The 144179-nt window shown below is 38.3% G+C and overlaps 7 protein-coding genes, 4 long non-coding RNA genes, 2 other non-coding genes and 1 pseudogene across 21 annotated transcripts; 10 read left to right on the forward strand and 4 right to left on the reverse strand.

Annotated features, from left to right (window-relative positions):
* Positions 1–10623: 10623 nt before the first annotated feature.
* LOC131327379 (uncharacterized) lies at positions 10624–13029 on the forward strand. Its single transcript, XM_058360515.1, has one exon. The coding sequence runs from the start codon at positions 10852–10854 to the stop codon at positions 12820–12822; it is 1971 nt and encodes a 656-aa protein (XP_058216498.1). The 5' UTR covers positions 10624–10851; the 3' UTR covers positions 12823–13029.
* Positions 13030–14909: 1880 nt separating this feature from the next.
* On the forward strand, positions 14910–23329 carry LOC131327381 (uncharacterized). Its single transcript, XR_009200283.1, has 2 exons — positions 14910–15138; positions 15821–23329. It is a non-coding gene; the product is annotated as an uncharacterized LOC131327381 (long non-coding RNA).
* LOC131327380 (gibberellin receptor GID1C-like) lies at positions 21233–24075 on the reverse strand. Its single transcript, XM_058360516.1, has 2 exons — positions 23621–24075; positions 21233–22819 (listed from the first exon to the last, which is right to left on the reverse strand). Exons 1-2 carry the CDS (start codon positions 23657–23659, stop codon positions 21833–21835), a joined length of 1026 nt encoding a protein of 341 aa, XP_058216499.1. The 5' UTR covers positions 23660–24075; the 3' UTR covers positions 21233–21832.
* Positions 24076–35321: 11246 nt separating this feature from the next.
* LOC131327382 (uncharacterized) lies at positions 35322–90370 on the forward strand. Of its 7 annotated transcripts, none has more exons than XM_058360520.1 (8): positions 35323–35695; positions 37471–37689; positions 38245–38331; positions 38611–38757; positions 45020–45046; positions 45226–45255; positions 49907–50107; positions 90246–90370. In XM_058360520.1, the coding sequence occupies exons 1-7, from the start codon at positions 35474–35476 to the stop codon at positions 50105–50107; spliced, it is 933 nt and encodes a 310-aa protein (XP_058216503.1). In that variant the 5' UTR covers positions 35323–35473; the 3' UTR covers positions 90246–90370. The 7 variants fall into 7 exon arrangements, 4 of the variants coding, with proteins under 4 accessions (XP_058216502.1, XP_058216503.1, XP_058216500.1 ...); XR_009200285.1 differs by lacking the exon at positions 90246–90370 and adding an exon at positions 47686–47860 and having other exon boundaries at positions 35324–35695; positions 45160–45255; positions 49907–50041; XM_058360517.1 differs by having other exon boundaries at positions 35326–35695; positions 45160–45255.
* LOC131326776 (uncharacterized) lies at positions 59328–67152 on the forward strand (annotated as a pseudogene).
* Positions 67472–67579, reverse strand: LOC131328110 (small nucleolar RNA snoR100). Its single transcript, XR_009200392.1, has one exon. It is a non-coding gene; the product is annotated as a small nucleolar RNA snoR100 (small nucleolar RNA).
* On the reverse strand, positions 69999–70106 carry LOC131328122 (small nucleolar RNA snoR100). The gene has a single exon (XR_009200403.1). It is a non-coding gene; the product is annotated as a small nucleolar RNA snoR100 (small nucleolar RNA).
* LOC131327384 (uncharacterized) lies at positions 71489–73820 on the forward strand. Its single transcript, XR_009200287.1, has 3 exons — positions 71489–71656; positions 71735–71793; positions 73398–73820. It is a non-coding gene; the product is annotated as an uncharacterized LOC131327384 (long non-coding RNA).
* Positions 75809–77294, forward strand: LOC131327385 (uncharacterized). Its single transcript, XR_009200288.1, has 3 exons — positions 75809–76030; positions 76322–76382; positions 76473–77294. It is a non-coding gene; the product is annotated as an uncharacterized LOC131327385 (long non-coding RNA).
* Positions 77918–78736, forward strand: LOC131327383 (protein FAR1-RELATED SEQUENCE 12-like). Its single transcript, XM_058360521.1, has 2 exons — positions 77918–78598; positions 78675–78736. Exon 1 carries the CDS (start codon positions 77919–77921, stop codon positions 78489–78491), a length of 573 nt encoding a protein of 190 aa, XP_058216504.1. The 5' UTR covers position 77918; the 3' UTR covers positions 78492–78598; positions 78675–78736.
* Positions 90371–97121: 6751 nt separating the features above from the next.
* LOC131327387 (uncharacterized) lies at positions 97122–100530 on the forward strand. Of its 2 annotated transcripts, XR_009200289.1 has the most exons (3): positions 97122–97265; positions 99770–99831; positions 99925–100530. XR_009200289.1 is itself a non-coding variant. In XM_058360522.1 (2 exons), exon 2 carries the CDS (start codon positions 98043–98045, stop codon positions 98523–98525), a length of 483 nt encoding a protein of 160 aa, XP_058216505.1. In that variant the 5' UTR covers positions 97122–97265; positions 97352–98042; the 3' UTR covers positions 98526–98795. The 2 variants fall into 2 exon arrangements, 1 of the variants encoding a protein (XP_058216505.1); XM_058360522.1 differs by lacking the exons at positions 99770–99831; positions 99925–100530 and adding an exon at positions 97352–98795.
* Positions 100531–100860: 330 nt separating this feature from the next.
* Positions 100861–108299, forward strand: LOC131327388 (cyclin-L1-1-like). 2 transcript variants are annotated; one of them, XM_058360523.1, is made up of 9 exons: positions 100861–100983; positions 101671–101854; positions 102190–102271; positions 102368–102508; positions 102750–102919; positions 106077–106350; positions 107147–107576; positions 107932–107970; positions 108047–108299. In XM_058360523.1, exons 2-9 carry the CDS (start codon positions 101703–101705, stop codon positions 108112–108114), a joined length of 1356 nt encoding a protein of 451 aa, XP_058216506.1. In that variant the 5' UTR covers positions 100861–100983; positions 101671–101702; the 3' UTR covers positions 108115–108299. The 2 variants fall into 2 exon arrangements, with proteins under 2 accessions (XP_058216506.1, XP_058216507.1); XM_058360524.1 differs by having other exon boundaries at positions 108056–108299.
* Positions 108300–110480: 2181 nt separating this feature from the next.
* Positions 110481–143930, reverse strand: LOC131327391 (protein BONZAI 3-like). The gene is made up of 16 exons (XM_058360528.1): positions 143433–143930; positions 141149–141196; positions 134494–134642; positions 134324–134372; positions 129927–129983; positions 121473–121652; positions 121251–121385; positions 120621–120682; positions 115019–115118; positions 114816–114930; positions 114629–114705; positions 113896–114033; positions 112451–112615; positions 112251–112364; positions 112038–112134; positions 110481–110903 (listed from the first exon to the last, which is right to left on the reverse strand). The coding sequence occupies exons 1-16, from the start codon at positions 143595–143597 to the stop codon at positions 110761–110763; spliced, it is 1794 nt and encodes a 597-aa protein (XP_058216511.1). The 5' UTR covers positions 143598–143930; the 3' UTR covers positions 110481–110760.
* LOC131327393 (uncharacterized) lies at positions 131639–133166 on the forward strand. Its single transcript, XR_009200290.1, has 2 exons — positions 131639–131988; positions 132775–133166. It is a non-coding gene; the product is annotated as an uncharacterized LOC131327393 (long non-coding RNA).
* Positions 143931–144179: the final 249 nt, after the last annotated feature.

Here is a 144179-nt window from a genome sequence, read left to right on the forward strand (position 1 = left end):
AGGTTGAATTTACTAGAATATGACCCCAATCTTGTGAGTCTCCACACACTTTACTAAAAAGGAAAATGACGGCCCAGGACGTGAGTTGATAATTAATACTCGCTAAGGACATTTTCAGCACTAACAAATGTTCTCAGCATATCTTTGACAGGTATTAATTATCAAAACACGTTATTGGCCGTTATATTCCCTACTAAAAAAGAAAAAAAGGTTTAAATTACTGGGAAAAAATAGATGAGACCTGTAATTCAAACTCTGGTCTATTTTGCTTTAGCACGTAAAAGAGTGCAAAAATATCGTTCATGTTGACGTCTGTATCCATCAGAATCCGACGAGGCCGTGCTTCTGCCAAGCAACGGAAGTGTCCGACGACCACCGCGCTTAGAACCAGCATCCAAACAACTCTCACCATCATGCGGCTTTTCTCAAACAATTGATTCTACCTTCAAAAGAAACACAAAAGTAGGTTTTTCTCAAACATCAAATTTTATTCAAAAGGAGCAAAAGGAAAAAAAATAATCATGGATTAAACCGGAGAGGGTTGTCTTAGAGGTAAATATGCACTTTTCTATCCTAATGTTTGAAGAGATAAAGGGTAGGAAAAGACAAACCCGTGAATCATTTTTAATTTCCAATGAAGTCACAAGAAAAGAAGTATGAGCCGAAAAAATATGAAAATGAAAATGTGATGTTTGTAATGAAGCGACCACGTACAACAATATTACAACACTGCTCGAAGTCATAAAACACATCAACATCGAAGAAATTGGGCCAGTACATCAAACACCAGCACAAACATTGTCCAACTCAGACGTATGACGGTATCAAATCAAGTGTCCATCCGACGACATGATTTTCTTTGGATAGGCGAAGCGATCGTTTTTTTGCGCACAGATCGAGACTTTCTTTTGAGGAAGTTTATAATTTCGGGAAAATTATTTCTAAAGCATTGCATCTTCTTCTTATATATAGTATGCAATGTGTAAATGAGTTCAATACGTTTTTTTTTGTTCTTTTAAAAATATTTACCTCTAAATTTCTCATAAAACTGTACCAACAAAAACAATATTTGGGAGAGAAGCTGCTACTGAAATAAATTAAGTTAACCAAAATGAGGGGAGGGGGGGGAAAGTACGTACCACCTTATATGGATTTGTTTCTTCTTTAATAATAATTTAGTTGCTCCATTTTCCTCTTCCTCTACTTTTATATACACTTGAGATATGTGTTTCTTTTCTTCTGTGAAAGCTAGCTGTAGATACACGCACCACAATATGTTTCATACCAACTTTTGGTACTCTATAAAATGGAAAGAAATTAATTAGGTACAACATTAACTAATTAAGTTAGGACAAATCTAATTATATTAATTTTGAGATGCATGACTTGACTTTTTTTTCATTTGGTATATGATGCTCTCTAAGTCAAACTTTACGTGTTGGAAAATTGAAACATTGCTATGTGAGTAAACATTCTTGCTCTTTATGGAACTAAAGTTGCGTTCTTGCCATCCACAGTAGTATAATCAAAAAAGAATAACTAAAAATTGACATATCGACTTTTGATTATTCACTTAAGAGGTTGCTAAGCTTAACAATGTTGAGCTTTGGTCACTTCTAATTCATAACAAATATTATGAATTTTTTTGGGAAAAAAATAAAAACGGAAAAAAAGAGTAAAATACCTTAATCCGGCAACAGTATGTTGAATTGTAGATAATCGAGAGATATGAGCTTCACTTTTGGAGGGAAAGAAACATAAAATAGCTTGTGGGTGAAGTGAAGAAGATATAGAGTAGGCGAAGAAGAGAAGAAGAAAATATCAGTTGAAACACGCGTGTATATAAATTTTGGAATTAGTTAACTTATGTGGTGTGGGGTCTACAAATTTTGATTATTAAAAAACGTTGCTAATTTTAGTTATCCAAAGCCTAAAATTTGAATATTTCTGAGGATGTTTGCTAAGTTTGATTATACCATTGTAAACCATTTTTTGCACCAATATTGTTAACTTTAAAAACAATTGATTTTTTATTATACCACTGTTGATGGCCTTATGAACTTAACTTAAATCTAAGAATTTTATCCTTATTTGAATTTTTTTATTGCATTTGTTAGTTCTACGCCAAAATACGAATCAATAACCCACAAACGTTTGCGTAGAACTAACAAATGAGTAATTGATAATACTCTCTCTCTCTCTCTCTCTCTCTCTCTCTCTCTCTCTCTTTGTAACGCCCCGAATTTTGGGTACGTTAAAGAAAATATTTTATTACAAAAATAAGGTGAGTCTGGCTCATTATTACATCATAACTCTCTTGAGAGTACTTTTATTACACAAGGAAAGGGAACTAAGGTTCCTAACTACAGCTCCGCCTGCTCCTCCATCTGAGCCAGCTCTTCAGCTCCAAAGGCCTCCAAGGTGTACTGCTCACCTTGATCATCTACAAAGTCTGACACATTATACCAGCGTCGCCACCGATATAATATGTCAGGGTCACCAAAGGTAACACCATGAGCTACAAAAGCTCAATAGAGTAATCCATACCCACTAACCCTTAATTTACATTATAAAGTCAACAAATTCCACATAACACATACTAAACTAACCAAAAAGAATTAACAATGACACATCCACATTTGATATTCAATCATTGTTGGTGTCCAAGATTCTCCAAGTTTCTCCTACGGAACTCATCGTAGACCGTGTCTCCATTTTCATAAACAAATCAATATTTCCAAAATCATTTGTTTAACACACCCAACCTCGGTTTCGCCGTTCCGGGTTCCCGAGTATCCTCACAATGGTTCCGCCGTCCCGGGTTTCCATTGGCACACAAAACTTGCATTGGCTCCTCTCCGCGGATAACCAAGCCATATTACCAATGAGGCTACCACATCCGGCCGCATCGGCAATCTTCACAATGGGCTACCAAGTCCGGCCACATTGTGGTTTTCACAATCCATGCAATGGGCTACCAAGTCCGGCCACATTACGAGTTTTCATACACACAACGGGCTACCAAGTCCGGCCACGTTGCGGTTTTCACAATCCACACGATGGGCTACCACGTCCGGCCGCATCGTGGGTTTCCATACACACAATGGGCTACCAAGTCCGGCCACATTGCGGTTTCAAAACACATCTCATCATTATCCACACCCTAGGTGTCATGTTTCTACTTTCTCGGTTTTCGTGTCTCGTTTACATGCAAAGACTCCGCGGTAGGACAAAATTAAGCATGAAACATTCTAAAAAGATCATCTAACTCAATTCTACTTTATCATGCTCAATCACCACTTATAGCATAACGTCACATGTACGGACGCCCTTGGAGTGTATCACTTATGCTTATTCAAAGCACAACACCACATGTACGGACGCCTTTGGAGTGAAATCACTTATGCTTTATCACACCACAAGTAATACAAGCAATTCATATATGCATGCTCGAAATCATCTTAAAGATCAAAATACAAATACTTCTAAACAAACGATAAGTTCTATCTTTCAAAACCCGTTAAGGATAATCTACTTTCTAACATACGATTCTATACGTAGAGTTAGGGGGTTAAGGGGTTCTACATATACGTTGAGTTAGTGGACAAGGGACTCTACCTTACTTCTTGGCGGTAGGGCGGCTACGGAAAGTACGTCGGTGGTCGGACGGAGTAACTTCCTACGGTATGCCTTCGGGAGCTTCGAAAGAGAATGGTTTCTCTCGAAACTTCTTCTTGACTAACACTACTCTACTTTATGGATCGAAGGGTGGTCGGGTGGTGGTTTAGTGGCGGCCTAGGATGAGTTTCTTGAAGAACTCAAGAACAAGAAGAACAAAAGAAAGAACAAAGGAAGAACAAGATTTTTCTAGAAAGAGAAGTTGCTATGTGAAGGTGTGAGTTGAATGGCATCGGAATGACTCTATTTATAGCCAAAACTTGAGCTCCCTCTCTCTCTCTAACCCCCCCCCCCCCCCCCCCCCCCCTCACCATATCTCAAATTTTGACACTTGCCAAGCACTCATGGAAGGTCAAAGTCTAACCCTAGGCTTGCATGGCTAAATGGTGTACCTTGGATGGATTATGGAAGATTTGTTTGGAAAGAAGGAGACAATAGTATAAGATTTGGGTATTAAACAATCCTAGAAATACAATGGAGGGTTAGTTTCTTAGCTAGGAAGATTCACCCATGGATTTGAAGTACAAAGGAGATCAAAGACCAAGGCACACATCAAATCTCCTCTCTCTCTCTCTCCCTCTCTCTCCTCTCTCGGCTCACTCTCTCCTCTCCCTCTCTCTCTCCCTCTCTCTCTCGGCAATCTCTCTCTCTCTCTCTCTCACAAGTACACTTACACATATATAATATAAAGGTACAAAGTACTAGATTAAAGAAATCCAATTTAGTCACATGACCCATTAAATAAATAAACTAGTGTACTAATGTACTCTAGGAAGATCAACTCCCCAATAAATTAATTCAATTGGGTACAGAACCCCAATATAAAATAATATAAGAGTACTTTTAAAAATCTTAGGCCTTAAAGGCTACTAAGGCTAATAAGTACTTTCATAATAAAATATTTGGTACATCATCCCATGGGTTTTTAGAAAAGACTAGTTTAAACCCTTTTACTTGGTTGAAAGATTTAAACATTTTACCCAATGGATAATAAATCCCCTAACTTTTATTGTCCAATGGACAATAGTAACTAGGAAACTTTTATATTAAAATAATCAAAAGTTGTCATTTAAAGTATGTGACAAAAAGCCCTATATTTAAATATAGGTATGGTACCAAGTACCCCAATTAAATAATAGGCTAGGATTCTCCACATTAATTTATAATAGAGTACAAATACTAGTTTAATAAATAAAGTAATTTGAAAATCTAGGGTTTAGATATACCTCAATAGTTTAATACATAAAAGTACATGAGAATCTAAATCTTGATTATAAAAATAGAACTTTATACCATGCTGGAAGATTGGGCTATTACCCAATGGATAATAATTTTCTAATAATTTTCCTAGCGGGTAAAGACCAATGGATAAAAGAAGTACAAGTACATTTATACTTAAAATAAGATTTTGAAAAGACTACATGTACTTTAGTCAAATATTATAATGAAAAACTTATTGTCCAATGGACAAAAATTACCCTAACCATTATGGACCAATGGATAAAGAATAAAAGTTCAAAAGGTCCAAAAGGTTCATCTAGTAACTAGGTGAGTTGGTTGCTTGGTTCCTCCAAGTAGTCGGTTAGAAACTAACTAAATTGGGCAAGTAGGGTTTCTAGTCGAGACCGAAATCTAACTACGACGAAAATTGACAAGAAATCATATAGTCACTCAAGTGAAAATAAGTAATTCAAATATTTAACGAAATTTTTATTGATCAAAATTCAAGGCTGTTACACACACACACACACACACACACACACACACACACACTCTCTCTCTCTCTCTCTCTCTCTCTCTCTCTCTCTCTCTCTACATAGTTTCCTCACCTAGGTTTGTCGGCCTTGGGGGTGGGGATCCCGCCGCCCCTCTCCCCACCCCCCCTCCCGTCGTCCTCCGCCTCCGAGCGCCTTTCCTTCCTTCGTCCGGCGCCGTGGATCTTGGATCTTCTCCCTACCCTCCTCTGAAGCTGTTGTTGTTCGGATGGAGCGCCGGCCAACATCGTTCCTGCCTCTGGTGGCGCATGTGGTGTGGTGCCTTCTCAGCGACCTCGGCCCGTGTTGTGGTGGTTTTGGTGGCAGCCGAGTCCTCTGGCTTTCGATCGGATGGTAATAAGTGAGGTATGCGGTGGTTTAGGAGTTAGGTTCTACTTTAAGTTGCTGTTTGTTCCGTTGGTTTCTTCCGGTTTGTCTCTGGCCAGTTTCCCTGGTTCGGATTTGTATCGGCCTGGTTCTCTAGGTCCGATAGGTGCGGTTGGTGGGATAATAAGGTTAGGGGTAGATTTTTCTGCTTGTTCAGTGTTTGGTGCGGAGGTTGTCTCCGACAGCTGTGTTGATGATGGCTGTGTTGTTGGTGATGGGATGGCTCAGGTGTTGGTGGCCTCGCAGGACAGCCTTTTTCCTGCGTTAGCATTTCCTTGGTCCTTTCACAGCTACAAATCTGTGCCTTTTCCCGTTGGCGTATTTCTTTGGAATTCGTTGGTGAGATTTGCAGCTTGCGGCGGTTAGTAGTGTCTGATTAGCAGGTTTCGAGTGGTCGTTTGCTTTGACAATTTATTTTGTTGTCCTTGTGCGGATATATCGCCCCTTGGGGGCTCATTCACTCGGTCCGTTTGGATCCAATCCTCCCGGTCCTTTTGGATAACCTGTAAGTTGAGGGCTCTGGATCCGGTTCTTGTACTCATTGTGGGATTTTACTTAGTAATGAAAAGTTTCTTCTGATCCAAAAAAAAAAAAAAAACAAATAAAGACAAAATTCTCAGAATTAAGTTAAGTTAAAATTAAGTTCATAAGAACACAGCCTAAATTGCAACCATTTTTGGACAAGCGGGCGGTTTGATGTTAAATCATACTTTATTTTTTGGAAAACGTATCATTTACTCCATCAATCGAGTAACGTTGCACATTATATGACATATTATTGCACTTCATATGAAACAGATTGCCCCTAATGAGAGAATTTTAACGGTTTTACATTCGTCTTTTTAGCAATCCGGTTCTATGTATGCGAAATTAAGTACTCCTTCCGTCCTATAATATTTGTCCGGTCCGCAAAACGAGGACTATAAAATAATGTATTTCTTTCAAGAAAAATTCAAATTTTTTTCATAAGTTAAAAGAACTCGTCAAGATCTAGTAAATTGTTGAATTTTTTTCCAACTTTTCTTTCAAAAATTATATTATTTTTACGTCTCCGTTTTGCGGACCGGACAAATATTATGGGACGGAGGGAGTAGTATTTTTCTTCCTATGCCAGTCACATTTTCATAAAAACATTTCCAATGAGTTTGCGACCCCGTTCGTTTAAGGGTTTTGAATTTTGAATTTTAATCATTATCCTATATACTCCCTTCGTCTCAAATTGGATGACAATTTTTGATATCTGTGTCAATTTCAATTCTTTATATCTTTCAATATGAATATAAAAAAATATACAATATGGATCTTATTTGATATTTTTCGATTAGTTCTATTATACAAAGTTTTTCAAACTCGTGAAAAATATTATATATTAAAAGATATAAGTAATGAAAAATGACACAAATTTCAAAAATTGTTATTCAATTTGGAACGGATGGAGTATTTTTTTCAATCATTATTCTCATTTTTCTCTCTATCTCTTTTTAATAATTACTGTTATTTTTAATTATTACTCTATTTCTCTCTACATTCATTACTTATAAATCCAAATCGAAAATTTCCAAACAAATGAGGTTTGCATTTGTTTGCCCTTTTTATCTACTGAGAAAATGCAATTCCCCGGCCGTACCACGTGGGCCCAAGTGACTCCCCGTATTTTCAGCTACGACGGAGTAAACAAGAAGAAGATGAGCAGTTTGTCAAAACTCTCGCGTGCCCCCACCCCAAATTTTTTTTTTTTTTATCCTCTTCGAACTCACCAAAACCAAAATTTGAATTCAAAACGGTCCCAATCATTCTCTTCGCCTCCTTTCCTTTCCTTTCAAGGCCACGTACACGCTACATGAATAATATTACTAGTAAGTGATTGTGAAAGAGCAATAAATGTCCTTCCATAAGGTTATAGATTTCATTTCTACATAGGCTAAATATTTCAAACCTGGATGCAGGGGGCTGCTGTCCCCAAGGGAATAGCAGCGTGCTACTGTCCCAATTTTGGGGCCCACCCCGGTCTTACTTCGATGATCTGAATCGTTCACTTTGTAGAGCTCGTCGAGTAGAACAACTATGTAAAAAATCAGCTTAATTGGATATCATTAAGTACCTGATCGGAGCCCATATAACTCTCAGTCCATGGGTTACAGTGGATTTGATCCAGTGTTTCGGATCCATTCTTTTTAAGATAAAAAGGTTCCGATCAGGTACTTAGTGATATCCAATTAAGCTGATTTTTTGCATAGTTATTCTACTCGACGAGCTCTACAAAGTGAACGATTCAGATCATCCGAGCGAGACTGGGATGGGCCCCAAAATGGGGTGCAGTAGCATGCTGCTGTCCCCAGCAGCCCCCCTCCCTCCTTCAAACCTTGGGGTGGAATTATGTCGGACGTTACCTTTAGAGCTTTGAAATTAGTTGAGATGCGCGTAAACTGGTTCAAACATCGAATTATAAAAAATAAATTAATACAGTATCAAACCAGTTACCAAACGTGCCAGATTTCCAGTACCAGACACATTTTGGCAGCCATGCCAGCCACATATCAAATTAAAGTCCTACTGGAGCCGCATATCAAATTAAAGGTAGCTGATTTTATCACTTCTTTTTTTTTGTTAAGGTCACTCTCTTGTAAGTGTATTTTTGTGCAAAAATACACAGAGAAGTGACGTTAATAATAAAGAGCGCAAAATCATTTCCCTTAAAGAATCAACATGTAGGGATAATTTGGTGAGAGTTTTGATGGAGGTTTTAAGAGTAATAAGTAAAGAGGGATACGGAGTATAAAGCGATACTAAAACCCAAAGTTCTACACTCCTCCATGATTCCATCACCATTAGTAAAGGGTTCAAGATTAAATTTACGAGCTCTATGTTAGTGTGTGACGGTGGCTCCGGCACCAAAAAATCTTTCTATCATGTGAGTAATTTTTCAATGTTCCTGGACATTGTCACGTAGTGTTCGGAGGACTCATGTAAATGTGTGTTGGAGCTTGTGGTTCATATTATGAGAGGTACCAAAAAATTCTACAATAAGAGCCAATTGCGAGCATAGTGGAGTGAAGTGAAGCGCAACGAAGCGAAACAGAAAGGAGCGAACTACTAGTTTTCGATTGATCCATACCGATTGTGAACAATCAGGTTACAGGACCCACCTTGGAGTTCCGCACAAATGATCCAAATCGTTCATTAATCTTAAGATATTTTTCGAGTGGCTTCAAGGAAAATCATCTCAATCGAACAACTACAAATACATTGGATCAAGCACTTACAGTTACCTGATTGAGCTCATTTTAAAATTAGTGAACGATTTTGATTATTCTTCCTAGGGCCCGCAACCCAGTCTGTACACCATCAGTACCTTTTTTGTGCCAATATGGTATACATTAATGGGGGTTAAAAGGGGTGTTAGAGTTAGACAGAGAAGTCCAGACTCCAACGACTATCCATAACTCTGGCCTTCAAAACCCGCCCCTCGTGGGACTCGGGGATCCAGCAGCTAGGGCCGCACTGCTGGAACTGTAGGGTGCCAAAATTACGTTGTTTTGGCGCCAAAGGAGGATGCCACCAAAGCCAAACGGAGCCAAGTAATAAACCAACCTCAGTGCTGAGAAAAAAAATTATGTGTTCCAAATTTTAATCCGTTTGAATCAGTGGGAAGATTTTATTTTTCTGATCATTTTATTATAAAGGGTCATAATTAAATTTTGACTCTAGGGCTCTCGTTGATTAACCCTAAGAAAGTCGTAGAATCAAATATCTCTTAGGGCTAATCAACGAGAGCCATAGAGTCAAAATTTAATTATGACCATTTAGGATAAAATGATTAGAAAACTAAAATCTTTCCGCCGATTCAAACGAATTGAAATTTGAAACACTTAATTTTTCAACTTAGACAGTTTATATATTAAAAAATATGGTTAAAAAATTAAGTGTTTCAAGTTTCAATCCGTTTGAACCAGTGGAAAGATTTTAGTTTTTTGATCATTTTATTCTAAATTGTCATAATTAAATTTTGACTATAGGGCTCTCTTTGATTAGTGCTTAGAGATATTTGATTCTACAACTTTCTTAGGGCTAATCAACAAGAGCCCTAGAGTCAAAATTTAATTATGACCCTTTAGAATAAAATGATCAGAAAAATAAAATCTTCCCACCGATTCAAACGGATTGAAATTTGAAACACTTAATTTTTTAATCATATTTTTTAATATATAAACTGTCTAAAGAGGTTAAAAAATTAAGTTCTCCAAATTCCAATCTGTTTGAACCGATGAAAAGATTTTAGTTTTCTAATCATTTTATCCTAAAAGGTCATAATTAAATTTTTACTCTATGAATCTCGTTGATTAGCCCTAAGAGATATTTGATTCTACGATTTTCTTAGGGCTAATCAGCGAGAGCTCTAGAGTTAAAATTTAATTATGACCCTTTAAATAAAATGATCAGAAAAATAAAATCTTCCTATCGATTCAAACGAATTAAAATTTGGAACACATAATTTTTTTCTCAACACTAAAGTTGGTTTATTACTTGGCTCCGTTTGGCTTTGGCGGCATCCTCCTTTGGCGCCAAAACGACGTAGTTTCGGCACGGCGCCCTATAGTTCCAGCAGTGCGGCCCTAGCCGCTGGATCCCGGAGTCTCCTCTCGTGGGCTCCAACCGAGACCTCCATGGAGGAGGAAATCGGTGCCTATAGTTATTTTTTAGAATTTGTTGCATCATACCGTTGAACATTTGATTTCGACAAAAGGACAATTTTGTACTCCATTTTGCTATCTATACACCATTTGCCACAAAAACTTTTTGAAAAACCCAAAACCCTGCTCTCGCCCTACCGGTCTATCCACATTCCTAATTCCTGGCTGCTGCCTGCCATATACATCTCACCTCATCCAATCTCTCCACATTCTCCACCATAAAAAAAAAAACCCTAGGAAAACCTCTCATCTCTCATCCCATTCCTCTCCCCACACTCACTACAAAAATCAACACCAAATCCAAACCCCCAAAACGGAAAAAACCCAAAACCCATTAATCCATGGCAAAAAAGAAGCCAACCCACCACGACAAACCGCCCCAAAACCAAGACCACGCCCACCAATCCCCACCCGCCACCATGGACGGCGTCGCTCATTCCGATAAGCTCGAGAACCTAAAATACCTCAACAACATGCTCCTCAAGCAGGCCGTCGAGCGCCGGCAAGAGGTCGACTCGCTCCAGCGCTCCAAAGGGTCCCTGGAATCGGCGCTGACTCGGTCGGAATCGGAGAACCGCGAGATGCAGGCCGAGTTGACCCGCTTGCGCGACCGCGCGGCCCGGCTGGTCCTCGAGAGGGACTTGGTGTCCGTGTTCGTCGCCGAGCAGGCGGGCCAGCAGGCCGAGGCTGTGGAGGAGGAGAGAGAAGGGTTGAGAGGAGAGAGAGCCGAGGTTGAGGAGAGAGTGAAGGGTTTAGAGAGAAACATGGATGTGGTGATGAGAGAGAGGAGTGAGATTGAGAAGGTGTGCGGTGAGAGAGAGTCTGAGATTAGGGTTTTGGAGGAGAAGTTGAGCAAGGTTTATGTTGAGATGGAGAAGGAAATTGATGGGTTGAAAAGGGTCTCTAGAGAGAGGGATGGTTTGAGGACTGAACTTGATGTTCAGATTGAGGAAACTAATGGGTTGAGGCTCGAACTCGTCGAATCAGAGAAGAGAGGGAGAGTGATCGAAGAGGAGGTCAAGAAGTTGAAGGCGGAGTACAATGGTGCGGTGAAGGGGAAAAGAGATAGGGAGAGAAGGATTGAGGAGATGATGAGGGAGAAGGGTGAGATTGAGAGGAGTTTGGGGGAGGCGAATCGGGTGATCGAGGGATTGAAGAGAGAGATTGAGGGGATAGTGAGAGAGAAAGAAGGGGTGGAGGAGGAGAGGGATGTGGAAGTGGAGAAGAAGAATGAGTTGCAAGTTTCGGTGGCAGCGCTAGATGAGATGGTTTTGGGTCTGCAAAAGGAAGAAAAGAAGTTAAGGGCTATTGTGTTGGATTTGGAGAAGAGGTGTGTTGTGGGTGAGGAGAAGGAAAAGGAGATGGAAAGGGAGATTAGTGAGTTGGTGAGTGAGAGCGAGGAGAGAGAAAGGAGCTTTGAGAGTTTGGTTGAGGAGAGTGGTTGGGTCAAGAAAGAGTTGGATGGTGCATTGAAGGAATTGGATGAGCATAAGCAGAAAATGGAGGAAGTCATTAGGAAGAAAGTCGAGATTGAGGCGGAGAAAGTTGGAAAGGAGAGTGAAATTGTTGAAATGCAGAGAGAGGTGAGTGAGCTCAGGCTTGCGATATCCGCGTTGGAAGCTTCGTGCAGGGATCAAACAGAGAGAAATGGGCAGTTGCAATCTGAAGTTAGTCACTGTTGGGATACAATCAAGATAGTTACTTCTGAAAGGGATGTGGCTAGAAGGGGATTTGATGAGGAGAAAAAGAATGGTGTGATCTTGAGGGAGAAAGTTTCGGAAATGGAGAAGAAAATTGAAGAAACTCAGAAAGTGGTAGATGATTTGAACGCTGGAAAACTTAATGTGATTGGAGAAAAGAAAGAGTTAGAAATCAAATGCACAAAGTTGGTGAAGGAGATCGAATCGATGGAAATTTCGCTGTCAAAGGCTAGAAAGGAAGTTGATGACGTGCAGGCGAAAGTGGAATCATCGGACGCGAACTTGGAACTTGTTTTGAAGACGTTGAGGAGCGCTGCAGCAGCGATGGTTTGTGCGTCAAAAGAAGGGGTTGTTAAGGAAAACGATGGGCTTATCGACGAAATGAAGCTTGGGGAATCGGTGAAACCGTATGTGGCAGAGCTGGAGGCAATCAAGAATGCTTTCAAGAACAGAGAGATCAAGGTTGAGGACATGAAGAAACAACTCGAGCATTTGCAGAATTCGGTAGCAGAAGCACAAAAGGGGAAGAACTTGTTGACCTTGGTGTCGTCGGCGACAGCAATTCTTGCTGCAGCTGTAGCTTCTGTTGCATATGTTGCCCGCGGGCGCTGATTCTCCGGTTCAACTGCGTTTTTTCGCTATGCTGAGTAACTAAAGGGTTCTACATGGATTACTAATCCAGTTGTATTTTTTCTTCAGGCATGAGGCCAATGCTGGTCCTTCTCACAGTTTTTTTTCCCACATGATGTTTTTAAGAAGCTACAAGTTCAACTTCCCAGGCTCTTTATCTGTCTATGGGCAATGTTTTGAGGTTAACTATCTTGTGCTTTGTCTTTCTTTCGCTCGAAATTTCATTAGTCATGTTTACATCACTGTTTTGTTTTGAGTAGCATTAGGCAAGACCACAACTATTTTAAGCCGTGAGTTACTTGTTGGAATGCTGGGAATCTGAGTCCTTTTAGTTTAGATGGTTTTGGGAAGTAATTGAAAGGGGAATGAGAATCTTGAGGATCATCTCGTATAATGATTCCCCATGTGATGCAATATGAGACTTATTACGGTTCCACGTAATGATCTAAACAAAGGAAAACTACGGAGAATGGATTTTCTCGGTCATTAACTTTAGGGTCATAGAATTGGTCAAGGTGCAAGCAAGTTGGTCAAGACATCCAGTTACAAAAACAGAAATGCTAGGTGCAAAGAAAATACCCTTAAAGTGTACATGAACGGCTCAAATGCACTGCGTAGTGAATCTGAGCCGTTCATGTACACTTTATAGGTATTTTCTTTGCTAATTTTTTTTGTCCCTTACAATCCTCTAAAAAAAAGCCTTTCTTTTGTTAGACTAGGAAGTGAGATTCTGAGTTCTCTATTTCACTTCTCATCTCATTTTCATTTTTTTTAAGAGTCTTCTCATCTCATTTTCGGCACCTAACAACTTGCTTTATGAATTGTTTTTTTTTTCTCGTCTTGAAAAAAAATCCAATGCAACAGTTATTTGTACGATTCTCTCACATTGAGTGGTATAGGTCTCACCCCATGGATGAGTAGCGTTACAAATATGACCTATGGAGCACTACATAACGAAATGAAAACTTATTGAGCTAATAAGACCTTTTTATTGAAAGATGCATATTTATTTAGGGTATTAAGTAAAGTTCTACAAACTGGGGTGCTAGAACACCCCCTTTGTCGTAGCTCCATCGACCAATTAAATTTAGGGTATTAAGTAAAGTTCTACAAAACCTGGGGTGCTAGAACACCCCCTTTGTCGTAGCTCCATCGACCAATTAAAATCGATACAAAGCTCCATATCTACTGGTTCATCCTGACTTTTTGGGAGCTCAAGACTAACCAAAAATTCAGACCCTTCCTGCAAATTTACGAGCAAAATGAAAAAATAAAAAGATAAGCAAACTTCAAAAAGCAAAAAAAAAAAAGGTTGGGTTGATCGAATATTGTTATTTTCAGATCAAAAGAACAGCATTAGTCTTATCTTCCATTGCTCTTGACAAATTAATTCACTTAAGCCTCGATCAATGTCCAATCAAAGTGATTCTTGACATAAATGATAATATATTTTGAGGTCTAAAAAGTGAATGGCTCAAATCGACATTTGAAATTCTGGTTCTTAATATATTGCTCCTATCCTAACCAATAGATACCTAAACCGATTTTTTAACTACATGTTTGGTTTTAAGTTATAATTTGTGAAAAACAACAGGTTTCAGTTCGGGTTTGATTTTATACAATAGGCGCACTGAAGTCAGAACCCAGGCTGAACCTGAACCCGAAGCACAATATATATTTACAATTTTATTTTTTGATCATCAATATATACTTTCATGAACGCCCTCATACACATATATTCTAATATACAAAGGGAGAGCACCCTTTGGTGTCTCCTTCTTTTGTCATGTATTTTTCTTTCCATAAGTGCCCTTTTAAAACACAAAAATATACAAAGGGAGAGCACCCTTTGGTGTCTCCTTCCTTTGTCATGTATTTTTCTTTCCATAAGTGTCCTTTTAAAACACAAAATAAAATAGTTAATTGTGAGGATATTTTAGACATTTAAACACACAAAAAAACCACCTGCCGACATGCCCAGATGTCCTCAATAGAGAGAGAGAGAGAGGGAGAGAGGGGAAAAAAAACACATCCTCCAACCCCACTACTACTTCAAAACCCCACTGCTCCTGAAACACACCTGCCAGCATCCATCTCTCTCTCTCTCTCAACTCCTCAACCGTTCTCTCTCTCTCCCAACTTCTTAACCGCCCACGCCTCTCTCCCACAACCCCACTCCTCTCTCTCTCTCTCTCATGGGCTATGAATACCCCATTCTCTCTCATATGCGCTTTTCAGAGGCGAGGTTCAGAGACGGAAGTCAATTGTTGATCATAGGCCTTCAGGAATTTCAACCAAGTAAGTTGAATTGACAGAATTGATAGATTGGACCCATTCAATTTTTTCCCCCAATTCCATTTTCTCTTCGATTTTTTCCTAAAATTGTAGGTACAATTGACTGCCAATCTCTCTTGGGTTTTTGATGGTTGTGTGAAAATTTGTTGTTTTGTGAACTGGGTATGCACCAATGCTTCTAGGTTTTGTAATTTGTCTGAATTTTGGGTATTGAGGTTTACAGTATGAACTTGGTTTTGATGCTGTTTAGAGGTTTTCGAGGTTTGATTAGCATGATTTTGGTGGCCTGGTGGGTATATCAAGTTACCTTATGAATGTTATTGTGGAGGTTCATTTTCAGAAATCAGGGGGAAAAAAAAAGGGGATCTTATGGTCTAGAAATTGAGCCTTCTCTTTAAACAAGCAATTTAGAAACTGAGCCTTAGTCAAACATGGAAGAAAAGAAAGAAACGAGAAACTGTTTCGTACCTTTTATCCATTTGGGTTCCGTAAAATTTTAGTTGATGTCATAGGTGGTTGAATTCCTTTCATGGCAGTATGCCCATTCTCAATTTCTTTTTCTTTGAACTGAACAATTATGACATCATTTGTTATGAAATTTCCAGGATTCGGATGCATTTTTGTTCGTATTATGAGTTCATAACCGATGCTTCACTCATTCTTTATGTGCGAATTCATTTGACAGGTTTAAGGTTTTGACAATTGAAAGTAATTCGGAACTCGCACCACTCAATTCTGCTAGCCACCAGGTATGATTTCCTCTCTGCTTCATCTATTGTCGTGCCTAAAGCTGTGTTTTGTTTTCCGTATATAGTAATTGGATTTGTTTCCTGTTCATAAAGAAATGCAACTGGATTCCAAAAAAAAGATTTGGTTAGTTTGATTTGTTTCCCGTGCAAATATACATTAGTTATATTTTTCTATTGTCAAATGTGAAGAACGGGTAGTGACCAAAAAATGGCGTAGGACTGAATGCATTTAAAGCCCTTCTTTCCCTATATTTTATTCCCTTTACCTGGGAGGGATGCTCACAACATTATTTTTGTAACCAATATTTTCGCCTATTCAATTATTAATAGCAAAATTGAAGGCAAGGAGAAATGGCACAACAAAGACAAATAGCAACCACAAGGGGCAAGGAAAACGAGCAGCCAAGTGGTGCCAATGAAAAAAAAAAAACAAAGTATGATGCTTATAACTTCTATTTTCTTTCCCTTCCACATTTTAAAGATAATTTGTTATGTACGCATGCAAGTTGGTGTTGTTCTTTTTTTTTAAAAAAAATCTTCAAATGAAAGATGCGATTTATGGAGAGGCTGAACAGGTACGTGATTATGAACACCTTTTTTTTACCCCTACAGAGATTCTAAATAAGTTTTTAAACTTACATGGGTCGTAAATTGTTAAGCTTGAGAACTCTTAGGTTCAAATAATTGTATATATAACATTTTATGCAGGTTTTCATGAGGCCTTCTCCATGTTTGCGTCGTAATAATCACTTAGATATGTTGAATGCAGTATATGATTTTGAATCTAAACGTCAGAGGGAGGGCTTACTAGTTGAAAATTTTGTTCGACGAAAAATAGAGACATGTCGAGCCTTGCAAAATGTTGGAGAAAATATAAGTGAACAATACCTTATAGGAAAAATAGTAGACCTTCTATCACCAAGCTGGATGCATGTGAAGCGAACAATATTTCAAAGACATGTTATAGAAAATGCTACACATTTGATGAATGCTTTGATGGAAGACGAGCATAATGTCCACTATTTGTGGATGGAGTTTGAGCAAGGGCCAATGATGCCAAACTCAACTGTGAGAGCGCACATTCTAAATAAAGAAAATCAATTTCATAGTCTAAGGAAAAAAGGCTGCAAGCCAAACATTGAGAATTTGGTTCGGCTATAGTTAATAACCTCCCGCTCACATGGCCTAAAGCAACAATCTTCAAAAACTTGAAACTAAATTTCTTGGATATGAGAGCATTGGGAGCTATGCTTGAGGAGATCGAGACTGCTATCATATGTTCGGAAGCTTTGGACGAAGTAGAGCAACAATTTATAGAACAGGAGGAGAAGAAGGGAAAAAAAACCTCGGCAAAAGGTAATAATATATATTTTTTAAGAAAAAATTATTTGTTATTTGTTTTCTTTTAGTTATGTTGATAGATTATGATAATTTCACCCTTGCATAATAAGAAAAGCTAATTACAAGGCATGATAATTAGGGCAAAACCCCTGTTTAATGAAGGCAAAACATCAGTGTACAATCTTTAAATCGTTAAACCTGTTCTTACTTTGAAATGATGCCTTCTACCTAACGTGCGTATTTGCTAATAACAAATACTAGAGGTTGGGTCACACGCGATGCATGTGCAAATCGGATTTTCACAACGTTTTTGTATAAATGCTTCCCAGTTATTGTTTGATCAAAATTTCACAAATATTGTGAAAATCCGACTTGCACACGCATCGCATGTGCCCCGACCTCTAGTGACATATAAATGACTCATGGTGTTGGTGTGATATCCGTTCCACTTTGACGTGCTCGTAGACTTATAGCAGTTATGGTCTACGAGATAGCAAAACCGTCGGGATTTTGTTCGGGTTTGATTTTGGTTTTAGTATTTTGGGTTGAGCTCGGGATTAGGAAAAAACCGGGTCGAACCAACCCATTCTCACTGATTGATGCAGCATAGACTTTTCGGCAAATCTCATCAACTGGATCAAATCTAGCACTTTAGTCCAAACCAAACGGAGTTCTGTGTGTACTTGTAAATCGAAAATCAAATAAAGTTTGTCTCGATGGTAGAGTGGTCGGCCATTAATTAATTGGTTGCGGGTTTGAATCCTACTTGGAAATTATATAGAAGCACATAATTGGTTGAAGATACACTATACAGTTTCGAATAAATAATATGAAGAAGACTCTGTTTATTTAACACTTTTTTAAACAATTAATTTTAAAAAGTACTATTAAGTAAACAGAGTCTTATTTATATTTATTCAATCCTAGAAGTGCAATTAACTCAACATTCACAGCCCACTTCCATCCACTAAATGCAGACAATGAGAAACCTGGTTGTTTGGGCGTGTATGGAGTTCCATACAGGTTACTGGCCCAAATGTATCGAAGAAGCCCAGCCCAAAATACCACCTTGTTGCTCCACTAAATGTATTATGGCCATGAGGCTTGGCTTCCCTGCGTGGGTGCTCCAGAAGCCTCGACCATCACACCCTATATGTGCGGTCTATATACATAATCGTGAATTTCACAAAAATATTTAATGACCATGAATATTGGAGCCCCCCATGGCCATCCAATAACTTTCTCTCATTGAAACCCCAAGGAGTTTTGTTCAAAGTGGGGATGAGAAAGGCGCTCGTACTTTATGAGGTCGCATGTTCGAATTTCACGGAGGCCAAACATTTCAAACGTTGGGGCTGCTTGGAAGGTTTGTTCTGTCGTTAATTTCAGGACCACGAAATTAATCGAGGTGCGCACGAGTTGACCTAAACATCCAGTCATAAAAAAAAAAACAAAAAAAAAACTCTCTCATGTAGTTGTCCAAGTCATTGTCCATTAATAAACAACACTCACTCAAGGACAAGGACTTCCCCATCATGCCTGCACATTTTTTCTGCAAAAATTGACAGAAATAAGAAGAATGTATTTAGCGATATATAAATTGTATCTGGATAACTATTCAAGTGTTGATGTTGACCAACATCTATTCGGGATCTGCTTCCTCCATACACCTTCAAACTAGTAGTATTATATTTTGTGCCCGTCCAGAGCTTGTAACAATGATCGAACCGTTCACCTTGCAGTCCCGTGAAAGAAAACATTTTATCAAAAAATCAACTTGTTTTATCAAAAAATCAACTTGACAGATATATCAATAAAAATATGAACAAATCTTCATAGAAGACAAATATAATCTAGAACTTAAATCGTCCATAATTTAAACAATATATACCTAATTCATGTACCTACTAATATCCGTCTGTTTTATGAGATACTCTACAAGACTTATAAGATGAGCAGTTTGAATCGTTTTTTAATAGCAAGGGATAAAGAGTTAAAAGACCCCCAAAAATGATAGTTTGGTGCAGTACGGGGAGATGAGATGACAAAGGAGAGCTAATCCCTATTCATTTGTCATTCTTCTTCTTCCAGCCCAACCAAACTGGATAACATAGGAACATAATAATATGTAGTATTTTAGCAAACCAGTTTTTTGAAAACTGTCAACAGGAGAGAGATTAATCAGACCCATACGACCAGACCTAAACTACAGGGTAGTCTGGGTCCGATTAATCAGACCTCAATAGAGTTCTTTATCTCAGCATCATGATCAGAAGCATTCACTTTATTTCTAAGCACTTCAGTTGTACTCATTATGAGATTAATGGGATATCAAATAGCTAAGCACTTCAGTTGTACACATAATAAGATTAACGGGATTTTAGCAAACCACGTGATCCAGTTAAATCTGTCTTACATAGTAATTTCCAAAAAAAAATCATATAGACCATCCAATTTTTAAAATTCATGTTGTCAGATCATCTAACTTTTGATATCTCATCAATCTGATTTTTCTATAAATAATATTTTGACTACTTTTGTAAAACGAACGGTTCAGATCATAATAGCGAGATTTTAAAGGGACTCATTCAGATGCGCTATAGCCCTTTCGTGCATTAGAACACCATAGGTCCCCTCAACAAATAGATTTATCTTTTCCGTAACATTCCGTTCCACACCGGAAGCTTCCATAGGATATATAAGAAACCATATAAGTTGTTACTAACTTGAGCATTTTGAATCACATGGATAGGCTCCAACAAGTTATTGACCCAGTGGTCTACATAGGGTGCTATGCCTGAGGACATTGCACATGGTTGGAAGCTAAAGCCTCACTTGGATTATTAACACCCGCTGAATGCTACATGGTACCTTCTTAGGTATATCTTTTAAGGCCAAGTTTTCATGCCGAAAGAGGGCCCATGGTCAGCCAGGTCGGATCGTTACATTTTCAACTTCATCTTTCTTTTACGAAGTTGGAAGTTAGATCCAAGCAAAGTTAATTATAATTCCAAACTAGATGGATTTTCTCTATCTACTTAATTTTTTTTGGCTTGTGGGTTGCCAGAGAGGCTAGGTGAATTGAACAAGGCAGGGCTAACATGTCTTTGTCCAGAGCTTAGCTGTTCCTTACCAATTCAATTAATATTCCACTCTCATTTTGAAAAGACTAAATCTTACAAGCTTAAAAGCATTGGCTGTGGCTGTCTAGTGGTCCCCTTTAATGCATCCAATCTTCAATCATAACTGCTTCTATAGGGGTGGACCGGGTGGTTTTGCCTTCTTCCAAAACAAGCCAATTTCTCTATTTGCTTCCATCCCAAGAGTTCCAAACTACTCAATCCTCATCAGGCATACATTAAAATGACAAGAAGAATCATTTGAATGAGAATCTCACAAAATGGCAAATACATATAGAATTTGCAAACTTCTTCCAATCATTCACGGCAACATGCACACTGATAACATGCTACTCGAATGAAAATAGAATTTCCAGCACAGACAGTGGAGTGTGTGATCTGGATTCGTACGATATCATAGATGGTTTGTTGAAAACTTCCCAAAGGAAACATGGGTATTCCTATCAATCAAGCTAGTTTACTCCAACTGGGAAACAGTCTTCAGGAGGACAATATGCTACTAGTAAACAGCTTCAAGGTATCCAGGATCTTGATACCTAAATCCAATGCCAAAAATAGACCACACACTTACACAGTACTGAAGCCCACAATAGATCTCCATTTTCTCTATTCTATATGATGTCAACCATTCACAAAGTTGGCATGTTGTTATCATCATGGGCTAACCCGAATCATGGTATAGATAATTGAACTTGTGCATGTCCCAGGCGATTCAAATACAGATTAATTCAAGAGATATCAGTTACAACTACTTAATGATAGCAAGCACCTGCCACTTTGTCATCCATTTCAGAATGAAATACCAAACTTCAGAGTGTAAAGAAAATGTGAAATCAGAAGCAAATCGATTAATGAACAAGCAAAACAGAAGGCGAACAAGCCAACAAATACAATAGATAAACAAACTTCCTCATATAGTTCTAAAACGTTTGCATCAAAACATCATACACATATATACAGTACAATGGATATTTTTCATTCATGTCACATGATTAGCCATATATGAAACGTTAGCTAGCACCGACCTAGGATTGATCAGCCACCAAACATTACCCCGACACTTCAAAGCTTACTCTCCTCTGTCAACAGCAGGCAGAAAGGGTAATTTTCTTGATTCGGTAGATCTGCTAAACAGAGTTAAAACGGCTTTGCCGCCTATGATCACTAAATACATAAAACCACATTACTCATAGTCCAAACACCTGAGAGCCAATATAGAGACAGCTTTCCAATCCAGCTAGTTGCTGAACCAATTGCCTTCTTCAATCATCATCCCAAAGGCCAGCTATCTCGCCAGAGATGAACCAGACCAACCGAAGTAGCACAACAGCAATTACAAAAACCAACTACAGAGTACTAAAGTTCAAACAATTGCAAACATGCATATTTGCAGGAGATAACAACTGTGGCCAAGGTCAAGCTTTCAAGTATTGTCGGGCGTCAGTAAAAGATTACGTCTATTAACAATTAACAATTAACGAAATCACTTATTTCGTCCATAACAGTGTAGAAGTTGTCATTGTTTGGCAACAAGTAGAACCCAATTGTTGCCCGCTCCAAATATAAAAGCTTCACTTCTTGGCCATACTTCTTTAGCCCTTCAACGTAAGCCAACTGCCAATCCTGAACAAGATCGAAACCAGCCACGACCACAAGACTCTTTGGGAATTTGATTCCATCAAGGCTTATACCTTTTGGACCAAACGGGTTGCACGCTGGATGGTCCCTATCCTCCCCTTCAGGAAGAAATGCCCTCCAATACCAATCCCGATCTTGGATAGAAACAAAGTATTTCCCATCCAAACGCTTCTCCGATTCAGTTCTCATCTCCCCACCAAACATCGGGTTCAGCATTATGTTTCCCAATACTTCAATCCCCGATTCTACAGCTCTCAAAGCAACATTATGAACAATATTACCCCCAGAGCTATCTCCAGCCAAGTATATATGAACTTTCGAGTCCTTTTGGCTTTGAAGCCAAGGCCTTGAATTCACCCACTTAAGAGCAGCCCATCCATCATCATAGGCACAAGGGTATTGGTTTTCAGGTGCTCTCCGGTAGTTAACTGATACCACAACAGCCTTACAAATGCCCACTAGGCGGCGGCAAAGTGTGTCATAAATAGCACTATTCGAAGAGGAGTGAGCAAAGCTTCCGCCGTGGAAGAAAATAATAACTGGGACAATATCAGAGGTCAAGGGCTTTTCAAGTTCAACCATAGTAGGAAGACCTTCAGTGTCAGAAAGGCGATAGACTCGATTAAGTAGGCCAATCTCGCGGTCAATTATCACATCGAATGAGAAAACCCCATCAACCGGGTTAGCATTGGCAGGCACTTTCCTGTCAAGAAACTCTGCCAAATGGCGATTGAAAGTGCCATCCGGGCGACGGAGAAGAGTGTAAGCTAGCTTGAAATTGGAGATCAGGACCCATGTGTTTAGTGGAACCACCATCTATGCATAAAATGGAAGTGAAACTGAGATAGAATGCTCATTCAATCCTATAAATAGTAATATCTCCACCAATATAGAGTATCTAATCACACAAACAAAAAAAGCAAAGGCGATGCCCATTATGAGTCACCAACATGATAACATGTCCAAAAGAGTAAGGATTCAAAATCCAAAATACCCAAAAGATACGCAGAAAAGTACTTACGGTACACAAGAGAACGAATTAAAACAAAGCAATAAGCAGGGAAATTAGTCATGGATAGAATGGAAAGCAGCAGACCTATAGCAACCTACTGCACTTGTTAAAAGAAAATCTCCTAGAGACCTCAACATAGAAACAAATTTACGAACAAATCTTGGCCCAATCTTCATATTGGTGAAAACCCATCTAGAAATCACCAATTCAAGTTAATACAAAGCAACAAATCCAAAACCCTAGTCAAAGATTAAAGAAAATAAACAAAGGGTCCTTCCCACGGCTGTCAATAAGCTAACAAAAAGATAGGGGGGCGGGGGGAAACATACTCCAATGAACTTTTTGCACTTTTCAATACATTATTTCACACTTCTATACACTTTTCACACATTTTAATACATTTTTAAAATTTAACTACAGTCCAGTAAGCTGTTTTTACCATTTTTAATAAACAAATTGGCATCAATTAACATAACCACCATCAGACAAAACACTACTTATTATGCATAAATGGGCGGGCAGGGGGGAACATACATGTACAGTTGAAAGAAAAGAAACGAAAATTGATTAACAAAACCCTTGTGATTGATAAAAGAAAGTAGTACCTTGGACTCATTGAGGTCGACTTCTTTACTACCAGCCATTAGAAATGGCGCTTGAAGAAGAAGAAGAATCAAGCACTAAACTTGAAAGCCCTAAACCCAGATCACCCCAAATCACAGCAGATCACATTTCCAAACACCAAACCCATCTCTCTTGCTCTCTCTAGAAGATCAAGTTACATCGAACACCAAACCCATCTCTCTCTTCCCCTCTCTCAGTCGGGTAGACTGGTAGAGTAAATAAAATGATGCTACTATTGAAATGAGACAGGAGAGAGAGAGAGAGAGAGAGAGAGAGAGGTGGAGTGGAAAGAGAGAAATATAGTGCGACCGGGGGGGGGTTTGTGTGAAGGATAAGGAAAGCTGCGTAGGATAGAGAGAGAGAGAGGTGTGGAAGTAGAAATAGAGAAATATAGTACGATGTGGAGGGGTGAAGGATAAGGAAAGCTGCGTAGGATAGAAAGAATGTATGGTCGGGGGCTAAAGATCATCGGGGGGAGAGAGCGGGGGGGGGGAAGGCCGAAAGGGAAAACTGTTTTGGTTTTTTCCTGTGGGGGCCACCGAACGTAGGAGTACATAAAACGGAATTTTAAATAGTCGAGAGTAAAGTCACAAAATACGCGTACATGAGCGTAACAGCGCGAACGAGCACAAATATGAAAAGGTTTTGAAAAACTCTCTCAAAAGTTGAAATTTGCAGAGTGAGAACTTGCCGCGAGTATTCATAGCGGAACTGCAATGTCGAAAAATTATGTAGGATCAACGTTAAAAAAGTAGAATTTTGGTGTTCAAAACATTCGTAAATAGAGTAACATTTTCGTCTCACAGTAGAGTGTTGTGTAAAGAGTAAAATTTCCATTTAGCTTTTTTGAAATGGTTGATAAAGACGCTAATTTTTTTTTAAAATTTATTTCTTTGAAGTTGTTTATATGATTTAAAATTTCAGTATGTAAATTGAGAAGATAAAGAAATGTACTAGTATATGTTGAGTATGATGAAAAATAAAGAGAGAATTTTTATGCAAATCATCCCAAACCCGGAAAAAGAAAAAGAAAAAAGTACCTCCTTTTTGCTCCAACAGATAAAAATCATAAAATAAATTAAAAGGATTCTCCATTTAGTACAAGAAAAAAAAAAAGAACAGAGATGCCACAATAACTGTACATGTCCACCGCACGCCTATATGGGACTCACTTCGAACCCTACAATTTTAAAATATTTTTTATAAAATCCCGTAAAAAATTAAAAAAAACTGGATATCGATACGAATATTTTCTAAATTAGTAGAAACGAAGCTGCTACTGGATTTCTGTGGAGGCTAAATTGGACCTCACATATGCTTGCAGTGGACCATGGGGTGACCGTAATGGAGAAAGAGAGTGTAACGGAGGAAAGACAAAAGACTCCGTGCGTGCGGCCGAGAAAGTCACGTGACGACAAACGGAGTCCGTCCCAGGACTTCCCTTTCCTTTTCGGGGCCCTTTTTGAATTGACTGAAAAGCCCCTTTCCTTGCATTTTATTTGTCGAGAAACACTATTGCCTTCCAAGGGGAGAGAGGGGCTCTCTCTCTCTGACTCTCTCTCTCTCTCTCTCTCTCTCTCTACTTCAATTGGAGTGGTGGATTGACTTTTTGTGGTGAGGAATGCTATTTCGAGGTGTGGGGAGTGTGGTATGGTTTTGTATTCCGTTGGATTCTGTAGTTCTTTGTTTGGAAAGAATTTTGTTGGGCTTAATTATGGCATGTAGGTAGGTAAGGGGTCTTGGTTTAACTTACATGTGGGTATTTTAGTTATTTTAAAAATACGAGTATTTTTTTGTAAAAATGCCTATAATGTTGCAAGAGAATTTTGTTTGTTTTGTTACATTGGTGATTTTTTGAACCAATCGTGTCACAACCAAATTACCAAAACGTGTTATTATTGGAAAGAAAAAATACTTTTTGAAACTGGTTTTCCGCTCAAAACTAATGCAGAAAATCTAAGGTTCCCGGTGGAGGGCTCTCGAACGGATTTCCGATGGCGTGCCGAGCCCATTCCGGCCACCGGACAGCTGATCCGAGCCGTCCAAGAATTCAAAAAAAAAAAATCGAGTGGGCCTGCACGAGAATCAACGGCATCCGACTTGTGTAGGTAGCCGATCCAAAAAAAATGGAGTGTTCTGATCGGTCACCTACACACGTCGGATGCTGTTGATTCTCGCGTGGGGTTTTTTGTTTTACAATCCTTGGACGGCTTGGATCAACCGTCCGGTAGCCAGAGTGGACCAAACGTGCCGTCGGAAATTCGGTCGGGATCCCTCCCGTCGGGAACTTTAGCACCTCTCAAACTAATGAATTGATAAAACAAAAGTTTCCAGGTGCCCATTCCCTCACGACCAAAAGTACGAGAGGACAAGACAGTTGAGCCCATCTCTCAAAGAAATTATTATTTGCATTTGCTGCAAGAGTGCTCTCCACTAGGTAGTATTATTTGAGTGGAATCTACCATCGCATACCATTGATTGGTGGATAGGCTCTCAAGGCTCTTTCCAACACATATATTGATGTGGGATTTCAGGAGCACAAAATATCATTTTCAACTCCTGTATATTTCTTCCGTTCCTAAATAAGTGTTCGGCGTGTAAAATTAAACTTTACAAAACATGCATATTTTTTATTAAAAAATTTAATTTTTTTCACAATCTAATAGAACTCATTGCTATCTATTGATTTGTGAAAAAAATTAATTTTTTTTAACAAAACAAATGCATCTTTTTGAAGATCTAATTTTGCGCGTCAGACACTTATTTAGGGATGGATGGAGTACTAAATATCTTTGTACTTCATGGCTCTATTTGATACAAGAGGGATTGGATTAGATGGAATTGTGGTCAAGAGATTATTAGTGAGAGGACTACTTGAGAGTATAGTTCCTTATATTCCATGTTTGTTTATGTATGGGATTACATGATGGGTAAGTCCAATCCCGACTAATCCTCCATATTCCATGTTTGTTTTGAATCCCTCTTGACAAGGATTAAGAGCTCAATCGACTTTGCCTTCAAAGCAATTTACAAACTCATCCATATTTAAATCATAAACACTATACATTCTCTTTTTATTTTTCGTCACCAATAAAATACCCCATAATAGTTTTTTTCCCCTCTACTAGTACCATCTATTGACATGAAAAGAAAAAAAAGAGTGAAAAAACAGTAAGAAATTGGCCCAAAGCACTATTTTTTTTATTCTTTAAAAGAGTTTACTAGCACATTACTCAAGCTCCGTTCCAGAAATCTTCTTAAAAAATAAGCATCTTATTTCATATTTTCAAACTAAAAACTAATGCAAATAAAAAATAATTTTTTATTTTTTTTTGCATTGCATAAAAGATCTCATCGAGATCTTTCAAACAAGATCTATATTACATATTTTTAGATTTTAATAAGCTCATAATTTTTGAACTTGAAATTGCATTCTTAAAAAATAAACAGCTTATTTTGGTTCCAGAACGGGGCCTCAAGCTCCTCTTCATCATTATCATCATTAAAATCCATGCAAGTTATGTTAATTTCCTTTGAGGATATTCGGGTAATTTTCTGTGTGCAATTCAAGGATATTTTGGTGATTTCCATGTCTAATCCTTCTCAGCCATAATCCTGGGACTATTTGTCCCGCCAACCATCCTCCCAATTGGATTGTCCTCCATGTAAAGGACTAGGGATTGAGCCTGTACCTGAAGGCACGACGCAATGCGTTTTAAATACAATTAAATTGAATTGCCTTTCTCTATTTCTAATCAATCCGTGCATAAAAGCATAGCACAATATAACTTTTGTTTAGTCTCAATCCGGGTGGACTAATAATCCCAGTAATTAAATGCAAACAAACGTGAGACTAGAACGGGTGGGGAGATTATTAGTCCAATCTCATCTCCAATCCCCCCCAATCAAACACGCCCCATGAGTATTTCCATCATGTTTTTTTTTTTTTAATCATATGAGTATTTCCATGTTAGCGCGGCTAAATTTTCCAAAACACCGTTGGTCCCTGTTAAATCGTCAGTGGTATGGAATACTCCATGCGTCCGGATTTGATAGTTTTTTTTTGGAGTTTGTGTCATTTTTCAATCGATTATATCTTTCAATTTATGACGTTTTACGTGATTTAAAAAACATTGTATTATAGAACTAATCGAGATCTATCAAATAAGATTCATATTTTATATGAAATTTATTACGAATTTCAAGATATAATCCATTTTTTAACCGGTTAAAATAGAACTAAGGACAATTAAATTCGGACGCAGAGAGACTGTGGACAATAAATGAAGGACGGTGCAATCTTAATTTTTTTCCCCAACTTCTTGAAGATTCTTGAATATACGAGAGAATTAGAAGGGGCCACTTGTATGACATTTGTACCATCCGTTCTGCTGCTGTCCTTTTTTTCCCCATAGTTAAAAAGGCAGGCCGGATTGAACTAGTGTAGAGACCCCAATCGACCAGAAAATCCATCCGTCCTAGAATGTTCAGACTTAAGTCGTAGCTAACCTGACTGAAGAGAAAATATTGATTGTCACCATGTTGCGGACTCTGTCACCAGACCCCACCGAAATGCAAATTAAATTGGAGCCCGTTCTCCCAACCATCCTGTCCCAAAGTCTGCTGCTGTCACTGTCGTTTAAACTTAGCTTTCAATTGGCTACTTTATGGAGTTTTGTAGGAGTATAATGGGGTGAAGCCCACAAGGGATTTGGAGGCATTTGGGTTAATACTGTCAACAACTTCAAAGAACAGTTGTGATGTGGTGGCCACTTTCACTTTTTTCTGGCCTTTCCATCCAAGCTTGGAAAACATCCATTATTCTCATGTTGTACGCAGCACTATATTGCGCATTTTTGAGCTATCGGATCACGCATCCGATGGCTCGGATCTCATCTCGACAATAAACAACTCTCGATAGTTGAATGCCGAAATGAGATCCGAGCCATCGAATCGTGTGCGCAGCACAGTACAGTGCCCCTCACTGTACAACACCAATCCAAAGTGCCATTATTCTAAGATCAATTCCCTTCCATATATTGTATATGGACCAAAACCAAACACATCACTCTTCTCTTTGCCTTTAATCTCTTTTCTTGTCAATTTTAGGTCATCCCCAGTGGAAACAGAAGGCCCCCCCACACCTCCTCCAATGTTCATTTTAATGATCAGGTGTTCGTGTAACGATCCGGATTTTTGACCCAATTTTTTTTAATACAAATTTATATTTTTAAATTTCTAATTCAATAATTAATTAGATTGAATAATTAAAATATATTATTATGTGTATAATTGATATTATTTGCATTATTGTATAAGATATGTATTTAAACTTTAGATATACAGGAAATCAGTGATTCATATTCATCTCTTATCTTTCCTATCTAAACCCTAAGTAGAACTCTATTCAAACTAACTCTCCACTTCTCTATCTCTTATCCTATACATACACGCGTCCATATACATTCTCACCCTATACATACATGCGTCCACATACATTAGAATTGAAACCCCCCCCCAAATGTGGCACTTGTCCCCTATCCTTTTATCATTATCAGTATCTCTCTCCTTCACTCTCTTTCCTCATTCCACCACTTCTACACTTATCCTCTCACATTCTTACTACCTTATTCTCTCTCATTATACATACCCACATAAATTCAAAAATTGAATACCAGTATATTATTTCACTCCCAATTCTATTGTTGAGTCTAGAATAGAGAGAGAAAGAGAGTTGTGGCCGTAGGTGTGTGCACACCGTGAGTTTCGTGGGCACACTACTGCTGCGGGCCCTATCAGAGTGCCGCCGGACGCTGTCCCGAGATTTCAAAACCACCATGGCGATCTACGGACACCGTACAACACTTATCCGAACTTAGAATCGCGTTTGAGGTAGTTTTCCAGAAACTCGAAACCTTAATCTGCATTTTAATGGAGTTTGGACTTAGATTTAAAGTTTATTGAAGATGATGATCTGCTGTTAAATTGTTAATTTATTTTTAGTCCTGTTTATATTAAAATTCAGTTCGGTTGTGCTGGAATGATTAGTGTTATACCCTGTGAAAATTTATGATCGTTTAACAAGTGTTTGATTGTAGAATTATTATTGATGTTGCATTGTTAATTTGTATTTGAGTGGACGTTTACGTGTTTAATAATAAATTATTGGGGTAGATAAATGTTTATGAAATATTAACAAGAATATTTTACTAGTAAAAATTTATTTAAATTGTATATTAGTTAATCTTTAACTCTAATAAATATTAACTAGAATAGTCTCTCATAATTTTGTTGTTATAAAAATCTCATATTAATATTTAATATAGTTAGTAAATACTAAATTTAGCAATAAGTATTTTTCAATAAAAAAAATTAGTTTGTAAAATTTATAAATAAAATATGTGAGTTGAAGAAAATGTTTAAATAGTAGAAATGTTTTATAAAATTTCTAAATGAGAGAAATAGACTTAATTTTAAGTGTAGTAATTAATTGTTTGACTGAATATTATTTTGTTACTCGCATGATTAATTCTATGACATGATTAATTTTATCGCATGGTTATGTGTTGTTAGTGCTTTTAGTTGAAATGTTGAATCGTGTGATATTTTGTTGTGGTTGTAGATTGGACAAATAGGTTCCCGGGGTGGTTACGAGTAGTGAATCATGTAGACGATGATAAGTAAATGGAAAATGGTAAAGTGTTGAAAGTGAGAGTACTGTGTGGATTGTGAATTGAGCCATGGCGATGGCAAGGGTAACCTATGGGGCCCTGTGTTGAAATGGGTTACCTGAGGGGCCCAGTGTTGTGACATTAACGTATGATACGTCATGGAAAGTTTCTCTTTGAGGAAGAAAATGGGTCCCATGAGACGGTTATTGTTAGTGAGACGCTAACGTATGATACGTCATGGGAAGTTTCTCTTTGAGGAAGAGAATGGGTCCCATGAGACGGTTATAGTTAGTGAGACGTTAATGTATAATACGCCATGGAAAGTTTCTCTTTGAGGAAGAGAATGGGTTCCATGAGACGGTTATAGTTAGCGTGGGGTAGTGGATGTCCGACCCTAATGTACGATACGTCATGGGATGACTCGATCCTCCTGTTATGGTCTTAAGTGAGAACATACTCGGTACATAACTTAGGTGCGCTCACCTAGGACCCTGGTGCAGGACAAGCAAGAGGAAGGGTGGACCCATGAGACGATTGTAGTTAGTGGATGTGGGAGGAAAGGATCTCGCGGAGATGATCCTTAGATTACATGTAAGATAATGGATAGTAAAGAAAAATACGATGTGTTATTATTCTGTACCTTTTGTGTATTATTAATTATTATATTGTTGATCTGCATATTGTGGTATTGGGTTTTAGGATTTCTACTTGGTGAATTATCACTCAGGATACGTTTGTATCCTGGCAAATCGTTTGCTTCGGCGTTCAATTTGCCAGAGTGTGCAGGATTCCACAGTGGAGCAGTTGATACAGGTGGGACCCCTGAAACGGAGTCTGGGCCAACATTGCTTGGAATTTCGTGTCAAAACTAGAGTCGCTCTGGAGTTGCTTTTGTTAAATAAATGTACATAGATTTTTGTATTATTTTGAAATTGTAATTTTTGTATAAGGATAAATAAGGGCCTAATAGTTTGTAAAATTCAGTGTATTTTAGGGTTAATGCTTCCGAAATCTCTTGTGAAATCGAGGTGTTATAGTTCGGGTCAATTTGCACCGTATGCGCTGCTCGGCTAGGTGGAAAACTCTAAAGTTAACTGCCTGACGAATCTTCAATGGCTCTCCTAGAATTTTTCGTCCGCGAAAGAAGTCGAATCTACAAGATTGAAAGGATAAGTCCCTAATTTAGTGTCATGCTTCCTCTGCCCTTTATTTGGTCTTGGCTCTAAACCTAGGTTTGAGTGTTTTCAAAAGATACATCATAATAATGAATTGCTAATTTAGTAGTACTTTACTTTTTTGTATTGTGTATTATAGATTTATTGGACATACTCTTCTTTTCTATTATATAAATATTCTAACTTACCCTGACTGTATTATATGAATTATGATAGGAAAGTAAAAATTAAGGGCATAATAGAAAGTCTCACAAGAGTTGGTTACTTTCACAAGAAAATGAAAATTTTCTTATGCTTTAGCAAAAAGTGAAAGCTCCGTAATCGTGCTTAGATGAAATGTACAAGAAATTTCATTTTTCCGCTTTCTTGCGTTTCAAATAATCTTTTACTCTAATCAAATAGATCTTAAATAGTAATAGTAGCTAAGGTTCTTGATAGTGTGCGTATAAGCACAATCACATAGCTTTCACTTCTTGCTAGAGCATAAGAAATTTTTATTTTCTTGTGAAAGTAACTAACTCTTATGAGATTTTCCATTATGCCCTTAAATGCTTGTATATGTGTGTGAGTGAGAGCATGAGCGTAAAAACATTTTCCAAAGACATCAAAAGTTACTAAGGCCCCATTCTGCTAAGGTTTTTCTTTTTAAGTACTTATTTCCCACTTTACGAGACATGTTATTCTCTCACAATACATCACTTTTAATTCAAAAAAATAAGTACTTATTCGGACGTATTTTAATTGGTAGAACACACCCTAAAATCCGCAGAGCGATAGCGGAAGAAGGATTATGTGACTAGGATTAGTCTGACTTATGTGATTTTGCGTTTGTGTACTACTAGAGTAGTATCTTGGAAACATGATGCCAAGCCCAATTCAAAGCCTTGTCCAAAAGTGGCCTGCTTTTTCCCAAGCCCAATCAAAAGCGATCTGTATTGGGTTGGGTTGTTGAATGAATAATTGGGAAACGTTAGTCCATTTAATGAGCCATTTGACGAGGCACTGTCAGTCGGACCGAGGGATGTAGGGCGGCGATTAATGGACGGCTCAGATTTTAATTCAAACAATGGGCAACTCGGAATGAGAGCACGAATTAAAATCTGAGTTGTTGGCATCGAAATGAACGGTCGGATCGGCCGCCATTGCAGTGCTGGCTGTATTGCAGAATTTTCCATTCCCTGTCGGTCTATGGGATAGATCTTACAAGATTAGTCGAAGAGTAAGTAAGCTAGCTTAACAAATGGTGATAAAAAAATAAAAAATCCAACCTTTGTTATGAATTTGGAGATGCAAATTTTTTTTATGTTTATATAGCAAATATTTTTTTATCTTTCCCGATTTATGTAGCAATTTGACACAATAACATATCATCTTTGAAAATGCACATTCTAACAAACATGTCAGATCTATTATTTTAGTATTTTATTATATCTTATTTTATGAAGCCTTGTAAAATAGAGTAATCAAACCGAATTTGGCATCTTATTTTTTCTCATGTCAAATTTGACATAAAAGGGATTGGGGAAGTAAAATATCAAATAAGCAAGACATTATGGCTGCAGTTGTTTTAAATATCAATTCATCTAGTACTTGGCATGTCATGTCGAATTTAACATGTAGTTGGATATTTTATTTTCAAAACTTATTTTCTGCAAAAAATTGAAAAAGATGGATATCTTAAAATCATGAAAACAAATTTTTTATTTAGAAAATTGATAATCTTCGATAAAATGAGTTCTTTTATTTAGAAGTACACTTTTTTGAAAAGTATTTTACGACATTGATTATGAAAACAACACCCGAACTCTCAACACAAAATCTCTTTGAAGCAAGAGTTTATAATTTTGAATTTTTATCCAAGGATGTAGTGTTTGGAACATGCAATAATTATGAGACAAGAATGGAATATTTGGCATTTTTAATGAACAGTTCGAATCCTAAAGTTAGCCCAAAAAACTCACATTTCTCAAGTCTTTTGCGAGGATGCAACTTGTTTTTTTTTTTATACTCTCAAATATAGGATCGGATTCGGAGGATATTGCGTCAGACAATTATTACGTACCCTTTTTAAAATCGTATCTTCAATTTGAGTAAATCAACTTTACTCTTTACCTCAAGTTTATAAAATCAAATACTAACTCGTCAAGATTCGTGAATAAGTTTAAGCTCGACTCAAATTCAAGCCGAGCTCGACTTGTCAAATTTACATGGGACTCGAGCTCGAATTCGCTATCAGCTTAACAAAAAACTTGAATATTCTAAAGAGAGCCTTATGTCAAACACAAACTATTTTGGTAAAAATCATACACACCCCCTCATCAAATTCGGTGAGAACCTTATTCATGTAAAAAATCGTGTTCAACAAACTTTATTTGATATATGATCGGCACGAGTAAAAATCACAAAAAAATCAAAATTGGGTTCCGACTCAGTGTGTTTTTGGACCCAGTTTTGATTTTTTTCAATTTTCATATGAACACGATTTTTGGTATGATTACAGTTCTCACCGAACTCTACAAAATGAACGGAACTGATCATCCAAATGTGATAAAAGAATGATAAAAAAAATGCGAAATGAATTGGAAGGGATATATCAACACTTTTGGTATCCTCAGTATATATAAAAGTTTCTCTTGTAATGCCATTAACCGAATGTGTGTATTGACTGAAATGCCCCATTTAAAATAAGGGCGGATGAAATAGATTTCATCCCGAAAAAATACATCATTCCGTCCTCTCTCTCTCTCTCTCTCTCTCTCTCTAAGAGCATCCACATTGTAATAAGCAAATTGGTATGGATAAGCAAACTTAACAACAATACTAAAAAAACACCTCATATTGTAATAAGCAAAGTTACAAATCTTTTAGCAAATAACCAAATTCCATTCATTCCATAACCAAACTTAACAACTTTTACCAATAGTCAAAACTCAATAACCAAACCTAATAACCAAATTCAAAACTAAAAAATTAAAAAACATCTCACATTAGAATCGTCTCATCAAGACGAATAATTTGGTGTGGTCGGGTGCGTAATTGGAACTCGTTTGCAATTGGACATAGGTGCATTGCATATTCTGGGGGAGTTTTTTATAGGGATACAAAAATAACCAATGTGGAGGTCAAGTTTGTTAAGTTTGATTATGAACTAAATGGATAATCAAATACTGACGTGACACATTTTAATTATCGATTTTGATTATTCTCATTGCAGATGCTCTAACTCCTCGTAATCACCCACCAAAATCAATCGATTTTGATGGGGAACATGGAAATCTGAGCATCGAAGACTTCCTTCTCTGATTTTATGGCGGAAAAGCTTTCGAAGTTGAGCTATTATTAAGAGATGTGGTACTGGCTAGCACTTTGGCGTACAGGAACAGAAGTAAAAAAGGGAAATTTATAGAAATGGTCCACTTAGTTTTACTCGAATCTTATTTTCGTTTTTTTAAATATTGATTGTAATTTTTTTGACTTTTAAATTTAGTTTTTATACTAAATTGGTTTAATTGATAACGTCTGACAGTCAAACTAGACGAAAAAAAATTAAATTGAAAGTAGACGTCATCAATTGAACCACCTTGGTAATGACTAGCAGAGGGTGTGATACCACTTCTTTTAAAGAGGAGGGTGTGATGTCACTTTTAAAGAGGAGAAGTGTGCGAATTGAACCAACTTGGTAATGGCTAGCAGAGGGTGTGATACCACTTCTTTTAAAGAGGAGGGTGTGATGTCACTTTTAAAGAGGAGAAGTGTGCGATAGATGAGGGGTCTATCTGATTTTTACCCAGACTATATACTATATATTTGTTCAATTTCCGCAGCAATTATCTCATTCACGCGGTTGAGAATAAAAGCCAAAGCAACGAGAACTCTTTCATACCATAGCAATGGAGCAGTCTGTTACTACTTATTACGAGTACCCACTGCTCCATTTTTATACTGTATATTTTTCTGGGTACCGTGCAGATTCTGTTTTATTCTGTGAATGGGCATTGTGGTCCATCACGCGGGCACGTCGCCTTACTGGCGACCCAGATTGCCCGGTTTCAGAGTCTTCAGTTCGTCTGAGACGGCGGTGTTGCGGTGGCAAGTGTTGGAACAAATTGACAAGGAGCTGAGTAAAGGAGACGACAGGGCTGCACTTTCCCTTGTCAAGGATTTGCAGGGCAAGCCTGGGGGATTTCGCTTTTTTGGTGCTGCTAGGCAGGTTCTCCACTTACATGTCTGGAAAATATGTGTGTATGAATGTGTGTGTATATATATATATATATGTGTGTCCTTATATGTATGTTAGTTCTTCTTTGGCTTCAAAGCATGGGCAGCGGTACATATAGGGCCCGTAACGAACCAAGTTGGAGGTCGTGTTGGCTTGTCTGAGATTGGTTTGTTACATAAGCAAATCAAGCTTGAACGTGTTTTTGAAGCTCATTAAGTTTTCGAACCAAGCTCAAACAAACTACTGCTCGGGCTTGTTCGACTTGGGATGTTTACAAAAAATTCAAGCTACTTGAGATCCATTCCATTTTCTCATTGGAGAAGCGCTTTTCGTCTCGATCCTAAAAATAGGATCGGCTCGATTAAAGGTCGTTTGAGATGGGTTCGCCTCATAAATAAGCCAAGCTCAATCCTATTTTTTAAGCTCGTTAGGTTTTCAAACCAAATTTGAACAATCAATTATTCGGCTTGTTCGGTTCGTTTATCAGCCCCAGATACATGTGGACTAATTTTACTCTTCATATACTAGTGAGCATACAATAGTTGAATATTACATGATGAAATATACGACGTGTTATTGATGCAATGTATGAATATTTCTCTATATTTAATTCTTCAATTTGTGAAAATTGTTCTACAAAATTAGAAGAATCAAAGTTTAATTGTTACTATTGCCTTGCGAATAATATTGATTGTTAATTGGCCTCCTCTAGTGCGAATTCTTGCTCCACTCAGCTTCAAATGCAAATAGGACAAGATTGTCTAGTATTATAACTGACCCATTTTCTTGATGAGTTTAACATATGTTTACAAGAGATGAACTGATTAAAGGACATGTTTCGTCGGCCAGATTAGATGTGAGACTAGATAACAAATATCATGGGATCATGTTTTCGGTGTTTGAAAGGAAACAATTAGTAGAGGACGGATGACATTTCCATTAGACAGCCAATCTTGCAAACTAGAATATATAACTTGATGTCAAATCGATAGATCATCTCACTACTGGTCTGGTGGAGTTACTCATCCAGGAAGATTGCATATCACATCCCTAATAGTTCGACGAATCAAACATGGTCTTAAATGTTTTGGGAGGAGGAGAAGGTTTGCTGTGAATTGCTTAGTTGATCAAGCAAATTCAATAGGACGCGTACTAAACTAAAAAATTTGGTGACTGAAGTTTATTCTACCCTCTTTGATGCCTTTCGGCTTTGATTTGGCGGCATGGTTCTGCAGCAAAACATCCATTTTGCTCCTTGGTTCTTAGAGGTATAGGAGGGCCACTGTTTCAACGGTATTCTGAGAGCAGTCACGTTGTGCATATATTGCCAAAGGCTAGCTCTATCTCAAATCCTCCCCCGCTTATACCCCCAATGATTGGGGACTAGATGGGTTCTTTTATTGTTGTTGTTGAAGTTTATTCTGTAACATGTATATTCACAGGGAATTTAGGATATTTCCATTGTGATGTATCTAGAACTTGTGGATTTACCAAATTCAGGTTGCTGATTTTTTATGAGCTTGGTCTATTAACCGGAATCCAATTTTTAGCGATAGGATCTCAATAAGATTGTATCAATAGTGAATTTGTTTCTGGTAAGTCTTCTGATCAAGTAATCAAAAGCATTGCTAGTCATGGCTATCCATCTTATTTCTTAGGATTTCTACACAAGTAACAACCTTTGCCCATCTCAGGTGCATTCGAGTATGTTTTACAGTTTTGTGGTACAATGAGGTCTCTATTTGATCTGTGGATTCGTTGCACAGGTACCCCAGAGACTCTATGGTTTGGATGAACTAAAACTGAACGGAATAGAAGCTTCATCTCTGCTGTCACCAGTAGATGCAACTCTTGGTTCTATTGAAAGAAACCTGCAGCTTACTGGTCTTGTAGGAGGAATATCTGCATGGAATGTGTTTGGATTGAATCCACAACAAATCTTCTACTTCTCTGTCAGCTTGCTGTTTTTTTGGACATTTGACGCGGTAACTTTGCAGTTAGCAATAACAAATTCGTCGTCATAAAAACATGTTGCATTATGCTGGCATTAGAGAAGTTGATTGTATCTCTCTGTTAACACTTGCACCGAGTTGGAAATTTAAGGCACCAAAATACAAGCAAGATCAAAGTTGGAAATACACCTATAAAGCAAACAAACCAGCAACTCTAGCATTCACCGTCTCCACGATCTGAAACCCAAAGAGCTATGATACTCCTTTGGTTTAGATTCACCCATTTCTTCATCTCTGATTATCTCTTGCCCTTCCAAACATGAATGGCTCCTCTTGTTTCCCTTCCTCCAAAGAGAAGGTGTGGGAGACGGAGGGCAGAGTGCATTAAATTGTCACTCCATTTGAGGCTTCCTGCACCCCACTTCCAGTCATACGGAAGTTTGCTGAGAACATGGAGTGCTGGTGGAACATCTCTGAAAGAATTAAATTATGTTCAATCAAAAGCGCGCACACACACATACGCCGTAGCAATGTGTACAACCATTATCTATTGTCTGTCGATTCTGTCTTATAACCGTCTTTTTACAGGTTTCTTTTAATGGTGGAATCAGCAGCTTGATTCTTGACACAATTGGCCACACGTTTAGTCAAAAGTACCGCAATAGGGTTGTCCAAGTAAGATTCATCTCTTTCTCTCTCTCTTGCGCACGCGCGAGTAATTTTTTTGGTCTGTAAACTGTCTTAGTCTTGCAATGCGTTCTTTAAGTGATTTGCGGGGTTTTAATAGCTGAAATGGTTTCACAGCGATACATTCTCATCTATATGTTTCTACTATGTGCTATTTTCATCAGTACTTGTGTCAGCTAAAGATATTCATGTTCATTTTTTGGTGTATTGGTCATCTGTGTGCTAAGATCTCCTCTCAAGTGATTATCACCAAAAAATTTGATGTAGCATGAAGCTGGCCATTTCTTAATTGCCTACTTCCTGGGAATACTTCCAAGGGGATATACGCTCTCAAGTTTGGAAGCTTTGAAGAAGGAAGGATCTCTCAACGTTCAAGCGGGGACTGCTTTTGTGGATTTTGAGTTCCTTGAAGAAGTAGGTTGTTTTCTTAATTTTTTGTATTTCATCTGAATATAGTTTTCTAAGAGTGCTATTCTTCATACCTCCATTGTCTGTCTTTTTGTTAATTTGTAAAGAAGAGAGAGACGTAGAATGGGAACCCAAAACAATTAGGGTTATTTTCTCATTACGTTATATACTTATACAAATGTAAACAGCAATTACACCTTAGACCCTTATCTCCTAATCTACTTACATAAGAGATTAAATGTAAACTACAACTAATTACATATAAACCCATAACCTATGATGCACCGACACGGACACCGAAACCGACACCGGGACACAGGAATTCTAAAAAAATGGGGACACGGACACGGCGGGGGACACGCCACGTGTATATTTATTTATTTATTTATATATATAAATAAATAATAATTATAGTTTAACACCCAAAAATTTTAAAAAAATTATAATTTGGCCCCAAACTTAAAAAAAAAAATTATAGTTTGACCCCCAATTTTTTCAAAAATTACAGTTTAGCCCCCAAATTTTAAAAAAATTGCAGTTTGGCCCCTGCCGTGTCCCCATCGGTGTCCCCGCCGTGTCCCCCTCAAAATTTAATATTAAAATATGGGACACGTGGCGTGTCTCGTACGTATCTCCGAGGTGTCCCGCCGTGTCCCCTGTCCTGACACTGCGATTCTTCGACGTCTAGAGGTGTCGGTGCTTCATTGCCCATAACTAAACACTCCCCTTCAAGTTGGTGCAAAGATATCAATCAAGCCCAACTTGAACACAATGAGGTGGAAACTCTTGCTACCAAGCCCTTTTGTGAATATGTCAGCCAATTGATCTTCAGATCTTACAAAAGGCATACATATCAATCCCGCGCTCAACTTCTCCTTGATGAAGTGCCTGTCAATCTCTATGTGCTTCATTCTGTCATGTTGAATAGGATTATGAGCAATGTTGATGTCAGCTTTATTGTCACAGTAGAGTTTCATAGGACCATTATTAGTAATTCCCAAATCACGTAACACAATTTTGAGCCACAAGAGCTCACAAAAGCCATGAGCCATAGCTCTGTACTCAGCTTCTGCACTAGACCTGGCGACCACTGATTGCTTCTTACTTCACCAAGTTACCAAATTTCCCCCAATGAAAGTACAATAGCCAGAAGTAGAGCGTCTATCATCTACAGAACCAGCCTGGTCAGCATCAGTAAATGTCTCCAATCGCAGGTGACCATGATTAGAGAATAGAATTCCCTTTCCTGGAGCTGATTTGAGGTACCTCAAGATACGATAAACTGCATCTAGATGCGAAGTGCGAGGATCATGCGTAAATTGACTAACAATGCTCACTGCATAAGTAACGTTTGGTCGAGTGTGAGCTAAGTATATCAGTCGACCCATAAGTCGCTGATATCTCTCCTTGTCAGTGCACTCCCCCATATCGCTACTAAGATGGTGATTCGCCTCAATAGGAGAATTTTCAAATCTACAGCCCAACATACCAACATACCTGTTTCTTCCAAAAGATCAAGTATATATACTTCTGTTGGGAGATAAAAATACCTCTATCAGACCTTGTCACTTCCATGCCAAGAAAGTATCTTAGTGATCCCAAATCCTTAATCTCGAATTCTTGAGCCAGACCAGATTTGAGATTAAGAATTTCATTCACATCATTGCCTGTCATTATTATATCATCAACGTACACAATAAGGATAGCAATCTTACTAGCACTTCCTTTGATGAACATAGTATGATCTGCATGGCTTTGTTTGTATCCAAACCCCAACATAGCCTTGGAAAATTTGCTAAACCACGCTCTAGGTGATTGCTTCAGCCCGTATAGGACCTTCTTCAATCTACACACCTTCCCTTCAGCCTTAGAGGAAGAGAAACCTGATGGTACGTCCATATACACCTCCTCTTCTAACTCACTATGGAGGAATGCATTTTTCACATCAAACTGGTGAAGGGGCCAATTCAAATTGGCAGCACAAGAAAGCAGAGCTTGCACAGTGTTCATCTTTGCTACTGGTGCAAACGTCTCCTCATAGTCAATACCATAGGTTTGAGTAAAACCCTTGGCAACAAGTCTCGCCTTGTATCTCTCAACTGTACCATCAACATTTTGCTTAACAGTGAAAATCCACTTGCATCCTACTGATTTCTTTCCTCCTGGAAGTGATACTAGCTCCCGAGTGCCATTCTTTTTCAAAGCTGTCATCTCTTTTACCATAGCTCCTTTCCACTTAGGTATTTTGAATGCATCCTGCCAATTCTGTGGAATACATATAGAAGAAAGAGATGAAACAAATGCATGGTACAAAGGAGATAAAAGATCATAAGAGACAAATTGAGAGATAGGATGTTAAGTACATGACCTAACACCTTTCCGAAGAGTAATAGGAAGATTATCAAACTCAATAAAGGGAGGTTCAATAGGAGAAGATTCATTACCAGATAAGTCAGCTGAGGAATCCGAACCTGGAGCAGGGGATTGTAATTGACAAGGTGATATTACACCTGAGGACTTTCCTTTCTTCTGTCTAATGTAGGTCTTTAAGTTAGACCCTTTCAGCCTTTGTGGTAGTTCCTTAATATTGTCACCAATGTCATGAGTTGCTCTTTCAGTAGATATTGGTTCCTCTCTAAATTGTTTTCTCTCCCTTTCACCATGATTATAAAAAGAGGTAAACATCTCTTCCTCCCTCATCTCTTCTTGCCGATGCTCCCTCTGAAGAGATGAAGTGGAGGGAGAGTAAAAGGACACTGTTTCCCAAAAAGTAACATCCATAGAGACATAAAATTTTCTAGAGTGAGGATCATAATATTTATAGCCCTTTGAGGTAGGAGAGTACCCAATAAAGACACACTTATGGGCTTTAGGACCTAACTTGCCCCCAGAGGGATGATGGACATGAACAAAACACAAACAACCAAACACCCGCGGTGGGAGAGTGGTGACACGAGAACTGTGAGGAAGACACTCAATAGGAGTTTTGAACTGGAGAATACTAGATGGCATACGGTTGATAAGATAAGTAGCAGTCAAAATCACCTTTCCCCAATAAAATTTGGGAACGTTCATGGTGAATAAAAGAGAGCGAGCTACCTCAGCAAGATGACGATTCTTGCGTTCAGCAACTCCATTTTGTTATGGAGTGTCAGCGCAAGTCGTTTGATAAAGAATGCCATTTTCTTCTAGGAATGCGGCGAATGCCCTAAAATTCCTATCTATATACTCAGTCCCATTGTCACTACGGAGAATTTTAATATTTGTATCAAATTGAGTGCGTACCATGGCATAAAAAGATTTAAAACAAGAAAAGACGACACTTTTTGACTTAAGTAAATACACCTAAGTAACACGAGAATAACAGTCAATAAAAGTGACAAATCACTGAAAACCTTTAAGAGAGGTAACAGGGGAAGGACCCCAAACATGAGAATGGATAACTATAAAAGGAAACACACTCCGTTTATTAATAGGTGCATAAGATGAATGCCTATATTTTCCAAACTCACAGGCTTCACAAAAAAACTGACTCCTAGGACAATGCCTTATTAAATTAGGGAAAAGTTTCTCTAAAATTCCAAAGGAGGGATGACCCAATCTACGATGCCACTGATGTAACATAGTAAGAGCTGCACTCGTATATGCTTGCAGAGTAAGACCACATGACATGGGTGGACGAGGTGCAGACTTCGAAAAATAAAGGCCACCATGTGATTTACCATTACCAATCACCTTCCCCGTATCAAGTTCCTGAAAGACACAATGAGTAGGAAAAAAGGTCACGGGACAATTTGCAGAACGAGTAAGGCTACTAATAGACATAAGTTAGTGGCAAAGTTGGGAATATGTAAAACTGAAGAGAAATAAAGGGAGAATAGTGAACGAAACCTTTCCCTGAGATAGCAGAGAATGACCCATTTGCTATTCGGACATTATCCTTACCAGAACAAGTAGAATAAGAATCAAACATAGAGGAACATTTAGTCATATGATCTGAGGCACCAGAATCTATAATCTAAGGAATAGCAGAAGAGGTAGTAAATGCACTAGCCGGGATACCTGTGTGAGCAAAGTAGGATGAAGTAGGAGCTGTTGTGGAAGAGGAAGCTATAGTAGATGGAGAATCAGCCCGAGCAATTAGGCGCTTGAGAGTTTGTATCTCCCCCTGAGAGAAACCACCAACATGATCAGATGACACATGAATCCCAGAACTGAACCCAAAATCAGGCAATGTGCCAACTGTAGACTCCGAAATATGGGCCCGGGCCCGAGAATGCACAGGACCACGACCATGGCCACAACGTCCACCCCCGCCCCCACGAGAGCGCTTGCCATGTAGCTTTCAACACAAATCTCTGGTATGACTAGTGTTGTGGCAATAATCACATTGGATTGATGCACGATTAGAAGGCCCGTTGCTAGTACCAGACTGGGACTTGCCACCCTGGAGAATAGGCCCACTTTCAGAACCAAAATGACCCTAAGGAGTAGTAACCAGGGCAAAACGATCAGAAATAAGAGGGTGCAACATAACACTCCTCCTACTCTCCTCCTGCTGAATAATAGAATAGGCCTCTCCCAAGGATGGAAACAGAACACGACCCAACACCTGCACTCTAATCGGATCAAGTTCCAGATCAAGACCAGCAAGAAAGTCATAAACACGCTCTTTCTCCATCATTTTTTAGCCAATTAGCAGCATCCACAGCATAAACAGCCTGAAAACCCTGATAATAATCAAATTCACCCCAAGCTCCACTCAAGTCAGCAAAATACACGGCAACAGAACGATGATTTTGCTCCAATGTACGGAGCCTCTTCCTCAACTCAAAACACTGTGCATCATTACCTTGCTGAGAATAGGTCTGGGCTGCAGTAGTCCAAAGCTAACGCGGAGTATCAGGCAGCAGGAAAGTATAGCGAATATCAGCTCTCATGGAGTTAAACAACCAGGTCATGACCAACGATTTCTGAGATTTAAACTTCTTAAGTTCAATAGTCTTAACAGGTGGAGTAACAGGACCCTCAATGAACTCTGACATCCCTTGGGCCTCAATAGCTAAAGTAAAGTACGAGACCAAATCAAATAATTGGTACCATCCAATTTAATATGACAAATATCTAGAGGAGAGTTATCCAGAGTCCTTATGCGACTCAACTCATCCTTTGTACTAGTGGAAGACTTGGTTTTATCCTCTGATGACATTTTAACAGTAGAACAACAATTCCGAATCCACAATACTCAGTCAACTCAGTAATGAAGGGCCGCAAAACAACACTAATTACAGCAAACAACCTTAAAAAAAAAATCCAAAGGCAGCAAGAGCAGAACGCAAACCAAATATGCAATACCAAATCAAGATACACAGATTGAAGGTTCCTACCCCTGTTTTGACTGCTGGAACAGTACCAAATCAAGAGTTCTACCCCTGAAATAGGGCAGAAACAGTCGGAATCTGCAGGAGCAGTGAAAAACGAGCACACGTCAGTGCTCGTCGGCGTCAGAATCGACTGGGTCTTTGTCGGAACTGCGTGGTCTTTATCAAGAAAGGCTGGGTCTTGTTCGAAACTGCGTGAAAGACCTGGGTTCGACAGATCCACGCTCGAAATTGCTGGGTCTTGTTCGAAATCAAAAAACAAGTGCCCTAGGGTGTTTGAATAGATCTGGAAAAAACTCGACGGTGGCTGGAAGTTGCTGAGTCTCGATTATCGATTGATCAAAAGGAAAAGAAACGATCAAAAGGAAAAGAAACGACAAGGTAGGTCTCAGTTCTACCGCTCTGATATCATGTTAATTTGTAAAGAAGAGAGAGACGTAGAATGGGAACCCAAAACAATTAGGGTTATTTTTTCATTACGTTATACTTATACAAATGTAAACAGTAATTAACCTTAGACCCTTATCTCCTAATCTACTTACATAAGAGATTAAATGTAAACTACAACTAATTACATATAAGCCCATAACTTAACACTTTTCCTTTGTCGTTTTTGTTCTCTTGTGGTGATGGGAAGTGGAAAAGTTGGTCTCGACATGGGATCTTTTTGCAAGATATCTGAAATGGTTTTCCACGAAAAATTATACCATCTTGTTTCTTTAGGCAATCACAAGTAAATATCGCTCTTTCCATTAAGATCTCACTAGATCAGGCCTAGTTAACTAGAAATAAAGATCATTCTTGTCGATTGACTTTTATTTTTATTTTTATTATCTTTGTTGGTTTCTTGTCTATATCCTCTGAAACCTGTTGTTATCGTCATGCAGGTAAATGCCGGAAAGCTAACAGCCACAGTAGGATTCCTTCTTTCTCATCTTACAAATGCTGCACATAGACATTTCAAAATTGTCCCATACATTGTTGAGTTCAGAATTGGAAACCATTCTAATTATCGTGTACTTGTTAGATGCTGAATAGGTTTTCGTGCATAGCACTAGCAGGTGTTGCAACTGAATATCTTCTCTATGGACAGGCTGAGGGAGGCCTTGCAGATATTAACAAGGTTAATACCATTCTCTTCCTCCTTTTTCCTGTAAGAAAAATACACAGATGAGAAGAGCGAAAAATTGAGCCCGAGGATTAATGAACTTAAGATGCAAAGAGCAGGTAACTCATTGGAAAATGTAAGACCAACAAGTTTACCACAAATTATGTCACGCCCTGCTTTTTAAACATATCTTCAAAAAAAAGATACTAATTAACAAATAAAAAATAATAATAATATTACCAAAAAGATCCTTTGAGTTTAGCATAAGTTGGAGAAAGTTCAAGTATCAAGGTTAACGGGTGGAAATAACAAAGTTAATTACATTCTTCCAATGTCAAAAGTAAACGTCAAAATACGGTTACAGAGCCATCTACCCAATTCCAAAAGACTATAAGTGTAGATGTATAAATAACCGTCCAATAAGTTCACAAAAGATGCCTTTTCTTTGCAGGCATACACTCCATGCAACAAGAACTAGTTTCCTTGATTTGTACCTGAAAATGTTAAAGAAGGGTGAGCTCACTAGCTCGTAGAGAAATCTTGAAATGAAAAACATGAAAACATGTTATATTCAATTACCGAACAAGAGGCTCAATGAGGAAGGATAGTAATCCAAGATACAATTCAAAGTCGAATGACAAGCCAAACATTAAATTAACAACTTTATCTCTCTTTTCATTTCTCAAGCAACACAGGTCATACGTCTAGCCCAACCAATCAACAATGCATGATATGTGATGCAAAGCAATGCACCGGGCAATGTTGGGCCCCGTAACCCTCGCCAAGGTCCCACCCAGAAGGTGAACCGGGCTCCGTCCATATTGACGTGAATTCCGGGCGGTGTTGGGTCCCGTAACCCTCGCCAAGGTCCCACCAAGAAGGTGAACCGGGCTCCGTCCATATTGACGTGAATTCCGGGCGGTGTTGGGTCCCGTAACCCTCGCCAAGGTCCCACCAAGAAGGTGAACCGGGCTCCGTCGATATTGACGTGAATTCCGGGCGGTGTTGGGCCCCGTAACCCTCATCGACATCCCACGAAATGGATGCGACTCCACATTCCGGGCAGTGTTAGGCCCCGTAACCTTCGTCGACATCCGAAGTTGGATACGACTCCATCTATTGTCCATATGCTATGACATGCCACACCATGATGCATACAAAATTCGATATCACACGTAGCCATAACACTCGAATCATAGTTCCATAAACATCCTTCATTATGCACAATCCATCCATAATCAATCTCACACCCATTATCGAGTCAAAACGATTATACAACATCATAAAAATTGCATACTCAATATCTTTCAATGATTCCAACGCCAAAATATCACCAACTTACCAATCTTTAAAACCCATAAGGATCCATAACCAATAGCGTCGTTTAACCATGACCAGCGATGAAAAGAACGCAGCTCTATAAGCTGCCCAGATTTTCAAATTTGCAGGACAATCTTCTAAAAATCACTATAAATCAAATTCTTAATACTTTTGAGTGATTCCAGTCCCGATAGTTGCGCAATTGAACGAAGTACAAAAGATACAAAGGAACCCTAGTCAGATTCGCACTCAAAATCTGGCTAAACAAGCATTTACTTAAGCAACACGAATCTGTCGAGTAAAAACGTGACAGATTTGTGACCTGATTTCTAAAATCCACCATTAATTCAATTCTCAACGGTTTTGAGTGATTCTAGCGGCATTAGAACGGGCTTTAAGTCTACTCTATTTCATATGAAGGAACCAAAATTCAATTCTGAGCTTAAGAAGGCGTAAAACCCCAAAAACCGAAGACCCTGTTCTGCAGATTTTCGGAAATGACAGGGATAGCTTCAAACAACGAGTTTAAGCACGATTTGTCAACATAATCAACATATAAACACATAACAAGCGTAAGAAATCCCTACCTCAAGGTCGTATGAACTTCCCCCGAGCCAATCGAGCCCTAGATCTTGAAATACTCCCAAAACCGAGGCGAACCAACTCCCACCGAGCTAGACCCACGAAATTAAAGCTTGGAGGAGCAAGGATTGAAGGTTTTTGATGTGGGTTTTGTGGAGGAATTGTGGGAGATGAAGTTTGGAGAAGAGGGGTAAAGAGAGAGAAGGAGACGTGAGAGAGAGGGGGAGAGATGTTTTGATTTTTTTTTGTTTTTGTTTTGATTTCCACCCCACCCCACCCCTATACATATTTACATATTTTCCCTCTCTTACACATTGGCCCCAACCCCAAACTAATTACACATTACCCCCAATGCCACACGTAATATTGACGTATTTTCCATGAAATAATTATCCGGGTCGCTACAAACTAGGGGTCTATTGCTTATAACGATGTCAGTACTATTTTGTTTAGTGACATTCAGATTTTCCCTGTTAATCCCTTATGTCTGATATGTCGCGGTTAATGAGCACAACTACTATGCTGATGTTTCTACTTATGAAGTTGTCTCCAGAAAACTATGCTCATGTTTCTGCTGATTCAGCTTGTGGGTGAAACCGAGTAATATTTCTGTATTGCGGCTGTTGAGGTTAATGGAGGATATCTTTAAGTCAAACGGCATTAATCATTGGGTTCTCATCTATTGGTGATAGGTCATATTAAAGCTTGCCCAAATTGGGTAATTATCATTTCCAAGACTAGAATTTGAGTTTGAGTTGGATCATGCATTAACATGGTATCACAGCTATGCTTTTGAATGAGACTCTTTGATTGGTTGCCTATACACGTGCAAGCTAGGAATCACACATGTAGGAAATTGTTAGAGGTTGTGACTCTTGGTGGCTTGTCCGCTCGTGGTCAACTAATTTTGAGTTGGATGCTTTAGCAAATCTTATCCTTTGGCATTTCTCTTTCATGATAGTGTTCCGACAAGAGATCTCTAGCAACCTTCTCGCTGGAGCTCTTTTCTTAAACATCAAACGTGTTGGTGCTAGATAGAAATGAAAACTCCAACAGTTTATTGTTTTTAATGCCTCCGAATTTCTAGGAATGAGTCACTTCAACAATAGTCGATGGTTATACAGTTTCCTATGCGTTACAAACATTCCCTAAGGTTCTTATGGAGCCATGACAAAAACCAAAAGCTATTCATCATGGACCCCCTACCCCCTCCATCTTGACATGGTTTTGTTCTCTGCCTTTCATTTGGAACCATTGCCACATCTTTTAGGATGATGCTATTGATAGGATCATTGATAAGGAAACTTTCTATAAGACTCGTGGCTCAGCCTCCTCTAAGTATGTGCTACTTAGGCTCTGGCCTCATAGGAGTGTCGCTCCATGCTTTAAGCCCAGAGGTGCCTTCAAGTTCGAAATTTCATGCACCGTCTTACAAGTCCATCCTAAAAAATGTTCACATTTGATGTGGGATGCCAACATGCCTACCTCAGCCTAGGCATGATCTTGACTCCGACACCATGGAAGATCTGTGCTCCAGCTCACCTGGATGTGTCGTGTGTTTTGGCCCAGCCCAAGAGTTAGCCTCATGGGGTTGTCCCTCTAATGGGCAGAACCAGCGCCTCCCCCTCAATGCTTTTGCTATGAAGCACCAACAGTCCAAAAGGGCGCCATATCCACGTATTGGACACGGGGACACATATTGGACACGCCGCTAATAATTTTTATTATTTTTTGATAGGGGACAAGAAGGGACACGGCTGGGTCAAAATGTAATATTTTTAATTTTTAAGGTTAATATGAAATTATTCAAAATATTTGAGTTAATAATTATGCCTTTGTTACTTAAATTTCTTCATCGATCGATCAAGTCGACTCCTTGTTCCAAAGCCCTAGGTCAACAAGGAGCTCTCTCATCTTCACCCCTCCCCCCCCGTCTCTTTGTCTGTCTCTTTGCGTGTCTGTATATATGTGTGTGTATGTATACAAGAAAAAACAGAAAAATGGTTTGTATTAATGTATACACTGAAAGCTCATTTGTTCACATACAATGGTTTATATATATATACTCATATATAGTTATTTATTTATACACGTGGTGTGTCCCCTGCCATGTCTGTATCCCCGTTTTTTTGAAATTTTCGTATCCCATGTCCCGTGTCCGTATTCGTATCCGTGTCCATGTTACATAATGCTTTTGATGATTTTCATTTATTCCTTTTGCTACTTGAGATTTTACGAAAATTTCTGTCTGACAACATGACAGAAAAGAAGTATACAGGTGTTTTGGTTAGCAACAGAAACATAATCATTAGGTGAAGTTCCAAAAGTACTATTCTACAGTATAGACATTTGTGCAAAAGGAAATCAAAGGATAGAAACAAATCTTCTTGCAGTCCCTGTTGTCTCTACTCCTCCTGGTCAACTAAGTTTCAACCCTTTCCATGTCAAAAGGAACTCAATCATTCAACTAGAGGCACATTCCCAAATAGGCAAATAAGCAAACCACGCCACATCTGCTATTGATCCACCACAACTTTGCTGAAGTCACAGGGCAAAAATTGATGGCTTCTTAGTCGCTTACAAGGTGGGTAAACTTCAATTAGGCACAATCCTAGGGCGGTGTTCAGTTCTCCTTGTTGACCATGCGAAAAATAGTCTTCTTTGAATGCTGTGCAAAAAAAAAAAAAAGTCTTTTATTTCTTTTATAATGTTTACACAAGTTCATGTGGTCGCATAGCTGAGGCAGTTTTTGTTGTTGCGATAGTTGGATATGCTGCTAAAAGATTTGGGTTTCACTCAGAAGAAAGCAGATTCACAGGTCAGATGGGCTGTTCTTAACACTATCCTAACGTTGCGTCGCCACGAAGGAGCACGGGCGAAACTAGCTGAGGCCATGTCTGAGGGAAGATCTGTGGGCTTTTGCATTGATGTTATTGAGAAAACTACAAATGCTGCAGACATTTAGGTTCAACTATGTTTTGGCACACAACTATGTTTTGGAACATCCCACACAATCATTTTCCCCCCTCCTCTTGTTGGAAAACTGTAATTAATCTCTCTCTCTCTCTCTCTCTCTCTCTCTCTCTCTCTCTCTCTCTCTCTCTCTCTCTCTCTCTCTCTCTCTCGGCCTTTGAAATGTAACGTACTTGTTCACAAAAGTAAGGCTAAGGCTAATCTTTTGCTCTTTTGGGAATTACTTGTGTTTTAGATGGTTTAAGTAGTATTAGTTTGAGTGGTCTATTGGGAAATAGTTTTGTTTTAGATGGTTTGAATTTATGAGTTTATGTGGTGTTGGACTTGTTGAGGAAATGGGCAGTGATACATTGAAGCATCGGTTCAAAGTGAGTTGTCAAAAATCTGTTTTGAAAAGTCGGAGTATCACATTGCACAATCTATATGACGTTTAGATCAAGAATTTTTCTATCTATTCGAAGTAAGTTCATTTCATTCTACGTGAGGCTCTCGCGTGACACGATATTGGTTGCTCAATGATGGAATCTCTGTTAGACTAAATTATGATACACGTACAATAATATGCAATGAAAATTAGATCGTATTAATCTCTAGCCATTATTGTTCAATCCCAAGTTGAACACCAATCTCGTCCTTTTTTTAAGTGTCTTTTAACATATGGATGACTTGATGTCTTGATTTAATAAAGGTCATTGGCTATATATAAACAAAAGTGCTACACACACAACGGTTGTGTAAAATACAATACACAACCAATCTCTAGCCGTCCATTGCTGTAATAAATGACCAGGATTCACTCAAACTATTTTTCATAAAAGTTAGACTTTTTCTTGGAAGAGTGTGTTTAAAATCTAGACCATCCAAATACATCTGGACGGTCAGAATTACGCACACAACCAACACAACGGTTGTGCAAGTAGCATTTTTGATAAACATACAGTTTTTTTTTTCCATAATCAGCCCAGTGGGTTTGACGATGGTGAGAGACACATGTGGACATTCTAACAAAAGAATTGTCCTGCGTTTATGTACACTCTGAATTTTAAATGCATACTCTGAACTTCTGCTAAAAGGGTAAATGTAATGACGAAATTATAAAATTAGCCCTAATACTTTTGCCCAATTACTACTTGGATAAAATAAGAGTAAATGTATGGAGAGCCGAGATCGTTAGTCATTGGACTATTAATCTCATAGATCTCCTAAATGTATATTTTCGCAAATTAAAATCTATGAGATTAATAGTCCCGAGATTGTTAGTCATTGGGCTATTTGTCCTGGATTAATTTCATCTAGTATAATTCTATGGGATCCCATGTTTGATTCACATGGGATAAGGAATAGGTTTTTTTTTTAAAAACAAATTTTAAAAAAAGTTTCTGAAAAAAGTTTTTTTTAGTGAAAAAAAGAAACTTTTGAATCATTTTTTTGAAAAAAGTAGTTTTCCAAAAATAATTAACAAAAAAGGTTTCATTACGAATTATTTTTGGAAAGAGATATTTTTTTTTTTTGCAAAAACTACTTTATTAAAAATGTTTTTTGAAAATATTTACAGTAATTTAGTTTTTTTCAAAAAGCGTTTTGAAAACATATTTTTTCAAAAAAACTAGCTGTTGAAAAATAATTTTAGAATTTTTCACAAATAAAATTTGTGAAAACAATTTTAGAATTATTTTTTGGAAAAAGAAAGTTTTGAAATAAAAATTATGAAAATAGTTTTCTTATTAAAAATATTTGGAAAGACATTTTTCGATATATATTTACCTAAGATAATTTTGAAAGTACTTTTTGAGAATAATTTCAATATCATCCGAATATTTTTTATAACAATCATTTCTTTGTTAATCCTACTCAATCTCACCTCTACCCAGATTATTTAGTACCCCATACCATATAGGGATAAAATTAATATTGAGACTAATAATCCGGACAGTCATTTTAGAAAGGAATTTTTAAATATTCATCCTCTTTATCCATGCCACGTAAGAATTCATCCCACCTTTTTTTCATGCTTATGTTTTCATCCTTACATTATGTAAATTACCATTATTACCCTTTATTCTATTTTATATATAGATATTAAACATTCGGGGGGGGGGGGGGGGGGGGGGGGGGTTTGGTTGCGGATGAAACTGTTTCCTAAATCTATGGATGAAAACTGTTTAAAAATGAGATACAACAGGGGAAGAGATGATTATTTTCAAAATTTCAAAATTCCAACAATCCCATTGATTTCTCAGTTCCATTTATTTCGGATGATAACATAAGTTTTTCCTGGTATTTAAGGTCCCACATCTGGTAGTTTAGTCTTACCTTACTCCAAACGATCGTCTTTCTGCATTCTACATTGCATAATATTAATGGACTTTGAAACGTTGGCCAATACAAGTTTTGGTGGTAAATTATCCATGTTTGATAATTTACCCAGATCCAAGCATAATTCATGATCAGTTTATCATATCAGTGGTCAATTTTTCGTTACATTCTAAATGCCCACAATCAAAAGATTACATTATGTATTGCAATCTAAATAATGGGGAACCAATTGCCCAAAACCACCTGAAGCTTATATACCAATTGAAAAGCTTCCACCCAAAAGTGCTTGGACACTCCAACTCGGTACATGCAAAATATGATAATATCATCCAACCAACTAATTATATTTCAGCAAGTAGTACCAGAACTTCAAAAAAAACAGTAGACACCCAAAAAACCCAAACAAAGGGTTCCAAAAACTAGTAACAGCATCCTATCTTCGCCAAGTTAGCAAAATCAACGTCGGGAATACCAGGTACCAGCATCCGAACTCCACAAATGTTAAACATCACTTAGGAATGCTTTAACTATTAGTGACCGCATGCTTTGGCATGCTGCTTTCCGTAGTTTCGACGCGATATCTTCATTCTTATAGTATTGCCGGATGTTTGGCCTTAATCCCTCGTGCTACACTCCCAAACTTGTGCGAATCTTCGAGGACCCTTCCACATCATGAATTTCTTGTGGTCTCATACCTTTATCTTCGAAGGTGGCGTATCTTCAACCATTGCATCATCTAGATCCACTGCTCTTTGTTTCAACCTAGCTCCCCTAACTCCTAAAGTAATGTTGGACAATCCATTAGGTCAACCAGACATGATACAGTGGCCATGTTAAAAACGTACATGATAAAGTGACCATGTTTTATAAAACACTAACAAATAATTATTGGCTTCTTTTCAAGTACACTAGTCTTGGCCAATATAAAATGGCCAATTTACCACCTACTAGCATCACTTGACAATAAATTCATGTTGTCAAATTTACTTCATGCAACACGGTTTATATAGCATCCAAAATGTCATTGGCGAATATAACATGATAAGTTGACCACATATTTGCATGACTTATTCATTGATCAAGTTGGCTAACTAGACAACAAAAAGTCATATTTCACACTGATCTTATTTCAAGAAAATGGCTAAATTTGCATCAAAACCAAAAATAACATGACATAATCAAATTGTTACATGATTAAATTACCATGGCGTTACATGGTTACATTATCATAACGATTATAACGTTACATTACCGTTCCTAATCTAACTTCGAACCGAGTTTAAAAAAACATGACATAAACACTATAGCATTCGGAATCGATAATTTTAGGAATATAACATGATCAGTTGACCACATATTTACATGTTTTATTCATTGTTCAAGTTGGCCAACCAGGAAAGAAAAAGTCATACTTTTCATGTATCTTGTTTCACAGAACATAGCTAAATTACCATAAAAAAAGGAGAGGAGTTACTCAAACCGTTACATAGTTAGATGGTTAAATTACCATGACGTTTAAAGGTTACATTACCATGACGATTACAACGTTACATTACCGTTCCTAATCTACTTCGAACAAAATTTAAAAAAACATGACATAAACAATATAACATTGAAATCATGAAATGTAACGCGCACAATTTAAGGAATCGATATTTTTAGGAAAACATGACATATCTACTTCATGACGAAATCATGAATTCATGAATATCGGCAATAATCTTAATTAGAACACACAGGAACAAACTTAATTAGGAACCCCAAATCATGAATTGATGAATATCGGGTTCAATCTCACTAAATCATGACATCCAGCTGATTACCCCACTAATTCATGCCTTATTGCGACACATAGTAACAAATTTAGCACAATGGGCATAAACAAATCAGTTTTACAAGCGTAACCTAGCTCCAACGGGCAAATCCAAACAAAACAACCGAAGAACAAAAGAGGGTTTAAGGGATAGACTTACGAAATCTGGCCATGTCGGTTTCATCACCTTCTTCTCCGCCGCTGGCTTCAACCACGTACAACTTGATTGATTTTTGCCGTCGCGAAGTTTTCCGCAAAAAAAACCCATTCTGAAAGGACGGGAGAATGCATTCGCCGTAGTGTGCCGCCGGTATTCGAAAAAATAGAGGGCGGACGAGATTGGGTTTCTGATTCGTTTGGGTTTATACCAATTAGGGTTTTTCGAAAATTTGAGCTCTAAAATCGAATGGATGGGTTCTGTTTAAGATGGATATAGTCGATTAATATCAACAACGAGAATTGCGGGATGTGTACCCGAAAATTTTGGAGATCTGGTAGTCGGAGTAAACGGGATTCTCGCAAGGACGAAAGGGATTATGATCTCGTCCCCAATTTCTACGCTCTATATTATATATAATATAATATTATATATAATATAATAACAATAAAAGGGCATTAAGGGTATAGAAACTAGTAAGAGGACGAATTCATAAATAGCTCAAAATGGGAGGACAAAATCATAAGTCTGTTAGACTTCTAGGATGAATATTATTCGTTTGCCATTTTAGTTTAGTTTTAGTTTAGTTTTCCAATCATTACCCTACTTCTTTCTCCAATCATTATCTCTATCTTTAATCATTACTCTATTTCTCTCTCCACCCACTACCAAAACTAAACTAAACTAAACTAAACTAAACTCTCAACCAAACACATAAGCCTCCCTTTTAGAAACTAAACATCCAAGTACTTGGAATTAGATACACTTAGTCCTATAAAAAATGCTACTTGCACAACCGTTGTGTTGGTTGTGTGCGTAATTCTGACCGTCCAGATGTATTTGGACGGTTTAGATTTAAAAAAAACTCTTCCGAGGAAAAGTTTAACTTTTATGAGGAGTAGTTTGAACGAATCCTGACTATTTATTACAACAATAAACGGCTAGAGATTGGTTGTGTGTTGTGTTTACACAACCGTTGTAAAATTAAAACATTCGTTAATTTCTGGTACTAATCTTTTATTTATTTTGTTGTAGCCTATGAGATTTTGAACCAAACCCTACACGTGCCGAAGTAACGGTACAACAAAGTTCAAGTTGAACAATGAGGAGGAGCGCCCACAAGTTCAAACTCTTTCTTTCTCTCTCTCTCTCTCTCTCTCTCTCTCTCTTCGCGATGTTCAAGCCACGCAACCGTGTCCTCTCTCTCTCTCTCTCTGCATGTTCCGTTCAAACTAGGGTATAAGATTTATGTTTCCACTCGTTGAAAGAACACAACCAAGTAAAACCCTAGCTGCAGTTCTGAATCGTCGATACACATACACACGAATAGGAACTGTGATTCGTGGGGTGGGAGAGAGAGAAACTAAGATTTGCGAAGAAGACCGGTGATTCATCTCTCGATCGAACCTTCAAGACTCGATTCAGCGTCTCCATGTATCATCGACTATCCAATCACCATCTTCGCAGACCCATCGATTCAGGTAAACACATGAACAGAACATTTATTCGCCCTTAACCGATGTCGTCCCCATGGTTTCCCAACGCTGTCCCCAAATACTGCATCGTACCCGGTACGTGTTGCCATAATGGGCCGTACGCACGCGTACCAGTACCGTATGCATAGCGACTTTTTCCGGCATACCTGTGCTTCATAGGTGGTTGGTTTTTATTGTATGAATTTTCCCTAATATCTAAGCTTACAAGATAAATTCAAATCAAGACGGCAACCTTATGAATGTAGGTATGGAGCAACACCACGAATTGGAATTGTCCAGGTTTGATTTATTTCATCTTAAAGGCTAGGGCTTTCTCTTCCCTTGAAATTCTATTCTGTATTTTGATTTCAATAGGTAACTGGTTGGATTTTGGTTTCGTGTCAAACACTGGGTCTTTCTCTATATGACTGATTCTATTCAGTTATGTGATTCTTCTTGTTGAATGTTTGTTTTGTTTGCTGTACACCAAATTTGGCTAGGAGTTATGAATGTTTTTCGTTAATAATGATGGGTTTTTGGTGACGTAATGTTCCAGGTTTTGGTTTTGTTGTCATATACCTCTCATTTTTTTGTTTGATGTGGAAATTTTTTAGCAAACTGTGGTCCTTCAACTTTTCCTCATAATATTTTGCGCTCTGATAAAGGATGGATCTAGAATATGTTGGACGGATCTACTAAAGTTAGTGGATAACCAAATAAACATGAGTAAGTGACATAAGTGGTTCCATCTATAGAATTGTTTCAGGCAAAGAATGATCAGAGTCTTCATACTAGAAATAAAGGATGTGTTATGCTTTGTCAAACTACCAAAACAACCACAACATTGGAAGAAACCCTAATCTGTTCTCGATTTTCCATTATTTATTTGTGTACCCATTTTCCTCATGCAATATTTAAAGGAAAAGGTTATCTAGAAAGCAATTGAAAGTGAATTATTTTTTATGTTTTGCTATGTTAGTCTGTGTTTCGATAGATCTTAGAATAAAAAAAGAATGTGCAAGTCAAGGTTTTTTTTATTTTTTATTTTTATCACTCAAGTCAAGTTTATTGATATGGGCATAATAGATGAGTGAATATGCATTCTGTTTGGATCTAGGGCCATATTGGATACAACAATCAGTTGTGCCCACGAAATGGTGCTTTCCCAAGCGCTAAAAGGTGACCTGATTTTTTGCACTCCTGTTGTTTGACCAATAAATAAAGCCCGTTTTGTTTGACCTAAAGCATATTGGACGGACTGTAACATATGTTTAAAACCGAGAAATTTATCTTCATATTTCACGGTGTGTTTTATGGTAGGATTAGAGCAAAATTATCCTTCTAAGCTCCATTTTAATAGCTGCCATTATTCTTGCTGTTTTTCCCTAATTTTTGTTTTACTCACATCACAAGGGATTATGTGTTCCTTTTTATGCTAGCTATGGCGGGTTATATGTCTGTGTTCTAACGGGTTGGGGTAGAATGTATTATCTGGTTTAGTTTTGATGCTGGTTTTCTAAGTCTTTCCTTTGGAATTCAGTAATGACTTGAAGGTGAGATCACATGGAGGATGTTGACTCATAAGTCATGGGATCTTTCATTTGCCCCTATAAGGCAGGGATGGCTCCTACATTGATCCAGTCTATTAAGGTGTGTTCTTTCCTTTATCTTTCTTTATTTACTTTTTAGTGACAGTAGTGTTTTCTTCCCTCAACTAATACCTTTGAGGAATTATGCCTTCACAGTTCTTCACTTTCTCATGTTTGTGTTCAAGGCTACATCTGTACTTCAATAGAGTTGTTTTCCAAAAAGCTGAAGCTTGTGAGAGGATCATTACTTAGTTAATAGAAAATTCTGTGTGTACATAACCGAGGGAATTGGCTTTTATTACTGATTTTTGGATAGGCCTCTTCTCGTAAACTAATTTGTAAGTTTCTTTCCTCCACGACTTGTTCTAACCAATGTTGCAGGTTTCAAACTTGGTAATTTTGCGTCTAATATGCTTAATCAGTTTTCAAATGAACACTGGCTTGATAATTGGTGCAGCTGGCAACCGAAAATCCTTTGAAAATTGGTGTATCCACATGTTTTGGTGCTTTGTCAGTTGTAGACAACATCCATTACGAGACGGAATATAGAAGAGAATGGCGCACTAGCAAGGGGAAACCCTCTCCATGCTCCCTTTTTGCTAGAAAATTTCAAAATGTATCAAGTCGTATACATCAAGTCAACATCATACTCCATGTCAAATGTAAAACAAAGTCCTCATACCCATAAAGATTCATAACAAAACCCATTGGGACGAACCACGACCTTAGAATGTGAAAATAGGAACTTTTACAAAATTCTGCAGTGGCTTCCCGTAGTGGGAAAAAGTTTTACAAAATGTTTAGGTTCTGATCACTGGCCACGGGTAGTGGAAAAATGGACTACTTGTAGTAGTACAAAATGTTTTAGTTCTGATCAATGACTACCTGTAGTCCAAAAATTGTCTACCCATAGTAGAACACAAAGTTTCAGTTTTGATCAATGACTACCCGTTACCCGTAGTCCAAAAACTGGCGACCCGTAGTAGAACCCAAAGTTTCAGTTCTGATCAATGACTACCCGTAGTCCAAAAACTGACTACCCGTAGTACATGGGAAATTTTCTGCGATTTGCCCAAACATGACAAATTTTGCTAGAACTCAAGACAAGGATCTAAAACACGATTAAGGCACCAAAATTCCTCATAAACACATAAAGGAGACATAAAATCCCTACCTCAAAGATTGAAAGCCCAAACTCAAGCTCGATTCAAAGCCCTAGAACTTCAAACTCCGAGATCAACCAAATACTCTCTCTCCAAGCCAAGCGATTCCCAAGCTTAAGAACACTTGAATGCATGGGTTATGTGGTGGATCTTGATGGGTTTCAAGTTTGGAGGAGAGAGAGAGAGAGAGAGAGAGAGAGAGAGAGGTGATGTTATATATATACTCTTGACATATGCACACACACTATGAGATTGAGATTTGAGGTGTTTTTTTAGATGTTTTTTTAGGTATCCCCGGAACTGCTCCGATATATATATATATATATATATATATATAGAGAGAGAGAGAGAGAGAGAGAGAGAGAGAGAGAGAGGGAGAGAGAAATCTTCAGGCAAGGACCTTAAAATGAGGACCTATATGTGGACCTCCCCATTTCTCGCCTTTCCCGGTCGGATTTCGATGATCCGAGTCGCTCAATGTGTTCAAAACGTGATTTTAAGGATACCCACGAGAAATCGGCAAAAAAAATGACCGGGAAGGGCTTGATTTGAGCAGTTTTTATTTGAACTGTTCGATAAAAAACAAACAAAAACTGCTCGGATGAAGCCCTTCCCGTGTAGAGACCCGTATTTTAGGCCTATTTTTATTTATTTATATAATTGTACGGCTTGTCGAGATAAACGGTGTGGATATATGGAATGACGTATTTGTGGAAGGATATAAGGGAAAATGTGCAAAAGGTGCACGTGAGAGAGTGTGGTATGAAAAGTAGGAGATAATTTCTCCTTGGTTTTCCAATAAAATTCCCAGAGGAATGCTTTCCTCTTTCTCATTTCTATCTCTCGGCTCTCTCTCTAACTCTCACATATCCCTCTCTCGGCTCTCCTCCACTCCCACTCAAAATCAACTCAAATCAACCTTCAATCATTCATCCCTACGCGTATTGTGGTTCGTATCTGGTGGGTCTTGCTCGGAGGAGGAGTATTCAGTTATTTTTCAAAGTTTGGAGAGCTAGGGCTTGCTCAACTCGCGTGGGTTTCGCTTCTCGACTTGAGGTAGGAAATTCTACCTCTCTTTATATGTTTTATGAGTGATTTGGTGCATGAATCGTGCTTGTAATGTCGTGTTTAAGTTTGGATTGAAAATTCGTAGTTGCTGTCAGAATTGTCTATTCTTCCTGGATTCCTACCGGTAGACCCGTCCTTTTTACCAGTAGAATGTTGTTACTTTACCAGAAAATCGATTCCCTACCGGTAGGAGCTTTTTCCCTACCGGTAGAACAAGTGAGAAATTCTTAGCAAGCAGCTCAAACGTATAGCAGCAGCTCAAAAGCTGCTCACCGTAGGTAACTTCTACCGGTAGGAGTTCCTTACCTACCGGTAGGTCACGCACAAATTGGAGTATTGGCCTTTCTGTTTTCAGTTTCTACCGGTAGGACTTGTTCACCTACCGGTAGGTCAAGCATAAATTTAGAATGTTGGCCTTACTATCTTCAATTTCTACCGGTAGGACTTGTTCACCTACCGGTAGGTCTAGTTCTCTACCGGTTGGATTTGCCTGCCTACCGGTAGGAGATTGAGCAGCTGCAGTATCTTTCAGCTGCTTCTCTATATCTTTCAACTCACATGTCGAAGCTTTTCATTGACTCTAATGAGTTTGTTTACACATCCTTCCAAGTGTTTTGGTGAGCATTACTCGTTTCTCACTTAGAGTGCCATCCAATGGACTAAAGTGAACATGTCTAGGGATTCGACGAGTAGTATTGCAATCCGTTCTCTCTCGAGACTCGTAAAATTCTTAGATTCCTTTAGTACATGCTTTTACGGACTCCGAGTATAGAAACTAGATAATCGGGCATCGTAGAGTCTAGTCGTGGGTTAATATGTGGCTTGTGAAGGTACGGGAAATGTACTTAGAGGTACGGTGAGGACGTGTGGGATTGTGGTATGCTTAAAGGAAAAGGCGTGTATTAATTAATTAGTCGGAGTCTTGATATGGATGACAGTTTGGAACGGTCTGAAATATAATCAACGTGGTGGATTGGTAGATTGTTTAGAATGCTTGAAGCGAAAATCGATGTGAGAAGGAATTGTTTGAGATGATAAAATAACTTGTGTCCTCTCGACTCGTCAAGTCTTTTAATCCTTTTGACACTCTTTCTATGAGGCTCAAGTGTAGAAACTAACGGATAAAGTATGGTAGGATTATATGTACGAGCTTGATACGCTATGTCAGATGTGAATGGGTAAACCAGTGAAAAAGCATGAACATGTACATTTGTGGAGTCATGTAATGATTAATTAAAATTCAGTGGTATAACCATCAAAGGGATGATGAAATTGATTATGAAAGGATGTCGAATTGTGAAAAGTGTGAAAGGTGACCCAAGTGGTCGTTATTGAGGGAAAAGACTCGGGGTGACCCTGCGCTCAAGGGAACTAGACCCGAGGTGACCCAACTGATTCATATTATTGGAGGAAAAGACTCGGGGTGACCCTGCGCTCGAGGGAACTAGACCCGAGGTGACCCCAACTGATTATTATTATTAAGGGAAAAGACTCGGGGTGACCCTGCGCTCGAGGGAACTAGACCCGAGGTGACCCTCGTGATTATTGATGGGAAATACCGGATTAAAGGAAAAGAAAGGTTTTACAATAAAGGGATTTAATGAAGATTAATGTGGACACGAGAAAGATTATACTACCGTGCGAAGAATAATAAGATGTTTTGATTTGATTATAGACAAATGTGGAATGACGTGAGTTTAATAATGTAACTAGTTAAAGAAGTAAACGGCTAGTGACATTGATGTGAAGTCTAGGACTCTTAGGCGATAATTTGCAGCTTGTTGGTAGTCACTTGTACTATAGGCGTATCTGTCCATACTTATTCATTCTCGGTGTATGATTCATTCAAACTACATATAGCTTGAGCTTAGAATTCTCTACTGGGCTAGTGTAGCTCAACCAAATCTTTCTTTTCAAGTTTTGATGCCGGACAATAGATTGCATGCATTGTGTGCTTGACAGTAAAAGACTTTTGGAAGCTGACGTCACAGGTTATTTCGTCATCTTTGTGAAGATCTCAATTCGTTAAAGATGGTTTTGTAAATAATTACTATTGAATTTTCTTTTGACTAAAGTTGTAATTATCTAAACTTAAGGACTTGTTTGTAAATTAAACAGGTGGGAAACTCCTTTGGGTAACGTATATGATATGCGAGGTTTCTCTTTTATTGAAATGTATTACTTAATTATGTTGAAAATCGAGGGCGTGACATCCCGGTCTTTTTTTTTGCTGATTCCTCGCGGATACCCTGAAAATCACGTTCTGAACACATTGAGCGGTTCGGATCATCGAAATTAGATCGGGAAAGGGAGGTCCGCATTTTATTAAAATAAGGAGGTCCTTATAAGAAGGTGACTCTCTCTCTCTCTCTCTACATATATATATATATATATATATATATATATCGGGGCGGTTCCGGGGACACTTAAAAAACCCCCCCCAAGTTTCCGATTGAATTTTGATGATCCGAGTCGCTCAATATAATCAGAACGTGATTTGAAGAGTGCTCGTGAGAAATTAGCAAAAAAAATGACCGGAAAGGGCTTCATCCGAACAGTATTTTATTGAACTTTATTGAACGGTTCAATAAAAAACTGCTCAAATCAAGCCCTTTCCTGCTAGTTTTTTTGCTGTTTCTCGCGAGCACCCTTAAAATCACGTTCTGAACACATTGAGCGGCTCAGATTATCAAAATTTGATCGGGAATTATGAGATTAAGATTTGGAGGATTTTTTTAAGTGTCCCCGGAACCGCCCAGTATATATATATATATATATATATATATATATATATATACACACACACACACACACGGTCAGGTTCCGGTGAGGGATCCCGCATTTTAATAAAATGCGAGACTCCCCTTTCCGATTGAATTTCGATGATCCGAGCCGCTCAAAGTAATCAGAACGTGATTTTAAGGATCCCGTGGTTTTTTTTGAACCGTTCAATGAAAACTGCTCAGATGAAGCCCTTCTCGGTTATTTTTTTTGCTGATTTCTTGCGGGTACCTTTAAAATTACGTTCTGCACACATTAAGCGGCTCGGATCATCGAAATTCAATCTGGAAGGGGGAGTCCCGCACCGTAAGAAAGTGTGGGATCCCTCATGTGAACCGTGGTGTGTGTACACACACACACACACACTTATCAAATTGCACTAACACCCCCTTCACTATAATGCACATCCTCCTCCTCACACAACTTTCATACATTATCACATTAACTCCCAAGCATTAAATCAACATTATTCACATTTTATATTCCTAACACATAACAACATTTAAATTTGGAAAATTAAATATGGGTCTCTACAAGAGCGCTCTCCACCATATATTTGTGTGGGATCTTCCATCCCATACCATTGATTGGTGGATAGGCTCTCAAGGCTCTTTCCACCGCATATTGACGTGGGATTTCAACAGCACTGAATAACTTTTCCCTATACTAAAATATCTCTGTACTTCATGAGTATTTCCATGTTAGCTGCGGCTAAATTTTCCAAAACACCGTTGGTCTCTTTTAAATTGTTGATGGCATGAATACATAACTGTGGATTAAAAAGAAGAGTGCAATCTCTTTTTTCCCCCAAATTCTTGAAGATTCTTGAATATATGAGAGAATGAGAAGGGCCACTTATAGGGCATTTGTACCATCAGTTCTGCTGCTGTATTTTTTTTTCTAAGTTATAAAGGTGGGCCAAATTGAACCAGTGTAGAGACCCTAGAGACCCCCTGATCGACCAGAGAACCCACCCGCCCTAGAATGTTTAAGAAATAGGATCTCGATAAGATTGTATCAATGGTGAGTGTTTTCTGGTTAGTCTACTGATCTAGTAATCAAAAGCATTGCTAGTCATGGATATCCATCTTATTTCTTAGTATTTCTACACAAGTAACAACCTTTGTCCATCTCAGGTGCATTCGAGTTTGTTTTACAGTTTTGTGGTACAACGAGGTCTCTATTTGATCAGTGGATTTGTTGCACAGGTACCCCAGAGGCTCTACGGTTTGAATGAACTAAAACTGAATGGAATAACAGCTTGCTGGTCTTGTAGGAGGAATCTCTGCATGTAATGTGTTTGGATTGAATCCGCAACAAATCTTCTACTTCTCTGTCGGCTTGCTGTTTTTTTGGATGTCTGACGTGGTAACTTTGTAGTTAGCAATAACAAATTCTACAAGTCGTCATAAAAACATGTTGCATTATGCAGGCAATAGTGAAGTTGATCGTATCTCTCTGTTAACATTTGCACTGGGTTGGAAATATAAGGCACCAAAATACAAGCAAGATCAAAGTAGGAAATACACCTATAAAGGAACAAAAACAGCAACTCTAGCCTTCACTGTCTCCATGTTCTGAAACCCAAAGAGCTATGACACTCCTTTGGTTTAGATTCACCCATTTCTTCTCTTGCAGCAACAGCATGTTAGTCCCCTTCCTCTAGGGAGCTTCTTGCCAACCCAATACCAGATCAAATCCGCACGGGTTGATGGTATATGCAATTTTGGCTCCAGATTGAATGATCTTCTGCATGCATTCATGTTAATTTCCATAAAAATTCAAGCCCAGTGCTTTCCCCTCATCAGTCACACCCTCTGCATCCTTAAAGAAAGCTCGATTGATGTATTGGCTCCGAGTATCCTCCGATAAGAGGAAACACCATTCGTAGGCTAAAGGCCTACAACTCTTCCCGCCCTTGGATTTCTTCACTTTCTTCTTTAGTTTCCTCAAATTTTCTTCCTTCAGTCCAAATATCAGACCTGCTGAAGATAGGCCACCTTCAGCTTCTTGAATGGATTTCCTTTTTACAAGGAGGTTGGCCAAGGGCATCTGAGAAGAGGGGCTTGAAATATCATGAGAGTCGATGAGTAGGGAACTCACTATTTTATCACCATTCTCTTTCTCCCAATACTAGTACCTCTTCCCGAAGATCTGAATCTTGAATATCAATACCCTTATTGGCATTATCAGAGTGAAGCTCAGCTTCTGGCCACGACTTACCATTGGTCGCATTGAGCTTATATGGTTCAAGTGCCATGTCATCATCTTTCTCACTCGACTATGGACTCGTAATTTTGGTATCAATTGTATTTTCCACAGGCACCTATCTTTCATGCTGGAATTCACCGCTTTATTCTCGAGGTTGGCAATTTATGGTGAGTCTTCAGTCACTCTTATCTTAACAGACTTTCCTTTGATTTTCTGTGTCAACTCCTCGTCCATGTGCTCCTTGGTTTCAGTAACTACAAACACTCTGTATCTATCAAAAGGCATACCCTTGAGGGTACTGTCATCGAAAGTAATGCCATCTTCCCATAAACCTCCAATAGCCAAAAAGGTTTTTGCAGATCATACATTGATAGGTACCCCAAGGCATGTAAAGCCAAATGCCTCTTGAAGGTGGAAATATCTGCTTGTGCCTTTTTTCAGAGGATATGAACCATTTAGAGAGCCATTCCATGTTGTCCTTGCACATGCAATCCAATGAGTCCTTAGTTGGAGACTAGAATACAGAATCCACCTCTGGGTTGAAGTTAGGCTTCCCCAAAACCATTGGGAGAAAACAAGTCCCATTGATTACTGCTCTTTACCAACTCATCTCCCATCAAGTTGTTTCCATTCGGATTGAAGGTTGGATCATGGCCTTCGAAAAAATTTAGCCTGAACTCATAACGATGGAATCTCATACAGCTCTTGAACCTTTCATGGATTCTGTCTTCGTTAATAAATACTCAACAAGGAATTAAGGAGTGAAGGCTAATACGACATGTTCTAACTTTTTCTAGAAATGCATATATCCAAGATGAAGAAGGTAACTAACTTGTTGGGGATCATTTGCTTTGTGTTTGATTAGTTACAAATGAGGCATAAATTTTCTATAAGTCTTGTTGAACGAAAAAATATCCTGGGCAAGTGCTGCAAGTAACCACAATGTATGTGCCATAAACATGAACCTTGCTTCCTCATCTCTGATTCTCTCTCGCCCTTCCAAACATAAATGGCTCCTCTTGTTTCCCTTCCTCCGTAGAGAAGATTTGGGAGATTGAGGGCAGAGTGACTAAGAAAGATATAAGAGTGAGCTCCAACAAGCAATGGGTTATTTAAATATACGGCAATATTTGCAACGAGTTTTCCATCAGTTATGTTTGTGCTTAGAGTGTGCTGTCTGCAAAAGGTCTGAAAAGATTGCTTGCATTACCGCCGATGCTATTGTTGTAATATGATTAGCAATTCGAACATTATGTTTTTCACTCATTTGCGTCTTTCTTCCTTTGAAAAGAGTTAAATTAGGTTCAAATTCAATCAAAAGCGCACACACACGCATAGGCCATAGCAATGTGTACAACCATTATCTATCATCTGTATAACCATCTTTTTACAGGTTTCTTATAATGGCAGAATCAGCAGCTTGGTTCTTGACACAATTGGCCACACATTCAGTCAAAAGTACCACAATAGGGTTGTCCCAGTAAGATTCATCTCTCTCTCTCTCTCTCTCTCTCTCTCTCTCTCTCTCTCTCTCTCTCGTGAGTAATTCTTTTTGTCTAGTAAACTTTCTTTGTCTTGCAATGAGTTCTTTAAGTGATTTGGGGGGGGTTTTAATTAATGAAATGTGTTCACAGCAGTACGTTTTCATCTATATGTTTCTACTATGTGCTATTTTCATCAGTACTTGTGTCGGCTAAAGATATTCCTGTTCATTTTTTGGTGTATTGGTCATGCGTTTGCTAAGATCTCCTCTCAACTGATTACCACAAAAAAATTGATGTAGCATGAAGCTGGCCATTTCTTAATTGCCTACTTGCTAGGAATACTTCCAAGGGGATATATGCTTTCAAGTTTGGAAGCTTTGAAGAAGGAAGGATCTCTCAATGTTCAAGCGATGCTTTTGTGGATTTTGAGTTCCTTGAAAAAGTAGGTTGTTTTCTTAATTTTTTGTATTTCATCTGAATATAGTTTTCTAAGTGCGCTATTCTTCATACCTCCATTGTCTGTCCTTTTCCTTTTTCGTTTTTGTTCTCTTGTAGTTGTGGTGATGGGAAGTGGAAAAAGTGGTCTCGACATGGGATCTTTTTGCAAGATAACTGAAATTGTTTTCCACGAGAGATTATAGAATCTTGTTTCTTTAGGCAATCACAAGTAAATACCACTCTTTCCATTACCATCTCATTAGATCAGCCCTAGGTAACTTGAAATAAATATCATTCTTTTCGATTGACCTTTTTTGATTATCTTTGTTGGTTTCTCGTCTATATCCTTTGATTACTGTTGTTATCGTCATGCAGGTAAATGCTGGAAAGCTAACAGCCACAGTATGATTCCTTCTTTCTCATCTCACAAATGCTGCACAGAGACATTTCAAATTTGTCCCATACATTATTGAGCTCAGAATTGGAAACCATTCTAATTATCGTGCATCTCACTGGGAGGTGTTGCAACTGAATATCTTCTCTATGGATAGGCTGAGGGAGGCCTTGCAGATATTAACAAGGTTAATACCATTCTCTTCCCCCTTTTTCCTGTAAGAAAAATACGTAAATGAGAAGAGCGAAAAATTGAGCCCGAGAATTTGTGAACTTAAGATGCAAAGAGCAAATAACTACAACAACAACATAACATAACCCATCTAGTCCCCAATCATTAGGGGTATGGGCAGGGGATGATTGGAGACAGACCTAACATTTGGCAATATATGCACAAAGTGGCTGCTCTCAGAATACCACTAAAACAGTGGTCCCCCTAAACCTCTAAGAACCGAGGAGCTACAAGGACATTTTGTTGTAAAACCATGCCCCCAAATCAAAGCCAAATGGCATCAGAGAGGGCAGGCCTAGAGACCCAAATCAATTTATGTGCACATTACCATGCTTCCTTCATTGATAGTCCAGAGCATCGGTATGCACAACGAAAATGTAAGACTAACAAGTTTACCACAAATTAGGGGTCTATTGCTTATAAGGATGTCAGTACTATTTTGTTTAGTGACATTCCCACTTGGCAAATGCTATGGTGTCCCCAACCCGAAAAGGGGAAACCAGTTATGCCTCCTAAAGGTTTTTTGTTATGCCTTCCAGTGGTTATGTTATGCCGTTTTTGTAATAATTTTTAAAAAGTGTTATGCCTTTGGGTGATTGTGTTATGCCTTCGAGTGGTTGATTATGTCATTTTTGAAAAAGTGTTATGACATAATATAATAATTAAAAAAAGATTATGCCCTTGATCCATGTTATGCCATTTTGTGGTTTAGGGGCATAATCTTTTTTTAATTATTATATTAGGTCATAACACTTTTTCAAAAATGGCATAATAAACCACTTTTTGGAACCACACAAGACATAACGGGGGACACTATAAGGGTAAACACCATAGCATTATCCTTCATACTTTCCCTGTTAATCCCTTATGTCTGCTTTGTTGTGCTTAATGAGCACAACTACTATGCTGATGCTTCTACTTATGAATTGTCTCCAGAAAACTATGCTCATGTTTCTGCTGACTCAGCTAGTGGGTGAAACCGAATATTTCTGTATTATGGCAGTTGAGGTTAATGGAAGATATCTTTAAGTCAAACGACATTATAGATCATTGGCATCTCATCGATTGGTGATAGGTCATATTAAAGCTTGCCCAAATTGGTTAATTATCATCTCCAAAATTAGAATTTGAGTTTGAGTTGGATCATGCTTTAACATGGTATCACAGCTATGCTTTTAAATGAGATTCTCTGATCAATTGTCTATCCACGTGCGAGCTAGGAATCACACGTGGGAAATTGTTAGAGGTTGTGACTCTGGGCGGTTTGTCTGCTCGTGGTCAACTAATTTTGAGTTGGATGCCTTGGCAAATCTTAACCTTATGGCATTTCTCTTTCATGATAGTGTTTCGACAAGAGACCTCTAGCAACCTTCTCGCTGGAGCTCTTTTCTTATCATCAAACGTGTTGGTGCTAGATAGAAATGAAAACTCCAACAGTTTATTTGTTTTTAATGCCTCCAAATTTCTAGGAATGAGTCACTTCAACAGTATTCGATGGTTATATAGTTTCCTATGCATTACAAACATTTCCTAATTAACTACAACAAATAGGGGTTTTAATAGCATAAATTTGTAGCATTTTTGAAAAAATGCTATTATAGGGATGCAATTAATAGCGTGCATAAGTTAAAATAGAAGAACACGTACTGTTTGGACGCGGAAGAGTTTAACATAGCGTTCTTCTTTCTCTTCTACAGCGTGCACCTAAATATTAGGTGCCATTCTCTCACAACCTCTGAAATTTCAATCATTTCGTGAGATGGCGCTATGTTATCCACTCCGTGCGAAGCGGTGTTGGCTGAGGGTGGATTGATTACAGCTGTGCTAGGGTTTGTCTTCTCCTCTAGTTTTCAATAACCTTCACACCATAATGATCGACTAATCTTCTCGTTTTTCTGCTCCCTCAGGATCAATTACTGCTGTGCGAGGATTTCAATCCTGAGTTCGTTCTGTCTTCCACCCAAAGGTTTGTTCCTACTACTCGATTTTCCGAAAATCTGAACCTTCACACCCTACTATTTGTGGTGATGGGACGTGGAAAAAGTGGTCTCGACATGGGATCTTTTTGCAAGATAACTGAAATTGTTTTCCACGAGAGATTATACCATCTTGTTTCTTTAGGCAATCACAAGTAAATACCACTCTTTCCAGTACTATCTCATTAGATCAGCCCTAGGTAACTAGAAATAAATATCATTCTTTTCGATTGACCTTTTTTGATTATCTTTGTTGGTTTCTCGTCTATATCCTTTGATTACTGTTGTTATCGTCATGCAGGTAAATGCTGGAAAGCAGCTAACAGCTACAGTATGATTCCTTCTTTCTCATCTCACAAATGCTGCACAGAGACATTTCAAATTTGTCCCATACATTATTGAGCTCAGAATTGGAAACCATTCTAATTATTGTGCATCTCACTAGGAGGTGTTGCAACTGAATATCTTCTCTATGGACAGGCTGAGGGAGGCCTTGCAGATATTAACAAGTTTAATACCATTCTCTTCCCCCTTTTTCCTGTAAGAAAAATACGTAAATGAGAAGAGCGAAAAATTGAGCCTGAGAATTTGTGAACTTAAGATGCAAAGAGCAGATAACTACAACAACATAACATAACTCATCTAGTCCCCAATCATCGGGGGTATGGGCGGGGGATGATTGGAGACAAACCTAACCTTTGGCAATATATGCACAAAGTGGCTGCTCTCAGAATACCACTAAAATAGTGGTCCCCCTAAACCTCCAAGAACCGAGGAGCTACAAGGACGTTTTGTTGTAAAACCATGCCCCCAAATCAAAGCCAAATGGCATCAGAGAGGGTAGGCCTAAAGACTCAAATCAATTTATATGCACATTACCATGCTTCCTTCATTGATAGTCCAGAGTATCGGTATGCACAACGAAAATGTAAGACTAACAAGTTTACCACAAATTAGGGGTCTATTGCTTATAAGGATGTCAGTACTATTTTGTTTAGTGACATTCCCACTTGGCAAATGCTATGGCCTCCTAAAGGTTTTTTGTTATGCCTTCCAGTGGTTATGTTATGCCGTTTTTGTAATAATTTTTAAAAGTGTTATGCCTTCGGGTGATTGTGTTATGCCTTCGAGTGGTTGATTATGCCATTTTTGAAAAGTGTTATGACCTAATATAATAATTAAAAAAAGATTATGCCCTTGATCCATACAATGGCATAACATGTTATGCCATTTCGTGGTTCAGGGGCATAATTTTTTTTAATTATTATATTAGGTCATAACACTTTTTCAAAAATGGCATAATAAACCACTTTTTGGAACCACACAAGGCATAACGGAGGACACTGTAAGGGTAGACACCATAGCATTATCCTTCAGACTTTCCCTGTTAATCCCTTATGTCTGCTATGTCGTGCTTAATGAGCACAACTACTATGCTGATGCTTCTACTTATGAATTGTCTCTAGAAAACTATGCTCACCCTTATGTCTGCTATGTCGTGCTTAATGAGCACAACTACTATGCTGATGCTTCTACTTATGAATTGTCTCTAGAAAACTATGCTCATGTTTCTGCTGACTCAGCTAGTGGGTGAAACCGAATATTTCTGTATTATGGCAGTTGAGGTTAATGGAAGATATCTTCAAGTCAAACGACATTATAGATCATTGGCATCTCATCTATTGGTGATAGGTCATATTAAAGCTTGCCCAAATTGGTTAATTATCATCTCCAAAACTAGAATTTGAGTTTGAGTTGGATCATGCTTTAACATGGTATCATAGCTATGCTTTTAAATGAGATTCTCTGATCAGTTGTCTATCCACGTGCGAGCTAGGAATCACACGTGGGAAATTGTTAGAGGTTGTGACTCTGGGCGGTTTGTCTGCTCGTGGTCAACTAATTTTGAGTTGGATGCCTTGGCAAATCTTAACCTTATGGCATTTCTCTTTCATGATAGTGTTTCGACAAGAGACCTCTAGCAACCTTCTCGCTGGAGCTCTTTTCTTATCATCAAACGTGTTGGTGCTAGATAGAAATGAAAACTCCAACAGTTTATTTGTTTTTAATGCCTCCAAATTTTTAGGAATGAGTCACTTCAACAGTATTCGATGGTTATACAGTTTCCTATGCATTACAAACATTTCCTAATTAACTACAACAAATAGGGGTTTTAATAGCATAAATTTATAGCATTTTTGAAAAAATGCTATTACAGGGATGCAATTAATAGCGTTCATAAGTTAAAATAGAAGAACACGTACTGTTTGGACCTGGAAGAGTTTAACATAGCGTTCTTCTTTCTCTTCTACAGCGTGCACCTAAATATTAGGTGCCATTCTCTCACAACCTCTGAAATTTCAATCATTTCGTGAGATGGCGCTATGTTATCCACTTCGTGCGAAGCGGTGTTGGTGAGGGTGGATTGATTACAGCTGTGCTAGGGTTTGTCTTCTCCTCTAGTTTTCAATAACCTTCACACCATAATGATCGACTAATCTTCTCGTTTTTCTGCTCCCTCAGGATCAATTACTGCTGTGCGAGGATTTCAATCCTGAGTTCGTTCTGTCTTCCACCCAAAGGTTTGTTCCTACTACTCGATTTTCCGAAAATCTGAACCTTCACACCCTACTATCTGGATTGATTTTTCGTTCTGTCTTCGTGATTCCATTCTATAGTTTGTTCGACAGTATTTGGGGCAACTGTCTGCCATATATATATGATTCCTAAGGCTTGGTTTTGAACAAACTTTTGTGCCCTAGGAGATATGATGGATGCAAATAGGGTATTCCTTGGACAAGTTTCAGTCGAGCCCCACTCCATCTTCATTCAGCTTCTTCATATCTAGAAAAGATCATGCTTTGCATTCAGCCTACCTCATTTCAGCTTTGCTAACTTGTCGACTTGCTGAGAAGGGAAAAACTATTTTATTTTGAAACTGCTTTGCAATAGATCCAAATAGGGGTTGATTTTTCAGTGGTCGGTTTTTGATCTTCATTCATTAGGATTTGATATTGAATTTAGGGTTTGCACAGATTATATGCACTTAGAGGGTTTGATTTACTATCTGGGTTTTATGTTTTCATTCAACAATATTGGGGCTTTTGTTTTGATTGGTTCATAACCATTGGCTATATAATGCCAGGATGAGTTTAAGATCACCAATTTTTGCCCGATGTAGTTCAATAGTTGTGTTATTGCAAAACAACCATCAAAGCTGGAATACATGTAAAAGGGCTCACAAGTGCTTCGTGTCAACGGTGCTATTTTTGCAACTAATTGAAGATGCCTAGTTTACTCCACTTCCTAAAAACCTTCAGCTTTTGTGGGAAGTGATGATTTATTGTAGTACTAGATCTCATTTTAGGGGAATTTGTATAAACTCCAGGCTACTATTTGGTTTTCTATTCTGAAAAAAGAGGTCATGCGTCGATCATATCACCTCATTCTTATGAAATGGTAAAGTCTAGTCGAATGATGAGTATCTCTGCCCATGCCCACAAGCCTCAAGAATTAAGGATCTAAACTCGTTCTCAAACCTAGTAGAAACCTCATACGATTGGCCAATAACGAAGCCTGGAACACAATTTGTATTCTTATTGAGTGAGTAAAGGCAAATCCTGCCGGGAAGGGGCCTAGAAGTTCCTACTCCTACACCACACTACACTGATCAGAATTGGAATGCATGGAGAAATGTGAGTAAGTTCATTAAGGAGGAAATTATAACTTTCGTTTTTTAATCTCCTGAAGCATACAAATCAATGCTGATTTTTTCAATTAGTAGCATGCGGTGAAAGTATGAATGTTTTTTATCCAAACTTTGATTTAGTCAATAAACGAATCATAGAATAGTAGTTTCATTTAGTCAATAATAGTGCAGTAAAGTACATTACGGATTGGATTCCTGAGTGTACAAGTTAAGCTTACCAATTAACTGAAGGGAGGAGGATTAGGAGGAGAATAAGAATAACAAGTTAGTGAACATGGTTATGGTTTACTCTGCTAATTTTCGATCTTCATAAATACTTTGAATGACAACAACTTTGCAGAATAAGCTCAGAGTTTCAATGTACCTGTTGGGTTGTTTTCTTTGGCCAATTCTTGTATGGAGTCCTTGTGCTTACTTGTTTTTTGATGCCACATTAATTTGTTGATGATTTTCTACAAAATTATTTTGGATTTTCAGATAGATCTAGCGGTTTGGGGTCTCTCTGCTGGCAAAAGCGAGTTATCCAATTCCATCTATTGGCAATCTGTACCACTTTGAGGTTTTTCTGTCCAGATCTGTTCTTCAACTATTCTGTTACGCCCACTTGGTTACCTCGATTCTGATGAGCCCGATGCCGTTAATGAGCTTCTTCGACGGAGAACTATCTATTTGGACTCAGGTTTCAACTCTCTTTTTTGGGTAGAATGACTAGAATCTAGATTACATCCCCAGAAGAAACTTTGTTGTCCTTGTCTTTTTTGATGGATAAGATTTATCACTATTGTTGGTTAAGCATGGAAAAGTTAGTTCGTTCTTTGTCTGATCAATAGCTTCTTTATACATGTGTTAAAGTCTTTTTTATATAGATGATGACAAATGGTTGCTGGATGCTGGTGGTAAGTTTTGCATGTTTGTACACCTTCTCCAATTGTTAATGATGGATCATGGATGTTTTCTATTTTCATTATGATGCTTTGTAACTTCTTCTCCCCAATCCTGTGATTAATGATGCTTTTCAAGTGGTTGAGTCATTTCAAAGTTGAAAGTCTCTCATATTGTTAGTAAGTTGCTTCATGTCCTTTCTGTACTAGTAGTTTTATAAGGGTTCAGGCATTCTGCCAGGGGCTAAGGTTTTCCTCCTCTTTTGTTTTCCCAAGGATTAATTGACTTACCGGGGTACATTATTGATTGATGACTAGTTTGTCGATGAAATAGAAAATGGGAAGTATAACGATTGCTATATATATATATATATATTGGGACGGTTCAAGGGACACCCAAAAAAACACCCCAAATTTAAAATCTCATAGTTCCCGATCAAATTTTTATGATCCGAACCGTTCAATGTGTGCAGAATGTGATTTTAAAGGTGCCCGCATGAAATTAGCAAAAAAAATGACCAGAAAAGGCTTGATTTGAGCAGTTTTTATTTGAACCGTTCAATAAAAAACTGTTCGAAATTGTTCGGATCAAGCCCTTTCCGGTCATTTTTTTTGTTGATTTCTCACGTGTACCCTTAAAATCACGTTCTGAACACATTGAGTGGCTCGGATCATCAAAATTTGATCGGGAACTATGAGGTGTTTTTTTGGGTGTCTCTCTCTCTCTATATATATATACATATACGGGGCGGTTTCGGAAATAACTAATTAGACACTTAAAAAAAAACATCATAGTTTCCGATCAAATTTTAATGATCCAAGCTACTCAATGTGACCAGAACATAATTTTAAGGGTACTCGCGAGAAATCAGCTAAAAAAAACCCGTGAAGGGCTTGATCTAAACAGTTTTTAGCTTATATTTATGAATGGTTCAATTAAAAACTGCTCAAAACAAGCACTTCCTGGTCATATTTTTTGCTAATTTCCGAAGGGCACCTTTAAAATCACATTCTGCACATTGTACGGTTCCGATCATAAAAATTTGATCGGGAACTAAGATTGAGATTTAGGGTGTTTTTTTAGGTGTCTAATTAGTTGTCCCTTGAACTGCCCTTATATATATATATATATATATATATATATATATATATATATATATATATATATATATATATATATATATATATATATATATATATATATATATAACGGTTCCGGGGACACTTAAAAAAATCCTTAAAAAAAACCTCCAAATCTTAATCGCATAGTTTCCGATCAAATTTTGATAATCCGAGCCACTCAATGTGTTCAGAACGTGATTTTAAGGGTGCTCGCGAGAAACTGGCAAAAAAACTAACCTGGAAGGGCTTTGATTTGAGCAGTTTTTTATTGAACTGTTCAATAAAGTTCAATAAAAAATTATTCGAATGAAGCCCTTCCCGGTCTTTTTTTTGCTGATTTCTCATGGGCACCCTTAAAATCACATTCTGATTACATTGAGCGGCTCGGATCATTAAAATTTGATCGGGAACTTGGGAGAATTTTTTTTTAAGTGTCTAGAACCGCCTATATATATATATATATATATATATATATATATATATATATATATATATATATAAATAGACACACACACACTAAGCTTCATACGCAGATGTCCTCACTTTTACAAAATGCGGACGTCTGTCTTCTGCCGTTGGATCTCATCCAACGGCTCAGATTTTAAAAGGTAATTCGCGGGTTTAAAGTGATATGGGTTGGGTAATATCCTTCCCGGGTTCCCACACACAGGTTAGAACCCCCAAAAATTCCCTTTCACGCCTCATTTGAACAGACGATCGAAGATAGAGAAGAGAGGGAGAGAAGACGAACGAAGACAGACGACAAACGAAGACGCTTCATTTGTTCTTCAGATCCTTTCAAAACCTCACCTCCAAGTATATCTCGCTCTTGCCGTCTCACGAGCTCTCTCTCTGTTCAACCCCCAATTTTTAGGGTTTTTTTTTTCCTTTCGAAAATCTGAATTTTTTTTTCCGACAAGAACAACCCTTTCCCCTTGCAAATCTAATTTTTGTTTCGAAAATCTTATTTTGTTTGAAAATCTTTTTTTTCTGATTTATGTTATTTTTCCTAATTTATGCTATTTTTTCGAATTTATGTTATTTTTCCGAAGAACGAAGAACAAATCGAACGTGGGTACAACGTGACGGTGAAGACGACGCACCAAGGTTGATTTCTCTCTTTGACTAAAAAATTAGGGTTTTCGTTAACTGTTTAGTTTTTTTTGTTTTTTTTTAAATTTCGAGTTAGGGTGGTGATGATGAGAGTGAATCACATCTGGAGGAATATGTTTGTACACACCGGAATTTTTTTCTTTTCAGTTTGCTGTTTTTTCCCCCCTTCTCGAGTGAATCATGAATACAATAGGGTCATAGAATCTGTTCATTGGTTTGTTTGAAAATCAGAATTTTCGAACTGATTTGAAAATCTGTTCATGTCTATTTTTTTTCCCCAACCAGTTATGGAGACCGATCGACAAGAAGAAAGTGTTATGCCACCACCGACCGTCCAACAACCAAGGTCTGTCTCTCTTCCTCCCTCCTCGGGTTAAGAAATTTAGGATTGTAGTATGCAAACAGTGTCCATATTATTTTTTCTTTTGGATTGTAGTATGCTATGTAAATCATCTACGAATTCTTCATAAGCACTTTACACTCCCCAAGTTAAGAATGACCTCATACCCAAAATTAATCAAGAGTTTGATAGTTTACAGAAAGTTAAAGAATTTTACAACCGTTATGCTAAAGAAGGTGGATTTGGTACTCGATCACATTCTAGCAGAAAGAGTACAGCCGAGGTAAATGTAATCGTTAGGAAGGAGTTTTGTTGTTTCAAACAAGGGTTGACGGTCCAAAAAAGTACTCAACCAAACAAACGGCGTCAGGGGATAACTAGAGAGAATTGTCGTGCAAGATTGGCTGTTGTGAGGAAGGGTGAAAAGTATGTTGTTTCCCAATTTTTCGAGGGGTCATAATCACCCACTTACATCTCCGAGGAGGACGCATATGCTTCAATTCCATCGTAACGTGTCAACTGCCAAAAAAGCTTTAGTAGAACAATTGTCAGCAACAAATGTGCCAACTTGTCAACAAATGACTATATTTGAGTTGGAATCGAGAGGTCTTGAAAATGTTGGCTGCTCACAACAAGATTTGTATAATTATAAAAGGGATAAGAAGATGATGGTAGACGGACATGACGCCAATATGCTGTACGAGTATTTTCAATCTGAAAAAGTAAAGAACGACGGTTTTACTTTTACAATCGAGAAAGATGATGAGGATAGGATGACACATTGTTTTTGGGCAGCTGCAACCTCTAGAAAGTCGTACTAGTATTTTGGGGACATGGTAGTGTTTGACACTACGTATAATACAAACCGTTATTCTATGATTTTTGCACCTAGTTTAGGGGTTAATCACCATAGACAGACTACTCTTTTTGGGTGTGCATTCTTATGTAATAAAACAACTGAGACTTTTGAGTGGCTTTTCAAGAAATGGTTGAAAGCAATGCCTACAGGCCCTCCCAAAATGATCATAATGATCAGGATCTTGCAATGACAAAAGCAATTGCTAGTGCTCTTTTGAATATGCTTCACAGGTATTGCATGTGGCACATCACGAATGAGTTTTCCGAAAGAATAAGTGCATTAGTCTACAAAGAACATTATGAGGAATTCAAGAATTGTATATGGAATTCCGAGACTCCTGAACAGTTTGAAGTTGGATGGGTAGAGGTGGTAAAGAAATCTAACTTATCCGGTAATGATTGGTTACAAAACTTATACGAAATTCATGAGAGATGGGTTCTCGCATACGTGAGACACATTTTTTTTGCTCACATGACTAGTAGTCAAAGAGCCGAAATTACTCATTAATTCTTCAAAAGGTATGTGTCTAAAGAAAATTCATTGTTGGACTTTGTGACGTGGTTTGAGAGGGCACTTGCACGTATACGGTATAATGAGTTGGATAAGGATCATAAAGATGTCAATGAGAGGCCAAACCCATGGAGTCGACGATGAGTGAATTCTATACAATTGAGATATTTTACATGTTTCAAGATGAACTCTTTCAAAATATTGCTTATAAGGTGATGGCAACAAATGAGGACGAACATTGGGTTATGTACGTCGTTAATAGGATAAAGGGGAGTGGTTCGAGGGTTCGTGAGGTTGTGGTAGATAAGTCGTCAAACCATGTCAGTTGTAGTTGCAAGATGTTTGAATGTGCTGGAATTCCTTGTTGGCATATGTTGGCTTACTTTTGTAGAATGCAAATGGAAGATTTGCCTAATGAATACATCTTGCGGAGGTGGACAAAATCAGCAAAGGCGATGCGAGTTAGAGATGACTTGGGTTCGGGAATGAAAGAAATATGTGACACGTCTTTGTTAGACCGGCGATATAGACTCTTCCAACTTGCTTCTACTTTAATTGATGAGGCCATGGTAATTGAGGATGGAACAGAATTTGTGGTAGAACTTTTGAGTTCGGGTCATAAGAAGATGTGTGACATGAAAAAAGTAAGCCAAGATGGTGAAAGGAGTGCTATTCAAGTGCCGAATATTCGTGACCATTGTTTGAAAGAACCGCTTCAAGTGAGGGCAAATGGTTGTGGTAAATGACTCAAAGGAGGGAAAGAGAAGGCTGCCAAGAAGGCTAGGCATTGTCACGGTTGTGGGTTAACAGGGCAATCGCACGACAAAAGGAATTGTCCAAAACTTCTCAGCACGTATGTGTTTAATATTTGTAATGTAAATATAATTATTTCATTGTTTGCATTTTAATACTCTCTCTTTTTTTGTTAGCTCTTCGCAAAATGCTAGGTTGAATGACGAAGATGACAACGACGGCATTGACTATGCCGATGCCAATGATTGTAAGTGTTTATTATAAAATGCTTATAATATAACTTGCACGTTCTTCTATTGATAATATTGTCTATTCGGTTTGCAGGATGGATTTGTAATATTGTCTATTCGGCTTGCAGGATGGATTGGTGTAGCAGTTTGGAACTGTTGTTGTCACAGTTAGGACAACTACTAATGTTTCAAATGGAGCCCAACTCTAAGTGAAATTAGTGCTGTTGATATGGGTTTGTAAAATTGCATTCTGTGTATCCTTGTTGTGTCTTAATTAGTATTGGGCACATAATGAGAAGAGAAGTGTTTTGATTTCTTGGACTGAAATAGGGAGTAATGCATGGCTATCTGAATTCTGTAATGTAGGCGTTCACAAAGCAAATGGGTATATCCAATTTCCTCTTCTTTTTTTTTTTTTTTTTTGCTTTCGTATTGAGTTCATTATGAATATGGACAAAAGGTTACCCCTAATTGATGATGTAACTTTATGATTTGAAGTTCTTGTTAGCTTCATTTTCTGGTTAAGGTTGTGCCTCTAAAATTAAACAAAACAACACCATGTTTAGAAGAACGTATGAAAATTGCAGGATTAGATTAAACAAAACATTTGTATGAGCATCCACCTATAGAACACAGCCAACCAAAAGCTGGATAAGAAGTGCTAAAACATACGCCAACCATACACATAAATATCACATTTTGTTATATAGAAGCCGAGGCAAAGTTGTGACATTCCTTTCTCTCATACAGAAAAGCGGCATTCACCATGCCATTTCAGGAGTCAAAACAGCCCAAAACACCAGTAATTAGTCTTAAACCAACACCTACCACAACCTACTAGTATTACATTATACCAATTACTAAACTAATTGCCAAACGTATCTCACTTCAAGCTAGAAATTTTGTCAAACATAACCATTATATAAACCAACTAAAAGAAAATATACATCATGATCAACAAAATTAAAATTCCTATTATAGATCCAACTAAGAGCATTGCAATGTACACGCAATGTTTGGGCAGCTTGGAAAAAGTTTAGTCATCCATGTTAGCTTGCATGAGTACGAGCAAAGGTGGATAACCGGTCAGGAGTTGAGCAAGTTGAGGAGACAGTAATTGCACATTGGAACGAGCTTCAACATACGCAGTCCAAGCATTATTTGCCTCTTCCAATGAGGGATACTTTTTAAACATGGCCCCAAAGAAGCGAGTTACTTGTTTGCTACAAGCCATCCAACTATCATAGATTCGAGGGACTTTTCCAACAAAAACAACATAATATAACCTCTTTTCTGCCATTCCTAGAAAAAAATCAACTTGATAAGCAAATAAACAGAGAACAGGATTTTAGTACTTAACATGCATGCAAAAAATGAACAAAATTTCATCGATTCATCTGCAAACTCTAAAATCCAGTAAAATCATCTTCAACTCTTTTTGAATAAAATCACAACAAAGGAGGAAACTAAATATACTAAATCCTACCAGATCAAAATCAAAGAACAAGCCAGGCAACCATGGCAAGCTAGCTACATAGCTAATTATGCAATTGACACTACAAAAACTACGGACTTGGCTAACTAGCACAATTAGTGAGAAATTAGTACTATAAAAAGAAAAAAAAACCAGCAATGCCAATTAAAGAAAGAATCAAAACAAGCATCGATCGCGACCTCTTTGTGCAACTCTCGCTCCACAACAAAATCCACAAATTGAATTTCAATCTGATTTCCTGTTAACCCTAATTTCAAAAAATAATATAAATCAGAAAATTCTTCGGCTCAAAACTGATTCAACACAATAAAATACAACACATACACAGAAAAAAAAAAACCCAGAACATAGCCTAATTAGTTTAGAAGAGCAACATTTGGGTTTTTTGATTTTGTCACATTTAGCCATGCAGCTTGGAAAATTCTCTGGCTCAAAACAGATGAACTGAAACAAACTTCGTTAATTATCCAATTGAATACACAATTAGCAGTAAATAAACCGAGAGAGAGAGAGAGAGAGAGAGAGAGAGAGAGAGAGAGAGAGAGAGAGAGAAACCTTTAAGCATAATCAAATTTCCAAAAAAACAAAAACTCTAAACAAAAAACCAGATTTTCGATAACAAAAAAACCCTAAAAATTGGGGGTTGAACAATTTGACCGAGAAAGAGAGAAAGAGAGAGAGATACCTCGTCGTTCGTCTTCTATCTTCGGCGTCTTCTTTCTCTCTCTTTTCTCTCTGTTCGTGCGTCGTTCAAATGAGGCGTGAAAGGGGATTTTGGGGGGTTCTAACCCGTGTGTGGGAACCCGGGAAGGATATTACCCGACCCATATCATTTTAAACCCGCGAATTGCCCTTTTAAAATCTGAACTGTTGGATGACATCCAACGGCTCACAGCCAACGTCCGCATTTTAGGAAGAAAAGGGCGTCCTCATTAGATGGTTATTGTTATATATAGATATATATATATATATATATAGACACACACACACACACGTAAGAACTTATGTTGTGTAAAGGATAAGTATTGTTGATGTATTGATATGCGCAAAAATGATTTGATGTTGATGTTATTTGATTGATAAGAACAACTGGAGAATTTTATTACATTATAGATTTGGGGTTTTGTGACTTTCATATTGACATTGTAGAGATGAGATTATCTATTCTTATTTGATCCTTGAGTTGCAGGTGTGTTTTGTTATGTACTGAGATTAGAGAAATATTTGATGGTGAAGCTGTTTGATTAATGTGGTTAAGTGGTTGTAGTAAGAAAATTGGAAGGTGGATGTTTACTACAATGCAAGGGGTGGTAATGCAGAAACCCAACTAATGGATGATACTTTACTGCAATGCAAGGGGTGGCTTGTGTTGGTAATGCAGAAACCCAACTAATATGTAATACTTTTCTGTAACGCAAGGGGTGGTAATACAGACTGCAACACAAGGGGTGGTAATGCAGAAACCCAACTAATGGGTAATACTTTATTGCAATGCAATGGGTGGTAATGCAGATTGCAACGTAAGTTTGACACCCCATTTTTCGGTGGTTGGCGATACTGCAGGAAGCGTCCGGACGGAAGGGGGCAAGTCATGGTTTATAAGAAAAGATCCCTCCTACTTGTACAAGGCCTTTTAAAGCCGTGAGGGCAGGCCAAATCGCATAAGAACTTCACAGTTAAGCGTGCTCATCCTGGGATAATCCAGGGATGGGTTGTCACGCCCTCGATTTTCAACATAAATAAATATAGTTTTTCATAAATAAAACTCCTCACATTTTTTTTTTTTACATAATACCCCAAAAGAGTCCACCATGTCCTAGTCATTAAATTACATATCCAACTCTAAGAGTTTGAACAGATTACATCATTAAAAGAAATAGAATTAAAATTCTATTACATTCCCAAAATATGTTTTGCCAAAATGTCCATGAGTCTCATTTACCCCTTCTTCCGAAAATATGCACTAGAATGCATATACTTCACTCCATGCTACTGCTCCGGGATCACACCTGAAAAATGATAGGTTGAGCTACACTAGCCCAGTAGAGAAATCTACACAACCATTAGATGCAAATGGGAGGACAGGCAGAATGAACAAAATAGGTATGCTATGTCTCAAGTTCAAAACGGAATGGAAGATTATAGATATCTCACCGTCGTTCATGATAATACAACACCAAGGTTCTAGGCTAACCACAATATCCTATTCCGAATACTCCATCCGCTCCCCGACTTCACCTTAGTGATAACAACACACGTTTAAAGAAAACAATCTATCGATATATGTCTCTATGGTAGTGTTCGACAATCAATCACTTCTATTGTATATTCATCAACAAACCCTTACATTTACTTATATCAATCACCATTACAAAATCCACGTCACACGTCATAAACGAGTACTCTTCCCGAGCCGTTTGTGGAGTCCCGCTACTCCCTACAAGTACCTCCCTCATTATAGGAACAGAATCACATCACATCATATAGGTCACCGTACCATAATTCCTCCAATACACTTCACAACTCAACCATTGATCCCAATCACACATAATGAATTCACAACGAATAGTTATTCACATAGAAGTAGTTCGGATAATCTCATCTCAATCAACTTGCCATCATTATGTTATTAGTTTCTCATCACCATACAAGCACTCACATTTCAAGGGATATTCTCTCACAACAAATCATAGACTTCTACCTTACAACTCATGCAACCATACAAGTTACGCAAGAGACGTAGCACATATCAAACATAAGAAAAATGTATCATGTACCCGCGCCTAGCATTGTTTAACTTAAAGGAGTGTTCTACATGTTCGTTCCTCATATCGCATGTTAACACATACAATCTTAGCCCACCTGTATTCCTTTTGTTCTCTAAACCCTCATTTCGGTGTCAAAGGATTCATACGGAACCCAACGACCACTACAAAGCCTAGTATACCACTAGTCTCGTCAAACCACTCAATTAAGTACTTAGGAGACCTAAGAACATCCATTTCTCACCCAAACGATTCTAAGGAAAAGGATTTTCCAACATCTACGGACCTATCTATCTTATTTTGGCTACCAAATCTTATTGGTTAAGAATTAGGAGATGAGACCACCACCATTGGAAAGTAGACTTCCGGCACATGAATTTCGGTATAAAATTTACCCAAAACGGAGTTCGGATGAAAAAGTTATGCCCTTCCGAAGTTTTTTCAAAAATGCTGATTTTTCATTTCCTACCGGTAGGACACATTCTCCTACCGGTAGGAGACCAAAATTTCACGAAAATGACATTTCTGGACAGCTTTTCTACCGGTAGGGCCAAAACTCCTACCGGTAGGACTTGGGTTTTCAGCGCACGATTTCAGATTTCGCGAGAACAAGTCTAGCAACAAAACCGACGATTTAAGGTATGATTCAAACACCAAATCATCACATTAACACATAATAGAAGTGCGAAATCCCTACCTCAAAGATCAAAGCCGAACTCACGAACTCCGAGCAAGCCCTAGCTATCCTTGACCCGAAATCCACCGAGAACACCTCCTCCAAATTCCAGTCCACCGATACAAACTCAAGATCGTGGTTATTAGGTGAAGGAGGAATAGATCCCTACGGATTTGAGGAGTATTGAGCTTGAAAGAGTGAAAGAGCAAGAGAGAGAAAGAGTCGGACGGGAGAGAGAAAGAGAGAGAGGGGCGTGAGTTGTGTGGGTGTGTTTTGGGGAAAGTTTTATCCTCCACACTCACACACTCCCTTATATATATATGTACACATAGGCAAAGCATATTAACACCCCCAAACTTTCAAATTCGAGCACATTGAACCCAATTCACATATTCACATCATATTTCTTTTTACGTAAGCAATTATACAACATCAAATTTATTGAAATAAAAATACGGGTCTCTACATGGGTGACCTCACTGGGAAGTCTATGGGCTTTGGGCGTCCAAAGCGGACAATATTGTACAAAGATGGAGCGGGTCGTTGCAGTAAGAGGTGGGTAATGCATACTATTGTGAGTAAATTACGAAATGATGTCGTTGTTCATACTATAGTTGCATGTCATTATTATCTAAAATAGAGTTTGTGATTTATGAAGAGAGTTGGGAAAAATGGAAAGTTTTATATGAAAATGGTTTTGATAACCGATAAGTGTTCATATGAGAAACAGTGAACTCTGCACTTGAGTTGGTAACTTCGACTATTTGAACCGTCAATACTTGCTTTATTTTCCTTTCTTATAGACTTTCCATTCATTGTAACTCATTGTCTTGATATCAGTTTGGGTAATTGTTTGGTATGAATGCAGGTTTGATACTTTGTGGTGTAATCCATGGTGGGAGGTTTAAAGTGGTCCTTGCACCTTAGATTTATAAAGGAAAACAAAGATAAGAGATTTTGAGTAAACGAGAACTTGTTAAAGGGGGATACGATAGAGAATACCATAGAGGATAACATGAGTATTGAAAGGTTGATTTGGGAATGAGTGTGAGTCCTTTGATGTTGTAACGTGGTATTATTCGAAGCATGTGTTTTCTCCCTCTTATGTGTGGTGTATAATTTGGATGAGGGGTTGGCTAGAAAAAATAGAACAAGAAAGAGAAAGTGGTTGTTAACCCATAGTGTTTCCGAATAGCAGCAAAAGGAAATGTAGTAATATGAATTGATGTGGGTACGAGCAAACTGAAACTTTAAGAAGAAGATGTGTATGCGTGCGTGCAGTTCTTGTGAGTGAAAAAGAGTCAATATTTTCTAAAGTAAGGATAACGTAGAAGTTCTTCCTTTAATCAAAAGATTTTTGTTCTTATTAAATTGTTTTCTTGGCACTTATCATCCCATTAGGAGCATGTAGAGTTGGTTAGAAATTTTTCTACTGGGCTAGTGTAGCTCAACCTTTTAATTTCAGGTACGATCGAGAGTCAGTACATATCTTGGAGTGCTTGGTGCATGTTCAAGCATTCAATGAAAGTTAGGTTGAAGGGGTTGTTTTATCATCTTTGTAAATCATATTTATTCTAAGATAATGTACTTGTAACTTTATTTTCATTTTTGTTTGGACCTCAAAGAACTATAGCAAATTTAATCTTTTTGTGATCTATCCATCTATGAAAAATTTGGGCTAGAGTCCCTATATTGTGATATTTTGTGGGAGTTGTGTAGGATATTGCAATAATTTTATATATGAAAGTTATTAATAATTGTGTTTAAAAAATCAAGGGTGTGACACCTGATATAGCCAGTGTTGTGGCAATAATCACACCAGAGTGACTCACGATCAATACCACTTTGTGGAACAAGTCCATCACTAAAACCAAACTAACCCTGAGGAATGACAATCAAGGCAGAACGATCAAAAGTTAGAGTATGCACCATAGCACCCCTTCTACTTTCCTTCTGCTAAATAATGACATATGCCTCTCCCAAAGATGAAAACGGAACACGACCCAACACCTGCACTCTAATTGGATCATATTCCATATCAAGGCCAACAAGAAAGTCATAAACACGGTGTTTCTTTAATCTCTTCAGCCAATTAGCAGTATCAACAAAACAAATAGCCTAAAACCCCTGATAATAATCAAATTCCTGCCATGTTCCACCTCATGTCAACAAAGTACACAACGACGAATTGATGATTTTGTTCCAATGTACGGAGTCTCTTCCTCAACTCAAAACAATGTGCATCATTACCCTGTTGAGAATAGGTTTGGACTGTAGTAGTCCAAATCTTATGTGGAGTGTCAAGAAGCAGAAAAGTATGACGAATATCAGCTCTCATAGAATTAAACAACCAGGTCATGATTAACGATTTCTAAGATTTAAATTTCTTGAGTTCGACAGCCTTAACAAGTGGAGTAACAGGGCCCTCAATGAACTTTGACATCCCTTTGGCCTCAATAGCCAAAGTAAAAGTACGAGACCAAATCAAATAGTTAGTACCATCCAACTTAACATGGCAAATATCCAGAGGACAGTTGTCCAGAGTCCCTACACGACTCAATTCATCCTTTGTACTAGCGGAAGCCTTTTGTTTATCCTCCGACATTCTAATGGACAAACAGTGACAAACTACTAACAAGGTGTCTGGAAAAAAGAAAGTATCCCAAGAAAACTTCAAAAAAGAACAGAAATGACCTTGGATGATCAGGCCTAGTGGATTTTAGAGGAAAATTAGCAATAGTTTGCAAAGTACGAGTTGGTCCAGTCAGTTTTGAAAAAGCCCGATCAATATAATATCTAAACCAACTGTTTCGAGTGCTAAAAAACCTGAAACAAAGGCTAGGTTGCTGGTCTAAGCTCTGAAATCGATAGGTCTTGTCTTCTTTGGCACCGAAAACACTTAAAGGTCCCCACCCAGTCAACTGCTGGACCTCTCAGGATCTCCAATGGTTAGAAAGAGCAGCGCTAGTGGTTGGCGAGACTAGTGGTGTTGTCGCCAGATATAGTCGGTGGGTGGGTGTACTGTACCAGTGGTCATCGACGAGTGAAAGAAAAAAGAATACCATGTAAAGTTTGACGCTAGAATTAAGACCCAAAAGTTAGAGTTGTTTTCTCATTACGTTAAGTTATACAAGAGTAAAGAATTAATTACACGTTGCACCCTTATCTACTAATCTATTTACATAAGAGATTAATTATAAACTAATAGCACACTACACCCATAACTTAACAGTTCATGAAGTTCATTTTTTGGTCTTTGAGTGTGTCAAATCATTTCGCAAGTGTAAGATTCAGCAATTGCAAGAATGTTGGATCTCAAACTTCTCTCTCCGCCTCAATAACTCTATGCAACTCTCGATTATGACATCCACTTGGAATTACTATAACTTTGTACTAGGTATGTATGATCACATCTTATCAGGAAGAGAGCATGTTGAACCACTTCAAGAAAGAAGAGACAAGTAATTCCCAAAATCATTAGAAGATGCATAAACTCCATTATACCAAGGTTGCCTAAATTAAATGATCAAAAAAAAAAAAAAAAAGGTTGCCTAAACTACACAAAGTTTTCAGCAATTGTAACTTTGTACAAGCTTAAAACTGATCATGGCCTCATGGGTGGACCGATGACAAGTTTGATGGTCTTCTGGAGAAACTATGTGATATATTCCTTGCGGATATTGTATTGCTAGACTCTATACACAGTTAGAAATTTCTGAAAGCATTTCAACTGGGTTACGAGAAAATCCATGCTTGTGTGAAGCATTTCAACATATGTATTGCTACATATGTTCCTTATGGATAACTTGGCTGCTTATTTTTGTTTGTACACATATGTATTGCAAGGCATGCTTCACATATGTATTGCTACATATGTTCCCTATGCTTGATTAAGATGATTACACATATTATGTTTAGGGCTTAGTAAATAGTACGTCACTCCTCAAAAGAGTATTAGTTTGGTTAAAGATACAAGTATCTTGCTACAGAGGATAGGTAGAAATGGAAGATTGCAGAATAAACATGCTTCTACTAGTAAGACCCAAAGTACCCAAGTCTGTTTTTAACCTAGTTGTTTCGTTTTGCCCTTCGTCTTACAGGTTTTTTCCTAAATCATTGGAGACCAGTTTAGACAACCACATGGTTTTTAACATAGTTTTGTCCTAAATCTTTGGCGAGCTGATCCATAAAACGATGATGTTGATGTGCCTCTTGCTTGGGATATAGTGTTGACCGTTGAAAGGAGGAATCAACACTATTGCAGGTATCCTAAAAAGATCTACAGAATGGAGACGCTTGGTCAAATCCATAAGCCCTCCTTCTATGTATGTTTGTGAGGTTGTGACCTACCTTTCTTGCTTCCCGATTGCTTAGTTACACACCTTTGTGAGTTTTTTTTATTGAACTTCCCTTTGATAACTTATACGCAAGTACTAAGCAATATTTTAGGTAATTCTAAGATATATTATGCATCTGATGATGCACTTCTGTAGTGATCCACTTATTCAATTATGCTTGTGCTTTTATAGTAAGAATACTTTTGTGAATCATGAGCTTATTCTACACCCATCTATTGATCCAAAATTTTGTACCACAGGAGAATCAAGAAGATTGCATCAATTCCATGTGCTTGGCTTTGGGAGGCAAGAGAGACCATGACATTTCAACAAGCTTGTAGCATAGGAAATTTTCAAGTAAAGAACTCAATATGTTGGTTAGCTTGTTCATGGCTACCTTTGGTAACATTGGACATCTTGGTACTCTATGAATCCATTGTAATTTTTGTAACTCTTTCATGTAATTTGTGTTTTTGAGTTGTTTCCAAAGTTGGTATAATGAATACTTGCCCCCATGAATGAATTTGTTTAATTACAATGGCAACATTGAAGTTTTAAATTACAATTTGTGTTTTTTTAAAAATTATTTCACAATTGGTGTTGGATGCAATAAAAAACAATATTAGATGAGTGGTGCAATGACAAACATGCTATTAAAAGAATCTCAAACTTAGCATGCAAAAAATGCTATTTAAAGTATTCCAAACACAACATTCTGAAAAATGCTATTAAAAGTTTATCGTAGACAGCGTTCAAAAAATGCTATTAAAAGTATGTCAAAGACAACGTTCAAAAAACGCTATAAAAAGTTTATCAAAGACATCGTTCAAAAAATGCTATTAAAAGTATGTCAAAGACAAAGAGCAAAGAAAGCTATAAAAAGGTCGCATACCATTGCAATGAACTCTATTAAAGTCGACTTTTTAATAGCATTGGCTAATACAGTGTTCTCCGGAGCGCTATCTATGATATTCAATAGCGTTTTTCGCATGCTATTAAATTTGATTTTTGTTGTAGTATAAGGTTCTTATGGAGGCATGACAAAAACCAAAAGCTATATATTCATCATGGACCTCCTACCCCCTCCCTCTTGACATGGTTTTGTTCTTTGCCTTTCATTTGGAACCACTGCCACATCTTTTAGGACGATGCGATTGATATGATCATTGATAAGGAAACTTTCTTTAAGACTTGTGGCTCAGCCTCCTCTAAGTATGGTCTACTTTTGGTTCTGGCCTCATAGGAGTGTCGCTCCATGTAGCCCAAAGGTGCCTTCAAGTTGGAAGTTTCATGCACCGTCTTACAAGTCCATCCTAAAAAATGTTCACATTTGACGTGGGATACCAACATGCCTACCTCAGCGTAGGCATGATCTTGACTCTGACACCATGAAAGATCCATGTTCTAAATCTCCTGGTATGTAACATTTGTTTTGGCCCAGCCCAACTGAGAGCCTCAAGGGTTTGTCCCTCTAATTGGCAGACCAGTGCCTCATCCTCAATGCTTTTGATGTGAGTTCATTTATTCCTTTTGCTACTTGAGATTTTACGGAAATTTCTGTCTGAGAACATGACAGAAAAGAAGTATACGGGTGTTTTGGTTAGCAACAGAAACGTTCCAAATTAATTGTTTGCAAAATCATTAGGTGAAGTATACACATCTGTGGAAAAGGAAATTAAAGGATAGAAACAAATCTTCTTGCAGTCTCTGTTGTCTTTACTCCTTTTGGTCAACTAAGTTTCAACCATTTCCATGTCAAAAGGAACTCAATTATTCAACTAGAGGCACATTCCCAAATAGGCAAATACACCAAACCACACCATACTTGTTATTGATCCACTGCAACTTTGTTGACGTCACAGGGCAAAAATTGATGGCTTTTTAGTTGCTTACACGGTGGGTAAACTTCAATTAGGCACAATCCTAGGGCAGTGTTCAGTTCTCCTTGTTGATCGTACGACAAATGGTCTTCTTTGATTTCTTTCATAATGGTTACACAAGTTCATTTGGTCGCATAGCTGAGGCAGTTTTTGTTGTTGCAACAGTTGGATATGCTGCTAAAAGGTTTGGGTTTCACTCAAAAGAAAGCAGATTCACAAGTCAGATGGGTTGTTCTTAACACCATCCTAACGTTGCGTCGCCACGAAGGAGCATGGGCGAAACTAGCCAAGGCCATGTCTGAGGGAAGATCTGTGGGCTTTTGCATATGTTATTGAGAAAACTATAAATGTTGCTTACATTTAGGTTCAACTATGTTTTGGCACATCCCCCGCAATCATTTCCCCCCTCCTCTTGTAGGAAAACTGTAATTAATCTCTCTCTCTCTCTCTCTCTCTCTCTCTCTCTCTGAAATGTAGAACCTACTTGTTCACAAAAGTAAGGCTAATCTTTTGCTCTTTTGGGAATTACTTGTGTTTTAGATGATTTAAGTATTAGTTTGTGTGGTCTTTCAGAAAATAGTTTTGTTTTAGATGTTTTGAATATGAGTTCATGTGGTGTGGGACTTGTTGAGGAAATGGACAATGAAACTATTGAAGCATTGGCTGAAAGTGAGTAGTGTGTCAAAAATCTATTTTGGGAAATCGGAGTAACACATTGCACCAATCTGTATGACGTTTAGATAAGAATTTTGGGAGAATTTTTCATAAGTCCATTATAGCACTTTTCAAACCCATCTAGTCCACTTCTAAATTCTGTAACCTCCTAAGTCCACTAACCTATTAGTAAAGATATAATAACCCTAATTAGTCTAATATACCCCTCCTTTCAAAAAAAAAAATTGCCCCGTTTTTTTCTCAATCTCCGTATTTTCCTCCATGTCAAATATATCCATTTACTCCCATTACAAAACTCGTCCACCCTCCCCCCCCTCCCCCCCTTCCCCCCCTCCCCCCATTTCCAAAATGAACCAGAGAGAGGAAAAAAAAAAGCCATTGACCCAACGAACCAGACTGAGAGTCCTTCATCGTCGTCGGGCTTCTTCGTCGCCGGTCCTTCTTCGTCATCATCAGCCCTCCTTCATCGTCGCCCTCCTTCGTCAATCGCGATCGTTCACCAACGATCGCACCTGTTCACCCACGTTCGTCTCCGTTGCGCTTGTCGCCTTTGATTCGCCCTCGTTTCAGTCGGACGCCGTTCTTTGCCTTCGTCAGATCTAGTTGCCTTCATTTCAGTGATAGTCGCCGTTCTTCGCCTTCGTTTCTCCATCGCCTTCGTCAGATCCTACAATGCAATCGATACACCAGGTATGTTTCTCTTCGTATATATGGTTATAAACCTAAGTTATTTGCCCTGTGATTGAGGGTTTTGTACACAGCATCCTGGGGAAAATTTATGATTGGTATTCGTCAACTCTGAGACCCTGTTCTGAGTAGATTATGTTTCTCATCGTATATATGGTTATATAAATGGTTTGGCTCAGTTAAATTAGGGTTTTGATTGCGAGTAGATATAGTTATATCAAACTCTAATCGGTTAGGTATTGGTTAAGTTAAGATAAGGTGTTGATTGTGAGTATATATGGTTATATCAATCTTTGATCTGGTATGGTATAGTTGAATTAAGTTAGGGATTCGATTGATAGTATATATGGTTATATCAATGTTGGTAACTGAGTACAGTTCAAGGTATATATAGGAACTCATTAGTAAAGCACAATTGGACAATTAATAATATATAACATTATATGTGACTATTTTATAAGTTTATATATGGTTATATATTCAGGTCTATAAACCGCTGCGCGGACCAATTCAATAACGTAAATATATATGGTTATATATGATATACTGTATCATTTTCATTGTATTGCAACAACATACAAATATTACATGTTCCATATTAGTTTTGATAAAATATTATATATGATCAGTAGACTTGCGGAAGGTTATATATCATGTTTTCACCTTAAATATATATGGTTATATATATGACATAATGTTACGTGTTTTATTAATGTCTTGCTGGCTTTGGATTGTTTTTGTTCTGAATCTACTTTATTACCATGCTAGTGTTTAGGTTATATATATTTGCATATGTTTAACTCTATGTATTTTTGCAGGAATGAGAAAACCAAATCAGAAAGATAAAAAGTTGGTACCTGTGGAACGAACATATAATGTCCCGCCAATAGCAAGGATAGATCCTCCAGCACGGATGAACTGATGAGATGGTGATAGAGAATGACTGAGATGGTGTCATTGGGACAATTTTTATTTTTATTTTTTATTTTTTGTGGGGGTTTGAACAAACTTTGTCTTCGATGGTTCGAACATTAATGATGTTTCATTTTGAACAAGTTTTGACTTGCCCACTGACTTAGGTCGTACATTTTGGATAAATTGAAATTGATGGCATGTTAAGGTTTGATACTGCATTGTATATAATGTTAAAATGTGAGCTGATGAATGAGTATATAACGTAAAATGTAAGTATCTCACAATAACTGTGAACTGATGAACGAGTATATAATGTTATACAACGTTATATATGTACAATAACGTTATATTGACATTATATAAGGTTAAACCTAAACAACCAAAAATCATTTTAGGTTTGCATCATTAATATCGTTATATGTGATTTTCTGTCATGAGTGAATGAGTACATAACGTTAAATGCGAGCTGATGAATGAGTATATAACGTAAAATGTAAGTATCTCATGTTAAATGTGAACTGACAAACAAGTATATTACGTTCAGATGTAAACGTAAGTATCTCATGTTATATGTTCTTGTAAGGCATAAAGTCCACTACGTTATATATAGTGTATCAGAAAAAAAAGAATCTTCGACTGTTATATAACGTTATATAAGTACAACAACGTTACATACGAATCTATATCAAGATCAGTATATCCGTGATTGGCGTGATCAACATTCCAAATAGAGAGAGACGAGAGAGAGAGATACCCGTGATTGGCATGATTTGCAAAACTAGAAGGGATAATGAGAGGATAATGGGCTAAATTGATGGGATTTTGATTTCAAAACTAGAAGAGATAAAGGGAGGATAATAGGCTAAATTGATGGGATTTGAATGGAAGGGTAATTCTGTCAGGCAATAATTCTCTTTTTAAATGTAGTGGACTTTATGCCTTACCAAATACATATTAGTGGACTTAGTGGGTTAGAAACTTGATCAGTGGACTAAGTGGGTTAGAAACATGCTATAGTGGACCCTAGGCTAATTTTTTATATTATAATTTAGTCTTACATAGATCCCGTCATTGAGCAACAAATACCATGTCACGCAAGAGCCTCACGCGGAATGAAATGAACTTACTTTGAATAGATAGGAAAATTCTTTAAAAAATTGATGGAAGGTCCACTATAGCATGTTTGTAACCCACTAAGTCCATTTCTAAATTTCATAACCCCTCTAGTCCACTAATATAGTTATATAACCTAATAACTCTAATTTACTTAAAAAGAAATAATTTTCAAGACCAAAAAACCCTTCTATATAACATATAAAGAGAAAAATCCTAGATCACAAAATAGATCTGAGCCTCCCCTCCCCCCCCCCGGTGAACCATCCGCCTCCAAATTCTCCACGTCGCCACTGCCCATAAAGGTAATCCCGAACTCGGCGACCATTACCCACAAAATCCCACTTCCAAATCTTTGAGGAATCTCTTGGAAATCCATCTCGACAAGAAATCCTCCATCAGTTTTTTTTTTTCCAAAACCTTTTTTTTTATTTTTATGATCGAATGTTCGAGTCAGTTTACTTACTTTGAATAATCTCCGACTCAAGAATTATAGACAGGCAAACCTCCATCCCAGATTTAGCGCGTTTGGCTATAGTGAGATTCCGCGACCGCTACCAGTAAAATCTCATTTCGAAATCATCACGGTAAGAACTAAGAAACCCTCCATCTATATTTTTTCCTCTACAAATGTTCTAAAGTTTTTGGAATAAATATATAAGGTTATATTTGTGTTTTTCATTAATCACTTATTGATTTAGTCCGCGAAACGGCCTCTCCGACTTGCTTCTGATATATTTGGAGTTTTTTGAATAAATATATAAGGTTACATATGTGTTTTTTCTAGGGCTAGACATATAAGGTTGGAACAAGTTGTGTTTTTTGAAAAGAAAAAAAAAAGGTTATATGTGTGCTTTTCGTGTTACAAAAAAAAAATATTTTTGTGTATTTTTGTTATTTAACGTCATTTTTTTAAAACATTCTCAATTAGAGAGAGATATAATAATCGATAACATTATATTGTTATATATAACATTCTAGATTAGAAATGTTCTATGTTATTTAATAAAGGAAATCCCGAACTCGGCGACCATTACCCACAAAATCCCACTTCCAAATCTCTGAGGAATCTCTTGGAAATCCATCTCGACAAGAAATCCTCCATCAGTTTTTTTTTTTCCAAAACCTTTTTTTTTATTTTTATGATCGAATGTTCGAGTCAGTTTACTTACTTTGAATAATCTCCGACTCAAGAATTATAGACAGGCAAACCTCCATCCCAGATTTAGCGCGTTTGGCTATAGTGAGATTCCGCGACCGCTACCAGTAAAATCTCATTTCGAAATCATCACGGTAAGAACTAAGAAACCCTCCATCTATATTTTTTCCTCTACAAATGTTCTAAAGTTTTTGGAATAAATATATAAGGTTATATTTGTGTTTTTCATTAATCACTTATTGATTTAGTCCGCGAAACGGCCTCTCCGACTTGCTTCTGATATATTTGGAGTTTTTTGAATAAATATATAAGGTTACATATGTGTTTTTTCTAGGGCTAGACATATAAGGTTGGAACAAGTTGTGTTTTTTGAAAAGAAAAAAAAAAGGTTATATGTGTGCTTTTCGTGTTACAAAAAAAAAATATTTTTGTGTATTTTTGTTATTTAACGTCATTTTTTTAAAACATTCTCAATTAGAGAGAGATATAATAATAGATAACATTATATTGTTATATATAACATTCTAGATTAGAAATGTTCTATGTTATTTAATAAAGGAACATATAACATTATATATGACCTTTGTACCGTGTAACGTTATATATGAGTTTTTGTCATATATAACGGTATATGCTCCGTTGTTGATCACTTATTGAATTGGTTCACGTAGTGGCCTCTCCGACTTATACATGAAAATATGTGATTTGAAACTCGGTTAGTGATGTGGTTTGGCTATAGATGATCTTCTCTACTGAGACATACTTCCTTCATCCCATAATATTTGTCCGATCCGCAAAATGAAGACTATAAAATAATGTATTTCTTTCAAGAAAAAGTTTAAATTTTTTTCATAAGTTAAAAGAACTCGTCAAGATCTAGTAAATTGTTGAATTTTTTTCCAACTTTTCTTGCAAAAATTGTATTATTTTTACGTCCCCATTTTGCGGATCGGACAAATATTATGGGACGGAGGGAGTATATGTTATATATGACAATTTGTCCTTGGTACCTAATTTTGTCCTGTAAAACTCCAAAACAAAGGAACTAATAACGTTATATGTTCTTTTATTGAATTGGTCCGCGCAGCGGCCTCTCAAAAACACATATGGATATATCCATATATGATTATATATGATTATAACGTTTATATATATATATATATGAGCTTGTATTGACATGAAAAAAATTTCAATTTGCATAGAGAACATATAACATTGTATATAAGATTTTGTCCTGTAAAACTCGAAAAAAAAGAAAAGAAGAGAGGAACTAATAACGTTATATGTTCTCTTATTGAATAGGTCCGCGCAGCGGCCTCTCAAAAACACATATGGATATATCCATATATTATCAGAAGCAAGTTGAAGAGGCCGCTGCGCGAACCAATTCAATAAGTGATGGACAATGGAACATATAAAATTATATGTGAATTTCTGTCATGTGTAATATGTGATTTTTCTAAGGTTAGACATATAATATTATATCTCGTTTTCGAGATATATTAATATTATTTATGTTGTTTTGAATATGCATATATGTAGATATAGAGGTTATGAGAATGCTATTCGGAGGCAGAAAATCACAAATTTTGAAGGTTTTGATGAAAAAACGGTGAAAAAATGAAGCTCGACCCCTTGTGGCTTCATCAATATTCAATTTGGGATCCAAGCCGCGACTGGAAACAAGGATAATGGTGACATGATATGTGAATATATAATGTTATTTTTTGAGATATATAATATTGTTGGAAAGATGTGATGTTATTTTGAGAACATATAATTTTATATGTCATGTTTTGTGAAATTTAGAACTACAGAAGCTCAGATATAATGTTATATATTTTATTTTTTTGGTGAGATTTAGAACTATAGAAGCTCACATATAATGTTATATGTTCTGTTTTATTGTTTTGTGAAATTCAAAACTGCAGAAGCTCAAATATAATGTTATATGTTCTTATTCTTTTTTTGCGATATTTAGATATTCAAAAACTCACATATAATGTTATATGTTTTGTATGGACCAGCAGATAACGTTAAAGACTAAAAACAAGAAAAATTAAAAAGAAATGTTACATATTAGAAATTTTTTGCCACATATAATGTTGTATGTTAGAAAATTTGTATCACTCATATAATGTTAAAAAATCAATACAAGAAAACTAGGAAAAAACAATAAAAAATTGGTAAAAAGAGAATTTGTCACATATATAACGTTAAATGTTAAGTGTAGCGGATTCAATAAAAAAAATTTAGAAAAATGAAAAAATACATTTTTTATTACACATATAACATTATATGTGGCGTGATAGCAACAGCAACGGCGGCGGCTTGATTGCAACAAAAACCAAAAAAATTGAAAAAAATACATTTTTGTGTTAGCCAAACAAAACCTTTGTTTCTTAGGTGAGGTATTTTTGTCATTCAAATTATTAGTGGACTTAGTAGGTTATGAAACTTAGAAGTGGACTAGATGGGTTTGGAAACTGCTATAGTGGAGTGGACCTGTGCAAATATATATATATATATATATATATATATATATATATATATATATATATATATATATATATATATATATTCTCTCTCTCCCTAAAAAGAATCGGTTTTCCAAAGGACAATTTTCAATTTCGGACCAATTTGCCCTTTAATTTCTGGTATTTTACAGATTAACCATCGATTCCTCCGGAAATCCTTGAATCGGTTTTAGACGCTACTCCTATAATTCAACACTCACCCACGCCCGTACCCTAACCCTATCGTCTTCTCCGTCCGCCATCGCCGCCGAACATCACCACTCCGTCTGTCGTCGTCGATCTCCGGAGTTTTCCGGCCGTAAGTCTCTCTCCTCTCTCTCTCCCTCTCTCTCTCTCTACGTTAGCAATAACTGTTGTATAAATGGGATTCGTTTCTTTTTGTAGATAAATCAGTTTGGTTGTTTTGAACTAAGAAGAAGTGGGGTTTGCTCTAGACCTTTTTCTTAATCTGATTGTGCTTCCCTAACAGTATTTGTTGAGATTTTGGTTCATCTTAGATTTTTTCTCTCTGTTTTTCAGTTTGAGATGAAACTGTTGTATAAATGGGATTTAGTTCTCTAGATGTATTGTTAGTTGGTTGTTTTGAATTGGCTGGCTTGTGAATTTGGACAATCAATAACGTAGTTGCCAATAAAAAATAATAATCAATAACGTTGTTCAAATGGGTCTATTTTGGTTTGGTCTATCAATTTTTTGTTGCTTGATTGGTCTTGACTGAACCGCTTAAGGGAGAGAATCGGTTACCCGTTCGGTTCGGGGAATACTTGAACCCTATTTGGTTCAGGTATGGGAGAAGTCCCCTCCCCCGTTTGGTTATCGGGGCGGATTCGGCTAGGGTAGTCATATCAGGTACGAAAATGCCCATATCCGCCCAATTCGCCCCGTTGCCATTTCTATACATATAAAACCATTGATTCCTCCGCAACTCTTGCAACTGTGTTTCAAACGAACCCTTTTAAATTTCTTCACAAAAAATTCCACCTGATCAACTATTGCAAATTCCACCTGATCAACTATTGCACGGAAATTGTTTCCCCGCCAATCTGGGAAAGCAGCTTTGAAAATTGATACAACGATGACGACAATTTCGTCTTCAGTGTTCACCATGTTGTCTCCCCCCATTATGCCTCATCTTCAAAGGTGTTCGTTGTTTGGTTTCAAAGGGAGACAACCCATCAGTACCACAATCGATGCCCTTTCCAACAACGGCGCCATTTATCGCGGCGCGGCTTCGTGTAATGCAGTTGAAGATGCTCACAGACGAAGAAGCAGTCCTGAATCGCTGTTTTGTTATGATAAGGCTATACCGGAGGAGATAATTGAGACGCCAGTAGGTTTATCTTTAACAAAGAAAGTAATTGGAGATAACCCCAGCTGCCCTGATTGCCAAACCAAAGGGGCTGTCCTTTGCCGCACTTGCTCTGGTTCTGGCTTATATGTTGACTCTATATTGGAAAGCCAGGGCATCATTGTCAATGTCCGATGCTTAGGTTGTGGTGGAACTGGTAATATTTTGTGTTTAGAATGCGGTGGCCGTGGTCATGTTGATCTTAATTGATTTCCAAGGTTGTGGAGTTAGTGGGACGATTATTTCCGCAATGGCCTAGGTCATCTCAGTCTGTATTGGACTTAACTGAGTTTTGAGAAAGCATTAAGGAATTCTCAGCAATTGCAGCCCCCTTGTTGTTTGATTTCTGCTTTCTTGCTCAATCAGTCCACATTTGCAGTATTTCCCTTATTTAACTTGTAATTTTTCTTGTTCTTGTTTGCTTTGTATTTAGTATTTGGGTCTGTACTCAGTTATTTCATGTATTGACTCTTTTATATATCTATGAAGCTCTTTTTTTGATGCAAAAAAGAAGAAAAGAGCATCCACACCAGTCTTCCTTAATTTTGAACTAAATTTGGGAGAAAAAGTTACTTTTCTACATAAGCAAGTCGCTTTTTCAAATGTCTTCTACATCTCTATAATAAAACAGCACATTTTATTTTCCTAAAGTGTGTATGTGTCACTCTCTTATTGGCTGAGATGGTCTCTATAAATCTTGGCCATTTATTTGCTCCTTCTCATCTAAAGAGCAGACCCAAGTCATCCAATACTTTTCAATCGTGGAGATTCATGCGTACAAATCTGTTTATCCTGAAACAGGATCATGCTTTCAAATTTCAAATCAAAACCCACGGCCACGAGTAATAGAACAATTTATTTGCTCTCTCTCTCTATCCCTCTCTCAAACCCCCCCTTCTCCCATCCCCCTTCTCCCTTGGTCTCCCATGGAACCCATAGCACCACGGTACCATCTTCAGGTTTTCCGAAGTAAATCCTTACATTTAGTTCTGTCTGGATGAGGGAAGGCAACTCTGTTCCATCAATTGTCCAGGTACATATATCGTTAATATTGAATGTTGTTCGAATTTTCTTTTATGGGTTTCCTTCTATGACTTATATTTCTAAATTCTAATTGTGTCAGGCTACAGTGTCAGGAATAAGGGTGAACTTTGGAATGCCCAGTTTGTTTAGGAGAAGAAGATTCAGTGAGCTTGAGAAAGATGGTTGTCATTCTAACATTCAGCTAACATAAAGCACATAATTGAATTGGACTGGGATATTTGTTTCTATATCCAGATTTTGAGATATTGTTAATGTGCTCTGATTTCATATTTGTTTCTACTTACCTTGTGAGAGATTATCAAAAGTTGAACTGCTTACTAAGATGTAGAATGTTCTCTACTCTACTGTGACACTAATAGGGACTTCCTTGCATGCTAACCATGTTAGGTAACATTCAATATTCATTTCAGGTGACGAGTTCTCAAAGAAGCAAGCTGCTCAAGAATCTACGATGAGGAAATTGAGGGCACAGGTATGCAACCCGGTCTACTGACTTTCTCATTGGTTATCTGTTTCTGTAACCACTTTCACTAATTTATTGCAAATCGTGTTTTGTGGAAGCTAGATTAGAGAGCTTGAAGAGGAGAAGAAAGGACTTACTACAAAGCTACAGGTAAATTTGTTATATCCATATGCCTTCTTTCAAGCTATTAATTTGTGCCATGGAATTATTGAACAGAAAAATGTTGGTTCTATCATTTTGTACTGTGAATGATGTGTAGTGTGTACTCTTACTGCATTGGTCATTTATGCACTCAGCTTCCCTTGTCAAAAAAAAAAAATGTAGTAGAATTGGTCGTCTCTATATTTGCTTTGCTTGGCCAAAAAGTTGCCATATAAGGCTCCGAGTGCTTGTCATTACCCATGTAAAAACTTGCCATTCAAAAGTTAGCTAAACATTTCCATCGAGAACTTTGAATGTCGTACCTGTGTCTTTGAGTTTGATAACCCCCTTCGGTAAGTGGAGAGACAGATGCTAACTTGAATTGTTGATTCCTAATTGGTATTTTATCTCGTTATTTACTCCATTCCAAAGTTGGTCGCTACGCTTTGATGAAATTTGTTTGTATGTAAGGCTCATCTCGGTTGAAACATCCAACCTTGGTATTACGTCACTCTTTTTTCTTTCTGGAAACATAATCGGTGCCATGTCCTTGTTCCACATCCACGCAGAGGAGAATAAAGTAGACAGTATAAAGAGGGATTAGGCAGCAACTGAGAAATTGCTCCAACAAACAATAGAAAAACACCAGGCAGAACTTGCAGCTCAAAAAGAATTCTATACAAATGCATTAAATGCAGCCAAGGAAGCTGAAGCTTTGGCAGAGGCACAGGCCAATAATGAACCACTACTCCACAACACTGTGTGCAATCGGTGTGTAGGTTAATTGTTCTTCTTGTTTAAACTCTACAGTTAATACCAACAAAATACTACCCCAAACCATAGAATGTTTTCTTCAACGGGCATAACACTCGTGCCTTGCACGAAAGAGAACCTAGTGAGTTCCAAACAAACCCTGAATAAAACCGAATCGACCCTAAAAGACTAGTAGTACTATAATCGACCAGAATTGGAAACCCCAACTCCCCATAATCGAATGCGCTCAGCAACGACAAAGAACAGGTACCCCCCCCCGCCCCCCCCCCCCTCTCTCTCTCTCTCTCTCTCTCTCTCTCCGTTTGTTGTTTTCCATGGGCAGTGCAGATGCTTGAAACATGATTCTACTAAGTTAAAGTATCAACATCTAGGGCCAGGCCTTTGAGTATTTTTTTGGTGGCCGGTTGCTAGGCTTTTGCCCAGAGCCGGACGTCGTTGTAAGTAACTGTTCAGTTCAAATTTAGGGTTTTTTCATGCATAGTACAAAATTTTGTTAAGCAAATAAATTATGAGTATGTGGTCTTGTGTTGGATGTTCAAATATTTGGAATGGAGTTGGATTAACCTTGTACTTTTTTACCAATACAAAAGATGCTAGCAACTGCCTTAAGGGCGGTAGTTAATAGGGAGAGAAGGGCATCAATATCTGAACAATGTCAGTGGCGGACGCATTTTTTGTGTCTAGCGGGGACCCAATCACGTGTATTTTCATAATGATAATAAAAAATATATTTTGTAAGTATATATTGCTACTTGCGAGGTTCGAAGAAGAGATGATATTATGTGTATTTGCGCAACTATCGGATAATTTTATACATGCAATCTAAAAAATGATTGATAACTTGAAATTTTGGGTATTTTTACCCCCCACGTATAGAAATTTTAAGAAATTTCTACTAGGATACTGAAATGTTGGATTAACTCGTTGTCACAGTTTATCGAAGCTTGTTGAGGTCTTATTCAACCATGATTTACACGGCAATCGACACCTTCTACCTAACTGACGAGCAGCTGCAGGATTCACCTTCAAGGAAAGATGGCATAGACGAAACAACCGAGACAACCCTCAGGATTTACGGTTGCGACCTCATCCAGGAAAGCGGCATTTTACTAAGACTGTATCCTTTTTATTGGCGGTGTTGTCATTGTTGTTATTGCTGCTGTTTTTATTTATTGGTGCTGTTTTTATTTAGGTCCTCAGGGTAGTCTTATGCTCTTAGAAGTTCAAAAGACCAAAAGGAAAAAAGTGCATTGCTCTCATGCTTGTCCGTAAAGTCAGTTATTCGCCTTTCATATACAAGTATCACTTAACATTAGACTTGTTGATAATTTCTTGGCTGTGTTACTAGAACTTGCCCAAATCCACAACCAGGTGCTTTTGAATCATTAATGCAGTACGTTATGTCCTTACCAATATTTGGCTGGTGTTTTCCTTTAATCTTATGCTCTACAGACCTCAAGCTGTAATGGCAACTGGTCAGGTTCTGTTTCATCGCTTTTACTGCAAGAAATCATTTGTTCGCTTTAATGTGAAGGTGTAGTTCTATTTTCTTTGGTTGCCCAATTTTTATTTGAAACAACAGTTTATGTAGATGCTTTCTGTTGTCGAATCTGAATTTATTTGCTCACAGAGAGTTGCTGCTAGTTGTGTTTGGCTTGCATCAAAGCTTGAGGAAAGTCCTAGAAAAGCAAGACAGGTACTCATTGTTTTCCACAGAATGGAGTGTAGGAGGGAGAACTTACTCGTAGAGCATTTGGACCCGTTTTCCAAGGTTAGCTTTTCTTCTCATTGTACTAGGTCATTGACTGATTTATGTACACACAAAACATGAATCTGCTTGCTTATTTAGTAACACAGTAACTACACAATGGGAATTCAATTCCTCTTTTTCTCTTTCTTTTCCTTCGTTTTGGTGATGATTCGAATACTTTAATTAGACGAACTCGCAAAGCCTGATGTCTATTTTCTAAAATCAATTTGTAATCTTTGGTTTGGGTCTTGCCTATTGACAGAAATATGCAGAGTTGAAGATGGACCTGAATAGAACAGAGAGGCATCTATTGAAGGAGATGGGTTTCATCTGCCATGTTGAACATCCTCATAAATTTATATCAAACTATCTTGCAGTCCTAGAGACACCCCCAGAACTGAGACAAGAAGCTTGGAATCTTGCAAACGACAGGTAAGTTTCTGCATATATTTTAGAAAGTTAGAGTTAGATACTTCAATTGGTGCCCGTAATTTGAAAGCTTAGCATGTTTTTTGACGATTCAATGGTGTATGCCCTTCGTATATTAGAGACTAGATAACCTACGGTTCATACTTTAGTTTATGTATAAGCAAAGCTCCAACATTGGTTTAGAAACACTTTATATTTGCTTGCTTGCAAACTTACCAATTTTTCAGAGAGAGCAAAAGAAATGTCCATTTGTTTTGGTGGGGTGACTGTTTTCATGGAGAGAGGCTCATGCTTACGTGTAGCGGTTGCTGGAAACTGCACAGAGTAAAAGCTTAATGGCTGTTTGCTAAATTGAAATCTACGCAGCAAATTTTAGTGCCAGGACTTGAACTGTTGCTCCCGGGTCCAAGACTCAAGCCCGTGAAGGCAAATAGGTGATAATAGATAACCAAATGTTTGGGTAAAATGGGGTCCACACTTTTGTGAATTGTGTCTAACACTTACATTCTACTCAGCAAATATTCTTTGCAAATGTCAACACCTTTGGAGAAGGCGTCAACACTTCTGGTCAGAGCCAAAAATCAACACTACATAGTTTGCACTACAAATGAGCATAGTCGTTAAAGGCGGGCGCAGGGTTAGCGCCTTGACCAAGCCCAGGCGAGGTGCCTTCAATGATGCACAGCCAAGGCGCGCCTAGGCAGGAAAGGCGAGAAAAGGCGCGCCTCTTTCAATTTCAATTATAGCCATAGGATCAAAGCTAGGTTAAACGTATTACCTTCAATCCTTCGGCCTTGACTTCAGTTGATGGTAAATCTCTCCTCTCAATCACCATAAACGAAAATAGCACAGGTATCATCTCGTCATCAGTCGATCTTCTCTATCGTCTCTCTCTCCTCTAATCTCTTCTCTTTCGATCATCCGTGGATCTTCTCTCTTCACGTATATAGGCGACATATTTATACTAAATATGAAAACAAAAAGATTTTTTTAAAGTGTTTTCAAACAAAAATAGGTGTCTGTATGTTTGTGTGTACATAAGATTATAATGCATATGAAAACAAAAAAGCATTTTTTTAATGTTTTTCAGGAACAGAAAACTTTGTATGTTTTTTTTTATGTGTATTAGGCTATATATTATTGGTGTATGCTATTTTTCCTTTTTTTTTTTTTTTCCCTCCTAGGTGTGCCTCGCCTTGAGCCTCTTGCCTAGGCCCCAACAGATCTTCGCGCCTCAGTGCACCTCTAGCCCTTAACAAGAAATCAAGTTCAATGGTCTTGAAATTTCGTAGAGATACAACTACGAGTTTACTTTATGAACATGGAATTACGAAAAGGAAGGTGCCTAGACCCATATTTTTTTCCAAAGAGTGAGAAGGGGTCTAATCTAGACCTATTTTCGACCTAAAAGACATCCCCTGCAATTTGAATCCAAACGAAGCCCTTAATATTCGAGAAAAAGCTACATAAAGGCTCATCTACAATATTCATTCTTGAAATTTCAATAATATTAAGTTGAACTTCAAGTAACCATGTGATTACAATGTAGGGCTAAATTTGAGAATTTGACATGTAGTGTCCATAAGTAAACTTAAAGCTTACAAAACAATTAAAGAACCGAGAACATAGAGTTGAAAAGAGGGTCAACTTGTTAGACTTGTTTTAAAATGCTTCCACGAGTTGGCTTCCAAGCCCAGCAACATTTCCAAATCAAGCTTCAATGCATCTAGATTTGCTTATCCAAAAACGCATTTGTAAGTAGATACTCGTTAAGCCTTCAAAAAGTTATCAGAATTAGGGATTGACTTCCTCAAGCCCAAGGGTCATCATTAACACCTGTAAAAGTTTGGATTCCAACAACACGGGTCTAAACTCGATAGGAATTAAGATAAGGGTGCAAACAAGAAATTTGCATTGCAAATTTTCTCTGATTTGCACTGAGGTGCCTCATGCCTATATAGTAGATTTGAGAAATGAACTCAATCGCAATATCTCAAATCCATGTTTCCAACTCATATTTCAAATCCTAACATGATTAGAGCAAATTTTACTTGAATTTGGAGTGAACATCGGTATTTTATGCATCTATATAATCCCTCTATCCTAAGCTTTTGTCTATCTTTGGGGAATCCTAGTATTTAAGGATCCATAATAATTGCATTTTAAAAGTTGCAAGTTTTTTAGAATGGCCTTTTGGAAATCTTGGATCACATTCAACAATCAATGCACATAATACATAATAGCATATTTGACACCCGTCACGACAGTGGTCTCATAAACTTCAATGCTATACCCTTCACTCTCCTCAATGGTTTGTCATTTGGAGTCTTGGAGGTTGATGCATCATGAAGCTTGCTGACATTGTTAATCAAGTGATTTTCGTAGATTGGCAAGGATTGAATCAAATGCATGGAACTGAACTTTGTTGAGTCCTTATTGGATTGCTTTCACCAATGTCCCAAAAGTCGGCTACGCGCTAGGCGACCTCCCAACCCCTGGATATTAGGGTCTAGGCATTGATTTGGCACTTTGTACATTATTTGAGAACTAGTTGGGGATTAATCGACGAGGCGGCGATTAGTCGGCTAGCAGGCGGGTTTATTTCGTAATGTTTAAAAGCTTTATGGTTAAATGTGTAATATTGAAAAAGATAGGGAGTCAAGTTTTATTTAAATGAAACCCAAATATATTTCACATAGTGATATACGTAATTTGTTCACCTCTCTGTTTTAATTATGAACAATTCAAACCCTAGTCCCTAAATCAGTTAATCATTCGTGTGTGTTTGTGTAAGTACTTAATTTCATTTTGTTTTTGAACTTCGAACATTGAACTTCGGATTTGTCTATTTGACTAGTTATTTGCTACTAATCATTTTAGGTTGCTACTTTAGTCTTAATTCTTTTTTTCCTAGTCTTATGTTATTTCTTACTTGAACTTTGGGGGAAGTGGGGAGATTTTAAAAAATACATCCATTGAAAATAGATATAGTTACTTGATATATAATTATCTGTTCCAGTAATTCTATGAAAACCTGCCTGAATAGAACCATATCTCTAAATTACATCCATTGAAACACGGTTGTTACTTGATTGTTCTAAATTTGAGAGTTTTTTTTTTATAGTCCAATATTTTCTTTCATTTTTCCTTTTTTGAGCAGTTTGCGCACGACATTATGTGTGCGGTTCAAGAGTGAAGTTGTGGCCTGTGGGGTTGTATATGCTGCTGCCAGGAGATTCCAAGTGCCACTCCCTGAGAATCCTCCATGGTGGAAGGCTTTTGATGCAGACAAATCTGGTATTAATGAAGTTTGCAGAGTTCTGGCCCATCTATATAGCCTTCCTAAGGCTAAATACATACCTGTCTGTAAGGATGGGGAATCATTTACGACATCTAATAAATCATGGGATTCGCCATCTCAGCCAGTTCCAAAGGTAAGCTCTCTCAGTCTCTCTCTTTCAAAAAATTCCAGTAACCCTGCAGTGGTGAATGTGTGAAAAAAGCATGATGTGTGAAATATATACTGAAATTAGTCGGATGTGCATTCGTATTCGTAAGATGTGTATTGAAGATGTAATTTCTTGGAACTATGTGTATTACCTGATATTCAAATAAATGAATGCCAAGCGTGCTTGAAGGGGGAGAAAAAATAAAGTTTAAGAAAATTACATTCTGTGGCGGCGTGATTCCATTTGCTATTTTTCTTATAGCTTCATGGTTACTTGCTATGAAGCACCAACACTCTTACACGCGACACGCTGGAGACACGTATGGGACACGTTATGTGTCCATAATTGTAATATTCTTTGACGGGACACTCCGGGGATGCATATGGGGACACGGCATAATGATTTTTATAAACTTCAAAAGCTTTTCCAGGGTAAGATATTCTATAACTTCATAAGTGTAATATAAAACGTGTGTGTGTATAGGCATACAACACCGATTGATAATGCATGTCCAAAGATAAATATTTAGTGGTTACTATGTATGTTCGCGTATCACAAGAATTTTAGAAAAATAAACGTCGTGTCCCCTGCGGTGTCTGTGTCCCCATTTTTTGGAATTGTCATGTCTCGTATCCATGTTTGTGTCCCCCACCATGTTTGTGTCCGTATCCATGCTACATAGGTTACTTGCCACGCTACTCAGCTCTCGCTGTAAGAAAATGGGGATCAAAGAAAGTTTGGTTTGTAATTGAAGTTTTTACCTCATTTTTCTCTTGTTTAGGAAGGTTCGCTGAGTGACCCACCTGCAAATACTGATGCCGGTACTCCCAAGACAGCTCTGGCTACAACTAATCTGGAATCTGGTGGGTCCAAGGGTGCAATTATAAAAGCGGCACTTGACAAGTTGAAAGCGTCTAAGAAGAGTGGCGATGATTCTGAAAGTGTGCCCATTGGGGGAGAGGCAAGAGAAGAGCCTGTGCCGAAATCAAAGTCTGAGCATAGGACAGAAGCAAGTGGGGAGCGGAACAAGGAGAGGGATAGGGAAAAGGAAAGGGACAGAGACAGGGAGAGGGAAAAGGAGAGACTAAAGGTCAGGGAACGTGATAGAGGAAGGGATTCTGATAGGGAACGAGAGCGAGATGATTCCGAAAGGGACAGAGACAAAGTCAAGGAAAGAGGTTACCGCTCCAAGGACAAAGGAAAGGACTCAGGTTTGTTATCGATTTTTGACAGCTATCACCAATCACTGTAGTTATAATTCTATGGAGGTTCTTGTGGTGCAATCATTTTACTTTCTTATAGGTCGCGTTCGCTTGTCTGATGGAAGCATTGAATTGGACTATAAATCAAACGGGACCATAAATCCCACATTTGATTGTAACTTTTATGGCTAGGATTAATAATCCATCAGCTATTATATTTCACAAACCATTATTTAGCCCGTCATTACTGATCTTCTAGGACTAGTTATCCTATGAGTTTACATATCATTTCACTATCAGTCCAGTCACACAAACAGGGTCCTAATGTAACTTGTGTATCTGATCTGTCATCTTATTAATTCAGGAGGGCATTCAGACAAATCAAAGCATCATTCATCTCGAGGTTAATACTTAATTTTGATTAAATCTTTGACTGAGCAAGTTTGTTTAGTTAAAATATTTTAAGCACTGAGTTCCAGCTTCTGCAGATCGCGACTACCATGGTTCCTCTTATTCAAGGGAGAAGGATCGTCACAGACATCATTAATAAGCTTGAAACCTGATTTCGAGGTGTGCCTCTTTACTGTTTCATAATGCTGTTGTATATGATGTAGCTTGCCGAAGTTGTAAGTCCATTTTAATGGAAATTGAGCATTGGGAACTTCTGTTGAGTAACAAGTCATTCTGTTAAAGCTTGAAACCTGGTTTTATTTGAGTAATTTTGTTTTGGCATTTACCATTCTCAAAAAGAATGGCGGGCGGATGGATACCTATCTGTCAGTCGAGTCTCCCTGCTTCCCCTTCTCTTCAATGGAAACTGTTGTTGGATATATGTGGATTTGTGAGTAAAAATTGGATTTCTGTTTTATCTGCTTTTTGGCTATATGACAAAAGTCATATTGCACTATTCTTTTGGTTTTCAATCTAATCCAAAAGCTATTAGAGAAATCAACATGTTCAGTCTCAGTATGCCGATCTACTGGGTTATTTTCGGGTGCCGATATAAGTGTTCTGTACTGATTTGATTTGATTTGATGAACTGATATGAATAGGAGAATGGTGGGAAATTACAACTAGTACTTCCATATTCAGATCTGTCCCTTGTTTGCCGATCAAGAGGACTTGAAATGGAATTTGGTCACACTCAATTTTGCAGAGTAGATGATTTTAAGTTGTGGACTGGCTTGATATGATGAACTAATTGGTACCAGAATCTTGGAAGTTTACAACTAATGCACGGTTTTCCAAATCTGTGCGGTTGTCAGTTGAATATTTTTGCTGACCAATTGAGGACTAGAAAAAGAAATGCAGGATATGTTTTTTGGGCTTGAAATTTGATCACTCAATTTTGCAAAAAAGGGTTTGTAGTGGCATACTTGAATGTTCCATAACATATTGGTTTGTATTAGTTGTCTATGAGATGTACTGCTCTTAGATACTTTCAACAGTTCCGCAGGAGGAAATGTAAAAACTTAACTAGTACATTCCCATGAGTTTTTCGTCGTATATATGGGGATGTAATTGAAGGGGCCTGTGGAAAAGGATACGCTTGGGGTTTCAAAACAGATTCCCTCCTCAATTTCCCATATGATTTGTGGGGTGTGGGTGTGTGTTTGATCGGCTGTGGGGTGTGAGAGTTGGAGTAGTAGTTTCATCAAACTGCTTAAAATGGTGGTACGTTAAACATTTGATGGGAAGTCCGATATGGGACTCAGGAAGTAGGGAGGACGCTAGCTTGGGAAAGGTATTTGGAAGGTGGGAGCTGGTTCGAAGGTTGCATTGCATTCTTTGTGAGGGATGAATCACATGGGGGGCTTTACGCAGGTTTTTGAGTATAGTGGTTAATCTTTTATGTATGTGCAGAAGGATTGAAGAATAGGTTTCACACTTACTCATCTACTCTGTTTGTTGAGGGTTCTTTGGTGCATGGTTCTTGCAGGGTTTAGGTAGTTATTTTAGGAAGAGTGGAAGTGTTTTGTTGGGCTGGAGCAGTGGTACACTTATTGTTTTTTTTTTATCGGTGAAAGTCAGGATTGTTAGTTGTAGTTAATGGGATGTGAACCCATGTCAAATGCATGGAAGTACAGGTGCTTGTCACTCTGCTACCACTCGCCGCAATACACTTGATAATCTTTTTGGTTCCTTAAATGTGTAACGTGTGGTATCCTTGTCTTTTTGGTTTTGGGAGCTTGCTATGGTTTTGATCTCCTTTCTTGTGTATGCCTTTTAGCTTGTTTCTTTTTCCGTATCTAATTTCTTATCACTGAATTGCATCTGGGCGTGTGATTCTACTTGTTCTGCGCTAAAGTTGGGCTTGTAGTTGTCGAATCCCTTGTTCTGCAAACTCCATTTTTGAATTAGAAAATGGGGAAGATGACAAGAAAAACTGTGTCGATTTTCTGGCATCCCTGTCCTATACGTTATTTTCTGTAGTTTCCCTTCACTATTCTTTTTCGCCACTGAAAGAGACATAGACATACTCTATCTTAAATATAAGGGAAAGAGAATGAAGATCACCCCAACCGCCTCATATGGGGCTTGAATCGACAACCTCTGCATGGAAAGATTGGTACAATGCTACTCCAGTTACCAAAGTGCCCCTAGTTGAAAGCGTAAATTGTTCTTCCCAAGTCATATTGGACTCCATTTTTTTTCCTTCATGTAGCTCTCTTCTCTCCACAAACATAGGAGTAAAAGAGATTGAAAAGTGAAGATCAAAGAAACACATTATGCATAGCATGCTCTAGAATTTCAGACTGGGCGAGTCAGAATCTTTTGGCCGGAACTGGTTTTATGGCAACATAAATCTCAGGTTCGCATTTGCAATATACAGACCAGTTTTAGAGCACCAATTGCAAGAAGCGACAAAAGCACGCATGCCCAAAAAAAAAAAAAAAACAGCTTCTGCTTGAGAAAAAAATCCTAAAGCATTTTAATATATGGACAATGATTCTACAGCATCTTCAAACAAACTTGAAATATTATTTGTCAGATCAACTAGTGTTTCTCCTTCCTAACCATTTACAATTGTTTTCTTTCCTTTCCTTTTCACTCCCTCTCTTGTGCATGTAGTATATGTTGTATGTAGCCCTATCTCAATACCTTTGTCGCTTCCGGACAAGATATCAACCAAGGCTTTATGAGAAATGAGATTTTCCTCGCTCCAATTTTGAAAGATCTTTTTAGGGATCAACTAGACCACATATGGATGATCTTGAGGAGCAGCTGTAGCTGGTACAGTAACAGGTTTTGGTATGATCTCTCGAGTCTGCATGTAAGTCAAGAACTGACCAGGGAGCTCTTCCAACAGAGCCTGAACAATGGATATCTGCCCACCTGCAGGGAAAAAAAAAAGGAAGAAAATTTGTTGGCAACACTGAAGCTAGAAGTGTAAACACAGAAGGCAAATAGTCCGAAATTTTTTTCTTAATTCTAACCGAGCTAAACACGATCAGAGGAGACAGATAATCTTATACCTGAAAAACAAACACACAACACCACACTGCACGTGCGCGGGCGCACAGAGAGAGAGAGAGAGAGAGAGAGAGAGAGAGAGAGAGAGAGAGAGAGAGAGAGAGAGAGAGAGAGAGAGAGAATTTGGTTTGGTTTGGTATGGAAAACTTGCATCTTGTGAATTTAAGGACCCTTTTCAGGAGAGGAAATGAAGCTACCCTGTCTCTTTTTAGGAGAGGAAAAACTTAAGACCCTGTTCAAGTTATGATACGTTGGGACATGGTATCTTGTGAATTTCTGTGGATTTGAAAGTCAACTTGGACTACAAATTCATGGGAACCACCTATTAAATTACAAACTTTTGCAATTATGTAGCCGACCCCAATTGATTGGGACTTAACGCTAGGTTTGATTTGGTTATAAACTATGTGTGAGAGAAAGCCCAGCAAAAAATTGGAATCTATGATACGTTGGGACATGGTATTATTATTATTATTATTTTTTTGAATTCTTCAAATTCGTCTGATGCTATTATTATATTTCGATTCTATTGTATGTGGGCACTAGTCAGGTAAGGTAACCATGCTAACATGCCATCCAATTGGATCCAACTCTAACACCTTCTGTACTCTGGCAGACTTAATAACCAAAGGCAATGTTAATGTCATCGTTCACAGAGTAAATTTCAATGCTATCAGCGCTAATCAACCAGTGCATGTGAAAACGTTCAAGTATAGGGTTTCAAGTATGCCCACATAACCGTTTGTTAGACAAAAAAGTCATAAAATGGACCTGATTTTCAGAACACACTACCATGCATGTGTAGAAGTGGCGAGTCTGCACGTGCGAGTGCGTGCAAAAACATGGCAGTGATGCACAAATAAATATGTTCATTACCAATCACTTTTATGTACCCAGCCAAAGAAAGTAAAGGCAGGTATAAGAACTGATTGTGCTAAAAGTTATATTCCATTCATCTGTCGATGCCAAGATGGGGAAAAATAGGCATGAACTCACCATGCACCTCACGCATTGGAACAAACTGTACAATGTCTCGTGTAGCTATCCGTCCCGTAGAACTCTCTAATCTTTGTCCGTTGTCAGCATCAAGGATCTGCAAGATAACAAGAATTATAACACACCAAATCTTGAAGACAACTTTAAGGAACCGAACATAGAAATGGTGACAAAAGGTAATGCTGGGATTTAAGCACAGAAAGAGGTTTGGACCTCCATTTGTGTAAAATCTGCACCACCAACTCCAACAATAAGAACTGAGAGGGGTAGATCAGATGCCCGAACCAATGCATTTTTAGTTTCTTGGAGATCAGTAAGGACGCCATCCTATAAAGACGTGAAACATTTTTATTACCTCAAGAAAGAACAAACGAAATAGTAGGGAAAAGGAAATTAGATTGTTTAATCCGTACCGTTATAATAAGCAATACAAAATACTTGCTATTGGTAGAGGAGACAGAATGTCCCGCAATATCTGCAGCTGTGTTTATCACTTGGCCAAACAAAGTGGGGCCAGCAAGAGTAACATTGCGCAAAGCACTAGCATAAGCAGCCATGATCCCTTCTACTCCTTCAACCTGAAAAAGGCAAATTGACCATTTTAATTACTGAACTGCTTATAACTAAACAACATCATTATTAATTATTATCCACGATTCCACAAGTATTGGTCACTGGAATGAGCAATACAGGAGTATGGTTTTCCAATGTATGCAACAGTATGGCTCAAAAGAAGAGAAAGAAAGAAACAGCAGGACAATGTGCGCAGAAGTGCTCACTGATGCGCACCTGGCATTTTTCCTCGGGGAATTACATAATGAAAAGATATAATGACAAGATATCTTACTAGCAATTCAAAAAGGTTTAGCCCTTCCCTATTATGCTGGCTCAAGGCAAATTACAAAGAAATCAAAAGAACTTTACCATAGGCTTAGTCTATAACTATAACACACACACACACAGAAAAAACCCTACATGACACTCTGATAGTCTGATTTCCACATTTCTCAGGTCCGCGAAAATTGTCTGTGATGTAGTGACAACGACTAGCCAACAACAATTATCGTGAAGAGATCTCTGAAATGCTATCCAAAATAGGCACGCGAGGGATAGGCACGTGAGGGCAATACCCTAGCTACACAAATCCTTTCAACCAACCAATCTAATAGTTCACTTCGTTATGTCTTCAGCGGGATACGCCAGAAGTACAGGGAGATAAGATGGTACTGTACTCACGCCACTTCAGAGCTGCACAGTCAACTCTGGAGGAACAATCGGGACCCACAGTATCTAGTATAGGCAATTCTCACTCTGTAAAGAAGAGGACTTACCATAATAACTAATTACACAAACTACAAACATGGAACCAAGTAAAACACTACGAGGACAGAGGACCACCAAAGAGTGTTATTTAGAATTTAAAATCAACCACAAAAAACGGTCTTCTTCACTAAACAACAATTTAACTGCTTTACTTTTCCCTATTCTCCAAGTGCTACGTATTAACCTTTTTTGATACGTACTCTAGAGTATCTTTAGTAGTAGTAGAATTTGGGCATCCCGTGTGTTAAAGCATCCAACTCAACCAATTGACAATCAGTGGAGAAGCCTCCCAGGCACATATACTAGTTTTGGAGGAGATAATTAATGATGTGGGACAAACTCCAACACCGTATACTAACTTGAAACATGAAAAGTTAAAAAAAAATACATAGCTATTAGTACTTTGTAGATTTGGACCGAAAGCTATGAGCAAACTGATGAAACATAGCAACAACTCATAAAGATATGAAAACACGAAGCAGTAATTAAAAGAAAACCAGCACGATATTTCTTAATAATAGCAAGAGTGTTTTACCTCAAAGCTACCTGCACTTCCATTCAAGTCAAAACAATGTGATACTGAACTGTCATATGTCCTTCCGCCAAAGCCCCAAGCAGGAAAGCGCCTATCTGAATCATAAAATTGTATAACCTCCCCAACCTCCATTATGGCCTGCAATGAGTTCAGTCAAATGACTCAAATTATATACAGAACATATCAATGTATAAATATTTCTTACAACAAGGCACAAATCAAAACGGATGCACATAACACAACTTTCAAGTCACTTTGGAGGTTAATTTCCTAACAACACGGTAAAACAACTAGGTCTAAGAGCTAGAATTTCCCTCTTGTATTTTTATATTTTCGTAGTCTTCAGATAACTATTGTTTTTATATTCAACAAGAGGTCTCTTCACCCTTTTTCATATGGAAGGAAACTGCTCTTGATACCGTATTCTGATATGTTCTACTTGCAAATAGAAAGCTCATTAGGCGAAGGGGTGGCACCCAAAACTCTACTCAAATCATGCCAGTGATGCCACTAGGAGGGGCAGTTTCCCTATTAGAGATTGATTTGATCCAATTGCGGCGAAAAGTAATGTGGGACTACAATTTTTCTTGCTTCAACTAATTTAGTCACACTGCAGGAAGTTTCCAATTGCCATTTGACTGGAAGTGGGGCAATAGTTCTGCTAATTAAGCCAGAGAAAATTTAGGTGATTCATGAAGAAAAGATGACCACAGATTTGATGTCACAACTTTACCTGCTGGTAAGCGTTGAGTCGTCCCGTAGGATCAATGTAATGCAAGGAATCTCGACTATGCGGATTACCATTCGAAGCTGGAAAAAGCTGAAACCTTAGTGTGTGAACGAAACAACTTGAAGAAAAGTGTATGTTTTCTCTGTTTCGAAAGGCAACATAAGGTGGTTTCCAATGAAAAGTTAATTACCAGTGAAGTCAACAGCTACCATAAAGTTCAGCTCAAATCCACTCGACATATAATCAAGAAAACTGTACAGTTTTGTCTCAATAAATCGGTCCACGAAGAGTTGCCCCTTCAGAACCTACAGATTACATTAATCGAGGGAGATATCAGACATGATGGGCAAGCAGTCTGCCGCTATATATCCTTCCAGAGTATGAAACAAATACCTTCTCATGAGTATGGTGACGAGATGATGGCAGTATAAAATTTGCACCAATTTTGTCTTTGTGAAGTTTTTCCAAGTCCACTATCGATTTCTGAATTTTACTGTCAAAAACAAACTGCAGATTTAGTATTTATGAACCATAAAGAAAATGAAATACTTGTTGGAATACTAGTATACTCATATACTAGTATATTGTGTTTAGTCCCACATTGCTTATTTACATTATGTAATGAACTATCTCCTTATATAAATAAATGATTATGTGTGAAGGTAAAAGAAACCTTACACACTTTTTCCTCTCCAAACAACATGGTATCAGAGCGGGTTCTCAATCCCAATCTTAAACCACCTTTGAAACCCTAAACCTACTATAGCAGCCACCTTTGAAACCCTAGAAACCCTAAACCTACTATAGTAGCCACCTTTGAAACCCTAAACCTACTATAGCAGCCTCCATCGGCCGACTACGACAGCCACCCACCAGCCACCATCAGCCCTCCGCTATCATCTTGACGCAAAAAAAAAAAAAAAAACCTAAAACGACACTGTTCATCGTACTGTTCACGCGACTGTTCATCGGCACTGTTCACGCTACTGTTCATCGTACTGTTCACGCGACTGTTCATCGGGTACTGTTCATTGCGGCATCTGTTAACGTCGATCTTGCCATTTTCGATCAGAACACCCTATACACTTTTTCTCATCCCGACAGCCACCGTTGGCCCTCACCCTGCCCTCGTCGGCTCTCCCCAGCCCCCGTCGGCCCCTGCCCATCCCTCGGCAACCTCTCTTTCGTCGTCACCGACCTCCGGCGCCTCTTCTAATTGCTGATCTCTGTCTCTTTATGCTTCTGTCGCTTGCTTCTGACACTTTGGTATGAGTTTGCCGTTGGTATTTTGTTCTGTTCTTATTTGTGGGCTTATTTGGCTGTCCTACTTTATGTCTGGCTATTTTGGACTTTTCGTTTCTTCTTGGTCTTGTTATTTTACTGCTCTTGTTTGCTGGTGATCGCGGTTTGTTGATGATTGTGGCTGCCTTTGTGTTATTGGCATAGTTTCTGGTTGGTATATTTGCAATGAGCTCTGGCACTGCCTCTGTTTCTAGTTCTAGTACTGTGACTTCCGCTGTTAGTCGTTCTTCCCGGTCTCGTGACAGGTTGTCCATTACCTCTACCTTATTGAATGGTCGAAATTATGCTGTTTGGGCTAAGGCTGTTGAAGTCTATTATGTCGGGGAGTCCGACTATCATTATCTTACTGATGATCCTCCCGCGGCGACTGCCGCATCATATGGTGCTTGGGTTCCTGCAGATGCTAAGATTCGTGTTGAGCTTTGGAATAGTATGGAGGAAAATATTAAGAATACTCTGGTTTTCTTATCTACTGCGAAAAAAGTATGGATGAAGGTTAAGGAGATGTTTTCTGGGGCTGATAATCTCCGCCAGACTTATGCTCTTCATCAACAGTTCTTTTCTCTTGACCTTGGCAACTTATCCTTGGAAGAGTATTATGCCAAGTTCTGTGGTGTGTGTGAGGAGCTCAACACTTGTGAGCCTATTTCTTCAGACATTCAGGTTATGGAGCGTCAGCGTGAGCGCTTGCAGGTAGCTCGTTTTCTGTTTGGTTTACCTTCGCCAGCATATGATTCTATCTGGTCCAATCTTTTTGGTGGTAGAGATTTACCTTCTCTCAGTGAGGTGTTCAGTCGTGTCCGTCAGGCCTCTGTTCCTGACTCCAGTGTTGATTTGACCCCTGCTGCCCGCTCAGCTTTGGTTACCACGATTCCTCGTGGTGGTACTTCTTCTCGTGGTTTTGACCGTGGGGAAGGCAGTCGTGGTCCTACTGGCCGTGGATATGGTCGTGATTCTGGTAGCAGTGGTCCGATGCAGTCTGTTAGTGGTCGTGATTCTGGTAGTGGTGGTCGTGGTCGTGATTTTAGTCGTGCTCGTGGTCGTGGGTCTCGTTCCTGCACCTATTGCCATGGTACTAATCATACAGTTGATTTCTGTTGGATTCTTCATGGCCACCCATCTGCTCATCAGGTTACTGTTTCTGAGGATGATGGCTCTGTTTCTGTGCCCAGCTCCATTCCACGAGTTGTTACTATTCCAGAGGATGAGTATCATCGCCTGATTTCCCAGCCGTCCCCTTATGTGCCCTCCTCTTCCACTGCTACGTTCGCTCAGAAAGGCTCCACATTTGCTGGCCTGGCCTCTAATACTCCGTGGGTTATTGATTCTGGAGCTACTGATCATATGACAGGTCACTCCATCCACCTCTCTGGTTCTCGTCCTCTTGTGAAGTCTTCTAGTGTTGCCTTGGCTGACGGTTCCTCTTTTGACATTGCTGGTTTGGGTTCTGCTATCTTACATTCTTCTCTTACATTAGACTCTGTTTTACATATTCCTCGTTTTCCCCATAGTCTTATGTCTGTTAGTAAACTTACCCAATCCTTAAATTGTTCGGTTGCCTTTTTTCCTGGTTATTGTGTATTTCAGGATCTCCAGACGGGGAAGAAGATTGGTGGCGGTGTTGAGCGTGGTGGTCTATACTATTTTGACACTGGCGAACGCGCACCTCCTGCCTCTGTTGCTTTTCAGGCTTCCGTATCTCCTTATGAACATCATTGCCGTCTTGGTCATCCCTCCCTTCAGACTCTCCAGCAGTTAGTTCCGTCGTGTCGTGGTCTTCAGTCTTTGCCATGTGAAGTCTGTGAGTTCAGTAAACACCGTCGTGTTTCTTTTCCGCCTAGAGTAGAGAGTCGAGTGTCTCGTCCTTTTCATTTAGTTCACCCCGATATTTGGGGTCCAGTGCGTGTTTCATCACGTGGTGGTTTTCAGTATTTTGTTATTTTTGTGGATGACTATTCTAGGCTTACTTATGTTTATCTCATGAAAAACCGGTCAGACTTGTACTCAATTTTCAAATCTTTTTATATGGAATAAAGACTCAATTTGATGTGTCTCTTCGTATCTTTCGTTCGGATAATGCTGGTGAATATTTCTATAATGTTTTGTCTGCCTTTTTTGATGAGCATGGTATTCTTCATCAATCTTCGTGTTCTCGCACTCCCCAACAAAATGGGGTTGCCGAACGCAAGATACGACATTTGACAGAGGTTGCCCGAGCTCTTTTAATCCAGCGAACGGTTCCCAAATCCTTTTGGGGCGACGCCGTCCTTACTGCCGGCTACCTTGTGAATCGCATGCCCTCCCGCGTTCTTGGGGGCCAGATTCCCTATAGTATTTTGCACCCTAGTTGTTCTTTATATTCTTTACCTCTTAAAATTTTTGGGTGCACGTGTTATGTTCATGCCCTGGATCCCGGCCGCGATAAACTTGATCCTCGCTCTATTAAGTGTGTATTCCTTGGGTACTCTAGGACTCAAAAAGGTTATAAGTGTTATTCTCCCACTCTGCATCGCGAGTTTGTTTGTGCTGATGTTACGTTTCATGAGTTGATACCCTATTTTCCGTCTTTGCCTCATGCGGATCCGTCTGAGTATATGCATATTTTGGTTCCTTCCGGGCAACCTCAAAAGCAGCACCCCCCGATGCAGGTATATGTTCGCCGTGCCAAAGCTGCACCACCACCCCCTCCGCCTACCGCTGAGTCTTCTCCTCCGTTGCGAGATCCGCCTCCACCTCCTTTGGCCCCTATTGCTCCACCTTCTCCTCCCATTGCTCTTCGTAAAGGTATTCGCACTTGTACTATCTCTCATCCTATTGCTAAATTTGTATCTTATGATCATCTGTCCCCCACCCTTCGTGCTTTTACTGCCTCTGTTTCCTCTGTCTTTGTTCCTAAAACTATTCAGGAGGCCTTGTCTATTTCTGAGTGGCGGATAGCTATGGAGGAAGAGATCTCTGCACTCCATGATAATGGGACTTGGGAGTTGGTTCCTCTACCCTTTGGCAAATCCACTGTGGGGTGCCGCTGGGTATTCACTGTGAAATATCATCCTGATGGGTCTGTTGAGCGTTACAAAGCTCGCCTTGTTGCTAAAGGCTACACCCAGACTTATGGTGTTGACTATGCTGAAACCTTTTCCCCGGTTGCAAAGCTTGGTTCTGTCCGTCTCCTTATTTCTCTTGCAGCCAACCTTGGCTGGCCCTTATTTCAATTGGATGTCAAGAATGCTTTTTTACATGGCGATCTTCTTGAGGAGGTTTATATGGAGCAACCACCTGGGTTTGTTGCTCAGGGGGAGCGTTCTCAGGTATGTCGTCTTCGTAAAGCTCTTTACGGGCTTAAACAGTCTCCCAGGGCCTGGTTTGGAAAGTTCAGTGATGCAGTTTTGAAATTTGGTATGCATCGATGTCAGTCTGATCATTCTGTTTTCTCTCTCACATCTCCTCGAGGCAAAGTGTTATTGATTGTGTATGTCGATGATATTATTATTACGGGTGATGACCAGAGAGGTATTGATGCGTTGAAGGTCTTTCTGCAGAGTCAATTTCATACTAAAGACTTGGGTAGATTGCGATACTTTTTAGGTATCGAGGTGGCACGATCTAAAGATGGTATTAGTTTATCACAAAGGAAATATGTGCTGGATATCTTAGACGAGACTGGTTTGTTGGGGACGAAACCTGTCGATACCCCTATGGATCCTAATGTCAAACTATGCATTGATCAGGGGGAGGCAATGTCTAGTCCTGATCAATATCGCCGTTTGGTTGGTAAACTGAATTATCTCACTATTACACGTCCTGATATTTCATTTGCAGTGAGTATTGTGAGTCAGTTTATGTTTGCTCCTCATGTGCCACATTGGGAGGCTGTTCTTAGAATTGTCAAGTATCTCAAGTCTCATCCTGGACGTGGTCTATTTTATAGAGCTAATGGTCATTTGCGTATTGAGGCCTTCACTGATTCTGATTGGGCAGGAGGCCCGTCTGACAGGAGGTCAACCACTGGATATTGTGTTTTTCTTGGTGGCAATCTTGTTAATTGGAAGAGTAAGAAACAGACCGTGGTTGCACGGTCTAGTGCAGAGGCAGAATATAGAGCCATGGCTCACACCACATGTGAGATTGTGTGGGTGCGATCTTTTCTTGAGGAGATAGGATTCCATGTGCAATTGCCTATGAATTTGTATTGTGATAACCAAGCAGCAATTCATATTGCATCCAACCCTGTATTTCATGAGCGGACTAAGCATATCGAAGTTGATTGTCATCTGGTGCGAGAGAAGTTGACTGGTGGTGTTATAGCAACTCCTTTCGTGTCTACAAGTGCTCAATTGGCCGACATATTCACCAAGTCATTGTTTAAACCCCGGTTGGAGATGTTATGTGACAAGCTGGGTTTGTGTGATATCTATTTCCCAGCTTGAGGGGGAGTGTTGGAATACTAGTATACTCATATACTAGTATATTGTGTTTAGTCCCACATTGCTTATTTACATTATGTAATGAACTATCTCCTTATATAAATAAATGATTATGTGTGAAGGTAAAAGAAACCTTACACACTTTTTCCTTTCCAAACAACAATACTAAACCATGTGGCGTTTAAAGTGTAAGAGGGTGAAAAGCTTGCAAATGGAAGAGAAACAAGAAATGAAAGCACTAATCATCAAAAGGTACATCAAAAAGGTACCCGATAAGAACATGATTTCCACTGCTATTGAAATCAAAACACTCCAAAATTAATGGGTTATCCTGCATCAAAAGAAAATTATTATCAATCAACATGCGGGAAAGTAGCAGTAACCTGTAGCTGTAGCTGTATAATCACAATAGTTTTGTATGTTTACAATAGAGCCATGGCTCACACGACATGTGAACTTGTATGGGTGCGCTCTTTGCTTGAGGAGATAGGATTCAGTGAGCAATTGCCTATGAATTTGTACTGTGATAATCAAGCAGCGATTCACATTGCATCTAATCCAATGTTTCGTGAGAGAACTAAGCGCTACTCCTTTCATGTCTACAGGCACTCAAAAGGCAGATATGTTTACTAAGTCGTTCAAATCTCATTTAGAGTTGTTATGTAACAAGCTGGGACTTTGTCATATCTATACTCTAGCTTGAGGGGGAGTGTTCGAATATATGTTTAGTCTTAAGTCTTGTCCCACATAGGTTAATGAAGTATTGTAATCAAGTATCTCATAACATAAATAATAGAAGTATGTGTTAGGGTTAATTAACTCCTTGTACACTTTCTCTATTCTTCCAAACAACATAAACAAAAGTTTCTAATTTGACCAGACTAATATTACAAGCTTACCTTGCTACCAAATCGCTGCATAGTTAGAGTCAGGGGCTTCCAAACTGGATTCAAATTGTTGTTCACCACTTCTGTTTTGCAGATAGGAACAGAATCTCCACTCTCAACAATCCTAGATATTCTTAAGAAAGGATCCTGGAAGTCATAACAAAGAAAAAATTAAGAGCCTAAATATAATCGTTGAAAGTAAACCTCCACACTACAGCATTTTTCTGTACTCACACTTTTAGAAAAAAGATCCTTGTTATCCAAATGTGAACAACGAAACGCTATCTCGACAGCATTTCTTGAAGCAATCATTTCCTCTGCATGCACGGTAATTGTCCCCAAGTTTACCAGACCAGCCCGCCCCTTCTTATTGTGGAGTTTTAGCGTCAAACTCCGACTTTGTTTTGTCACAATCTGCTTTTAGTTAATCAAGCGGAAAAACAAACATATTACAATTGTAAAGCTGTAGAACATAAGCTGCAGAATGTAAGGATCACAATCAAATAGAAAAAGGGAAGTCAAGATGATTTATATTCTTCGCCATAAAAAAGGAGGGCCCTTCTGATTTAAGTGTTAGACACGTCTTTGGACAGTAACACACGTGCTTTGGAGATAAATGGTGTCTGACATCAGTATGTGACATCTGGCAAGGTGTCCATGCTTCATAGGTTGTCAATATATGTGTTTTGTATATGAGGCAACAACCTTACCTGACCCTTCCAGTACGTATCTGGAACATGGTAAAGGGCATGTTTACCAAGACACCCTAGTCCTCCCTAGTTGGATAGCCAAAGATTGCATTGTAAGGTGTAGGGATAATTTAGCTACTTGTTTCAAATTGTCAGACTGATTGTACCATGCATTTGTTGGATAGTGTAAACTTTATTGTGGGCCTTTTATGTGTGAGGTAAGAGACAAGAGAGGTGATAAGAGTAAGAGAGAGAGAGCCACACCAGTTAAGTGAGGAGTTGGAATTCGGTGAGTTAAGATGGCAATTGAAAGAATGAGTGGATCACAATGTACTATGGTTTCTAAATATACGTGTGTATGCAATGTGTAGAAGGTGTGGGAAAGAGAGAGGGCAGAAGAACGTGGAATCCCTTAGGGGGTTTCCCCCCACAGTTGTGTGTGGGTGAGAGAGAGAGATGGGAGTGATTGAGATGTAAGTGTGTAATTTTATACTCCCCCAGTCCCAAATTCTTTGTCCGGTCTGCAAAACGGAGTGTTAAAAATAATGCAATTTTTTCAAGAAAAAATTCAAACTTTTTTCACAAATTAAAAATACTCATTGATATCTAGTAAGTTGTTGAAAAACTTTTGATTTTTTCTTGCAAAAATTGTATTATTTTTAACACTCCGTTTTGCGGACCGGACAAAGAATTTGGGACGGAGGGAGTAATTTTAATACAAAGTGTGCAAGTTGTGTGAATTTTAGTCTCTCTATTTCCCATTAGCATTGAGTGTACTTGATTGGTTGCAGAGTTGATTTGGCAACATCAAACAAGGGCAGCTTGCCTGCCTTAGAATCTGGATTTGCATTTGCATTTTTATTTTTCGTTGGTGGGTGACAGGCTTGCTACCTCCTCAAATTCACAGGCTTGGCAATCCTTCCAAATTGTGTGTGTGTGTGCGTGCATGTATATATATTTACATCTGTGCGTGTGTATGCATGTTTATATCTAAAGGCATGTATAATTTGGGGGTGTCAAATGAATAGTAGGCTCTAAGTGATTGGGAAGTCTTGTTATTGTGTGATAAATGATAACTATACTGTATGAAGACACACGTGAATGATGAAACACTTTTTTTAAGAGATTTGCAAACCAAAATTGCAATGGCATGTGTAAATGAAGACATGTACTGTAGTTCTTATTAGACTCTAATTTTGTATCTGCTATTTTTCTTATATAAGCATTCGTTACATGGTAAAAGCACAAACAAGTAATTTAACGTGTCCCTAATGTGTGGTGTCTTCTATTTTTTTAGACATATGAGAATCAGAATGTACGTATCTTGTCCGTCCGTGTCAGTGCTACATAGTCAATAATAGACAATTCTAGTCGATGTTGGGTATGCCAAGAACATTTTCAGTATTTCCTGTTGGAATATTTAAGTACTTGTTATGAGTCTTGTCCCACATTGGTTAAACAAGTCTTGTATCAAGTTATCTCTTAATATAAATAATGAATCTTTGTGTTAGGGTTAATTAACACCCTATACACTTTTTATTCTCCCAAACAACATGGTATTAGAGCGAAACCGTAATCCTAACCCTTGCCCTAGCCAACCCCCACAATAGCCGCAACCTCTAATGCTACCCACCACTTCCGCCACCCACCCACCCACCACCTGCCGCCGCCGTAATTAGTTCTCACATCATAAAAGCCAACCAAAAACCTCCCAATCTGGTTCGAAATCCGCACTGGTGCAAACTCGTAGCCACCCAACCCTCTCAACTACAAACCGACCTTCGCCATCACGAAACCCATCTAAATCGAGTTGAAAAACACTCGATTTTCACTTGCCGCACCCTGACTAGGGCTTGAAACCCACTGAATCTGCTCAGAATCTACTGCCCAGTACTCGACTCCCCCTGACTATACTCGAAATCAACTGTATAGTGCTCGAACCCTATAGAATCTGCCCGGAATCTACTGCACAGTGCTCGACTCCTACAGCATATGCTCGAAATCACATCCAGGGCATTGGCGATTTTGGTTTGATAGTCACCCATTACTTTCTCATCCTCCATGTAGACTGATGCAGTGGCGGCTCTAGGAATTTGTAATAGGGTGTTCAGAAATTATCTTAACTCTACTAGCTGGTGTATTGATGTATTGATCAATGATATACGTGCAAAACCTCGTAAATTAGTATGAACAGTGTGGACAAAAAAACGTGTATCCTCTATTTTATAACAATTAACTACGAGGCAAAATGAGAACTTAAAAATATACACTACATTATTTAACAAAAATTTAAACTTTTTTAAAGTTGTTGTATTGCATAGTAGACAGTATTGGGGCCGACCTTTTCGAAAATATGTTGTTCATTTGGATGACACGATGAGATTTTCTATCGTAGCCTTAAAATCTAAGGAATATCATTTAAGTTAACAGGGTTTTGCACTGTAGTTGAATTTTTTAAAACTTTGTCTGCAATTCTACAGGCTAACTAGACAAAAAATACAAATGCAAAATTTACACATTTAAATCATCGACAGTGGAGATGGATAGAGAATGCAAAGCATAATACTTAAACCACTAGATTCTTCTTTCTCTTTATTTTTTTTATAATGTTTTCCATTAGGATTGTGAGCTTTGTTTGAGATAATGTGTTACGTGTTTAAGTATGAATTGCCTGGATTGATAGGCTGTAATCGGATTGTGATTGAGTGTTCAATGGGTTGTTGGATGTTCAATTATTTTTGGATTAGATGTTCAAGATTATTAGAATTGAGTGTTCAAAACCAGACTAATCCATAATTTTTACATATATTCTAAGGGGAAAAAAATGTTTAGGGTGTTCTTGTGACCATAGAATGGTACATGTACAGCCGCCAGTGGACTGATGTGATTTCTCTCTTATGCCGCTGCTCCACCTTTTTTTTTTTTTTTTGGTTGTGTTTCCAACGACTGGTGCTATGCTAGCCTTGGTTGGTGGAGGTGTTCTTGATCATCTTCCGTATAGCTATTGCTGTTAGCTGGGTTCTTTTCTCGTATAGTTGCTGTTTTCAGTTGATTGGAGCAATGACCAGTTGATCGTTATTTGCTTTGTTGGGTTCTTACTGTTTGGTTTCTTCGGTTCTTTATCTCGGGTGCTCAAGAGGATTATTGGTCGGCTGTCAATTGCTCATGTTGTTCTCGATGCTATCGGATGCTGTTTATTTGGGTAGTCATCTTGTCTTGAAAGTTGATGATGTTTACTGCTTGGAGATCTATTTCGTTGCTTATTAGTCGTTCGGTGGTTTGTAGTTGGTCGTTAGATTCATAGTTGGCAGAATCGTACGATTCACAATTCGTATCGTACGATTCGATACGATTCGGTGGGTAATCGATACGAATAGGCTGTCGAATCGAAAATAGCTGAGAATCGTAAGTGAATCGGTGATTTACGATTCGTATCGTACGATTCGATACGATTCGGTGGGTAATCGATACAAATAGGTTGCCGAATCAGAAATAGCTGAGAATCGTAAGTGAAATTTCCGAAATTCATTTTTTACTCTTGTTTTGCTTCTTTTGTTGTTTGAAAAGGGTTCAAATATTTTTTTAAGGTCTAGTATTGTTATATGTTATCTTTTGTCTATGTTATATGGATAGATAATAAGAAAAAGAGATTTATTACGAGAGTGAATCAAAAATGAGGAAGATAAATGGAATATAACAACCCTATAGACCTTCTAAGGGTTTGTTTTGTACTTATAACTCTTTCGTACAAAAAGAACCATAAGTAGGCTTTACGAATCATCATCTCTTGGTAGTTGCAATAGAAGCAACTTACCTAATATTCCACGTTATTATCAAATCATCATTAGAAGAAAGTATTTATTGATTTAGGCCTAAGTCTTTCATTTTTAGTATATATTGTTGTTAACCTAATCAATAAGCATAGGTTTCTATGCATTATAGAAGTCATGACTGAATCAGAGCGATTCACGATTCGATTCGATTCACGATTCGAAAAATGACCATTTCGATTCTCGATTCGATTCACGATTTGACAACTATGGTTAGATTGGTGGGTTGATTTGTGGTTGGTTATTTATTGGTCGGTAGTTGGTGGCATATTGGTTGATTGATCTGTTGGTTGCCTCTCACTACACGGTGATATGTTTGGAATGGAATCTGACTCTGCTTCTACTTCCGCTGTCTATGGTGTTTTTGGTTCATCATTCAGCCGTGGCTGTGATACTGGGTATCGTGGCGATGTCTTTGGTCATATTTTTGGTGGTCGTGATTTTGGTCATGGTGGTTATGGATTTAGTAGTGGGGGTCGCATGTCAGGGGGAGGTGGCCATAGTCGAGGTCGTGGTTCCAAACTGTGCACATATTGTGGGGGCACAAATCATACAATGGAGTATTGTTATGCTCTTCATGGTCGGCCTTCTACTCCCCAGGTTACTCACTCTACTGATGCCATGGTGACTATTTCCGTGGAGGAGTACTAACATCTTGTGTCATTTCAGACAGGTTCTTCCATTGCTATGCTATTTCAGACAAGTTCCTCTGATGCTTGTACATCTTCTTTTGCTTCTACTCACTGGGTTATAGATTCTGGTGCATCTATCTTATGACTGGTAATCCTTCTCTTCTTTCTGGTTGTCAATCTGTTGATAAACCATGTCGTGTTACCTTAGCCGATGGTTCTACCACTGCTGTTACTGGTTTGGGTTCTATTTCTGTTACTTCCTTCTATCTTACCTTGGACTCCGTACTGCAAGTTCTTCGTTTTCTATTAAATCGTATGTCTGTTAGTAAACTTACCAAGTCTTTGAATTGCTCTGTCACGTTTTCCCCTCATGGTTGTGTGTTTCAGGATCTTAAGACAGGGAGGAAGATTGGTGGCGGTACTGAACGTGGTGGCTTGTATTATTTTAGCTCTATTGCTCTTCAATCATCTGCGTCCCCATATCAACATCATTGTCGTCTAGGTCATCCATCACTTTAAAACCTTAAAAGGCCAGTGCCTTCATGTAGCCGTGTGGATGCTTTGCCTTGTGAAGTTTGTGAGTATAGTAAACATCATAGAGTGTCCTTTCATCATAGGATTGAGAGTCATGTGTCCCGTCCTTTTCACTTAGTTCACTCAGATATTTGGGGTCCAATGCGTGTTCCTAATATTTTGGGCTTTCAGTATTATGTTATCTTTGTCGATGATTACTCTCGTGTCATATATCTTTATCTCATGAAAGAGCGGTCAGAGTTGTCTTCTTTTTTTAAGTAATTTTATATGGAAATCAAAACTCAGTTTGATACTTGCATTCATATATTTCGTTCTGACAATGTCGGTTAATATTTTCATAATTCTCTTTCTAAGTTTTTTGATAATCATGGTATAATCCACCAATCTTCTTGCGCACGAACTCCACAACAAAATGGAGTTGCCAAACGCAAGATTAGGCATTTATCAGAAGTTATGCGTGCACTGTTATTTCAAATGCACGTTCCTAAGTCTTACTGGAGTTATGTTGTTCTTACAGCATGTTACTTGATCAATCGTATGCCATCTAGCATCCTAGGCAGTCAGATACCCCATACAATTTTATTTCCTGGTCGCCCTCTCCACTCCTTACCCCTACGAGTGTTCGCGTGCACCTGCTATGTTCATGCAATCATGCTCTTGATCCTGACCGGGACAAACTTGATCCTCAGTCAATTCGGTGTATTTTCCTGGGATACTCGCGCACTCAGAAAGGGTATAAGTGTTACTCACCATCTCTACGTCGTCATTTTGTTTGTGCTAATGTCACATTTAATGAGTCATTACCTTTTTACTCAGGTCACCATACTCTAGTTGATCTTCCTGAGACTGAGTCTGTGCTTCCTGTTTGTGCACCATCTGTGCCACCCTTGCAGGTGTATGTTCATTAGCAGAAATTATTACCAACCCCACCAGTACCAGCCACCATGCCTCCTTCGTCCCAAGATCCGGTTGCACCTCCACCTCTATCATCACCTGGTCTTCCTATAGCTCTTCGCAAAGATATTTAATCTTGCACTTCTCACCTTATTGATCGGTTTGTTTTCTATGCTCACTTGTCTCCATCTCTTCGTGCTTTTACTACTTCTGTTTCATCTATTTTTGTTCCTAACACTGTTCAGGAGGCCTCATCTGTTTCTGAGTGGCGGACAGCTATGGAGGCTGAGATGTCTGCTCTCCATGTCAATGGCAGGGCATTGGTTCCTCTTTCGCCAGGAAAGTCTACTGTTGGTTGTCGGTGGGTCTTTACTGTCAAATATTATCCTGATGGGTCTGTTAAGCGTTACAAAGCTTGTCTTGTTGCTATGGGATATATTTAAACTTAAGGTGTTGATTATGCTTAGATTTTTTCTCCAGTTGCCAAGCTTGGTTCTGTCTGCCTTCTTATCTCCCTTGCAGCCAATCTTGGTTGGCCTTTATTCCAGTTGGATGTTAAAAATGCCTTTCTCCATGGGGATCTCAAGGAGAAAGTTTATATGGAGCAACCACCTGGGTTTGTTGCTCAGGGGGAGCGTAATCAGGTATGTCATCTTCGCAAAGCACTATATGGTCTTAAGCAGTCTTCTCGGGCCTGGTATGGCAAGTTCAGTGATGCAGTTTTGAAATTTGGGATGAGTAGCTGTCAGTCTGATCATTCCGTTTTCTTTCACATCTGACCGAGGGAAAATATTATTGATTGTTTACATGAATGATCAAAAAGGTATTAATGAGTTAAAGGCATTTCTGGAGAGTCAGTTTCATACCAAAGATCTGGGAAGGTTGCAATATTTTTTGGGTATTGAGGTTGCACGATCTAAAGATGGCATTAGTTTATTGCAGAGAAAATATGTGCTAGATATTCTAGATGAGATTGGTTTATTGGGGTCAAAGCCTGTATGGATCCTAATGTCAAACTGTGCGTTGATCAGAGGGAGCTGCTTTCTAGCCCTGACCAATATTGTCACTTGGTTGGTGAATTGAACTATCTTAGTATTACACGTCCAGATATCTCGCTCGCAGTTAGTATTATGAGTCAGTTTATGTCTGCTCTTCGTCTTCCACATTGGGAGGCTGTTCTTAGAATTGTTAAGTATCTCAAGGTTCATCCAGGACGTGGTTTGGTTTATCGAGCTAATAGTCACTTACGTATTGAGGCTTTTACTGACTCTGATTGGGCAGGAGGACCTTCTGACAAGAGATCCACTATAGGATATTGTGCTTTTCTCGGTGGAAACCTTGTCAACTGGAAAAGTAAGAAACAAACAGTGGTTGCACGGTCTAGTGCAGAGGCAGAGTATAGAGCCATGGCCCACACAACATGTGAGATTGTATGGGTGCGATCTTTTATTGAGGAGATAGGATTTAGTGTGCAATTGCCAATGAATTTGTATTGTGATAATCAGGCAGCAATTCACATTGCATCCAATCCAGTATTTCATGAGAGGACTAAGCATATTGAAGTTGATTGTCATCTGGTGCATGAGAAGTTAGTTGGTGGTGTGATAGCTACTCTCTTTGTGTCTACAAGTGCTCAGTTGGCTGACATGTTTACTAAGTCATTGTGCAAGCCCCGGTTAGAGTTGTTATGTAACAAACTGGGACTTTGTGATATATATTTTCCAGCTTGAGGGGGAGTGTTGGAATGCTTGAGTAGTTGTTATGAGTCTCGTCCCACATTGGTTAAGTAAGCCTTGTATCAAGTTATCTCTTAATATAAATAATGAATCTTTGTGTTAGGGTTAATTAACACCCTATAAACTTTTTATTCTCCCAAACAACATTTCCAATATTTTCCTTTGTTCCACATCCAGTTAGTGGCAGTCATTTACCACTTTCAGTGAAAGTTAGAAGCATCCAAACATGTGATCACATAGCTTTACCCACATACAACAAACTTACAAAATGTAATTGGGTTAGGGCAAATTATCTTCTAAAAAGAGCATAAATATCAAACCGTGTCATTGTTGTAAATATATAAGATTATCCCATATATCAAAGGCAACTTGCCTCAGATAGAACACAACTAGCTTCACCAAGAAATTCTTGATCGTTCAACTTCAACAACTGCAACATACCAAAATAATAAACAGGCTTCAAACAATTTGTGAATACAAGCGGAAAAGGGGAAAAGGAAAATGAAAGCAAAAAGAACTGCAAAACACTCTGCACTTATTCTAGGTCTATACAGAAGGGAATGGAAAGCAAGATAAAAATAAAATCATTGTTGCAGTAAAAAAAAGAAGTGATCTTAAGTTATGCTCTTAAAAGTATGCGATTTGGTCCTAGGTATAGTACAAACTGAAACACTTTTAATTTCTGAGTGAAGTTAACGATTGCAGTGTTCGCAAGCTTGTGAATCAGATGTTTACAAAATGAAAGGAACTCTCATATGCTTGCTTCTAGTAAATATTAATTGAGAAAAGCAAACTAAATCCATATATGCTATTCGGAATTGTTGGGAGAAGAAACAAAGAAATAAAAAGGAGAGAGAAAAGGTATCAAAACACGAGTGTATCTTATTGCTAAGGTCAAGCAATGATTAAGTATCATTGACATTATTCCAAACCAATAAAACATTTACCATTTGGCCTTAGCTCAATAGTTCTAATTACCTGAAAAACAGTAAACGAGGCTTATAACTGTGATGTTAAGAATCAAACATCGACGTTATTCTTTTTTAATGAACATCATGCAGCGCATCTACAATCGTCTCATGTTTTCTTTTGGTTTGGCAGCTGTGGAAAACTATATAATAACTGTCCATAATCAACTTTGACATTGTTCTTCTGTAGGAATTTCATCTAGCGAGTCTGGACTCATTTTGTAGGAGCCTTAGGGGTAGTGAGAAAATTATCTTTAGTTTGTACACATTCCACGCATAAAAAACTACAAGAATTAAACAGCTCCTATTTTTCTAATATAGCGCACAAGTATTAGTTTTCTTTGACAGACAAAGTTAATCAAAAGCACCCACAGGCAGTGGAAGCACAATGGTATCTAACAGAGCTGGTCCTAAGGGTAAGCCCATGAAGCAACCGCTTTGGGCCCCCCAATTTTCGGCCAATACCAATGTTAGCGGTCCACATACGTAGGTAAGGCTTAAGTATGAACTGTAATTAAGCCTCATTTGAACTAAAAGAGGTAATCTGTGTTTTGGCACTGATCTACTTCTCTTACCTTTTCATCCTCATGAAAATCTCAAGGTTTGATTCCCCTTGATTGGATCAGGACCTTATTGAAAGAATCAAAGGGGAACCCTCGTAAACTCTACGAAGCTTTATGTAGAAACTGACCTTTTTCTTTAATGGTATGATTTGGTTCTATACTAAGTTGTTATTTAATCTTAAGAATCCCCATGTTATGCTCCATTGCAAAGTTGTAGGTTTTTGTTTCTAAACTTTTCCGGAAAATTGAAAGTTTCAAGGGAATTCATAAGAGGGAAGACATACAAGATAGTGATTCGTTTTAAGTCTAATAGACTTTGGGTTTTGTGTTTTTCTTTTCTTGTTATATGTTGGACTTTGTCAATATTTCTTCTTCTAGGTTTTAGTTTTCTGGGGGAGTTAAAGATTTGTCCTCACCACCCACAAGATGTAGGTTTCCATCCGGCTGTTTTTAGCCCATTATATTTTCATCCTCTTTATTTTTTAATGCCAGTAGTGCCCCTCTATATAAAACCGTACGTATATATGTTTATCTATATGTATGTATATATAACTCCTCTCGTCCCCTGATCAAACTGCAATTAGTCCCCCGTTTGTTTCTCATTCCCATCCCGAGATTGTCGTCCGAGATTCCCATCCAGAGAATCGTAGTCCTGTAACGGACTCCATTCCATTTGAAATTTTGGCTCCCTATTTTCCTAAATCCCTAAACGGCGACAAATCCATAGCAGTCTGGCCGTCCTCCATTGTTGCGAAATCTATTTAATCTAATGGTCGTATGCAGTCCCCCATTCAAACCAAATGAGGGTTTATCCGGAAGATCCCAAAAAGCCACAAATCGATCCAGTCATATTTTGCTGAAGCAATCGACGGAGGAGGGGAAGAAATCGAGATGGCCAGATTTCGTAAGTCGTTCCATCAAAAGCACCTCAATTTTTTTGCATCATTGTTTGGTTTTGCCAAACAGAGCAAGATTACGCGTATTCGTAATGGACGAGTATTCATTGATTTTTGAAGTTTCATGTTTCGTAATATGTCAAGTTCATATCTCTTTCTTGTTTTTCCCGAAGATATGCCATGACTATGAAGATGATCTGTTGAGAGTTTATTTGCATGTATTAAAAATGTCATCTTTTTATGGAATGGTTGGTCGTTTTTTTGTTGGCCTTGTTTTCATGGATTAGATGTTTGGAGTAGAAGAAACATGGGAAAATTCATATGGCGATGGTCATGTTTTTTTGTCGACAGCCATGTGGTGATGGTCATTTTTTTTTTGGACAAAATTGGTCATGTTTTGTTGGAATTATGTCATCTTTGTATGGAATGGTTGGTCGTTTTATTGTTGGCCTTGTTTTCATGGATTAGATGTTTGGAGTAGAAGAAACATGGGGAATTTCATATGGTGATGGTCACGTTTTTTTTGTTGACAGCCATGGTCATGAGTTTGGTGATGGTCATATTTTTTGGTTGACAAAATTGGTCAAGTTTTGTTGGAATTACGTGTCTTTGTACTGAATAGGCCTGGTTTTCGTGGATTAGATGTTTTGAGTAGAAGAAACATGGAAAAATTCATATGGTGTATCTTGTAAGAACAGGATACATTGGGTGAATTGTTTACTCAACCTACCCACTTGACACACTGGGTCGTAAAAACGGGATATCTAATAGGTATATTTATTTGTTGGTTTCAGCCTCAACTGCGGTGTTATTGTTTGCTATATCATTCGGCAATACTATCAAAACGAACCCATTTTGAAGACGCTACCAAAGGATGCGGTCCGATATAGTTAAAGCATTCATTAGTGGTGAACATAATCCGTGGACACTAGAAGCAATCTGAAGAAGCTGAGCACCGGATGTTGGTGGTGTAGAATGTCCCCACAGGATGATGCTACCAGTCTTCAGCCTATGCCTTTGAGGACAAGTTTAGGGATAATACTACATATGTTACTAGTTTTTAGAACTAAGTAGAACTTTTTCTGGGTTATATATGTTTTGGCAATTGTGATACTGACTAGCCAAGTAGAATCAGTTTGGTGGATAATTCCTTATTTTGCATGTACCAAGTTGGTGTTTCAATTAACTTTCGGATGGATAATTCGCAACTGGTATTATATGATTCCAAAATCATGTCTTCATGATTGTGTCTTGTATGCCTACGTCTTTTTTTTAATATGCCATGAAATGGTAAGAACATATAAACATAGTTCATGGTTAATGATACGAATAATTTACCATGAAAATAAAACGCCATGCAACATGATTCGGTGAACAGTTATGCATGTAAAAGGGGGCATCTTCTGCAAATGATTATGATTGGGCGTGATATACCATTAATCGACCATGATGGGATGAAAAATTATGCATGCAGATGGTGAGCATCCTCTACAACTAATTAGAGTTTTTAAATATTCATAGACATATCTTGTTACAAGGAAAATGATGGATGGAGAATTACGATGATCGATGGAAGGAACTAAAATGCCAAAGTTCAAATGTTTGTGGGAGGACTAAACTCCATCCTGGGGACCTTATATATCCGTTCGGAAACAAAACTTCGTCCATAGTCGATGGTAACAGAAATCAGTGGGATTTGGTGATCTTCACATTCGAAATTTCGAATTTTGAAATCCTCCTAATATTTGTTCAGTTAATTGCAGGACTGTGATGGCTGATTTGAATCCAATGCCTTTAATTTAGGAAATAATTGGGATTTGAAATTCTCCTACTATTACTCACGGATTTGCAAGACTTCCCGGATCCCTTACGTTATGTATGTACACACACACACACACACACACACAAGTCCATATATGTTATACATATTCATATACGTTGTATATCCAACTAGAGGGGTAGTAAGGATATTTCACACATCGAAAGGATGGAAACATAACGGTTTAAAATGATCGGGATGAATACTTACATGAGATGAGAGAGGAGGATGAATATTTAAAAACTCCTAGTTTTCTTTTCAACCTTTATTTTATCTTCCGTCCCAAAAAACGCATAGGTGCCTAAAGCTTAGAAATTCGCTTTGGGCCCCTAAAAACAATGTGCCGGCCTTGGTATCTAAGCCACAGGGACACCACTACATGACATCTAATATGCACTAAACACACATTAGCATTGATTTCAATGTCACTTTCCATAATATGTAGGAAAAATACCACCTGGAATTTAACTGAATTGAAAATTGATTACAATTGATGAATCTTGCAAGCAAAAACCATACCATACCTTCACAGGTAAATTGTGGTAGCTTGTATCAACATCATACACATGAAAGCTGCAAAACCAAGAAGCGTCCATGTTTGAGAGAATTGTTAATCTAATAAGCATTTGGAGCTATCAAATGCATTAGAACAAGATTAATGTTAGTAAATAGCTTCAATAAAAAAAAAGCATACATCAAGGGCTGAACAATCTCAAACTGATAAGCAACATTAATTTTCTCAATCCATGCAGGATCCAAACAGTTCATGATCACTTCTGTGCGACCAAGTTCCTCCAGAGATCCATCTCTTTTCTTAGCATAAATTACTGCCATCGGATCACTCTGCAATCAAATACGGATAGTACTTCAGTTTAAGCCATTTAAGAACAAGCATCATAATACTTTGACATCTCAAGGCGTACATTACTGACCCAAGGGGCTATCCACTCTAATCTGGCATTTGAGTAATCAGAATTGCTCTCAATGCAGGTGAGCACTTCAAATAAATGGCTTAATTGTTAACTGTAACTCAAAACACTAATTCTTAAGTTGCAGCCTACTTCCCCACTTCTATTGAGAGCCAAGAATGGCTTGGTCACACATGCAGAGTGTGCCCCATAATACAAAGGAAAGCACCTATCAGTGCTAACTGCTAACTGCCAAGCACGACACACTAAGGCCCACCCTTGTGCTTGTGACATGCTATCATCACGTCGTTCTTTGCATGTAGAATTTTCAGCTTAGCTAAGTCGTACCAAATAATATAAACACACACACACACACACACACACAAAAACACACACATGTAATACACTTATTGAACACTTATTGATCTCTTGTTTTTCTCATGGGTACATGCTATCCCAAATATATTGAGTTCCTCATACTTGAGCACTTCAAAACTCTAGGATGATTTCATGAACTCTAGAGAGTGAAAAGGGGGAAATACTGAAATACAAAGTTTTAAACAACATGTCAACAAATTGTATAACTAGGGTGAGCCAATTTGATTATTTAATTCACGTTTCAGTTTAGAATGCTACGTGCCATGTTCAATATGTTAGGTATGGTTTAAGGTCTATGACTCTATGGCCCCAAGGGCAAAGAAGCATTTACATATGGTAAACAGGCACTTCATGCATAAACTCTATTAGAAGTGTTTATTAGAGAGAGTGGGTTTGTCCACATCGTCTATCTTATGTCTGTGTAACTCTCCAGAGTAATGTAAATAAAAGGTATATGTGTAAGGTTCATTAACACCCTATACACTTTTCCTCATCTCTAATATCATGGTATCAAAGCTAAACCTTAACCCTAATCCTAAACCACTACAATCCTAATACATCACCGATTACTGTTCATCGTCGTTATATTCACCGATTACTGTTAATCGTTGTTACTGTTCATCGCACACTGTTCACCATTGTCACTGTTTGTTAGTACTGTTCATCATTGTTATTGTTCATTGTTGGCACTGTTCATCACTGTTCCAGCGATGCACTGACACGCATCACCAGGCCCTATTTTATCGTCTTTGCAATTTCCGTTGCTGTTTCTCTTGTTCTGGTAATTATTTTCTATGTTCTTGTTAAGTATCTCTGGCATGTGGTGTGCTGGTGGTTGTGAAGACTCTGTTATGTTGGGGTTGTTAATATTGGGTACCTATCCAGTATGGTGACCAGTTCAATGTTACTATATTAGTTGATTTTGTTGATTAGTAGTTATTGATATTCTGCTTGGTTGGTATTGCTTTGGTTGCGTACTGGTTATTTGCTAGTTATTGGTTGTTGCCCCTCCATTGTTCGGTAGAATGTCTGAGAAGGATTCTAATTCTAGTACTGTTTCTAGCTCTAGTTCTACTCTTGTTGGTAGCTTATCGAGTGGTTCTTGGTCTCGCGAGAGGCGCCCTATTACCTCCACACCATTAAATGGGGGCAATTATGTTCTTTGGGCTAAGGTATTGAGGTGTATTATATGGGTCAGTCTGAGCACTCTTATTTGACTGATGAGCCTCCTGCTACTGATGGACCCACATATATTCGTTCAGAGTTATGGAATAGTATGACGGAACAGATTGCTAGTACGCTGATGTTCTATGATACAACTAGAGAGGTGTGGACACAGGCAAAGGAGTTGTATTCAGGTGTCGCCAATCTCCGTCGCACATATGATCTTCATTAGTCTTTCTTTAATATATCTCAGGGTGATGATTCTTTTAAGGATTATTATGCTAAGTTTCGGCGCATTTGTAATGAATTGGATATATGTGAGCCACTTACTGCTGATATTCAAGTTATATGGTGCCAGAGTGAACGCATGAGGGTTACTCATTTTTTATCCGGTGCATCATCCACTTTTGGCCCTATGGGTAATCAAATTTTGGGGAATCGTGACTTACCTCCTCTCAGTGAGGTATTCAGTCGTCTCCGGCAGTCATCGTATATTTCTGCACCGACTTCTGGTCGTTCTGCTTTGTCTTCTGCTATTTTTGACAGCTCTGTTCTCTCTGTCAGCCATGGTCGCGGTCGCAATCGTGATTCCGGGTTTAGTAGTCGTGGCCGCGATTATGGGGTGAGTGGTCGTGGCTTTGGCGGCCGTGATTCTGGGTTTTGAGGTCGTGGTCGTGACTCTGGAGGCCGTAGTTTTGGTCGTGGTCGTGGCTTTGGTGGCCGTGACTTTGGTTTTGATAATCGTGGGGGTCTCATATCAGGGGGAGATGGCCGCGGTCGCAGCCGTGATTCAAAATTTTGGATTCATTGTTGGGGAACAAATCATACAGTGGAGTTCTGTTATACTCTTCCCGACTTTCCCCAGGCTCATCAAGCGGCTATCTCTTAGGATACTAAACAGTTTACTCAATCCTTTGCCGATAGTGTGGCTATTTCAGCTGAGGAGTACCAACGTTTTTTGTCATTTCAGGCTGTGACAGGATCTTTTACTGCTACGCTCGCTCAAACCGGTTCATCCGTTGCTTGTGTTACCTCCTCTTCTTCCTCTCATTAGGTTATTGACTAACTGGTACAGCTACTTTCTTTGATCAACAGCCGGTCGATAGAACATCTAATGTTACCTTGGCTGATGGCTCTACCACTGTTGTTACTGGTTTCGGTTTGGTTCCTGTCACTTTCTCTTTTACTTTGTCATCTGTTTTACATGTTTCTCGTTTTTCGTTATATTTTATGTCTGTGAGCCGCCTTACAAAATCTTTAAATTGTTCTGTCACATTTCTTCCTCATGGCTGTGTTTTTCAGGGTCTCAAAACGGGGAGGAAGATTGTGGGGGCATTAAGCGAGGTGGCCTATATTACTTAACTGTTCCTCAGCCTGCAGCTCTTCAGACATCAAAGTCTCCATACCAATAGCACTGTCGTCGTCTTGGTCATCCCTCCCTTCAGAGTTTGAAGCACCTTGTGCCCTCCTATCGTTCCATTAATAAGTTGGTTTGTGAGGTCTGTGAGTTTAGAAAACACCGCAGAGTCACTTTTTTACCTAGGATTAAGCGTCGTGCGTCGCGTTCTTTTCAGTTAGTTCATTCAGACATTTGGGGGCCTATTCCCAGTGTTTCTGATTTTCAATATTATGTTATTTTTGTGGATGACTTTTCTCGTCTTACATATCTTTATCTAATGAAAGAGCGGTCTGAATTGAAATATGTTTTTAAAACTTTTTACATGGAAGTCAAAAATCAGTTTGATACTTGTGATATTTCGTTTCGATAATGCCCGTGAATATTTTCACCATCTTCTTTCTCAGTTTTTCGATAATCATGGCATTATTCACCAATCGTCGTGCTCTCGGACTCCACAACAAAATGGAGTTGCTGAGTGCAAGATTCGGCACTTGTATGAGGTTATGCGTGCCTTATTATTTCAAATGCAGGTTCCTGAGTCATATTGGAGTGATGCCGTTCTCACTGCATGTTATCTAATCAACTGCATGCCCACTACAGTCTTAGGTGGTCAGGTTCCCCATACGATCTTATTTCCCAGTCAGCCTCTCCACTCTTTACCCCTTCGGGTTTTTTGGTGCACCTGTTATGTTCATGCTCTTGATCTTGATAGGAGTAAACTTGATCCTCGATTTTTTAGGTGTATCTTTCTGGGATACTCACACAGCTAAAAAGGCTATCGATGTTACTCTCCTACTTTGCGTCGTCACTTTGTCTGTGTTGATGTCACGTTCAATGAGTCATTGCCATATTACTTAGACCCTGTTACTACCAATGATCTTCTTACACTCGAGTCTGTGTTACCTATGATTGTTCCTACTGGCACTGTTCCACCCCAACCTTTGCAGGTATATGTTCGTCGTTTTCTAGCATCTGCACCACCTCCGCCTCTAGCACAAACCCCGCCTCAGGCACCACCTCCGCCTACAGAACTATTCCAGTCTGCTGATCTCTTTGTGCCCACGCCTCCGTCTTCTCCCCCGTCGCCGGATCCACCTGCTCCTCGATATCCGACTAGTGAGAATCGTCGTCCACCGGTAAAATATGGTTTTTCTAATCTCTCGAGCATTTCTCATCCTATTTCTCAGTTTATCTCTTATACTCATCTCTCGCCATCCCTTCGTGCTTTTACTAATACTATTTCCTCCGTTTTTGTCCCTAAAACTGTTATTATCTCGATTTGAGTGGCGAACAACTATGGCGGATGAAATGTCTGCTCTTCATACTAATGGCACATGGGAGTTGGTTACTCTTCCTGCTGGGAACTACTGTTGGCTGTCGTTGGGTTTATACTATCAAATACCTTCCTGATGGCATTGTTGAGCGTCACAAAGCTCGTCTGGTTGCTAAATGCTACACCCAGACTTATGGTGTTGATTATTTCGAAACATTCTTTCCTGTTGCCAAGCTTGGCTTTGTGCGGATTCTTATTTCTCTTGCCGCCGCTCTTGGTTGGCCGTTGTATCAGCTTGATGTCAAAAATGCCTTTCTCCATGGCGATCTCTAGGAGGAAGTCTATATGGAGCAACCACCTGGGTTTGTTGCTCAGGGGGAGCATCATAAGGTATGTCTTCTTCACAAGGCACTTTATGGACTTAAGCAATCTCCTCGAGCGTGGTTTGGCAAGTTTAGTGAGGCTATTTGAGGTTTGGCATGCGTCAAAGTCAATCAGATCATTTTGTATTTTCTCTTATGTCAGCTCAAGGGAAAGTATTGCTCGTTGTCTATGTAGATGACATTATTACTAGAGATGATCAGAAAGGGATTGATGAGTTGAAACAGTTCTTACATAGTGAGTTTCACACTACAGACTTAGGTAAGCTACAATATTTCTTGGGTATTAAGGTAGCAAGGTCCAAGGATGGGATTAGTTTGTCCCAGAGGAAATATGTGTTGGATATTCTAGAGGATGCAGGTTTGCTGGGAGCCAAACCTGTGAAGACTCCGATGGATCCTAATGTCAAACTTTGCGTTGATCAGGGGGAGGAATTTCCTCATCCAGACCAATATCTTCGCTTGGTTGCTAAGTTGAATTATCTTACCAATATACCTCCTGATATCTCGTTTGCTATTAGTATGATGAGTCAGTTTATGTCTGCTCCTCGTCTTCCACATTGAGAAGCTTGTATTCGTATTGTGAAGTATCTTAAGGCTCATCTTGGACATGGCTTATTTTACCATTCCACTGGTCATTTGCATGTTGAGGTGTTTACTGATGCAGATTGGGCAGGGTCACCTTCTGACAGACGTTCAACAACTGGTTATTGTACTTTTGTTGGTGGCAACTTAGTTACCTAGAAAAGTAAGAAGCAAACTGTTGTTGCAATCTAGTGCAGAAGCAGAGTATCGTGCCATGGCACATACTACATGTGAGGTTGTTTGGCTGAGATCATTTCTTGAGGAGCTGGGATTTCGGGTGCAGTTACCCATTCCTATGTATTGTGACAATCAAGCGGTAATACATATCGCTTCGAACCTTATGTTTCATGAGAGAACCAAACATATTGAGGTAGATTGTCATATCGTTCGAGAGAAGGTTGATGGTGGTGTGTTGGCTATGCCTTTTGTGTCCATAGGTCCTCAGATAGTAGATGTTTTTACCAAATCACTGTTTAAACCTCGTCTAGAATTTTTATGTAACAAGCTGGGATTTTGTAATATCTATTCTCTAGCTTGAGGGGGAGTGTTAGAAGTGTTTATTAGAGAGAGTGGGTTTGTCCCACATCATCTATCTTATGTATGTGTTACTCTGCAGAGTAATATAAATAAAAGGTATGTGTAAGGGTTCATTAACACCCTATATACTTTTCCTCATCTCTAATATCTCCTTGACTAACAACTAGGAAGCACAGGAAGTTTTCAACAGCTATGAGCAACTGTATTTATTTCTCCCGCAGTTCACTAACAGGATTTTAATTTCCTAAGAAGCTTTTATTTGTTTAAACAACCTGTTTGTACCTTCTACAAGTTAACTACAAGCATGCCAAGTGGTCACTAAATATCAAAGAGAAGAAGCAATACACTATCGTCAAGTGGTCCTTAGCATTAAGATAGGGGCAAATAATATCAGCCACAAACATGTGCATGTCTGATAAGATAAATAGATGTGGCCCCAGGCATCAAAAAAGATAAACCTAGAATGAGATTACAAGCACAAAAGAAAATACTTTCTTTGACCAAATTGCTTCTCCTTCGGAATGTCCCAAATTATAAGTCTTCTTCAAAAAGTCAAAAAGTACAAAAATTTTAGTTTTCCAAAAGTATCCTTACTCTATGTTTTTGGGTTGTTTCGTATATAATCAATCATTTACCCACAAAAAAAAAAATTTACGGGTTACACTGAGTACCTACCGGACACAATAGGAAAGAAGATAAATTATAGATTTTACTTGATAGGTTACCTTGGAGATGATATCACGATCAAGTAACTTTGAAGCTGTCAAAGATAACTGCAATCCAAAATTGAAACAGGTCATCACATACCACACGATGTAATAAAAAAGATAGATTCTACAAAAGAAGACAAAAGCAGATGGCAGCACAAGTGCCTTGAACAAATTATAATGTGATATCTTATCCCAAACCGAAAAAATGAAGGGAAAACAAAACACCCTATTAGTGCACTTTAGTCCAATGACTCTTCTTAGTGTACTGTTTATGTATGGTTGTTTATAACCCCACTCCCACTTGGCAAAAAGAATGACTCCAAATCATTGTTGCACGTCGAATATTGTGTCTCAACTGATATAAAATTTGGGACCCATTGCCACCACCCAGTTTATATTTGTGTATTCGGAGAATTTAAGGTTTACTGCTAGTAACAACCTTGTTAGTTGTCAGAACCGGCTATCAACAGAAAGAATCAGAATATTACAAAAAAGTTCCTTGTATGCTGACCACCTCATGTTATATGTCACTTTCAAAGTACGGAAACCTTAAAGGTCAAATATCAGTGATTGAATAGTAGAAGTGCAGAACACAAAGAATCATCCAAATAAAATGTATGACTTCAATGGACCTTAGAATAAAATCCAGATAGGTAGCAGAGAGTAAGGAATCTTATGTGGTGGGCTCTAATGGGACCAAGATGTATCTTGCTTTAGCCATGCTGGCTACAACTCAAGAATCTAAAATCATTAGCCAGTCACTTTTTACTGATTTGTTTGACAGACTTCAAGTTTGAAACGGATAGCTTTGTCTTATAGTGGTTAGAAGTACACAGTGACCGTGTGTACAATGGAAAAATTATTTTGTGGTCTTTTGGTGCCCCAAGACTACTGAATAATTACTCATGTACCACAACGATAATATTTCTCGGTTTCATTCAGGGAGCATTGCTAGGTTGGGCTACCTTTCATCAGTTGTATTAGGCTAAATCATGCAGATAAGTGGTGGCTATGCTGTCAACCTCCTTAGAAAACAGGAAAACAAAAAAATCCCTATTGTAAAGTTGACTCATAAAAACCCCTATTGTAAAAATTCCATCGCACGATCAACCAAAATTGCAGCTCAGTATTAGCATAAAAAACTATTGGACTCATCAGAAACACTAGGTTATCACTTTTGGATTTCATGCTTTCAGTAAGTTTCAAAATATTATGGTCCCCCTCGGACTAAGATAATCAGTTAACTCCCCTGTCCAGTGAAAAACAGATTAATTGACGTTTTCCAGTCTACTATACTTCTTTAACATTTGATAAAAACTCATCGTGGCGTCAATTGCCAGGATACAATCTGTGGTAATTGATTCTTTTCTCAAGTGGCTAATAAGCAAAGGTTCCAAAGACTTCCTTAGAGAACGACATCAAAATTTGTAATCCCTTGGCAAATAAAAAAAATGCTTAAGTCAAAGGCTCTGTATGAGCTTTTCTCCAACAAGATGATGAAACAGAAAAGTAAATCATAGTTTACATCCTCAACTAACGTGGCATCCAGAATGCACCATTCCGTCATAGTTTACATCCTCAACTAATGTGGCATCCAGAATGCACCATTCCCTCACCCCAGACAACCATATATGGGTTAGTTTCCAGTAGCACTGTGAGCTATGATGTTATTAATTCACCTCACACTTCATTGATTAACCTCTTGTTTTATCTTGCAAAGAAGCTTGGTACTAATAGTGAAAAAGAATTATCAATACCCTGGGGAGGTGATATTGTTTATAAAATACCCTCAAATTGATCATGGCATTTTATCCAAAGATAAAAATAATCCTCAAAATCCCAATCAAACATTGTACAAGTGCTAGCTTTGAATTATCTGCTTTTCGTAATTTCTTGTTTAGCTTGTCTCCGTAATCTTTGAAATTAATCATTCGTCTCGATAAGAGAAATTAGAAAAACTTGTAAAATATATAGATCCAAATTGAAAAAAGTTCAGGTAGAACAAGACAAAAAATACATCCCTTTCAAACTTTTTCCGTCTTTAGCAAATTATTTTTTTCGCTTCTAGTCATAATTTTTATCTCGCCGAGACAAAGGCCAATCCAAAAAGTTTGAAGTGAATTAAAAAAAAAAAACTCCGAAAACAAACAGGGCTGAAGTTGACAGTGACACAATGTACGTCAAAAGGACGATAGCAGTTAGGGTTTCTGTTGTCCAATTCAAATTGATATGTATACAATAAATGCACACATATATCCGGCGGGGGGGGGGGGGGGAACTTTATTATGTGATGATAAACCTCAATTTGGGTAAAGAGAGCTTCAATTCCTTTGGTTCGATAGAAGAATTCAACGGCGTCGTTGTGCCCCGCCCCACCACCACCACCGGGGGCAATGCTCCTCTGCTGCTGGGCCCCTCCCACTGCCTCTTGTCCTCCCCTCACGTCTGAACAACACGCCCCCATATCTCTCTCTCTCTCTCTCTCTCTCTCTCTCTCCCTGAAAAGAATTGACGAAGACGGGACAACAAAATCGAAATCTTGATGAAAAACGAATAATCTGACAACTCTAAGAATAGGAGAAAGCGGGTTTTGATTCAAAAAAACACTTTGCTAAAAATGATTCCAATGAGTTTCTAAGCTGTCTCTCTCTCCTTGGATATATATATAGGAAAATAGGGATGAGGATAGAAATAGGAATAGGAATAAAGAATAGTAAACCTAGACCTGGAGGGAATGTGTTTGAATTGAAAAACAAGTATACCCTACTCCATTCAATACAAGAAGGAGGAATTCTGTGGGAAATTATCCAACGACTGCTAATGGGTTCCTTCTTAAAATATATAAAAAATAAAAGAGTAAAAAATACATTTTATTTGAAAATACTGTAGGTGGAAGTCTTGGAGTTGGAGTCTTGTTTACCTTATTAGGTGGCCCACTAATTTTTTTTTTAAAGCTTTTTGTGTTTTGTCTTTATTTTACAGTAATTTTTTCTTTTTGTATTTGTTAGTTTTCTCGAAAATAAAAGGTTTCTGGTGAATACTTTTT

The sequence above is a fragment of the Rhododendron vialii genome, chromosome 5a (genome assembly GCF_030253575.1).
Source record: "Rhododendron vialii isolate Sample 1 chromosome 5a, ASM3025357v1".
Lineage (NCBI taxonomy): Eukaryota > Viridiplantae > Streptophyta > Magnoliopsida > Ericales > Ericaceae > Rhododendron > Rhododendron vialii.

Coding starts and splice junctions, on each gene's coding strand:
- LOC131327379 (XM_058360515.1), top strand. CDS start 10,852: ATGGCAAAAAAGAAGCCAACCCACCACGACAAACCGCCCCAAAACCAA.
- LOC131327380 (XM_058360516.1), bottom strand. CDS start 23,659: ATGGCTGGTAGTAAAGAAGTCGACCTCAATGAGTCCAAG. Junction 22,820..23,620: donor TCGACCTCAATGAGTCCAAG/GTACTACTTTCT, acceptor TTTTATGCATAG/ATGGTGGTTCCACTAAACAC.
- LOC131327382 (XM_058360517.1), top strand. CDS start 35,474: ATGGGCATTGTGGTCCATCACGCGGGCACGTCGCCTTACTGGCGACCC. Junction 37,690..38,244: donor TTTTTTGGACATTTGACGCG/GTAACTTTGCAG, acceptor GTCTTTTTACAG/GTTTCTTTTAATGGTGGAAT. Junction 45,047..45,159: donor CCGGAAAGCTAACAGCCACA/GTAGGATTCCTT, acceptor TGTACTTGTTAG/ATGCTGAATAGGTTTTCGTG.
- LOC131327383 (XM_058360521.1), top strand. CDS start 77,919: ATGTTTCAAGATGAACTCTTTCAAAATATTGCTTATAAGGTGATGGCA.
- LOC131327387 (XM_058360522.1), top strand. CDS start 98,043: ATGACGACAATTTCGTCTTCAGTGTTCACCATGTTGTCTCCCCCCATT.
- LOC131327388 (XM_058360523.1), top strand. CDS start 101,703: ATGATTTACACGGCAATCGACACCTTCTACCTAACTGACGAGCAGCTG. Junction 102,509..102,749: donor ATTTGGACCCGTTTTCCAAG/GTTAGCTTTTCT, acceptor GCCTATTGACAG/AAATATGCAGAGTTGAAGAT. Junction 102,920..106,076: donor TGGAATCTTGCAAACGACAG/GTAAGTTTCTGC, acceptor TTTTTTGAGCAG/TTTGCGCACGACATTATGTG.
- LOC131327391 (XM_058360528.1), bottom strand. CDS start 143,597: ATGGGGGCGTGTTGTTCAGACGTGAGGGGAGGACAAGAGGCAGTGGGA. Junction 134,643..141,148: donor ATCGTGATATCATCTCCAAG/GTAACCTATCAA, acceptor ATTTGATTGCAG/AGTGATCCGATGGCAGTAAT. Junction 112,616..113,895: donor GAAGTGCAGGTAGCTTTGAG/GTAAAACACTCT, acceptor TGCCTTTTTCAG/GTTGAAGGAGTAGAAGGGAT.